The sequence below is a fragment of the Sceloporus occidentalis genome, unplaced genomic scaffold (genome assembly GCF_023333645.1).
Source record: "Sceloporus occidentalis isolate IW3139 unplaced genomic scaffold, rSceOcc1.0.p SCAF_34, whole genome shotgun sequence".
Lineage (NCBI taxonomy): Eukaryota > Metazoa > Chordata > Lepidosauria > Squamata > Phrynosomatidae > Sceloporus > Sceloporus occidentalis.
In genome coordinates, this window is record NW_028317014.1 from 7,528,008 (window position 1) to 7,672,186 (window position 144,179).

The 144,179-nt window shown below is 41.8% G+C and overlaps 6 protein-coding genes and 2 non-coding genes across 15 annotated transcripts; 5 read left to right on the top strand and 3 right to left on the bottom strand.

Moving 5' to 3' along the window:
• Positions 1-8,650: 8,650 nt before the first annotated feature.
• Positions 8,651-24,520, bottom strand: LOC149298203 (sodium/hydrogen exchanger 6). Its single transcript, XM_089487662.1, has 16 exons — positions 24,355-24,520; positions 20,264-20,463; positions 18,615-18,692; positions 16,857-16,933; positions 16,444-16,556; positions 16,061-16,166; positions 15,351-15,492; positions 14,016-14,121; positions 13,446-13,534; positions 13,034-13,147; positions 12,539-12,650; positions 12,047-12,200; positions 11,539-11,569; positions 10,051-10,130; positions 9,205-9,310; positions 8,651-8,917 (listed from the first exon to the last, which is right to left on the bottom strand). Exons 1-16 carry the CDS (start codon positions 24,518-24,520, stop codon positions 8,651-8,653), a joined length of 1,941 nt encoding a protein of 646 aa, XP_089343788.1.
• A 2,296-nt stretch (positions 24,521-26,816) lies between these two features.
• On the top strand, positions 26,817-29,436 carry LOC149298204 (ER membrane protein complex subunit 5-B). Its single transcript, XM_089487798.1, has 4 exons — positions 26,817-26,898; positions 27,908-27,960; positions 28,578-28,681; positions 29,274-29,436. Exons 1-4 carry the CDS (start codon positions 26,820-26,822, stop codon positions 29,434-29,436), a joined length of 399 nt encoding a protein of 132 aa, XP_089343924.1. The 5' UTR covers positions 26,817-26,819.
• A 5,633-nt stretch (positions 29,437-35,069) lies between these two features.
• LOC149298205 (integrator complex subunit 6-like) lies at positions 35,070-54,783 on the bottom strand. Its single transcript, XM_089487730.1, has 18 exons — positions 54,673-54,783; positions 54,413-54,490; positions 42,872-43,021; positions 42,274-42,363; positions 41,975-42,158; positions 41,596-41,724; positions 40,990-41,153; positions 40,653-40,805; positions 40,420-40,552; positions 39,556-39,650; positions 39,137-39,247; positions 38,823-39,038; positions 38,614-38,737; positions 37,904-38,046; positions 37,174-37,402; positions 36,344-36,724; positions 35,300-35,393; positions 35,070-35,169 (listed from the first exon to the last, which is right to left on the bottom strand). The coding sequence occupies exons 1-18, from the start codon at positions 54,781-54,783 to the stop codon at positions 35,070-35,072; spliced, it is 2,685 nt and encodes an 894-aa protein (XP_089343856.1).
• A 28,103-nt stretch (positions 54,784-82,886) lies between these two features.
• LOC149298206 (motile sperm domain-containing protein 1-like) lies at positions 82,887-88,388 on the top strand. 2 transcript variants are annotated; one of them, XM_089487763.1, is made up of 5 exons: positions 82,887-83,040; positions 84,290-84,365; positions 84,988-85,211; positions 85,576-85,737; positions 88,357-88,388. In XM_089487763.1, the coding sequence occupies exons 1-5, from the start codon at positions 82,887-82,889 to the stop codon at positions 88,386-88,388; spliced, it is 648 nt and encodes a 215-aa protein (XP_089343889.1). The 2 variants fall into 2 exon arrangements, with proteins under 2 accessions (XP_089343889.1, XP_089343890.1); XM_089487764.1 differs by lacking the exon at positions 85,576-85,737.
• Positions 88,389-95,611: 7,223 nt separating this feature from the next.
• On the bottom strand, positions 95,612-106,596 carry LOC149298207 (P2R1A-PPP2R2A-interacting phosphatase regulator 1-like). Of its 7 annotated transcripts, none has more exons than XM_089487727.1 (11): positions 106,496-106,596; positions 105,515-105,593; positions 105,036-105,045; positions 101,060-101,118; positions 99,658-99,704; positions 99,516-99,570; positions 99,014-99,106; positions 97,707-97,795; positions 97,328-97,389; positions 97,091-97,187; positions 95,612-95,756 (listed from the first exon to the last, which is right to left on the bottom strand). In XM_089487727.1, the coding sequence occupies exons 1-11, from the start codon at positions 106,594-106,596 to the stop codon at positions 95,612-95,614; spliced, it is 837 nt and encodes a 278-aa protein (XP_089343853.1). The 7 variants fall into 7 exon arrangements, with proteins under 7 accessions (XP_089343853.1, XP_089343850.1, XP_089343849.1 ...); XM_089487724.1 differs by having other exon boundaries at positions 97,328-97,392; XM_089487723.1 differs by lacking the exon at positions 105,036-105,045 and having other exon boundaries at positions 101,060-101,116.
• Positions 106,597-111,205: 4,609 nt separating this feature from the next.
• Positions 111,206-119,220, top strand: LOC149298208 (P2R1A-PPP2R2A-interacting phosphatase regulator 1-like). Its single transcript, XM_089487663.1, has 10 exons — positions 111,206-111,306; positions 112,122-112,200; positions 112,787-112,843; positions 113,001-113,044; positions 113,715-113,769; positions 116,402-116,500; positions 116,953-117,041; positions 117,799-117,866; positions 118,276-118,369; positions 119,100-119,220. Exons 1-10 carry the CDS (start codon positions 111,206-111,208, stop codon positions 119,218-119,220), a joined length of 807 nt encoding a protein of 268 aa, XP_089343789.1.
• On the top strand, positions 116,676-116,814 carry LOC149298209 (small nucleolar RNA U109). The gene has a single exon (XR_016272452.1). It is a non-coding gene; the product is annotated as a small nucleolar RNA U109 (small nucleolar RNA).
• On the top strand, positions 117,980-118,121 carry LOC149298210 (small nucleolar RNA U109). Its single transcript, XR_016272453.1, has one exon. It is a non-coding gene; the product is annotated as a small nucleolar RNA U109 (small nucleolar RNA).
• Positions 119,221-144,179: the final 24,959 nt, after the last annotated feature.

The window sequence follows — 144,179 nt, forward strand, 5'->3', positions numbered from 1 at the left end:
GTTTTGGTGAGTTTGGTACATTGATTAGGATACATGGAAATACTTCGTCAGTCCTCTATGGTCTGAGTTTATTAGCAACTCTCTGGGGACATGATGGTGAATGTGAGATCTGCGTTCTGCAGCCACTCTCTACCCAGGGGGTATAAAACTGTCTCATTACTCTGCATTCCTGCGCATGACAGCACAGTGGGCACAGCGTACACCGGATTATTTTACACACATTCAACTTTGAAGTTTTTCCTACATCTCTCAGCAAATAAACACACAAGTAATGCAGTAATGACATCAGATTCAAAGTATCACATAAATTCTTATCCAAATATGAGCAAGTCATGTTGTAAATCCCTCTCTGGATTTCTGAGGAACCTGTTTTGTGTTATTTGATTTCCTCCAGCTCATAGTTTTCACTTGAACTCACAGTCTTGGCACCAGCGTAAGAATACATCCTCCAAACAGAAGCACAACACACAAGGAGCCATTTCCATTGTACTCCCAGATCGCAATAAACAAGTCAATATCTGCAATTTACTGCAGAGAACCAGCGCTTAAAGCGACGCTCCGCTGCCTATAAACAAACAATAATACCTCGTAAATATTTTTACACTAATTGTTCAGGTTTGAGGTAAAAAAAGAGAAAAGGGACTTCCTTAGGAAGAATCAGTAGAGCTACAGCTTCTCACCCTTCTCGATTCCTGATGTTTATAGTCATGTATGCCTCTAATCAATATTTATGCAAAATTCAGACTCCTTTTAACCCAAAAATCTGCTCCTTGTGTAACAAAGCTATTTTGGGAAGTTAAAATCAGACTCTGACTTGGACCTGCGATAGCTGTGCTGAAAAATAACAATATGATATAAAACTTTGTCGTTTTAACATTTTCTATCTGTCACACAACTATGTTATGTGTTATTGCGCAGCTTCTCAAAATATATTTCCAACTATTCTTCATGGAACTTTCCATGATTCGGTTGAGGTAGAGCCAGCGCCCAAATACTGTGTAAAGGAACCAGAAAGGTACACGCTGCCCTTAGCCGTGTATCCACAAGGACGATGTCTATGTGACAGCCCTGTCAGTACTGGCTAATAATAGTCCCCAGATAGACAAATAATCTTTTATAAACAGAACAGATGAAAACTTACTGGAATCTTTTCCCAATGCAGACGCAGCTGGTTTCTTTTTTTTTTTTTTTAAATAAATGATTATCTTATCTGAACCGAATTTTCAGAGCCACCATAACTCGGAAAGTCCTTGGACAATACAGTCTGGTTTTCATTCTGAAAATATCCATGATTATATAACATCCAGCCTCGCCATTGAGTTATCTACTCCCCCACTACATATGTGTGTATGTTGTTTAAAAATGGCAACCTTCCCTTTTTTGGAACTAGCCAGACCGCTAACATCAGCTGCCCCTGGTCTGGTGAATGAGTGGGGTGACCTGCTGATCTCCCAAAACAAAAAATGTGTATTGCTAGCCCTATAATTTGTATAGGTGACCTATAAACACGGTCTGCTGATTAGCAAGAATTTTTTTAACCTTTTGTGTCCACGCTACACCTACACTATATGGACAAAAGTAATGGGACACCTGACCATTACACCAACAGGGACATTTATGACATCGCATTCTCAAGACATTAATATGTAGTTGGCCCCCTTTTGCAGCTGTAACAGCTTCCACTCTACTGGGAAGGTTTTCCACAAGATTTTGGAGAGTTTCTGTGGGATTTTTGCCCATTCATCTAGTAGAGCGTTTATGAGGTCAGGCGCTAATGTTGGACGAGAAGGCCCGGCTCGCAATCTCTGTTCCGTTCATCCCAAAGGTGGTCGATGGGGTTGAGGTCAGGGCTCTGTGCGGCCGTTCAAGTTCTTCTCATCCAAACTCATCCAACCATGTCTAAGGACCTTGCTTTGTGCGCTGAGGACAATCATGCTGGAATAGAAAGGGGTCTCATGAGGTGAACATGGGTTGAAGAGTGGGTACAGTGTCATTTACTGACACACGCATCTAATAGATCAATGTGAAGCTCATTTACTCATTATTACTAATAATCACTGAATCAAAGTGGAAATGCTAATTGAAAGAAAAAAATAATAAGCTGCTAAAAAATACAAAAATAAAACATTTATTGGTGGGTTTCCTCTCAGTATACCGGCTGCCAACAGCAAAAACTTTGCAACCAAAACAATATGTGAATAATGGAAAGAATGGTTTGCATTCCAGCTGCTCCTGGCCTCCGAAATAGTAATTATTTATACAATGTATTGTTTTCCTGGCACATTTGGTGAAATCGGAGACATGCAGTCAGACAAAGACCGCAGCTGGGCTGCAGGATGATCCGTCCCTGCAAGAACCTAAAAAATGGTTATTTTAAGTGATATATATATATTTAGAGTTTAATGGATTTATCACATCAGTTGACCAGCGGTTCATTTTTCATTATTCTCTCTTTAAAGAAAAGGTTTTGTCGATATGAAATTAAATATTTACGCCACCTCCCGTTGTCCTAGGTTCTGAGAACGTTTTCTTTTCTCCCCAGCACCACTACAAAGACCACCAGCACCATCCACTAAAGTGAAGCAGTATCTTAACAAAAGGAGCGGAATAACTCTTGGTGTGCCATGATCAGAGACCTTGGATGACTGTCTTGTCCAATTCAGAAAATAACATTTGAACAATTTGAAACTTTGAGAGATGAAATTACCCCAAGAAATGATATTTCAGGCAGAAATAGCAACACCTGCGGTCCTACTTAATGTGAATACAGGAGTGTCAGCGAAAAGCGAAATAAATAACCTGAGAGACGAGTAGATTTATGGGGAGCCCTCAGAAGATGGAGAATTTTACAGAAAATGGTCTTTTCAGTTCAAAGCACACGCGATGAGCACCGTAGTCATCTACTGCTGTAGACATAAAGCATCTGCTGGTAGATAAGACCCGTTCGGCCCGTCTGGTCTGCCCATTTCTCCTGATGTAAAGACCTTTAGCCCATCTGCTTTAAAGTTCAACATCTCAGTATAATGAATAATGAAACCCCTACTGCTGTTAAAAGGCGTTGGCAGTGAATAGCAGCCAGATTATCTTTCTGCAGATGATGCAGGATTATCTGGGGTATATTAACTAATACATGAGATAATATTTATTACATCATGTGATGGTTATATCATACAGCGCATCTTTCTGCACTAATGGATAGTAGGGTCAGGGGCAGACTACAGCATGTATCATAACCAAGCGCACTGCTCTTATTACACATAAGGCCATCTTAATAATACTCCAATTCAGTGACAGTGAATAACATTATGACTACCTGCCTAATATTGTGCAGGTCCTCCTTTTGCTGCCAAAACAGCCCTGACCCGTCGAGGCTTGGACTCCACTGGACCTCCGAAGCTGCGCTGTGGTATCTGCACCGAGACGTTAGCAGCAGATCCTTTAAGTTCTGTAAATTGTGAGGTGCGGCCTCCATGGATGCGTCCGGGTGCTGCGTGTTCTCCAGGCGAGCGACGCACACGGCCAGCCACGTGATGTAAAGAAAACGTGATTTTGGCAGCTCCATACGCAACAAACTGCGAGGGGGACTGCGTGTTCTGACATTTATTCTCCTTCTTACACATCGACATTGAGGATGAAATGTTCATTTGCTGCCTAATATGACCCCCAACCACACACACACTGACAGGTGCCATGATAACAAGATTATCAGTGTTATTCCCTCCACCTGTCATCATAACGTCATGGCTGATCGCTGTATGTATAAACCTGGTAAAGGCCCAGAAGACGGTATAAAAAGGTAGATTTGTGACTGCAAGTTATCTGAAGTGATCTAAGCATGGTTTTCTCTCTCAAAGTAAGAGTTTATTTCCAACTTCAAACAACATGACCTGACTCCTAGGGCACATGACTGTCTGATGGTCGGAGGGGAACAAAACCTCTGCCATAAAGCAAACCTCATAGCGGTGTTTGGAACACAAAAGTGGCCCCTAAACATTGTGTTACATCCGGCAAGGGCAGCTATGGTTAATAGTGATGAGAAATAAGGCCCGTGTAATGCACTAAACTAAATAAAATACACAGAAATTCCAGGTTGCGGTGGTGGTGACCGCATTGCCATTGGTCATAAACCCACAAAATAAAGTTTCTCAACCAAATAATCCTATTGAAGAATCTACCCCTGAGGTCCAAAAGCTTATGCAATGTGACATCTTTTGCTATGTTGGCCCAATAAAAATGTTGCAACTTTGACTAAAGATTCCGCCAGTACTTAAGGAATATTTCTTTAGCAGAACATTTTGGCTAAAGGGGCCCAAACAAACAATAAAAAGACCATTTGGTCCCAAATAATATTTATCTTGGCAGAGATCTGTAAGATTCCAGACTGTTAACAAGCTTCATAATGTCTTTTTCTTTAAACTGCAAGAAAACCCTACTAATCAAAATGGAAATTAATTTGAATAAAAATAAAAAAATGAAGGAATGAATTCAGAATGATAACGGAGAAAAATAACCAGAGGAGAAATCCGTTTACGGGCCAGTACAACGGATCAAATATTTTCCATTTCCAGCCTAATCTCGGAATGCTACAAATCTTGAAGGACTCAAAATATTTCATGGATGCAGCATTAAAAAGTCTGGCCGTATACTGTCAGGAGGAGTTTGTATAAAACTTTGGGATAACTTTGAGAACAAAACTTTGAAACAGTTCTCCGAGTATCCAATCCATGGCTGAAAGTTTCAAAAGCAGCTCTTTGGGGTAAAGATGGTAGAAGTTGCCCCCTGCATAGCGCTCACCGGGTGAAGGCAGTACTCCAATCATTACTGGATGCTCGTTCTAGGACATTCCGTTGAATGTGTATTTGTGGATGTCGAATGTCGCAGGGCAGTTCATTTTTGGCAATCTGGTACATCACAGATTATTAACATAATTAACCGAGCACAGATACCATACAATCAGAGACAGTTCTTCCCTTTGTCCTCTAGAGGATAACGACTGGAACTGTGCAGTTGCCGCATATGTTTTGGATTACAGAGATCCCCGTTAGGAAAGACTCCAGTTTCTACTGTTAGGGACACGCCAACAAGCGTACGATAGCTGAGCATCTCCCTTAAAATTATTTTCCTCCCATTGCAAACGCCTGGAGGATTCAGAATAATACCCCCCTCTCCATGCATTTGCCTCTTTACCTACCCTCTGATCCTAGGATAGCAGGAGACGGGTTCGGCAGAGCAATCTTCTTGCCACCGGCCAGCTCCTGTCCTGGCTCATGCCATTGGACCACAGAGGGGAGGTGTGCTGCAGCTTCTGCCAGAGGTCAGTACTTTTCCTCCTACTTATAAAGGTGCCTTAATATGCATTTGTCATTGGTGAGGCTGCATGGGACACTGGATATAAGATCAACACTCATTCACACGATATTGATACATGTGAAACTGTTTCACTCGGTGGAAGAATAAGAGAAATCACAATATTATCCAAAGCTGGAAGGAAGAGACCTCTACACAAAGAAATGACCGTTATGGTCCTAAAGAGGATAGAAATGTTTATAATGCCAAAAAATCCCAACAAAATTTTTTCTGTAAGAACACAATATTTTATTTAAAAAAATGCAATTGCAAAGAGTAATTATTCATAGTTTGCAATACTAAATCCAGTCACTGTACACAATACACCGAACACTATTTCACTTTAATCTAACAGTTTATGTATAAAGAGCAAACGATTTTAGTAAACCAAAAAAAACAGAAAAAGAACAAACACAACAGAAATGTTCTTTTTAAACTTGTATTTAACAATTGTGCTATTAAAAACATAACTAATCAGTACCCGAAACCCAATGGCAGTGAAATGGTTACTAACTAGATGAGTGGCGACAGGAGAAACACTGATCTAAAACGAAGTCCCGCATCGTAGGACGTGAGGACAATCGACACGGCAGTGATCCGGCGGTCTGGACCTGATGCTACCTAAAGCCCTGGAAGAGAAGTCAGGGGTGTCCCTCAATAAAACTGGTGATTGATTGAGTCTCATAGGAACATTAGCCTTGGAATATATCATTTTAACGCTCTACATCGACTCTGATCTAACCTCTTCTAACCCCAGCATGATGGGACCTCCAAATCCCAGTGGCCTCAACAGGACCCCTAATTCGCACCAAGCTTTTAATGTGCGGCAAATTTTATTTTCGGGGGGCTGGAGTGTTTTCAGAGTTTTTATTTTGGCTACATTTAACTGTAGGGACATCTAATCCTTTACAATAACTTTTTACCAAAAAATACATAAATAAACCTTGAGAAGGTAGCCAGGGCTCTAAAATTGTGGCAACGCTGCCTTCAAGTCCTAAAATGAGCATTAAAATCAAGTTTATGAGTCTTTTTAACCATAAAAGAAGAAACAAACCTGCAACATGGCATGAAAACTGTGCAGGTTCGAACAAAATATTAAGCTTATAAGTGCTGTCCAGCTCTGCCGCTGCATTAAAAGCACAGCGGTCCACTGACCCTGCTCCGAGTACTACAATACTAAAGTGCACTACATTCTGGCACTCAATAGGTTAAGCATGTAGTAGCACCCAACGCACATACAGCTAATGCAACAAATTTATTTACTCAACAAGGTCATGCATCGGACCTGTGTGAAGGCAGGCGATTAATAACAACCATCTATTTCCATGAATGGTTCTCCAGCCATCTCCAGGTGCCTTTTATTCTCTGTTGTAAATCATGCAGGAATATCACCGAGAGTTTATTTAAGGTATTAGTTGGCTACTCAAGGAAAACACAGTACCACTTAACACGTCTACACAAAGACTTTCATGCAGGATCCAGAATGTTGTGAGACAGTCCCTACATTTACCAAGGAACCCCAACAACATAGTTTCCTTTCTCGTGGCTTTTGTACAACGGTATAATCGTTTGTCCCATGTACAAGCCTAGATGTCGCCGGCTACGACACACAAGCTTATAGGAAACGACGCACAAACCTGACGGGCAGTGAGCAACCCTGCAGCGCATTTCACATAGAAACACTCTGCGGGGCACATATTACATCCATACTAAATGTTTCATTGACATTAAAATGTTTTATTGATCAAAACTGGATGTAAGTAGAAATGTACACCAAAAAAAAAAAAAAAAAAAAAAAAAAAAAGCACTGGATATTCATTTTAATGAGTTGTTCTGTGCTCCTCTCTTAACAATTTCAGTGTCAGGGCACACTATGGCACATCCTCCAGGCACTGAGAGGGTTAAACGTTGAGACTATATATTTCTTTGCATTCCTATGCAGAACATAGACATTCATCCTAAACATAAAGAACGGCATATAAATGAAAAACAAGGAAAAAGACACAATAAAACAATTATCCTTACAATGAGACACACAGCAGAGCTACTGCAGACACGTCCTAAACTCAACTTGGCATGAATGGTGAACCTGCTTAACTTAGCAAAACAAAAAACATATAATATATATATATATATATATTACATACGCACGCAGACACATATAACTAATAAACCTCAAGTGATCATTTTACTATTCCAGCTGTTGGCATGACATTTTGTTCTGCCCCATATCATATTTGTTTTACAAGCGCACTGTCCTGGCATTTAATCAGCAGTCACAGTCATCGATAAGGAGATCTCTAGCAGATGAAGCCAGAGAAGAGATGTTTCTGGGGGTAGCATTAGCCACACTGACCCTGCCAAAGATTAAAGAGGACAAGAGACGTATTTGCAACAACAGACTCTGAAGATGCCGATGTTCTTGGTATTCTGCGTTTATGTGCCAGGCAATAGCGGCGTTACTTGGCAAGTTATTTTCGCTAACACTACACAATATTCAATATGTACAGCAAGTAAAGGCATGGTCGGTGTATAAAGATATGTACCTCAATGGACGGTCTGCTTTAATGCGGGTGTAATGCGATGGAATGAGCACATAAGAATAGACACTTTTTTCTTAAGACAATTTATGGAGATGTCTTAAGATGTTTGTACATCCAAAAATGTTCTCCTCCTCACGGAAAATAAGTCAGACTTATAGAGGTCTCTGATAAAGAGACTGCAAGTTTGATCGACCCAGGGCATGAGAGTCCCAAACTACTGCTTAACTACCAACCCTGTGATCCTTTGCTAGGAAAGCAGGTTGCTTTGATCAGAAGCCAACGACAACACAAAGTGTGACCTTTAGGGAGATGTTCTCCAGTATAACACAGAACCTGCAACATGTCTTAAACATGTCTAGAAAATGAACATTACAAAGTTATTTTAAATATCGACATAAAGTCGTAACATAAATTAAATCCACAGAAACGCTTCAAGTAACAGAAAAGTACAGGTACATTTTTACATGACATCTCCGGGGGTCGTTAATCAGGCTTGTGCAAATACTTTCTCAGGTGGCTTCACTTAAAGTGCATTCAAATGATTTAAATAAACAAAAAACAAAAGAACGCAAATTACAAAAATAAAACTCAAAAGAAATCTTTTTCACATGTGGAGTCAAAGAGAACATATCTTCCTATGCCATATAAACAGCTTTTGTACAGCTCAAACAACCGGAGCCATGCATCAGAGAGTACAGGAAAGCTGAATGATTATAATACACAACCACGTATAGGCAAGAGTGCCGAGGAGACCAAACACACTACATGGGGCTTGGCTTCCTGGTGACTTGCAGGTTTATGGGGGGCTCGCACTCCTCCATGACCAGACGTGTGCCTCGTATGACGAGTTCATGATCTCCGCACGTCAGCTCTCGGTCGATCGCATCCTCGGATCCGTTTCCTATACATCTCCTTGAAGAACTGGACGCCGTTTGATCTGTACTTACAGTGGAATCGCCATAGGTCAAACTTATATCGCCGTCATTCAGGATAAGGTCAGAATCATCATCTTTTAATTGTTCCTGATTCTGCAAAAAAAAAATAAAAAAAAAAGTGCACTGATCAACTATTTGTTTAATAAGATCAAAACTAAATAGAGAAATGACGTCTAATTACAGATGGTGGGGACAGCAGGACTGTAGAAATTAACATACATATCATCATCATCTATGTGTGCAACAAAAGAAAAACAATTGTATTCTTGGAACCAAACTTGTTTATTATCCAAGTATGATAATTAAGTGTTACAACATAGCAGAGAAGCATTATGAGTAATACACTTTGGTTAGTCACGTGTAACCGATTCAGGACATACCTCGTAAGCCTGTGGACTTGTCAGGCATCTTGCGATCGGGCCGCAGCAGCTGGGAAGAGTCGCGGTAAGCGGGGGGCCGCTGTGAGTCAGGAGGGGTTTCAGGTAACTTTGAACGAGTTAAGGAATTTGCAAACAGAGCGGCGGAAAAATATAGAATGAGACATCCTTATAAAAGCAAAGAGAAAATAAAAATAAAATTGTGCCGAGACCATCAAATACTTTAAACTGCTCTTCTACGGCATTCCTGCTGGTTTTATCTGCATATAGCAGCCATATGTAGGTCCTATTATAGTCTATGCCTATAATGCCTTCTAAATCAAGCACAATGCATTTTATTCATTGGGAGTTTTTCGGTGATTACGGGCAGGTTTGTCTTTTGCGCCTACTCTTTGCTAATGCAGAAGTCTTCAAAGTAGGCATACAATCCTCCGATGGGAGTTACATACATTACCCACAAAGTGCATCCGTCGCTGTAAGGCGTGCCGGCTGTATGTGTGTGTGACGGGACAAGATACCAGCAACAGGACAAACACTAAATGGCTCATGACACCCAAATGAAAGACATGAGGATTTAAAGTGTTTTATAGGAGGTCAATCACTTGAACTTCATTTTAATTCTAGGGTTCCCACCAAACCCAACGACCACTTTGGAGTTTCTTTGTTCAAGAAACAGGAACCCGAAATAATTATGTTAAAAACAAACAGGCCCCTTCCATTTGCCATCATAGTAGAAACGACTGTGACCCGGGCCAAGATGAAGCTACAACGCGCGAAAACGCGCCGTACCCCGAGATTCGTTAACATGTGATATATTCACTAAGCTTCGCCGATAACCATGAAGGATACTTGTGATCGAAGTTGTACCACAGTCTAAATAGCCAGGCACTCTCGGTTTTTGTACTCCTACGTTCACTGTCGGGGACCCCCTAGGGAATAACGTTAAGAGACAGGTAAATATACACAAGGAACACAAGTACCACAATATATACAAACACTTTGGGGCCAGTCACTAAAGGAAGAGGTACCATTAGAGTTACGGCTTCAACCCTCACACTTCACTATCCATTATAAAGGGCCGACACTGGCAAATGTCTCCAAAAAGAAGGGCTGAGCTGGCCCCGTATAACATATAGCTTTACAGGTAAGGAGACTTTGGGGAAACCTCACTCACTTTAACATGCGCTACACAGGGACAGTCAAGTCTTCATAACGTACAGCAAAGTTAATGAGTTGCAACCACAACTCTCCGTTTAGTGAATGAACCCCATTGCTGTGCATTTCTAGACAGAAGTAGCCAGTGCTAAACGTATTGTAGCTCAGAAATTAACAGAAAAGAACAAATAAGAGAAAAACATCGCACACAACGATTTATTGCTGTTGGCCAATTAAACCGTTTCTGTAAACATTCCTTATAAAGAAGGTCTGATGGCCATTATCAGTTTTATGTAAGTTTTTAAACGTATTACTCTATGTCTCTTCATAAAACTTTCCTGCTGACATCTTAAATTCCATGTTATTTCCGAAAAACTAGCAACCAACAATCTCTTTATTTAAGTTAGAAAACCATAAAAAAAATAATGACGAGTTCTCAGAAGACGAGCTCCTGTCTCATTGTCTATGTGCGGCCATTACCTCCCATCACAGACAGCGCTCTATAGAGCGATATGCGATACGGTATACAATATGGTATAGAATTCTAACTCCGGTATGATGTTTTGTGTCTTCTATGATCTAAGTCTTGCAGCTTGGGATAGCTGTGTTAGTACAGGAGTGCAAATTGAAAAAATGAGCACTGAAATATTAATTTAAATTGCAGTTCTCATTGTTTTTCCAATGATCTAAGCCAAAATATATTATACAGACAAATGTGCAGCAAAAACACTACCTCGTGCACAACACTACAGGTAAAAAAAACAAAAAAAAAACACACGCTTCAGAGATTTCCTGAGGGTTACCATGAAATTAGGTCACAACAAAATAATTACGCGTGAAAAAAAGGACATTTAAAAACGGAACCGACACCACTGCAGCTTTGGAAGAAAACAAATGAAATAAAGCTTCCTGTACCAATCCCTTTCTATAATTTGCAAAATGTAGGCTTTGGGAAAAGTGACAAATCTGTAAAACTAATATTATAATAAAAAATACGATTGCAGAGTAAAGTGAATTTTGTGTATGTTCTCTATAACAGGTGCTACGTGCGAGATCCCTGCATTAAATATAATACAGACTGTACTCTACTGATCAATAAATAACATTTTAGCCTTAAAAATCATGATTAAACATTAAAGCAAAAGAACAAAGCGATAGGACATATTACTAAAAGCTGCTTACCATCTGGTCATGGTCTGCATCCACACCCACTCTGAAAACAAAGAACAAGCAAGCTGAAAGGGTTAAAATAAAATAAATGACCATTATTCTTTCCTGATGGGTCACTAGTACGTTTATGTTAAAAGGCACATTTGAACGGGCAGGAAAGCATTTTAACGCGTGTCATTTCCTCCAGGGACTCAAAAAAACCGATAAAGGATAAATTGTGGTGTTTAAACTCAAATTTGGTATACAATAAGCATCATTGCCAAACGTTGTCCACGTCACTTGACTTCATATCTTCAAGTAGCTATAGGTCAATAGAGTGCTTTAATCGGGGCTTTATTATGCGTACCGAATGCCCTCCAGATTCGTGTATCTTGTACCAGGCGATAACAGACGTAAAGCGACACCCGACGGACAAATGCAGACAAGCGTGTATTTTGGCGACAGACTCGGTGACTTGCGTACATCACTCAGTGTACACTTAAAATACACAAAATGTACATGGCCTCTGATTGACACTTACCGGATATTCAAGCAAGATAACATTGGGGTCGTTCCCCCACCAAACACCCACACAGTGAAGAAGACGATTAGAAGCGTGGTAGTAAACATCATTTGTCTTGCGTACGTGGCGGTGTCGCGAATTGCCAAGGCAAACGCCATCGCTCCACGTAGCCCTAGGAATTAAACAGAAGAATTGTCAGAATGGGGTTGCTGACATCAGCACTTCTTTCTGGACATCTAGGGGGGAACCGCTATCCTGTGTGTAACAGCTGAGAAAGCGTTCACCAAGAAAAACGAAATCATGCAGTTAAAGACGCAATTACCAACACCGTAAACAGCGAATGTCCCCCTCAAAAACAAAGCGCTGGTCAGAACGTCCGATGGTTACAAGCAAAATCCAAACAAAAAACTGAACTACCAAATGGATCCTGAACACCCCCTGAGCCGGCAGATTATCAAAAGCTCGGAAGGGACTGATTTCCAACCAATACAACGATGGCGTCCTCCATACCTGCAAACATCATCATGTGCTGGAAGTGCGGCCTGATCTTGTTTCTTCGGCCCAGATTCAGCAAGAAGGAGAGAGGGTAAATATTTGCCGCTCGGCCGAGGAACACGGCAAGCTAGGAGAGAACTGGTCAGGAAAGTAACTAAGAGGGTGAATGAAAAATAAACCGGCAACAGATTAAGACGATAACACGTAAACCTCCTACGTGTGACCCGTTACTTCAACGAGGCCGCATAGTCCGATGACTTTTTTTTTTCTTTTCTTAGCTTTTGCTCATGAAAGGGAGTGCTGTTGGGAGAGTTTGCAGGAGAATTAAGTGGTTAAAAGGACAGCTCTCCCTTCATAGAACTTATCAATGCAACTCAAAGGCCATGAACCAATGCATTGCAAATGTACAAAGGAAATAAATTAACAAAAAACGCCTCCCAGGTGAATAACACACAAAAGACTAAAAAGCACCCAAATTCTACCCGCTCTTGCTTGCATGAAAAAGGATACAAAGGCCCCCACGATGAACGTAGGGTTGAAGACATGATTCTGGAACGTAAATAAAGCCAGACCCATGTAGGAGAAGATGAAGTTTTCTGCCAAAAAATTCAAAAGCTCAAACAGCTGAGAGAGAAAACAAAAGAAAACAATTAAAAAGAGTGTAAAAACAAGCAATATTTGCCCTGTTATTCAGTGCTGAAGGGTGAACTGCAAATGATCAGAGAGCATGGATGAGAACTCAGATCATTTCACTAGATTTTCAAGCTCCAGAATCCAGAGGCGACCCTTCGGCAGGATCGGCGACCGCAAGTCCTTCTCTCCAGCACGTATCACTGCGCCTTTAATAATCAGACACTCGCCGGTTCACCGTGAGGCTGGTGCAAAGCGGTCTACAGATCTTCAGTAATTATTGGTCAAATACCTGTTTTGTGCGGATCTGTGATTCTGTAGATAAGTTGTTGTAGGTATAATGAGCCTGTGTGATTCCACAGAACAAGACGGCAACAACACCTGAGAAAAGAGAGGAAAGCGATTTATTACAAGTCCTCTGTATCTCATTCAAGCAGCGGTCCGAAGCAGACACGTACCGACATTAAACACAACTTTACACACGCTTAATCGCATAAATCACACTTTTATTGTTTAAAGATGTAAAAAAATACGAATTAACTGAACCTATAAAGCTCAAAATCAACTCACAAATAGCCCAGAGTTCAGACAATGATTAATAAATCTTGGACTTCTCTCCCATGAAACTCCAGGCCATGATAAAATAAAAATAAAATAAAAAAAGCACGTAGCTTCCAACAAGGCAGAATTTATCAATAAGGAAAATTATTCATGGAAGCCAAGTCAAGCTGGATGAAAAGAACAGGTCGGCATAATACTTAAAGCACAGCGGGTGACCTTCTGCATTAGGAAACCATTTCACAGGAGATAACATGTATTATATCATGGTAATGAAGTAAAAATATATGTTATGATTACAGACCTGTGTAGCCACATGCTTCGGCTAGTAGAAATGTGCTCCAGGACATCAAGAAGAACAGACCAGTTTCCAGAAGCGGGAACTCGCGCAGTTTGGTGAACTTTGTGACGTGAAAGGCGGTCAAGGTTCATAAAATTCATGTTCGTAACATAAAGTCATTTTAGAAAGCAGCCAAAACACTCAGAATAATCGACCAGATCGGCACAGCAATAGGTAATTGCTCGTTCCTGTGAAGCGTAAGGAGTATACACAGCCAACAAACACGTGAACATCGACAATGCAGCCAAAAGAACACGATGAGCCGAAACTCGTGTATAGCGACCAGCCAACGATGTTTTGGTGAAGGAAGATTTATCAAAGATAACGATGGGATCTCTGTGGTTAGGAGGTTTTATGCAGAGCAGAGAAAGAAGGTGCTTTTAGCGGTTTCGAAGCACTAGCTTTCTTCAAAGTGCCCTCCGCCAGACGACGAGCAGCATTAAGGGCCGACATACATCTGAAGCAGAATCCACGAATGTCGTGCAGATGGTAAACATTAATAACCACACCTTAACAGCTGCTCGACCGTCATAACCGCAACGCATTCATGGAGCCAAACGGGATTCGTGTCTTTATGCTTTGAAATGGAAGTGACATTTTCGTGAAGACCAATGTTCCCTCTAAGCTGCGCGCGGCACACACTTTCTGCAACCAGCGCACAAAGAAAAGTTATGTACAAAAGGTTAGCAGGGACAGTTTTTGGGGCATAATGATTGTGTTGGGGCTCTGAATTATCAGGGACAGCTCTACTTACACATACATACATACATACATACACACACCTTGCGCATACACGCACTCACAGCCACATACACACAGATTATTTTATATTTATATATAGATTTCATTTAGATTTATATTATATTAAAATAGAGGGGCTGCGCCAAAATTAGCTTGAAACAACTTTTCAATTCAGCGTGCATATGCTTTTGTAACAGGAAAAAAAATCTGCACAATATAAGATTGCTGCGCACACCAACTACTAAAAAATAAGAGGGAACATTGGTGATGACGTGAAGGATAACTGCTGGGCGACAATGGAGAAACACGGACATTTGCTGCTGTTGTGTTTTGTGTACACAAACAATTATGTATATTCTTTATACAAAGAAGAAGGTTACCACCTGCCCATAGGTGGTGGCGCAGGGCAAGAGTTTCTCAATCCCATTCCCGAAGCACCCCGACTTAAATTAAAACAGTTTGAGGCAGTTGAGGACGGAGGATAAGAAGTTCTGGTGTCATTCAAGATAACGGTGCAGAAAAATGCATTTTTAAAGAAGTTTATGAGAAAAAGGATATCAATGCAGTGACCACTCCGGTAGCTGCTCCCATAGCAAACGACCCACTGAATATCCCGAGGAATATGCCCACAGACTTAAACATGGCAGTGATGTCAAATGTGTGACTATTGTCTCCCGCAGGTTGGTAAGCAACAATTGACCTGCAGGAAAGAGTTTAAAATGGCTCCAGTTAGAAACCCCATGTTACAGAATCAGGAAAGTTAGTGCCAAATTTCTCTATTACACATCCCAACACTGGATACGTGCAATACTTTTTGGGGATTCCTGCTTTAAAGTAGAAATGCAGAACACCCGCCTCATCGGATGCCCTTTCCTTGGACTATCTTCCAGTATTCAATTACACATATATCAAGCTGCCAGCAGCGGGGCAAGTACAGCAATGCAAGGTTCCCAGTATCGCCATTCTTTCTGTGTTCCAAAGGACTGGATTAGTGCGGCCGAAGTGTGATGTCTGAAAAATGAACTTTCAGCCCCTACATTACTTGGATATTTAACGGACGGTCTGCTTCCAGAGCACTCGGTGGAACCCTGAAAGTTGGTAGTACTAACAACGTAACATCACCAAAAACATTTGTAAGCCTGCAGCGTGGCAAACACTGTTGGTAACACGGATGCCACCACATGGCATACAGTCCACAACCCACAAGATGACAGACAGAAACATTGTGGGATAACAATGGCATTGGAAAATATCAACAAGTGACTTACGAGGACAGTATTATGGCAACTGCATCATTCAGGACGCTCTCCCCAAAGAGAAGGGCATAGAGTTCAACGTCCACTTGGAGTTCATGGAATATGGCAAGAACCGTCACTAGAAAATGAACATTAAAATGAATTAGTTTATGCTGTAATCCAAAGAGAATACATATATTGCATATGTGTTATGCTTGTCTTCTACACAGAGAAGCATACACGGAGACTGCGTACACTTCCAGACATTTCATGTTGGGGGGCTGGCACGTACGGCCTGTAATATTATACTGTTTACATGACATGTATTATTCAACATAGGACCATTTTCTAAACATTGATACGCGCTTTAAAAGATTAAGCCTTTAGAGAGGCCACTAGCACCCAACTATAAGTACCTGGATCGGTAGCAGATATAACGGCTCCAAAAAATAAGCAGTCTGTGAAGAAGAAATCCCCTTCAAGGGTTCCCATCACCTTCATCAGTTTCACACAGCCATAAATAAGAGCCCTGGGGAGCAAGGAGAAGTTTGCGGTGACCACGTGTGCTACCCGTGATATAAGCATCATGTGGCACTTAGTTTCAGGTGTATAATGTGGCAAGCGAAAAGAGTTGGCCAGTCAAGTTGACCGTTTTCAGAAAAACTCGCAGAGATCTGTAGCATCCCACAACCCCTTTGAACCTCATGGGATTTCCATCACTTTAGTTAATTTTTATCTAACTTTACTATCTCAAAGTATATAAATAAACTCAAATATTATCACTTTATTAAATCTACAGCCATAAAGCGAGAGATTGCAAAATACTCACCCTATAACTAAGCAAGATATTACCGTGCCAAGAAACGCATAGGCAAGGATCGAGCCTAGGTTCCTGAAGAAATGTCTCTAGGAGAAGAAGAAAAAATATATATGATATATAAACATACACCGTACTGTGCAAGGCAGGTGTGAAAAAACACCGTAAGAATCCTTTGAAAAATAGACGAGAAATAGAAGACTTGCGGACAAAAATTTATATCTCTGATGTGGAAACAAGGAAACGCAACTCAACTATTCATGAAAACACAGGAACCGGGGAGTGTGAAAAATGGTAGCCGGCGCTCTGGACCAATAAGCCAAACTTTGTTTGATGAAGGGCTAGATAGTGGAACAAGAATGAGCGTTTGAAGGTAATAGTGGAGCATGGCGGAGGTTCCTTGCATTTTAATGGATTTGTGGGGATTTGGTCAGAATGGATGGTCTCACCAATGCAGAGAAGTACAGGCAGATAATTATCCATCATGTAATACAATCAGGGAGGCATCCGACGGCAGCATAACAACGACCCCAAACATACAGCCAAAATCATAAAAAACTATCTTCAGTGTAAAGAACAGAGTCCTGGGAGTGATGGTCCCCACAGAGCCCTGATCTCAACATCGAGTCTGTCTGGGATCACACGGAGAGAAGTAACTGAGGATCCGAAATCCACAGAATAACTGTAGTTAGATTTCCGAGATGTTGGGAACATCCTACCCGCCGAGTTCCTTAAACCGTCTGCAGACATACCGAGAAGAACTGATGCTGGTTTGAAAGCAAAGGGCGGTCACACCAAATATTGACTTGATTTAGGTTTTTCTACTGTTATTTCACTTTGCATTTGATAAAATTTAAATGATAAAAAACTTTTTGAAAGCTTTCTTACTATAGTAGTGTGTGTGTGTGTGTTTACACAGAGTAACTATTTGGCACAGTTTGTTTGTTTATTCATGTTATAACATACAATGTATATTTCATTATATTTCATAAGACTATAGTTCTTCCAAGCAACCAAATTGCAAAACCGCTCAGGTCCAGTATGCGCTGCTGGAAGCTACCGAGAAATCTCTGGTGTAACACATTTTATTTAGAGCCGGACTTCGGGGGGGGGGGGGGTTAAATATGGAAGACAATTATTCGAATGATACTAAAAGAAGCTGTTTTGTCCTATAAAAACCTAATTGCTTCAAAAAAAACTTTTAAGAAGCATTTTAATTTTCTATAGCATTTTTTTTACCCCTTAAGGACAATGGGCGGTCCCTAAACCCATTGAAAACAATGCACTTTGAGCCTGTACATGTACGGCCTTTGTCATTAAGGAGTTAAGAGTGCTCGGTTTTATGTCACATAACAAATAAGCATTCCCGGGGGGGGGGGGGGGGGGCATGAATGAGGCAAGACTTTACGTGATCTACAGAATTCTGGGAAAGAGTCGGGCATTTAACCACGCCAGGGAGGATGCTTCTAATACGGCATTTCGTTCCGTTAATTAGAATAGAGGGAACAATGCCTTTAAGATGTTACACTATTAAATGCTTGGAACAGCCACTTGGCCCATGTAGTCCAAGTAAAACCTCTGCTGGGAGGTGGACCACTTTACCCTCTCGATGCACTCACCATATGACATTACAAAGTGCTTCTCCAGAGGATTTCCAAATAAATCACTTTAAATTGATGTATAAATCAGTATCTTACTGGTGTTATTCAAACTTATAGCATGTCATTTTTTTGTTAATATATATATTTTCTGAGGATTAATAGTACTTACTCTTTTCAAGCTGTACCCGGCGTAAAATATGATCGGTGGAAGGAGAATATTGAAAAATACTTCTGGGTCAAAGGTAACCTGCAAACGGGATAAAAACCAAGGTTACGTTTCCAAATGGTAATATTTTAGACAAGTGCACTTATAGCTAGTGAGCTATGGCTGCTCGGATATTATATATTAGGCATATGGCAATTTCAAAATATAGACATTTTTAGAGGTTCATTCAGTAAATTGTGCAATTGTGGGGAAGCTGCAGCGAGCTGAAACCCTCCAATCCACAGACATCACAAGGCATTAGCAATGGCCGCGCCAGGCGTGTCCTACACAAAGGCTTTTTGGTGAACTTGAATCTGTAAGAATTCTTCTAGTGAGAGTTCATTGTATTACTTATGAGATCAACAGCAAACTCAACCCCTCTTTAAGGAGAACCTTGCTGACAATGGCCATTATTTGGGGTTCAGTGGCCCCTTGGCACTAAGATCACTATATTATATTCAACCTGTACCATCTCACCCCAGACTGTTGTCTAAAATATGGGTGTTAGCCCTGCTAAAAGCGCCAATTATCCCATGAGAGTGCTGGTTTAACGCAGTAGGATAATGCGCCCATATGGTTATGTCTCAGATTCCAAGGACACAAATAATGGCTACTTCTGCAACTTTCACTCCTCTTATAAGGACGAGCCAAATCACATTAGCCCTGCTTGATGTCTAGCTTGTTTGCTGCTCGTATGTCTTTAAGGAGACATTTCTTCTCTGGCATGGAACGGGGCCCTGACTCGCGCTCAGCTGAGCTCCACATTCCTGTTCCACAAATGGCATTGACCGGTTCTTCTGAATTAGCCAACTATGACTTTGTAAAAAGTTGTACTTTTCCAGCGTTACTTTGTTTCTGGCCACCGTCCAACACACATATTTTTGTGTCCCAATGTAACTTCTATTAGAAACACTCACTTTAAGAGTTCTACGGCCCAAGATGGACACCGGTGCATAGCGTCCAAACACGGTGGTCTTTGGTTTAGGAGACAGTGTATGATGGCATAATACTTGTAATCGTTTAAAGGCAGACAGTTAAAGAAAGAACAATTACATGTTGGTTAAAAAGTTGTGTAGCAAAAAAAAAAAAGAATAAGGTATTTTTCGATATGCCATTTTGGGCTTATATTGTCTGTTTTATACAAAGCTCAGCAGGCTCGCGAGCTAGCTCAGAGCCCAACAGGGCAGTGTCCCTTTAAGTTTTGTGTTTCTGCTCTCAAACTTAGGTAGGGCTGAACAGGGCAGCACCCAGAGAGCTACCTATTCCAATATTTACCAGGTTATCTATCGGCTCGGTCACAGTCCTCACATAGCAAACTGGGCTCAATGATTACAGAACTGGAGTTAACAGGGAGCTGTTGTAACGTCTGGATCCTGCGTGCGGAGAATCCGTAGCTGATCGCTTAAAAACATTTCAATCTGCCAGCTTCCATTCCTGGAGGCCGCCATTATTATCAGTCATGCAATACTTTCCTGCTCAAACACCACAATGATCTGATGCTTTATGACAATGCTAATGAAGTCCGCTCCACCCTAGACATACAATTAGCTAATACGTAGCTGCCTGTGAAATGTCAAAGTGTACGAATTTATACACAGAAAGCAAATCCTCACCTTCCTGAGCATTTCATTGTCTTGAACATTGTTGAGCTCTTGGGGACTGATTTCGCCCTTCAGGGAATACTCATAGAATTTTCCACTGATGTTCATTAACAAGGTGGCAGGGCTGGTCTGCAGCTCACAGCTCATAGTAACATTGTTCACGTCACCAGGAACATGGATTCCATATCTCAAAACCACCCCGACCAAGAGGCCTGGAGAACGAGATACCGAAAGGGCACATAAACAGCAGAACAAGATATACCAAGTGACATTTTTTTCCACTGACAGGCACACATTAGGCTGATTTCATTGCTATTATGATTAGAATTAATTTATATAACAGCCCTAATAAAAGATTCCCTAACAATACTTACCATACGCACAACAGCTTAAATGATCTTCGGGAGAAGCTGCAGCTAAACACTTCCTCCTTAGTTCAAGCATAATGGATTGGTTCAAGTAGCCAATACAATGTCAGGAAAGCCACCCCCCACTAAAATCAATGGGAGTGCTTTCTGCGCATGTAGAGGGGATCTCGTTAAACCCCTTTCCAGGAATGCAGAATCCATCCATGAACCAGCAAGGGGGGCATCACAAAAATGTAAAGGGACCACTCAACCGTCATAGGCATGAAAGCTCTTATTATCCTGAAAGCTGGACTTCTGAAACAATAAGGTGAATTAGTGGCTGAGACAGGAGAATGGGAGCCCACCCGCTATCAGACATGACTCTTGCCAGCCAGAATACTACCAATAAAAAGGGCACTTAAGACTGCACTATGGACTATGTCCCTGCCCCAGGAATATAAATGCCTCTGCAGTTTTTAGAGTGGGTGTAACCAGACGGTAACGTTGATGGAGAAGCAAAGCTCTGTAAACCTGGTGTTGAAAGGTATTCTTAAAGGTCTTAAGACTACAAGCGTTAGCTGATGTAAACGGCTCAACTTTAAGTGTGACGTGGAAAGACAGTCCTAAGATATTGAATAGTTATTTCCTTCTCGCAGTCTACTGGATCCGAAAGTTGCCAAACAACACCACTGTACACAACTAATGGGTTTTGGTTTCCAAGATTATTTCTTGAACACATATATGGAGTTATAGGGGACGTCATTTTTTTGTTTGTTTGTTGTTCCTGCTTTACTGTTCCCTGTCTGTATCTAAAAACCTTATCGTTTTACTAGGCAAACATATCAAGTTCTTATGAACCAGTCTGGCAAATTTTAATCTTCCATGGCAAATATCTTGTTGCAGCGTACTGACAAGGTTGAGTGGTCCCTTGAAGTTTTCATGGTGCCCCCCTTCCAAATGCATGGGGAGGATTCTACAACCTCCTCTATATGCATACGTTTCATTTCAGGCATTATGAAGTGTCCCTGTTTTGTGAATACATTTAGAAGTGGTTTTATGATCCTACAAGATATATTATGCTAACGGGATGCACGTGTGCAGCTTTATCTCCTTCCCTCATCCAGAAGAGGCTGGGATAATTGGAGAAGCATGCCTGGAATAGTCATGGCTAATGACATTTACTCCTAAAGGTTTCTCGAATGGGCACCCATTAAAACAGCAAGGATTTTGAGAGAGTTGGTTGTTCTATAGGCCCTTGTAAGTCAAGTCAAGCCTTTATAGCTTGGACCAATAATAGAAAACCTCAGCGTGTGATCTCCTACCATGAAAACATTTAGTCCACAGCATATATTTCTGTTTCACTTCTGGATCCGTCTTCTTGAATCACGCTAGACAAGTCTCTTGTTCCTCTCTGAGATCTGCTGAGCTTAAGCGCAGAATATTTGGTACTTTCCATTTGTCTGTGTTCTTGAGGATCATGCAGAAGGAGTAGGTTACAGCATAAAAGCTTATCCTTTAACATTAACCATATGTGATCACAACTACCGCATTCTAGAAATAGCTTAAAAGTGTCTGGGGGGTTGCTTGTAACTAATTACTTGAAACCTAACATTACTCATTCACCTACTCGTTTTTATAGTGCTTTGAGTACTCATCACTAACCAAGATGAGCCACCGTCAGCATCGCAGGACCTTTGTCAAGCTTTTGTGGACATACTAGATGTCTAAACTTATTAATGTACAGAACACAAATACAGTGGGATTATCAGGCACAGGGTCTCTAATTACCAACAAATCATTGGCATAAACAGAGTGTCTCCAACAAGCTGCAATGTACGGGATGTTTGATGAGTGACGGAACGATACTACGTTAAGGAGAGTATTATTTTGGTTATTACTGTATAAACACGGGACGCGCAGACTATGTGGCAAACTCGATCTTTGACCACTTGCCGCAGGTCAGGCCTTCCGCTTGTATGCTGTAGGCCTTCATGCGTATCTAAACAGCAACGCAACTCAATCAAGAGGTTGGTGGTAAGCAATTTGGAACACATGACTTCACTTGGAAAATTAAACACTGTAATGTAGTTAAATTTAAAGGTACATGAACAGTCCCTAGAAGCTTAAACAAACATAAAAATAAAAGAACTGGCCACCAAGTAATGTATAAGCTACATCACTTGGTGGCCAGAATAGTTTAAGTCGACATTCAGACCTGTCCTTTTGTTTAGAAGATAAAGTACAATACAGCATTGTTACGCACCATGTGTCACTCCTTCAATATAGAACGTAGTAAATAAATGACATACATCCAAGCCACAAGCCACCTAGGTCACAACTGGCATATTTCTCATTGATCAGAATCACGTGGAGCAGACATGTTCTTCAAGTTTGACAACAGTCCTTCAAAGCCATCAGTCAGGTTAAACATAATAGCAAATCTCACTTTGGTTGGTATGAAGTTGCCATGAACACAAATCTCTATAGTAGTATGATGGCTTCACGTGTGCTAGAAAAGAAACAAACTAGAAGGGCCAGATATTTCCGTTCCGCCATTGTCCACTTTTTCTTTTGTGTCTAGACCATTTGTTACTATGCTATGTCTTCAGGCTCCACTGACAACCCAGTGATCAGGTACTAAAACACTGCAAGTTTCAGCGTCTCTCATTGGCATAGGAGTGGACAGATTAACGCCTCGCTCTATCTGACACGTCTACTACCACTAGTTTAAGAGGAGTTATGGGGGTGTAGAGATCCTGAAAACCTTATTCACTAAAGCAAGACATGAAAGGAGTTATGCTTCAGCTCTTGGACTTCACTACACATGAAGACCAACTCCAGTGAGCTTCTGCTGCAGGAACACCTTGGCCAGCCATGTATAATTAAATCAGTGAGAGGTCTTCAAAGCCTACTCACTAACCCATTTTAACCCATTAACCCATTTTAACCCATTAACCCAGTGGTGACCCTTCATAACGAATGGTAAAGTGGGAAGTTGAAACCGAGCATCTTCTAGAATCCCTCCCTTTAGTGAATAGATCCCAAAGTCGGGACTGAAAACCTAAACGGGTACTTGGTCAGCGGTTCATCATCCGCTTAGGTATTTGGTGGCCAGCCTGACAGGTTATGAAGAAAAATGGGGTTGGAAAGACTGACAGACTCCACTACTTTCCTTAATTGCAAACTGAAACATTATTGACTAAAGACGGGTTCTTATCTATCTGGTAGTTATTTCCACCACCCGAGTCTCTCTTCTCGACAGAACCATAACCCAACAGCAGCTACAGCGATTCCTAAACCCATCAAAGCCTTCTACGCCCAACCACCCAAGGGCCATACCATATCATATAATTCCAACTTTTACGCCAACGAGCATAACCTGTAGAGTTTATCATATGAAGCCGAGAACGATGACGGCTGAACGCCCCGTGTTAGCGCATCACTGGAAGTAAATACCCCATGGAGAGCATGGGCTCCGGAGACCGTCCCACATTCAGAAGATGCTGCATAATGACCGCTTGTAATTACTGCCCAGAGTCCTTAAAATACCATAATAAACTGCAGACTACAATAAATTCCCTAAAATACCAAAAAATTACTTTTTAACCTGTTACACCCCGTGACATCCATAGGGTAGTGTGTGAGAAACTTTACACAAGATAAGTGCGTCACGGGGAGCAGCGGAAAAGGGTTCCCCGCTGTAAGTGCTGCACTGGGCTGGGCACAGGGGTTGCCCCGAACCAAGAGGACACTGACCGTAGATCATGGCCAGGCCGGTCTCATGCAGGAACCTGAACCTGCGGTGTTTGAAGAGCCAGATGGTGAGGATGGTGAGGGTGAGGAGGAGGATGAAGATCACCAGGTTGGCGCTGTCCTGCCGGTGGCTGGCCTCTGCCTGTTTCTCCGTCACTATCTCCTCCATGACGCTGTCCTCCGCTCGGCTAAAGGCCATCAGGGTGGGAAGCAGGAGCAGCACTGAAGCCCGGAGTCTCCTACCCCAGTACACCGGTATCCAAGCGCCGCACGCCGCCATATCGGGGGCAGGTCTGGCGGGGCCTCCAGCAGGATGACGGGAGAGCGACATCCCGCCCCGGAAGGAGGGTCCCCGCCTGGCATTAACCACTGCCCTGCTGGGGCAGACCGGGGAACGTGGAGACCGGCGCTGCCGCTGCAGTTGGAATGCGTTATACTTTTATCACCGTGCGGGTGTTTCGGGCGCTCCGTACCAGAGAACAGCTCGTTATTTATTTTTGGTTATTTTCATGAATATATCTAGAGGAAACAGTTTTTATTATTTGACTTCTGTAGCGCCATCATATTCCACAGCGCAGTACACAGACTGAAAGGTACCCCCGGGGAAGAGGCGGGGCAGGTACCCCCGGGAAAGAGGCGGGGCAGGTTCCCTCAGGAAAGGCGACGGGGCAGGTACCCCCATTCTATGTAGCCAGTGAATGTTCGCATAGATACTGAGAATATGCTGATGAGTGTTTTCTCCAGTCCCAAGCATAACTTTCATGCAATACACTCATCAAACTAAGTGACCCAGAACGGCAGTTAGGAAATGCGGTCATCCTACCCACGGGGCTGGCGGAGGGGCAGGTCCCCCTGGGGCCGGCAGAGGAGCAATTCCCCCCGGGGCTGGCGGAGGGGCAGGAAAACTCCGGGTCGCAGGAGCGGTACGCCACTCTCTGCCCACTTCCACTCCAACAATGGTGTGCCCTGCAAAATTAGGGGGACCACTTTCCTGCATGTAGCTGGAGCCAGAAAGTTCCTCGGTGTTCCTACACGTATACACCTGAGGCAGAGGTGCTGCTATGTGTGGCCCTAGTCAATGCTTTATACACCCCTGTGTAATAGATCGCATGCATTGGGGAGGCTGGCAACTAACTAGGGGGATGCTGCATAACATAAAATAATTGGTGGGTCTGCAGCCACTTATTTTCTACGCAATGTGTATGAAGAACACAAAAAATATCAGGTTATCGCAACGTTTGGAAGGTATTGGACAAAAAAAAAAAATTCCAAAAATACAGCGGGGTGTCTTATGATTTCTGTGGCCGCTTTTGAAGTTAGAGCTCCACCAAGCCAAAAAAAAGTGATGAGCAACTAGTCATATTTTCCCTAAAACGCACGCGACGGTGGGTGGTCCTGCTTCGTGGGACAAGCCATTATTAGAGTGGAAGTGGGCGGGGACTGGGTGTGCAACAAAACCGCGCCGGAGACCCAGAGTCACCCCGTAGTGACCCAGAGTCTCTGGGCCAAACCCAGGTGTGACGATAGACACGGGCCACATAAGTACATTTCAGTAACATTCATTGCATTACGTTGTCATGGCATTAAACCATTTACTACCCGACTGACTCCTGTGTTCTGCTGGCTGACAGCGGACCTTTCTCTATGAATACGTTCACCGAAAATATTTAATATAAATATATTTCACAAACAACAAGGCGAGAGAAAGACGCGGTGAACGCATTTGGCGCGCATTAAAAAGAGAATTTCAGGGCAATTCAGTGTTTTTTAGCCATCCTGACCTGTTGGCTTTGTCTTATGGCACAGCATTGTGCCGATTCCCCCTTAGTTCCTATATTTACCTTCAATACCATTAAAAATGTGTTAACCCCTTGGTGTCCATTTTCAGTTAACTAGAAGCTGTGACCACCGCTCTGCTTAAAGTATTACCAGCCGTACTGACGTGGGCTAACGAGGAACGTTGGTTGGCATGTGGAAAGCAGAGCGATGAGATTGATCCTTGCAGAATGCATATTGTAGACTTCATAAATCCAGCGCCTTCCTTCTCTACATCCTGATCAGACCCTTTTTAGTGGCCCTTGGACCCCCAATTTATACCGGGGTCACAACATTCTCCCTACAATCCTAGGTTCTTCCATGAAAGTAACAACATTGGGTCTCCTTTATAATGAGCAGTGAAGGCATTATTAGTAGTAATTGTGTTGTATTTCGTTGCTTTACACCTCATGCAGTCTGTAATACATCTAATCGCGAAGGTATACATAGGACATCAGCTCTACAGGGGACGGGGCTTTTATACGAACATTAGACTGGGCGACGTGTCAACCACAGCGTAGCCAAACACAACATGGCTTCCTTTCGCGAATGTCAAAGCGTGTGTCGCAATCAAACGTCGCCGCTCCTGAGTGACGTCACTGGAAGCGACGGCCGGCTGTCTATTGCATCGAGAGGAAAGGCGCTCCGGGGTAATGGCGTCTTCGATCTGGAAAGGGCTGGTGGGCATCGGCTTGTTTGCTTTGGCACACGCGGCCTTCTCAGCGGCTCAGCGTAAGTTTGGTTTCCCAAGGAGGAGTTCAGTAGGTTGATGGAAGGAGCTCGGCTCGGGCGCTTTCCGGATGTCAGGCCTTGCCGGTCTGAGGACTCTGCCCTGCTGATCCTGGCCATGCCATCTATGTGGCTTTGGTAACTCGGAGCTGGGCACCTGCGGCCTTCCACCTGCGCGACGATAACGTCCGTCATTGTTGCTCGGCTGAGGGTTATGGGAGTTAAAGTGTAGCAGTAATAGAAGGCCGCAGCGATCTTCTGTATATGTCCAGCGCAGCTGAATGACGGAACCATCGAGCCGTAAAGGCATGCATTATTACACGAAAAATAAAAAGCGCCGCTTCTTACGTAATGAGTTATTCGCGCCAGCGTGCAGAATAGGAATAGCTCTCCGCGTAACGCACGCCGGTAAGACAGAGGTGCCCTTGTTTTGTTGCAGCGCCATATAGACAATGCGTTAAAGGGACATCCAGCCATTGTATGCAATTTAATGTGTGTGATCCCTGTACATTTTCATGGTGTTCTGCATTTTTCTCCCCTCCCCCAGTGGTTGTCCATGCAGGAGGTGAGATTGGCAGGACACATCTCCCTCTCCATGGGATGTATTCACTGGCCCGTGCGTGTTGTGTGCGGCCATTAAGTCCTTTCTTGCCACTGATTGGTTGCGTATAATTGAATGACACCTGAGATCTTGTATAAACCCTTTACAGGCCAGAATGACCACAGGTAGCTGCATCTGTTACATCAGGCTGGTATTTATTACTAGAAGTGTAAAATACATCGACTTAAAGATCCTGATCCGTCCTGGAAAAAGTAGCTTCTTGCCTTATTGATAAAAAATAAATAATAAATAAATAAGAAAAAGCAGTCCACCTAGTGGTGAATATACAGAACTGCATAATTTTCTACTCTTGTTAAACCTATAGCATTGGTGGTATGTGTATGTATATATATAATATAATGTGTGTATGTATATGTAATTATTACAATGCTTTTCTTTTATTATATGCAGATCGTTCTTACATGCGACTGACTGAAAAAGAAGATGAAACGCTACCAATAGATGTAAGCAGGGTTTGACTGAATACACTTCCATTTTTTTGCCTTATGGTTATTAAATAGGATTCCTCTCTGAGAGTCTGTAAGAGGTACTGGCGTTTCTTTTTTGGGAGTATGAGTGGTGCAGCATTCACTCGCTCCCGGTGCTTTCTCCCCAGCGTTCATCCAATGCAGCGGCACACTGGTCTGAGGAAAAGGCCATCAGAGCCAAGCCGTTCCAGAGGATTTTGGTGTACGGGGGGCTGGGATGATTGCTAGATCATATTTACAGCAAAAATACATTAGTTTTCATTAAAAACCATGAGCAGCGGTGAATCATTTCAGATGTTTTCTTTTTAAAGGGACACCCTAATGCCCCACACAGTCACACCATCAAGAGTGCTTATGAACTATTTATATAAAATACAGCGTTAAAGGTAGCGGTCAGCTGTGGTGTATTAAAGTGGATCAGATGGCTGGAGTGTCCCTTAAAAAAAAAATCCTTTTTTATTAAACCCTCTGTTATTTGTTATGGATGATGTCATATTGTCCTCTGTGTGAAGAAAATGTCATCATTCAGTTTAATGGATTGTAAAGGAATGAATTGTTTTTCTGTAAACGTCTGTTTTCTGGTTTATTTGCAGATAGTTCTCCAAACCTTGTTGGCGTTTGTGGTAGCCTGTTACGGCATAGTGCATATTGCTGGGGATTTTAAAGACATGGATGCTACTTCAGAATTAAGGAACAAGTATGTATTTTTATATATATATATCTTTCATTCGGTATAAAATGATATAGTAGTATGGATTACTCACCTTCACATGTCACCTTCAATTATGATGCCATGGTTGGTATTTGACCAAGTGAGTCTCTCTTAAGGTATACACAAATAAACCTAATCTTATAAAGCTCTAAGGGGCCAACTGGAATGTATATTGGTAATTACATAATTAGACTAGATAACAGTTTTCTAAACCCTTCCTGAAATTTGCTTTCAAGAGACAAAGCCCCCCCCCCCCATAATGGAGAGACATTGAACATCCCAGAATTCTCTGCAGTGTATGTGTGTTTTATCTATCTATCTATCTATCTATCTAATTGTAAAGAAGGAGAGCACACCATTGATCTTTTCTGTCCCTTCTGGGCACTCAGGTGAAGAACTACTGAAGGTAATTCATGTGTATGAATATATATATATTTATTATTAATATATATATTCATACACATGTGTGCCTATTTTATTTATAACTGTTTGTGTATGAATATATATATATATATATATATATATATATATATAAATAATATACTTGTCTTACACATTTTTATTTCCCTTTTTAAAGGACATTTGACACATTAAGGAACCACCCATCATTTTATGTATTCAATCACCGAGGTCGGGTCATGTTCCAGTCGCCCGATTCCGAGGATTGTCAGCAAAACCAAGCTCCATTCACGTCCAATCCATCGCTGAAACTACGAAAACTAGAACCGTCGCATCGCTAAAAATACGAATACATCAAGGGGATTTTTACAGATGACTATAGAACAGGACATTGTAATAACATTGGAGTCCACGGCGTAAACATCTTTTTTTTTATTATTATTATTTTTATTTTCTGGAGCAGTATTTATATTGATCTTCCAGCCTTTATAAAAAGAAAAAATAGAAATGGAGACATTCTTTGTACACGTAATGAAAAGGACTTGCGATGCAGTATAACTTATTGCTACGAATATGCTGTGAAAGATGGGTTTTTTTTTTCTTTTCTTTTCTTGGAAACATTAAACAACACTGCAGCTGTTATTTATTTATTTTGCTTCTTCTTGTGCAAAACTTTGCTTATCACATAGGTTTGTTGATTTGCTGAACGCATGGTAAATTATCGAATGCCAGTGCTATACATACATCGCTATACATACATCGCTATACATACATCGCAGCCACCCCCCAGTGGTGCCTTTACCATAATAACAGTTTGGTTGGCTGTGTGTTACGGATTTTAAATCGGTATCCTTCTGGAAAGTCGCGCTGTGCTATACGATGCATATTACGCAGGGCGAGCTCGCCACGTCTGGCCCTTCACCAAGTACACAATTTGCAGTCATCCTGCAAAATCCTCATTCTTCATCCATGATCTGACATTTCTCGCCACTGATAAGCTTTTTGAAACTGTCAATCATTACAATCATTTACATCAGCAGGAAGACTTTACACATGTGTTCCGCTAAACCAGCACTTAAGTTGACTGGAGACGACTCCATTGCGTGCAGGGAAGTTGCATTTGGTCGAATACATCACCTGGGGGATGGGGAAAAGCATGAGTTATGCTATGTGTATGTGGAAGTGTGTTAGCATAAGCGTGCTTTGGTAGCATGAGTATACACGTGTACAAGTGTAAGCATGAGTCTGTATGTGTTATTGTGTGTGTATTTGTGGAATATGGGGTGATTATGGTAAGGAATAGAAATGGTGGGGTGGGAATGAATTATAAGGAGGGTGGGTATAATGATGGTGAGGAGCAGCCTTACACTTACATACATACACATACAGCTACGCTAACAGTCACACATGCGCTATCGGTCAAAGGTTTGGGGTCACTGAGCTGTTTTCAGGAAAAGCAAGGAAATTTCTAGCAGTAACAGTTGCAAAGGGGATTTTCTAATGATCAATTAGCCTTCTAAACTTGGATCAGCCAACACAATGTGCCATTGGAACATAGGAGTGAGAAAGGGCCATTGGAACACAGGAGTGATGGGAGTGAGAAAGGGCCATTGGAACACAGGAGTGATGGGAGTGATAAAGGGCCATTGGAACACAGGAGTGATGGGAGTGATAAAGGGCCTCTGTACACCTATGTAAATATTCCATAAAAATCAGCTGGTTCCAGTCACAATAGTCATTTACAAAATTAACCCCGTCTGTGCTGCATTTCTCATCCCTTTCATGTTATTTTAATGGACCAAATTTGCCCTGATGAGAAACATAGTGAACTCTATGTATAGACGCACGACAAAGGGTTACATTATTTATTTTATTTATTGCATTGTTAGTTTAGTTTAGTAGTCCAGCAGTGTGGTTAGGAGGCCAAGCAGGTGATTTCTTCACTCCTTGGCGTATTTGAGTGCCGTTACTACGTCAGGGAACATTGATCGCTGATAGCTAGGCAAAGGATTAAAAGGACGACAAAAATATGGATACTTAACCTATTCCTTGCCATTTCAAACCTCCCAAAGACAGGTACTATGTATATGCACTACAGTATATGTGCTATTTGTGAAGTGACTACGATTGGATTCTCTTAGGGCGTATCAATAAAAGGTAACTTTTTTGTAGACTCGGGATTTCAGTGAATTTGTTTCAGGTTCATTTTCTTTGGGTTTGATTACACGTTTCATTTGTGTAGGTAGGCACTTAATCAAGGAACCTTCTCTGTGTATAACTTGAACCTCATTTGCCACTTGCCTGCCCCGTCCCCCCTCCGTCTTAATCCTCCTGCAGAAGAAACATCAAGGTTACACTGTATTACCTAATTTTGTGTCGTCAGCAAACACTGAGACGTGGCTCTCTATGCAATATGGGAGATCATTAAGAAAGAAAGAAAGAATTGAGGAGAATTTTACATTTAGTATTCGTTCAGCCGATTTCCAATCCAAGTACATACATTTTCCACAAAGTCTATTTCTAAGCCTTTGTGTAGAACCGTATTGAATGCCTTAGCAAAGTCCAAATAGATCAGATCTACCGCCGGTCCTAGAGCTATATGAGGTTGCTTTGGCTTAAAGTCAATCAGTGGCAAGAAAGCACTCCATAGAAATCAAGCATATAATTCTTTCTATGTATATGGTGTGCAAGGAGATGCGTTCTTCAAATAAATCTCCTGCACGGAAAATAGCTGGGGGCAGCAAAAGGGGGCAAATGCATATCGGGGTGATTTTGCCGAATCCCCACGTGTTTGCAAAAGGGACCCAAGGGAAATTCAAAGGGACCACACGGCTATCGTCCGCATTAAAGTTCCTCCCAAGGCTTTAGGGAATACTTTGCGAGGTTTCCTCACTGCTCGGATAATATGGTGTATCAGAGTAAGCATCGCTGTGAGTTTGAAGCATTTCCATGCGAAGGTTGGAAGTAGAATGAAGACTCTGTCTTTAGAATGCTCATATACCATTCTCAGCCACGATACACGTTTTCCAATCACAGAAGCGTAAAGAAATATCTCGAAAATCAAGGGAACAGAAGTTGGCAGAATCCGAGACAAATAGAAAGACGATTCGAAGAAGCAGTGCTCTGGTTGCTCTTTAATAGTCGTCTGCATGTGTGAGCTGCTGTCCTACCGCCACACCATGTTCAATATCTTTATGGAAACACATACCTGCAAACTATCCCGAGCACTCCATGCCCAGCGGCCTGCGGTGTACTAGAACGTCGGGTACAGGCTGACCGATGGTTTTATCTCTGAGTTCTTTTAGTTATCAGCTCTACATATTCATATGAAGAATGAAAGTGGAATCCATATTGGGCCCCCCTGTGTGTAGACGGCTCAGACGTCCTCCTTCTGAAAAATCACGGGTGTCATAAATCTGGCACCGTTCAGAAAAGCTGCATTTTGCGAGGACTTCCGCGAGTCATTTTGCGAGGACTTCCGCGAGTCATTTTGCGAGGACTTCCGGGAGTCATTTTGCGTACACACAGCTTTGTGGCTAGACCCACATTGCACTTCATCGCTATTAACAGCACCCTAAGCCTATTGCTTAATATCGATGCTCAACCACAAGCCAAGTGATGCTGTAACGGCTAAAGTGCATTCAGTAGGAATGAAGTAACTTATCGCTAAAGGTGATGTCATTAACTCCATTACGTTATCCGTGCACTTTGGGAATTAACGGTTTTAAGAGACATTTAGTGTAAAATTACACTTTATGGAAGAGCCAGCACACACTAACTGCTATCTGCATTAGGGAAGGGCTGGCTCCTTGTGGCCTGGGGACTAGTGGCCCATTACCCCTCACCATGTGATTACTGGACCTGGCACACACAGCGAAGGTTGCCACTATACTACTACGGGGCCACGTAACATCACCCAACAGCAACAGTCCTGCCTGGCCCAGATTTCCATTCTCCTTCCAAAGATTGCCTGAATCGTCAACCTCACAGGGGAGGAACATTTATGTAGATCCCGAGAACAGAAAGTTAACAAGTTTGTCCCCTCATTATATATAATTATATACACAGAAATATTTTATTTAGTGCATAGATCAATAAAGTGGTGCAGACCCTTTCCGGCTAAAGCCAAAAGAGGGGACCCACTCAAGTATAATAGTAGAAGTGGTGGCCAAAAAGCACAGTCTTCAGGGACCTGAATCCACTGCGGATAAAAAAAATCTGGTGAATTCCATAGTGGGAAAAAAATAAAAATAGCGGCAGTGAAACTTATGTTTTAGTATTTTTGTTTTCAGCACTGAGATTTTAGATTTATATTGGCAGCTGGTCCACTGATTTGCCAGAAATTTGTGCTTCTGGACTGCTAAACGACACCATGCAGCAGCACAGTCTTCAATGAAGGATCTCGGGAAATGAAGTAAAACTTGCGCAGAATGCCCTGGAATGTATCATTCTGAGCATTAAAAAAGGGACAGTCTAGTGTCCCCGACACCCCCACTAGAGAGGAATACATATTAAACTTGCATAGCACTCGGTATTCTTCTAAAAAAATAAAGTACTTACCGGACAGAATGAGCCATGCTGCAAACGCTGCCTTCTTCCTCCACGATCGGATATTTGATGCAGATTGATGGTATGAAGCAGTCAATCAGTGGCAGGAAAGCGCTCCCATTGTCATCAATGAGAGGACTTTACACACACGCAGTATACACAAGAGCCAGCGCTCAGGAGGACTGGAGGGGAGGACTGCAGGGAGATGGATTTGGCATGGAGGACATTTAGCAGGGGGATTCTGCAGAATCCCTCCATGTGTTTGCAAAAAGGACCACAATAAAAAGTAAAAGGGACTGCACAGCTATATGAATTAAAGGGCATATGGCTGGGGTGTTGCTTTAAATAAAAAGCACTAACCCAACCGATTTCTTCACCGGATTCAATGATTTTCTTTACGATGTGGCAGGCAAGTATGAAACACGTGCCTCTTTATTGTTTGTTAATAAAAATGTTATTTGTCTGGTTGTATGGTTTATCTTTATAACAAATAGTTGGCCAAGCAGAAATGTGTGTAACTGGGATGCGGTAATAAATCCTCTTTGTGAAAAAGATAAATGGCTAGATTATGGATTTCTCATTGTTTCTTTACCAAGACCGTTCACAGATTAAAAAATAATAAAAAAAAAAGTTTTATTATATATATATAATATACAAGTTAAAATATCACAAATTACTGAGCTAACAATACAGTCCAAAATAGTCTTTGTATGAACATTAAAATTGACACCTTTAGGGGAAAAAGAAACAAATACATTAATAAAAAAAAGGAGTTTCCTTTTCTAGTGCTTCCAAAGCACAGCGAGTGCAAGGCCACCTGATGAGTCTCCGTCCTGCTCGCAGGATGAAAGAAGTCAGGGACCTTGGGAGTCTCAGGTGTACTTTCTTAAAGTCTGTAGACAAAACAGAAGAGAGTCTGAGGTAGATTGTTTAGCGACTTTTGGGGAGGGTACAGTCACAGGGCTGTCTTTAGCTTTCCTCAACAGAGAATGGCAGGACTCTTTTAGTGTCTGATACAGCCTACTCTGAGAATAAGACCGGGTCTTGGGAAAAGTTACCTCGTGTACTCGCAGACGCACCAGGTATAGGTCACCAACTAGACCCACCAGATGACCGTCCTGCCTTTCACTCCCTCAAGTGCTCTCTACAGCATAGCAGTGTATCTATACTGAGAAACGAGAAAGCTCATCACCTGTAGGAGGGCCACCAAGAGTTGGTTTCTCCAGGCTTTTCACCGGGACGGCACCCTCCACACAAACAGCCTCACAGTTCATAGTAAGTGTTGGAGCTCAGAGCTCTGCATCTCTCCGCTGCTTGTCCTGTCTCTGACCAGAAAGTGTCCCGAGACTCGGTGCAAGGTGTTGGAGGTCACCATGTCCTCTTTCTTCTGCGACTCATCGCTGGTCCTCTTTTTCCAGGCGTACTGTTACCTGCTGTTTACGTGATTCACACTGTTCGGCAGACCGCTGGGACACAGTTCGGAGAGGATTCTTTCCAGGTGCTGTATTAAGACTCGTTTTTTAAACCTGGGGAGGGACACGCAGGAAAGCACACGGTTAATCATGAGGTTTTTGTCAAACTTTTTTTTTTTTTTTTTTTTTTTTTTTTTTAAACGTTGACAAGCAAAACCAGGCTAATACACAATCTCTCACTGACCTTGCTGCTTCTTTCATAGTAAATTCAATAAAGCTTTTTTGGACATCAAATGGTCCTTGTACTTCTTCAAGCAAGGAGAAGATTTTCTGATAATCTGACAAATAAAATACAGAAAAAAAAAATTATAATTTGACCATGTCCCTCACTTTTTTCCCCATTCATAAGTAGAAATGTTTAAGTGAAATCATCACATAAACTTACACACATTTAAAGACACTTACACCTTTTTATCAGGCACATAGTTTCCTTAGAACTACACGCAATAGATATACGTGCTTTTAAATCGGATTCCAGTTCTGACAGAGGGAGAGAAATGATCATATATCTGATTACTAAGGATTTAAAGGGTAAAAAAAAAAGAGCAGACAAAGAAAGATGCTACTGACTGCAACAAACATCAGCATTACACCGCATAGGACTTCTATCAATAATCAAGTTATTACGTTATGTAGTAAAATTGTGTAGCTTAAAGCAAATACAAACCAAAAATGTATACAATCAGGATTTCCACACCTGCCTGTTTTTACTGCAGGAGATCGCTGCTTCACCCAAACCACTTACAGGACCATCACACCACCACTCACACTACATCTTTTACATCTGTCTACGCCAGGGGTTATTGGCACCCAGGTGCAGGATTAGTTTGGAACCCGCATGGTGATATTATATGAAGCCCACACCGACAATGTTACCCTTCACCTCCACGTATAATATAATATATGGATTATATATATAGGGTGGTGACATGGGGCTTACCCTTCTGGTCCGAGGCAAGTAAAACCAAGTGGCCTAATGCCCCTTTCCCACCTTGTAGCCATATAATATTGCGTAAAGCTGTAATAACAGCACAGCACGGTGTTATATACTTTAAAGAGGTAGAGATAGACCGTTGCTTTTCAGAGATCACTGAAGTCAGTTATTTACGCCACTTGCATGCAAGCCTATTTAGTCGCCAACTATAAGAAAGGGAAAGGGTGCTTCAAAAGTTAGCAGTTTGTTAAACTATTAATACAAACCATTTTTTTTATTTTTTTTTTAACTTACTTCTTCCTGGTTTGCGAACTTCTTTCATGACCCGGACTTTTATGTCTGCATTTGTCCCGAGAATCATACTCTCTTTTAAAGAGAGCGGCAGAGACATCGTAGATTCCCTTTCCTGCGTCCCTACGGAATCCCCAAGTGGCATATAGTTTTCCAAAGGCTCTTTAACAAGCACGTTATTGACAGTTTCGTGGTCTAAGTTATCCTCGTGTATGCAGCTCGGTTCATCGGATAGAGAATCAAAGTCATTGGGCAGCATGTCTTCATCAACCAGAGCCGCAGGAGCTACGAGCGGGGACAAGCCATCCATCGCTTTCTCCATGGGCTGACCGTTATTATCCGTCCGCTCTCCGTTACCTTCTGGAACTAGGGTGTTATTGGCATCTACAAAGAGTAAGTAAATCACACAAATTATGATTGTGATACTATATCCCTATATCCATTTAATTGGAAAACTCCTTATCATCTGGCTACAACATTACTGCAATTCACTGTGGTGTATTACCACAATAAATATTATAGACTGAGAAACAAAAAGAACATACATTAGTCTGCAGTAGTATTAAAAACACAGGGTTTCCGATGATATGTCTTCATTTGGGTTAAGGGCCGAGTTGGCCCCACGTAATGCATACTTAATGTTATAGCCTGGAAATGATCTTTTTTGTGCTGGCTCTCAAACAAGGCGACCGTGTATTAGAACAGGTTCATGTTTAGTCCGCATTGACTAGTACCGAGGGCTGATCACTTGTGAAGTTGACAAACATTCTCAGCATCAAGAGATTTTAGTTGAAGTACTTTTACTGTCCCTGGAAGAGACTGTTGTGCCTTACCTTTATGTATGGGAATAGGCTTAATCAAGTTGTATGAAGATGGGCTTCCTGGAGGTCCCTTTCCTCCAACATGATTTGTGATTATAGGCGGTGTCTGCGGCCTTCTAAGTAACAAAGGAGACATGCTGCGTCTTCTCTTTAAGGAAGCTGGAGTGTTTCCTTCTCCGGGGCGCTTTATTTTATTCTGGGGCCCCGCTACAAACTCATCCGCTTCATCGATCATCATACCCTAGAGTGCAAACATAAATCATGATTATACAGTGTCACTCGTTAATATGAGCTTTGGGGACATATGATTAGCTGTAATAATGACATTTAAATAAATCTGTATATTAAACTACCATACATAACCCTTCCCAAACAATAGCAAAGTGTCACTCACAGACTGAAAAGCAAATTGGAAGAGACTGCAGCAACATCGTAGCCATAAAGGTTAGCTGTCAACATAGGCGATTAACACTAAATACAACAGTAAGATACAGTCGGGCAAATTCACCATGCCTGCCCGGACAAAGACCTTGGGGCAAAACCTCATTGATCTCTAGGTTTGGGCTCAAAGAAGATACGTCAGAGACCCAGCTTCATTCTGCTATAATCGCACAAGCCACCACCGGATCGCTCAATGTTCAGCTGTTACGTTTTCTCTAGTTTGCACCCGTTGTACAGCGCTACGGAATTTGATGGCGCTATATAAAACAATAAATAATAATACACGGGATTCAGCACTTACCTTCTTATCCTGCTTAAAAGGATTTCCAAAAGTGTGAAGCCTCTTTGGCTGATCGGGATCTATTTCTCGAAGAGGAGAAGGCATGTGCTTCAAATACTCTTGGTAATTACCCATCTGAGCAACGGGAACGCTATGGAGACTGTCTGCAAAAACATTAAATGAAGACCCGATGGCATGAAACGTAGTTAATTGGCACTAAAACGTATACACCTATTAGCTAATTATTCACTACACCATACATGTTCTACTGATGACTGACACGGCATACATTTTTTCCACCCCAATACATGTATACAGATGTGTACACTCATAGTATATGCACAAACCACAATATTCCTATTTTCCAATGTGTTTCAGAGTTTTAGACATACGACTTATTATTACATTTTAGAGACACATATGCCTGGCTAATTTTTCATATGCATGTATTATTCCTGATACGCAGTATAAACATTTTTCAAGCACATTTACAATATATATATATATATATATATACACACATACATATATATATACACACACACACACACACACACACACACACACAACCACCCACCCGTGACGTATCCCAGCCTAGGTTGGCTATGCCCAGACTACAAAACCTGGGGTACCTCTCTGTAGCCCCAAAGCCAAGTATACTATCAGTACATAAACACACACACCGTATACAACAAAAGCAACACCCAATAGTTGTAAAATAAGCACCGTACCTTCGTCCTGCCCAACGATAAGCTTGTGACGTTTTAGTAAATTGGTCCTCATCCTAGTCAACTGATCGAGCAGATTCTGGCGTGGAATGTCATAAGCATTTCGGTAAGCCTGAGGCTTTAGATCCTAGGAACGGAGAAAGAACTGTTAAAAGTGCTAACAGGTCGGCAGAAAACAAGCAGCACTGAGGGATAACGGAGAGAGCGCGTACCTTATTTAAAAGGCCCACTTGAAAGCCGGCAAATTCTTTCACGTTTACTTCTAGCGGCCGTAGGGGTGCTTCACCGCCGATTCCCTGCAGCAGCTGCTTAAAGTCTCTCATGTGAACCAGAGACAGTTTAGTGGAGTTACTTTTCACCTTTATCCCCGTTTCCTGCGGGGTCTTCTTCCCAACGGAGGCAAGCAGTCTTTCAGATTCGAGTTTAGTCTGGAACAGATTACACAGCTTGAAAAGTCAGACGTCTGCCTGAGCCGAAGCATTTTATTATTATTTCTCTTGCATAAAATATGAATTTTCAGACATACCTGCTGGCTGAGCTTTTTCAGATATGAAATAACGCTATAGCTAAGACCACAGTCCAGGTTTTCAGATATCAAATTTGGAGCGCCCATCATTCGAAGCGCTTTCTTTAGTGGCTACGGAAAATAATTGAATGCAACATGGGTTAACGTCATGATTCCACTTAAAATGCAAAACTATTCTTTTTTTTTTTTTTAATTCATCAGTTTAATGCAGTTGTTTCAGTTACTATAGCGGTGACTTATCAGTGCCCACTACGCTCTAAATTCACATCTTTAGAAAGATATCAGAAGATATGCACATTATGGTTTTACAGCGAGGATTGTAACACTACTCTACTCTCTACTTTTTAATAGCCCAGTCTAGTTATGCCCCACTATTATCTTTAATAATAAAAATAATCATAATAAAAGACAAAAGTTACCAATAAAAAGTAAGGAGGCATCGTTTTCAAGTAATTTTCAAAGGACTGGCGCCATTTGAGAGTCGGCTTTAGCTTGTGTACCTTGAACAGGTCATCTGAAAGAGGGAAAGAGTCAGGAAATAGAAGTCGGACAGCGGGATAGCAGTACAGGCATCTTTGTAGGCTTCAAAAACAGAATTATGGAGCTGAGATTTCAACAAACTTTCCACTCTGCATTGGGGCGGACTAACTCTAGTGAGGTCTTTACGAAAGTTATCCTGTTGAAAGCATTGCTATTCTATTCATTGTAGAGAGGGAACCCACGCTTGTTTGGTAGGAGAACCTCTCCAGGGTTGGCCCTTCACAATGTATAGTGAAATACGGGGGGGTGGGGGGGGGGGGGGTCCTCAACTCTCCTGCCAACTCACGATTTAGTGAATAACGCTTATTGCGGCATTTTAGTGCTGTAGATGACTTGACAAAACCCAAAAAGACCGCTGAGAGTTTTACATGGGAAATTATAACAGTACGTAACGCAATTTCAGCTATTTTCTAGAAGATAAAAATCGTGTGCTTTGGCATCATTTAAAAAAAAACAAAAAAAAACCCAGACATACTATTCTCATGATCTAGTAATTATTATAGTTGATGCTTATAAACATTTGATATTCACAAACAGAAATTGTGAGATATTCCTTAAAGGTAGAATAAAAACGAAACGGTATTAAATGGCGGTATTAAAAGGATTTGGGACATTACGAGCGAGCATCTTCTCACCATTTTAATTAGAGCAAAACAAATGTTTGTGAAGGAACGTTCATTAATTCTTCCCCCCAGTAATGATGTTTAGACGAACGCAGCCCTGTTCTAGAACATGTAACTCACCGAGTAACGGAAGCAGTACCGGGTAGTTGTATGGCATGACGAATAGGTTTACGCAGGTGAGAGCGGTGCTTGCTTTCAAATACCCAAACGGCTGTCCGATTTCACTGTACTTTCCGCTGTTGCTCACAAACACCTGGAAAACCGAAAAACGTATTTATTACCAATTTTTACGCATTCTAAAGACTGAACGCCAACACCATATATTTATGTAACACGGGCATCGCATCACGTACCTGCCAGCAGGCGTGGGGAGACTTCCTCTCCAGAATGTACTGCGTTAATGGAGATGGCTCAAGCTCGTACTTGTCGAATGGGAGTTTGTCGATGACCATAGGTTCGCAGTCCACACAAGAGAACCTCAGCACAGGGTGTGCCGTGCGAGGCGGCTGCGAGAGAGAAGCAAAAAAAAACACACAAAAAAACGCGTTATTTCTGTGCAAATCAATGGACCGTCACTTGCCCTGGCAGAAGGATAGATGCCCCCATTATATGACATAGGACCCTCGTCAGGCTGAGCCCACTCTGAAAGTTAGGAGCTCAGACAATAGCGTGGCGTGAACGGGTGCTTACCAGCGTAGGAGAGTTCTGATCAGGCCAAAAGGATTCGGGAATTGGCCAGTGTCCCACAGGAACGCCGGTTTTTGGATTGGGCCGCACATAGATAAGTTTATGGCAGCTATGCCATGCTTGTGGAGCAAATGAATTAATGGGTCTGACTGAATCTGTGACGCCATCTGTAAGGGTTAAAAAAAATAATTATATATGGTTAGTGTATTTTTTAGAACCTTTGTTCGTTGAGAGATTTTTTGTTTGAGAACATAACCCTTTACTAATCACAGCTAAATCAAGTGCCATGATTCTATAAAGCCAGCGGGCTCAGTAAGAATGGATTGTGCATCTGCACTACCCTGAGAGCCGTCATGCCCACTATAATCCTCCTATGGATCCTTCAATACACAATATTTAATATCCCAGTCCTCAGAGCTTCACAAGGGAAAGCGGAGAAGAAAATATGGCCACAGATCAATAATTTAAACAAAACAAACAAAAAAATCATTACATACTGTTCCAGGAGAGACAGCATTCAGCCATACCGAGGCACAGCCATCTCTGGCCAGAAATTCTCTAAAGCAACTAAAAGAAAAATACGACAGGCAGAATATGGAACTTATTTACCTTCTCCGCTGGGTGCAGGGTCAGGGCCTGTTTTTTCAAAATTTATCACAACCCCACTTTGAACCTTCTGCACCAGAGACTCTAAACACTGGTTCAACATCCGCTGAGTCCTTACGCAGTACGAACGGCCTACAGGAGAGCAAAAGAACCAGAGGAAAACAATAAAAAACAAACAAACAGACCATTCTGGGAAGAGAATATCCAGCAAAATTATTATAAAAGAGATAAAAGTGATGGCTTTCAATACTTGAGTAGACTGAAAAATGGAAGTCAGATCCATGTGGATATGTCTCAGCTGAATTAGGACTGTCATGTTTGTACCTGATTACGTTCACTTAAACATTGCACTGAATTATGATTAAAGTGGTTTTCGCCATACCTCCCGTAACCTCACACATCTGCGTGACGGCGGACTCATCGGAGGGGACGCTCCCCAGTTGCTCAGGTTCCACGGACGAAGCTCCTGGGAGACGAAGCACGAGGGCAAACAGCCGCTGATCCCACCGGAACGGCTCTTTGGTGAGTTCACTTCCAGGCAAGGGAGAATTCAAAGGAAGATGAAGCTGGAAAGGAAACGCATTGGAGATTGAAAGACTGAGATTGGCTTATTCACTAAAAGTCACGCTACACTCACATTTACACTACAGATCTCCAGCATACACAACCCAAACATCTAACCTCTTCCTGGACTCCTGACGAAACTGTGAGCTTGTTCCCGTCTGTGATGGTGATTAAAACGGAGGGCTCCAGATAGAAAGGATTTCTTCCCTGTGAAACAGAAAATAAACGTAAGCATTTAATCCGAAAACATTAATGACTTAAAAAAACAAACAAACAATGGATTTCCAATGCAACCAACCCAAACATGGAAAAAACGCATTAAAAAACGCTAAACCAATTAAAGATTTTAATATATCCTTAAACATGTCAAAACAATATTTTTGCTATAATTACATTGCAGCGATCAAATATTTAAATCATAAGGGGAAGATGAGACCTAGACCATATATCCACACCTTACAAGTAATATCTAAATATAATCTTTATTGTATCCTTAAATGCCGTTTTTGGCGGTACAACCTACATTGCAGCGACTTAGAATAGACAAGCCAGAACCAAACCTCATTATCCCCCCCAAGAACCGCCCCGGAGCTCTGGTGATCGGCTGTGAGACCCCATATGATACATAAACGCTTTATGGTCTTCACTACCTTGTACCAGATGTCTACACAACAAACACACGGAGAGGCTCCGATCCGCGGTCTGCGCTACATACCTGTCCGTAATTGTCGATTCCAGACACCAATCTATTCAAATTGAGTAAATCGAATGACGACCTCAGCGCCTGGCCGAGCGTCGTAAGTCCGGTTGCCTGCAGATTCTTCAGTTCATTCATAAAGGTTGCATGGTTTTCTTTCCAGCCGGCCTTTAGGAAACAGAGTGTTTGGTTGTTTTTTTTTTTACTATGTATTCAATTTAATATAAGTGCAGAAAAAATTAATTCTTACAGTCGTGCATATCATAACTCTGCAGAAAAACTTCACTCGAGATAGAGTAGAGTGTCCTTATATGCTTCCCGGCACAAAACATTAAGAGCAGATGTTCAGACAAGCGATGCAGAATTGTAATAGTTTTCTATCCCCCACCTTCTCGGTTTTTAAGTACTGAGAGTAATTAAGGCTGTTGGGTACCAGATGCATACATGTCTGGAAGCACTTATCTAAACGAAGCAAACCCAGAGCAGGGCAGTCCTGAGACCCACAGCCGCCGGCGTCCCTTTCTAGAGAGCCGCCGGCGTCAACTACTAGAGAGCCTCCGGCGTCACCTACTAGAGAGCCGCAGCCGCCTGTATCACTAGCGCACGGAGAGAGAGAGGCGGCAAATAATTCCAGAAATTACTCAGAAATACTGCTACTGAACATCTGCATTCCCACCGCCGCTTAGAACTTCCAGCACTGGGCTAAAAGCCCTGTCACCTAATCCATTCATTTAGCATGCAATCCTATTTGTTGCCATTTTTAATTGGTACCTATTTTTTTTTTAAAAACCAGCATGTTCTTACTTTGCCGAGACGGCTATAGTTACTCGATCAGCAGTGGATTTATGTGCTCTCTGAGCGGATAGCAGGTTAAGTACGAGTGATAAGATTTTTAGTGCTGGAAGCAACCTGCACACTTTGAAAAATAAAACGAGCTTCCTTAAAGATCCACTAAAAACGCCTTAAAATAAGTCATCTGTTTTTTCAGAAGACAAGGCATCGATCCCAACCATAACTATTACTCTAAAGCCGTTATAAATACACACGTAAAGTCATCCAGGTCTTCATCTTCTAGACTTTTGTCAATAAGGCATATCTTCCGTCTGGTATATTGTAAATGTTCAGGTATCCCCGTGGTTTAGGAACCACAGAGCAAGGACAGGCCTCCCTTCCCAAAGCATCCATGTATAGTGCTCAAGAACGGACCTGGAGCTTGGGATGCTCTACATGCAGCTCTGACGCACCTCACTAACGAGTCTTATTAAGGCCAGCGAGTTAAACGAGCGAGTCCGCTCACATGGGCCAACAACGGATCAGTGAATGGAGCCAATTTATAACCCGGTCGGCGAGCACCAATTACGGCGGGCAGCGACTGAGCGAACCTGCTGTCTGCGATTCATGGATCCCTCACACTGTTCCAAGGGATTTAAACATTACCTTAATCTCCCTTCAACTTTTTCAATGGAGAATAAACACATTTGCTAACAGCTTTGCCAGCGAGGCGTTTGGAACGGGCAGCAGCTGGATTCTTAGTGTTTCTCACGGCTTTGGGCAAACAGACAACATCAAGTCTATCATTTACCAAATAAACTGAATATAAGACGTAGCACTACAAGTAAGGTGGGGCTGAAAGGAAACCAATGAGAAAATCCTTAGATAACCCTATTTGAACCTCCGGCACCATGGGGCATAGTGCAACACTGTAATGCCATCTTCTAAAAACACGCATGGAGACACGGCTTCCAAATACCAGTTCCATGCAAGTGCAGCCTTTCTATAAGTAGAGTCCAGATGGATGGCGTCCTATCTTGGGACACAGAGAGGCGTTACCTGCTGCCAACAAGTGAATTTTGAGGCAGACATTACTACTTTTAATCTGTAACCCCCCCAGGTTACTCACATCCTGACTGGAAACGGGTGGGAGGTTTGGCGCCGAGAAGAACCGGCAGAGCTGGCTCCACCAGGCGTTCAACGCAAACCAATATGTCAAGAGTGACCAACACAGCATGAAGCATTTGGCTGCCTAAATACACTAAATGCAGACACCGCAAAACTTCTAGGCTGTGAAACTATGCAACAGAAAGCGAAATGTAAATGAATGTCTTTGGATTTGGGCTTTCTAGGTCATCGCCGCATTCCCAACATCACCTCTAAATCACACTTTTTGATCAGATGTTCCCTTTACTGCCTCCTAAATCATTTCAACAGACTTTCCTCCGTGATTCCAAAAAGACATCTCAATACGTTCATTTTTGGCTAAAGTACGGGTTTTCTCTTATATTTTGCAAAAGTCCAAAATGTGTACGCCGATTTCCTTGCATCAGGTTAAGAAGCCATTGCACAAACATGGGGCCCCCATCACATTATTGTAGTCTGGGGTTTGCTTGGGTGTTGCGTGTGGGAGACCTGGAGCTCCGTGTGTATTAGATGTACAGACGTGTACCATGTTAGCCACAGAAAGAAAGAAGTGAATTGAGGAGAGACGATGCCTTTACTGGGTAATGGAATTGCATTAGATTGCCAGCTTTTGAGACTACCTAGGTTCCCCTTCAGGCATAAACTGTATAATCTAATGCCAATAAGGGCATCATGTTTACCAAACCTGCAAGTTATAGTTTTAATAAATATGTGAAGCGATGTTGAATATCAGCCAGGGGATTTATGTTTAGTCCAAATAGTTGGTTGTTAAGAACAAGGTATACGGATTTTATCTCGCGTTTATTCGATGCGATAAACTTTGTGTAGGTATATACATCATTTTCATTTCCGCTGGTGGAAACATTAAGCTTCAAACCCAAATACTGATCAGTACCAATCTTTGCTTGCTGGCGCAATGAATTTAGCTTCTGGAGTCACGCAGGGTAATTAAGATTCACCAAGGCAGAGCCGATAGAATTTTGTGTAATCGGAAGATGAATCCTCGGAAGAGGGATTTAAAGGGCCAGTCAGATGCCTCCCTGATTGTTTTGAAAGATGGATAATTATCTGGCTGTACTTCTCTGCATTGGCGAGACCATCCATTCTGACCAAATCCCCAAGTACATTTGCAGAAAGGCTGCCCCAATCTGGCAAGGAACCCCCGCCATGCTTCACTGTTGCCTGCAAACAACTTACTCATACCGCTCTCCAGCCCTTCGGCGAACAAACTGCTTTCTTCTAAAGCCAGATATTTTGACTCAGTTCTGAGCACCCGCTGCCATTTTTTTGCACCCACTTCATGTTTTCGTGAATAGTTGAGTCGCTTGGCATAGGTTCCACATCAGGTCTGGCTTTTTTGGGCTCTTCCGGACGGACTTCTCTGGACGGTGTACCAGGATCCCACCGCTTTCGGCCAACGCCGATGGCACTACTGGACACCTTCCGATTGCGAAGGGAAGCATGACGTGTCTTATCTGCTGCACGGGGTTTGGCCGACTGCTGCGTCTCTGTGCTTCTTCAGAAGAGCTCGGACAGAACAAGTTTAAACGCCCGTCAGCCTGGGAGAGACCTTGCCGATGCAGTATAACTACCCCGTGTCTCACTGCTCAGTCTTGCCTCAGTCCATCAGTTTTGACATTAAACATCTTCAGTAACCTCACCTTGTTGGTGGGTTTGGCTGCTCCTGGCCCAGTTTTATTCCTCCTACACACCTGTTTCTGTTAATAATTACTTTTCAACCTACATATTACTTTGTATCAGTGGACCTAAAATTGATTCTGATTTAAAGCAAAGGGCGATCACACCAAATATCGATTTGATGTAGATTTTTCTTCTGTTCACTCACTTGGTGTTTTGATAAATAAGAAAAATAAAACTATTAAACATTATTTTTCCTTACCTGCCACAGTGGCGCAGATTCTGAGTGAAACTATAAAATACCGGGGAAGAGAAACAGAATTTTCAGTAACAGACTTTGCCTAGTGCCGCAGGACCAGCCGCAGATTATTTATTTTACATAGTTACATAGTTATATAGGCTGAAAAAAGACATGTGTCCATCAAGTTCAGCCTTTGCTATATCTGTTCATTTGTTGCTGTTGATCCAAAAGAAGGCAAAAAAACGCCGGTTTCGCTCTTTCCAATTTTGCACTAACCAGGGAAAAAAATTCCTTCTTGACCCCAAAATGGCAGTCAGATTTCTCCTTGGATCAATAAGCTACTTCCCCATAATTAAAGATTATATCCCTGAATATTATGTTTATCCAGGTATCCATCCAGTTGCAGTTTAAACGTCTGTATAGACTCCGATAAAACTACCTCTGCAGGCAGAGAATTCCACATCCTTATTGTCCTTACTGTAAAAAACCCTTTCCTCTGCTTTAGTCTAAATCTCCTTTCTTCCAGTCTGAACGCGTGACCACGTGTCCTATGCATAAGTCCTGTTTATGAACAGATTTCCACACAATGGTTTGTATTGGCCTGAATATATTTATATAATGCTATCATATCCCCTATGAGGCGACGTTTTTCTAAACTAAACAGATTTAAATTAGTTAACCTTTCTTCATAACTATAGTGCTCCATTCCTTTTATTAATTTTGTAGCCCGCCTCTGCACCCTTTCTAGTGCTATGATATCCTTCTTCAGAATAGGTGCCCAAAATTGCACAGCATATTCAAGGTGCGCCCTTACCATTGATTTATACAGAGGCAAAATTACATCTTTATCCCGCGACTTGATGCCCCTTTTTATACACGACAATACCTTACTGGCCTTAGCAACCGCAGACTGACATTGCACATTGTTGCCTAGTTTGTTGTCTATAACAATTTCCAAATCCTTCTCATTTGTCGTTACCCCTAATTCACTACCGTTTAGGGTGTAGGTTGCTTATAACATTTCATATGTTGAATAAAATTGGTCCCAGAACAGAACCCTGAAGGACACCACTTACCACTTTTGACCAGCTTGAAAATTTACCATTTATAACAACTCTCTGTTCTCTATCTCTAACCCAATGTTCTACCCTACATTTTACCTACTCACATTTTATCTATGTTAATGTGAATACAAGTACATATACACACACCCTACAGATGACCTTATTATTTCTCATTACAGACAAGAAAATCAACGCAGGAGGATTTATTGTCTCACCTGGGTACAGGGTTATCATTTATTTATGTAACACGTGGCGTAGAGATTTTACAATACTCTTAAAGGTTGTGACAAAACCGATGTATCAGAGCGCGCCACCCGCAAACTTATAACCCACAGCAGCAATGGCAAGCCTATGGCACGGCACGCATGCCACAATAGGCACGCCAGGGCCACTGCTGTGCCACACAGCCAGGTTGCCAAATAGCCAACTAAATTCTCTTTAAATGCTCATACAGACGTCTGTTTCACTGCTCCGGGTTAGGATGTCATACCCCGGCACTCAGCACCGAAGGCGCATGCGCACTGCGATGGAGCACTAAAACAGACCTTGCACTCCCACCACAGGGCTTAAGACGAGTTTCTAAAACAGGAGGGGTGTTTGGCTTCCACGGCCCTTTTCTTCCTTAAGATATGAGAAAAGAAGGGTTAAACTGATGCAGGTTATTCTTTAAATTGTTGCATCTAACTCCCAACACTATTATGGTCTGCAAGTTGGTTTCATGCCGAAAATTGGGCACTCAGCCCCAGAAGTGCTCGCCATCACTGGTCTAGAGGGATGAAGATGCCACCAGCACAGCACAGCGTTCAGCACAACTCCAGTTATTAAAACTACCAATAGCCAGTAGTTTGTTGTTCTCTGTCAGTGTAATGGTTTTAGATATTGTGTGAAATATCTGCTAAAATGAGCCCATCTTATCGATTCCCTGTCCTGGTGTTAGTTACGTTCTCCTAGTTCCTAGGCCAATGGCCATCAACAAACTAAATGGATTCGTTAATATGGATGGGGAATTCAAATCACTCCTCAGTCGGATATATCACACTTCCCAACATTCACATCTTCTTTCTCCCGGGACACGTAGGAACACGTGACTATATATATATATATATATACACACACACACACACACACACACACACCGGAACATGTGACTTTACACACACACACACCGGAACACATGACTTTACACACACACACACACCGGAACACGCGACTTTACATGCTCGTCTGCCCACAGAATCTGCAGCATCACCAGCGCTGTGCATTTAAGGAATACTCCCATTCTTTATTCCAGCTTAGGATCGCCTTTGTAAAAACAGATTATTTAAGGGCCCTATCAAACCTAAAAGAAAACGCATGCCTCGTCACCCGTTTAGGACGTTGTAGTCCGTCTGTTAAGGAAGAATCCCCATTTATGGTTGTAGAGCACGTTGGGAAGGAAAAATTCCCAAGCAAGCTGCTTTCAAAATTGTCATCCTTCAAAAAACGGGCAAAACCGCTGGAAGCACAGTACGGCCGGAGGCACGGCCAGCGGATCACCGCGGTGTAAATTATAGGACTCTTGTTCACGCATTAAAAGAAATGTCAAACATAATCAAGGTCACAAAAGAAAAGGTGTACTATTTCCAAACACAATAAAGCAGTCAGCGAGTTTGTTATATTACAGAAGTCAAATGACTGCATTAATATTGCAGACATGCGACGGGACGAGAAGGTCATTACTGCCGTGAAACCAATGTGTCTTTAGCAGCGAAGGGAGCAAGGCTGATATCTCAAGCCCATGAACAGGCTAGCAAACATTTGGTTTTGCCGACTGGATATTAATTGTCTGAGCAAGAACAGTCATTAACATTCCTTCTGATAAATGCCACGAGAGGTAGAAAAGTTTAGGGCGCTTCGGAAAATGGCATGGAGCTTCCTAATGTAAAATTAACATGAAATCTAATTACCGGCGGACGTGAATGCCACGTTACCCGGAATATACAGTGACATTTCAATAAGACGCTGCTCGTCATTATTCTTGTGCTTAGATTTAACACTTGATTGTCCCTGTGATTTAAACATAGCTAGTTTGCTATCTGTAATCGGTTAGTTAGGTCTGAGCCAGCATGTAGATGCCTACATCAGATCACGCACAACGTGGCGTCCTTCAGCAAGCGTACAGGTGGTCACCATCACCCCTTGGGTTAACATTTAACAAAACTTTATTCAAGACCCATAGAAATAAACCGCACGCCGACCTGCCAGTAAAGCTATTCACGTAGCCTGGAAATTCACCGTTATGTTTTCATTTAATGTAACTGTGGCAGATCTTGGAGCTATTGGCAATGTTTAAGGACAAGAAAAAAAAACAAATAAAACCCCTAGGATAAAGGCAGCAAATTAGCAGAATTTTTTAAAGAAAAATAAATGATATGAAAGCCCTGGTGTGCTGTAAACTGAGCATTAATACAGATTATCTTTATAATAAAAAATTATAATAAACCAACAATAAACCAATAGAAATCTAATTAAAATAAAGCCATAGCAAAACCTAAAAAATAATATATTATCTTATAGGTATGATGCTACAGTGTAGTAAGCTGCCAGGCTCCCATTCGCTTTCTATCATCTATTGGCATATGGGGGAGTCCTTAGACGTTCACATCTACTAATATAGATATGCAAATAAAGTATTACTAATTGGCGCTGCCAGCGGGGCTCTTTTCCTGTACAACCACATGTCACTTGGCTTATATTTCCGATTGCCTTATGCCCGTTTCTTTGTGCTTAAGTTTACTGTATTTTTAGGCCACTCACACACTTTGCCCTAAATACTTTCTTACACCTAAGCCTCTGACCTCTGGTAGTGTTTCTCTTCCTTTAGGATGCACTTAAGGCTATATAAAGGTCAGTTAGGATGTTATCATCTACATGGTGCTTGAAAAGGCATGTAGACAAAAGGAGGAAACTAAACCAGTACACGCAAACATATAATGTAATTATTACCGTGTAAACTGTTGGCGTCATTTAAATAGAACACAATAGTTATCGTAATTTTCTTTTTTATTTTTTTTCAAGCTACACATGAGTGGACACTCCTGGAGCAGCCGACGATGAAAAGGAGTTTTCATATTACTACTATATTTTAATCCAGTTCCTTTTCGATTTAACAAAACAGAGAAGCATAGAATTCGACAGCAGAAAAGAACCATTAGGGCCGTCTAGTTTGCCCATTTTTCCTGATGTAAAGACTCTGACGTTAACCAGCCCTTGGTCTTGCGTTAGATTCAGGATGGTTTTTACGCCTATCCCATGCATGTTTAACGCCTTTGCGGGCTTCATGCCGACCGATTGTGGGTAACGGCGCTCAGCACATGTGCCAGGATGCCGTTGTATAAAGGAGCACCCGATCGCCCGATCTGGCATTCCCTTCCGGTAGGCGTCATTGCTGACACCCACCGAAAGGTCACTGGAGGACAGGCAAGACTCAGTAGGGTCTGTCTACCCCCGCAGGGATCTTTGAATGCCCCCCTCCCCTGCTGGCTGCAATCAGCAATGTAAGTCTATGAAGCACTGCTCGCTGATCATAGCGCCATCAGCGCAGGGGAGATTGGAGGGAAGAGATTCAGAAACAACGTTTTAACCTACGTTCACAAAGGGAAAAGTAAAAAAAGATTAAGGAAAATATTAAAAAATATAAGGAAATATAAATGGAAAATAAACAAAGTGAGCTTAGTGATGTCATTGTGACATCGCTGACACATCATAAGGTGCACAAGAGATGCTTAACGCCTTTCAGGACCGGGTTTTTGTTACTAAGGTTGCGCTAAAAGACCGGAGCCGTTTTTGTGTTTTTGCCATTTCTTTCTTCAACTGTAATTTCTCTCTTATCACACAAATCATATATCAAGTAGGGCTTTCTATTGAAATAATCATCTTTATAAACCATCATTAAGTATGAAAAATATCTAAAAATGTGGGGGAAATTAGGGGGAAAAAAAGGAAATGTTTTCACAGTTTCACCTATAAAAAAAACTTAATATAACTAGTGCAAATGGGGGGGGGGGGACTCCAAAAGTGTATTTGGGTTATTTGTCCTGTTTTTGGAAACGCCTCATATGCCTGGTGTTTTCATTTATTTTGGCACTTACAGGGTTAAATATCAATGATGCACATCACTGTTTCTAAACAAGATTTTTTTTTAAATGTGGTTTCCTGGGAGTTGCGCCCCAATAGCGGCCAGAAAAAGAAAAACCGCTCAACAAAAGTATGTCTTTTTTGGAAGATGACATCCCAAAGTGTTTTACTTGGGGCATTTTAACACTTCTTAACCATTTTAGTGCCAGTCTGTCCTAAACATTGCAGTACAATTTCTTTTTTTTTTTTCCATTTTTAATAACCCCCCCCCCCCCCCCCGAGTACAGAAATACCCCATAGGGACTGTCTTTTTGGCACTGCGGGTTCAAAGTTGGAACATGCGCATTTCAGTTTTCAAACATGGAATTTTGACAGATGTAGACGTCCTATATTTCATTTTAACCTCCTAAAACTAGACGGCTCAGGGAGTCTTAGTTAGGGGCATATTGCAACTGATTCCACACCGGCACCTTCCAAATTTAGTCTAACAAAAAAAGAAAACATTTTTCACATCCACTTTGCAGTTTCACCATGTTTATAGACATGGGGAAAAAACAAAATAGGTCTTGATTTGGGTTCAGTAACACCCCCCCAGAGTACAGCGATACCCCACATTCATAGATAAGTCATGTTTCTCAGACATTGTGGAGTCAAAGCTGGAACTTGCGCATTTCAATTTTTAAACTTTTTTTTTTTTTAGCAGATTACTTGTAAGTGACAAGTTTAGGCCCCTGACATCGATCAGGGAGACCGATCAATAATCAGTGACTTTAAATGTCACTGACAAGTCATCAGTTAATTATGTATTTTTTTAATTAATTTGTGTTTTTTCATAATTATCCTAGATGACCCCTCTCTCTCTGTAGGGCAGGGTCATCCAGGGGCTTCCATAATCAGATCACTCCCATTGGCCAGGAGTGATCTGATCATCATCAGCCCACTTTGGTTCTGCAGCAGTTATTAAATTCAAATCATTTGACCTGGAAGCACCCTGGACTTTCAGGTCAGTGCTGTTATTTTTTTTATTATTTTTTTCTCTTTCAATGCTGATGCTCCATTGAAGCACAGCATTGACTGATATTTAGTCATACATGCGGCATTGAAGGGGTTAATTGAGCAAGGGAGGGGGTAGGGGTTAATTGAGCAAGGGAGGGGGGGTAGGGGCTGGCCTCCACACTCATGTGGAGACTGAAGAATCCTTTCTCCCTGTCCCTGAAGCTGCCTCTGGCAGCTGGGACACAATCTGCCATAGACCGGAGATTGCAGGGAGGAGTCTCTTTGCAAAGGGCTTGTGGGGGCTCGTTTTTGCTGTTGCTGGTCAGACCACAGCAGCAGAGCCCCGTACAAAACGGGTATTAACCCCTAAAAATGCCACAATCGCGGCATTGAAGGGGTTAACGCTGCACTGACGCTCTCATGGAGCGATCAGGCAGCAGGGGAATGTTGTGTCAGGTCCCCACACTTGCCTGAAGCTGCCTGTTCACTCCATGAGAGCGCCAGTGCAGCGTTAACCCCTTCAATGCCGCGATCGCAGCATTTTAGGAAAAACGGATTTTGAGACGACAAAATCACTCCGTGGGAGTGATTGAAGGCTCGGGGGGGGGGGGGGGCTCTGGGTGGCTGTGCTGTCTGCTCAGACACCCGGGCAGACAGCAGCAGCACCACCCCTGTGATCACCACGATTGTGGCAACGTGGGGGCATTTCTTTGAGATGACGTACAGTCCCAGTCTGAGGGTGACATGTGACCAGGAAGTACCAGGTACGTCCCGGTCTCGAAGGGGTTAAATGGATCTCCATCTATATTGTACCGATAACAGTGCAGAAAGAAAACAAAAAGCCCTTACATCCCATTGCCCTAACACTGCATTTACAAAGTACTCCCCCGACACTGCCCCCGAACCACTTAAACCCTACCCTATAGGATACTTTCTGTTTCTGTTTCCAAATGAAAGCCTTGTTTTTCCTTACATTACATCCCTGTCCCGACCCTGCAGTGTTAGATTATGACCTCTTGCTCTAAAAGGTTACATAATTAATGGGGAAACAAGCCTAAAACTGGCCAGCCCGGAGAATGATAGTTTTGCCTCCCAAACGCCCCTCCCTCGGCCAGGGGAAGCAGTAGACACAGAGCATGGAAGGCCAGTAATTCCAGCACTAGCCAAAGTCCCCTTATTATTTATTATGCTGCCAATCATAGCGCAGCCAACCCAAACACCCTCCCAAACAGGAAGAGGCAGCCCGAAGCCCTCAAGCAGCCAATCAGATGAGATCACACGTGCCGTCGCCAACCCCTCCCACCAGCGCTCTACCCTCCGCCTCAGCCCCATACAAAAGCAAGATGTCCGCCATCTTCACAAGCCACGACCCAGCTACTCCCGCCAAAATCCCCCCACATACCCCGCCCACCTGGCTCCCAGGGGCCCCGCCCCACCGTTACCCTCCTTGCTGTTGGGGAAGCCCTGGAAGGGGTGCTAGTGGTGCAAAAATGTGGTGCAATGCGGCCTGAAAAGATCCTTCCTCTTGAAGGCAAACCGCCACGGAGTCGGGGGTGGTGGAGGGGAGCGCGACCGAAATGCGTTTACCTTGATGCAGTATGGTGGCTCGTCATATGTAACCAGCATGTACCTGTCGCCCCTACTAGCCGGATCCCGGGCGCGCAGCTGCGGGGACACAAACACAAGGAGGGAAGAGACATTCAATAACATTCCCAACAAACCGAATTAAAGCGCCCCCCCACCCAAGAAACCTGCTCGCCCACTCCCATATTATAGCTACCCCGCTGTTGTCTATAAAGGTGTTGGGGGTGCAGATTTGTGACAAATAAAAAAACCATTCCTGTTACCTTCATAAATATCTCAACCGCGCCTTTGGCAATATCCAAATACGTCGTACCCAAATAAGTCCGCTGGTTCATAGAGGCGGACGTGTCTATCAGGAAAAGTAAAATAGGCATTTTTAGCGCATACTAGGAACCACCAGCCTGTGCTGCCCCTGCTCTCTAATGCTGCAGTTTTATTGCCCCTGGGGGTGGCTTTTACATCTGGTGGTGTAGCAGTAGTTGGAAGGGGGTCGCCAGCCTCTGTATAGAGGAGAGAGGTGTAGTGTGGGTTCTTGGCCCCTGGACGGGCCACCCCGTGCACCGCTCACTTGAGCTCTGAGTCTCTTTACCGTGTTCACTGATAGATAACTTCTCTTCCTAACCTCACCAGCACACCATGTGACCAGCCAGTTCCCCATTGGCTGACAACCCCCAACCCAGACATGAATATTCATGAGGCTATCTTTTTTTTGACTCGCCAGCAATAACCATGTGATCCCTCACCTCCCTATTGGCCGTGACATTTTTCTTTTTTCTCCACATATTTGCATATTTATGAGATGACTGGCATTCTGGGAAATGTAGTTTCTTATCGATGCTCATGTTTTTACTGCACTTTGCAATTCTGATAAATAGAGATTGATTAACCTTTTGTTTGCCTTCCGACAGATCTGATGTTAATGGTTTCACAAATAAGGCGTTGGTGGTGGACGTGTGGCCCACCACCTAGCCCTCAATTGATGACCCAATTTATATTTACCAAAGATAAAGAAGATATATGTTGCTAGTGCAGTTTTGGGCCTTGGACGACAATGTAAAAAATGTATTCTCTTTCACAAATACATATAGTATACACACAAACACAACAATGTATCACAACGTGCTTATAAGGATATTCCTCTACATATGATCATAACTGGAACTTTTTCAACAAGCCGACCCCGAGACTCTTATTAACCCTTTGTCAGTCCATCGTGACGATGTAGTGACTCCCCGTAAGTGTATGGCTCTAATACCAGTCCTCATGGAAACCTTGACTTGTCATTAAACATACAACCATAACACGCTATAAGCAAAAGTACCAGTTGGGCGTTTTTTGTTTGTAGAATAAGGAGGAGTCTGCTCCATAGTGTGTGATGTTGAGAATCTGCCCCTTCATCCTGGGATTGGGGCAAAAACCCTGAGACTTCCCAAGAATACATATGATTCACACAATCATGCGGATATCTCAGCACAAATCTACCCACATTTTACTAACAAACGATTGATTTACTAAATGTCACCGTAGGGTGACCACATCAGCCATGTTTTCCAGGACACACATCATTTTCACATATTGCTGACGAGGCCAGGTAAAGTGATGCCCTGCAGTATGTGTGATGTATAAACTGAGCGGCTGGTTCCCTCCCATGAAGTTTCTACATCCCATTTACATGTAACAGCCAGAGCTGATTCAAGGCTTCGGTGGGCCCTGGGCAAACATAAAAAATAAAATAGTGGGCCCCCCTCCCGTCCTTCTGCCTTCCCGCCAATCAAAAACTGGGGTGTACAGGGGCTTGTAGTGGAGGGCCCACTAGCCTCTATTCCCCCCACTACAGCCACTGCCCCCCCCACTGTGGGGGGACAGGTAGTGTAGTGGAGGGGTTTTTGCTGTATGGGGGGATAAAGGATATAGTGGGGAAAAGGGGCTGAGGGAAAATTAGTTGATTATAAAATTCAGATCAAAATGTATTAAGAAAAATTATTCCCCCTCGTTGTGGCTTACCTTGGGCAGCAGGGAGGGGGATCCTTAGGCAATGGAGGTCCAACGTGCTCTTGTTTGGGTTCTTATTTTGCACATTTCAGCTCTAGTGTTTAGAGCATTGCTGTGGTAACCCGCTCCACGCACCAAAAAATATAGTATAGTATTGGTATAGATCAAATAAACAACACATAAAACAGCACTTGCATGTATAGATCGACTGAATAAGAAATACAAACCTACATAACTACATACAAAAATAATGTATGGAAACATAGCATAGCAGGGATAGATCAACGCATTAACACACAAACCCAGCTTTGCATGTATAGATCAATTGAAAATCACACGTGAACTCAGCACTGAAGACATAGAATCAGACCAGCGGGGAAGGAAGGGATAGGCATAAATCGGGACAGTTGGGGGGGCATGGAATAGGCATAAAGCTATCTTGAACCTAAGACAAGATCGAGGACTTTTTAAGGTCTGAATCGCTACATCAGGGAAAAATAGGCAAACTGGACGGGGCCAAATGTTTTTTTTTTATCTGCCTTCAAATTCTACATTAGAAACATTATAGTCGCCATGTGCTTGTGTACTGACTCGGTCCGGTGTATTGAACGCTTAAATAACCTTGATAACAGAATAAGTGATATATTGTTGTGGCAGAGTATACTATAGGTATTTATGAACGTTAAATGAAAGAGAGTATAGCTATATGAGGTAGAGGCCTAAAAACATTACTCCTGACATCATAAAAGTGCGCCACGTGGCCGTTTGTATCCAGCTGCTGGCCTTAAAGTGCCAGGGCCGCCTTTTAATCCCAGTCAGGCCCCGTTGCTGATTGTAAAGTGCCCCCCCCTGTAGTATCTGGAACGTATAAACTCATGGATGGGAATGAGTTACGCAGTTATACATCCCACATACTGCCGGGAGGAATTTTTATTTTATGTGCTGGTCAGCAAAATGTGAAAATGATAAGTATCCCGGAAAACAAGGCTGATGTGCTCATCCCAGTGTCCACGGTCATTGCTAGATGATGTAAATATACCCTATGCATGGTATTTATTTCATGACAGTCTAGGTATCTGCCATGTGACGGCCTATTAAATCCCTTTTTGTTTCGTAGTTACGTTCTTGGCATACGGAAAGTCTTTTCTTATGTAAGGTAACAAAGCATGCGTCACGGCCATTATCACTGAGTAAACCCACATGCTTGTTTAAGTAACGTGTTTGTTTCTTGTCGTTTGCTGCTAAACAATGATTCACAAGCTCGTTAGCATGTGCTGCTTCCTGTTGTCGAGCTGCATTCCCATCTTTTCCACGTTTTATTTTGCCGTTGATACATGTATCTGCAGAGCTCGTTAAGCAAGGTGGCGGAGGATAAGCAGACGGCTGCAGTCTGGATCGCGCGCACTATGTCTTAGTAACCAGCGCTCGGCTGCTCTGTCAGTAACCACTTAGCACTTTTACCCCCCTTGGTAACTTTGGCAAATTACTTATTTAGCCGGACATTTATGTTACCTTTAACCCTTTTAAATGCCAGAAAAAGTGTACAAAGTACTACTTTTCCCAGGTGGCAATTTGAGGGTTAATTGACTGAATGATTAATATTGATCTCAAGGTTTGGGGGGTTTTATGTGCCTTGTTTTATTTATTATTATTATTAATATTATTAATCTTTGCTGTTTTTTAGGAAGGAAAAACATAAAGGAAATAAGTAAATATTATTAATAATACAAAGTGGGTTTATTTAGTCTGAATTTTGTTTGACTATATATTTTAAAGTTTTTTTCATTAATCTAAGGACTACGAGGGGTACAGCAGTGCAGTGTCCATTTTTACTCTTTTATATATTATATATATATATATATATATACATTATTTTTATTTTAATATTGAGAAAAGATTTTGCTTATCTCTAAGGTGACTGATGAATAACACTCCCCTGGCTATCAAAAGGTTAATGTTATTGCTCACAGCTAATAGCTTTGGCAATGAACAAGACAGGGAGGATGACGCTACAGTATATGCAGGCCAACTCGTTAGACCAGACATAGGCAAACATCAGCGATGTCTTTCTATACAAATATTGACGTTTTTCACGTGGAGTGAAAAATTCCTGTGATTAAAGTGGATCTTTACATTTTGTAGTTCAGTACATTAAACTGACCTTACTAATTGTGTTTGCAATTTAAGACAAGCATTGTAAATGCACCTTATATCTATATCATATCTGCATGATTATTCCTCCCCGTTAACTTATCTCTTTTCTGTTGTTGATTGGTTCATGAAGCCTTTGTAAAGGTGGGATGAAAAGATGAAAAATTATTTCAGGACATGAAAATTATTAGATAATGCTAGATGTGCCACTTTTAAACAGAGATTTCGATTTCTCATTGGGGAAAACAATGACACTATATGACAAACAAAAAGCTCAAGTGTAATAAATGGATTTAGTAGAATTTAAATTAAATTCTCACAATTGGCTTTCAAATAATTTCTCAAACACCCATTCATTTTTCTCCATCTTATAGAAGTATAATAATTACCTAAACTGATGGGTAATAATTATAGCTCTAGGTTGCTAATGACAGTAACAGATATATTTTGATACCATGACTACTATTGTTCACTATCCCTGCAATTTGTGTATATATAGACGGAAGAAAATAGTACGGGGAAATTATTTAAGAATAAAAATATACAAAGTGTAAAAATGCCATCAATTCTGTGAGCAAGACAAATGGATATCCATTATGTGTGTTTACGCAATATAATAATTATTATTATATATTATTCTATTAAACATATGTTTAAGCCTTCATGGGCCATGGCAGTCCAATTGGTATCTCTCTAGGCAGAAGAAAGCAAGGAGGTCCATGTCTGGACCCACCTTCCTACTTGGGGTGGACCCCGGGAGATCCCCTTAGAGTGATCCGCTTTCCTGTTGGGGGGGCCAATGGACTCCAAAGCAAACCTGACATTTCATTTTTTTTTTAAAAAGCATGCTTATCTCTAGTGACATGATATTTCGAGCTTGAAATATAGGTATTCTGCACTGGAAATGAGTTCTATTCTTACAACAGCTGGCAGGGGACTGTCCCAGTTCTGACTTACTCCTTGTGTTGCCTTTTACAAGATGGCCATGTGCAGGCCCAGACGGTCCATTTTGCATACTCGCCAAATACTTATCAGACCTGTCCCTCCAATGGCAGATTGGGTCCTGCAGTGTGTCGGCTGGATATGCCCGACCACATCACTGGCTGGGCATAAAAATGTAACATGCGGCCCCATGTATCCAGCCGGCGGCTGCACTAAAATCACTAGTCTGGCCCTGGCCATGTGCATCAGTGCAACTTTCAATACCTCTAGGCGAGAGGTTTAACCCCTTAACGACAATGGGCTGTCCCTAAACCCGTTGAAAACAATGCATTTTGAGCCCGTACATGTACAGGCTTTGTCATTAAGGGGTTAAGCTGGGTCCATCACCGTATAAATTCATTCTCTGGTATACAAAAGCAATCCAATATTCCTGTGCAGTTTTCTTCAAGGACCTCCGTCAAGAGGACACAGGATTTACAGTTAGCCCAGCCTAAAAAAAAGTGCCCATTGATGCATTACTCTTAGGGTTATATGATCATCCTGACCAGATGACCCCAAAGCTCCTGTTTTTACATTAAGCAATAACCTGTTGAGACCTTTTTTTAACCTTTCGTGTGCCAGGGACAGGAAAGCATTTTCTTTTACAGCAGGCCCACCTATAACACTTTGAGTATTGGAAGAATGTGTAACACTGTACAGAGCCTTCTGCTACTAATAGGGTTAAATCTATTTTAGGGAGCCCATGATAACTTTATACCTTATGAGAGGTGGTAAATAAAAATATGAGCTGGGGAAAGGAGGTTGAGGGAAAATGTGGTTAGGAAAGAAGAGAGGATACAGAATGAGCAAGAGAGACCAAGGTGAAAGACATGAATTATATTGGGTGATTATATAAATACGTGGCATCGGAGCAGCAGATCGGGTAAGTGTGTGGCGCTGCCAGAATTTGCCCTGTGTGCAGGATGGCCAGTCTGGACCTGTTTTGGCCATTTTAGATATCTTACCAAATGTTAAGGCTGGGGTACTCACAGAAAACTCCTATAAAACTTTTTGTCTCCAACTGTTTCTGCATGTTACCATGTCTACATTATCTACAAAGATGTGACAGCGGGGCAACTATGAAACTGTCCTGTCCAATTGGCACTGTTGGTAGATATGGCTTTATTAATAAAGCATAATGGAAAAATAAATTAGATACAATATGGTTTAAATATTCACAGCAAATTATATTTGTTTTGCCATATAGTGAAATATGTATTCTGTTTTCCATTACCTTTCTGAGCTTTTCACCTAAATCCGTACTGTTGAATAAGTCAATGTTCCACAAAGCCATTTTAGTATGCTATAGTTTACCACCAGGAAGGATATACAACACAAATACATTGACCATTATTTAATAGGATCCATTATCCTTGGATCTCAACATTACATTAAGTCCTTCTGTCAGGGGATGTGGTACAGGATATACACAAATGGGCAGCTACGACAAGGGACTTCATCCAAGATGGTGCCCAAAACTGATTTAACATTATTACAATTTTAATATTACTGTTTACTTATCAGTAATCTGCTAATCACACTTTCTGTTTACCAGGATCTGCAACCAGGGAGTAACCACCATTGTTTTACTTTAATATCAGCCCCCCTCCCATGGTGCACAACTATGTTGTCGCCCCCCCCTCCCCCAGTCCCCATCACTACAGACATTTATCCCGGCCAAACCTTGTAACTGGTTTTGGTCAGTAATAGATAGTGGAGGTTGGGATCCTTTTGTATTGTTAATCCCTTTACTGCCCCTGTTGTCTCTGGGATGCAGATTAAGGGGGCGGTTTGTATCCCAGTATCTTGTTTTATGTTAATGTGTGTTTTGCTGGATATATCCAGCCGTCTGTGTCTAAAAGAAATCAGTTCTCTTGTTGTACTTCAAGACTAGTCTTGCCTGGTTATTTGGGTACTGGATAGCGATATCCCTTTACTTTGCTTGGGGATATTGCTGACGGATTGCGGTGGTTTGCCGTCCTAGCAGGAGAAGTCGTCTCTTGGCGGAGAGGGACAACTTGAGGTCCCTGGTCAGTCCGTCACACTGATGTTATCAGAAAATCATTTATGGGAAAGCAAAACATTCAAAATGATGGTTCTTGTGGCCTCATCTTCTCCTGAGAGTCATAGTTTGGGTCACACAATGGCTCTACGTGCCTCAACCTGCCGTTTATGAAATCATGTAAAATGTATGTATATAAATAAACTATCTCTTATTTTTTTACTTTGGGTAGTGGTGCACCTGAATTCTGGCAAATATATTAATTTCTGGCTGAGGCTACAGGGAAATCCAGATGAACTGGGGCTCTTGTGGATTGTGGCACCAAGTCAACAATACGTTTGATAAACCTGCAAATTAAGCAATATATAATTTGTCGCAAAAGGTCTCATAAACAGGCCTGACCTACAGCAGCACCCAAGCCTCTCCCTCCTCGTCCAAGTCTGTGCTGCCTTTAAGGCATAGAGCACCTGGATATGACATCATATCCCTATGCTCCATGTATTAAAGTCACACAGTGCTTTCTAATCCAGACCATGGGGGCTGTGCTGATTCAGCACAGACTCCATAGTGTAAATAGGTTGGTTGATCAAAGACCTCCCCTGTAACCGACCCATTGAGCAGCTGGATACCGGGGGGCCTGGTCTGACCTGCTCCTCCATTTGGCAGCAAGGGGCCTGCCACCCCCTGGACCTATAACCCTAGGCTCAGTCGGCCTAGGCCAGAATATGTCATTTTTTTATATATAGGCCATATTGTGTCAATTTAGTGTTGTGACATGAGCTACTATACCACATCTTCAATTCACTCATCACAAAAGAGAACCTGTAATACTTGCAGGAATATTATAACTGTTAATTATCATAAATTAACCCCTTCGCGACCTTTGCCGGTTCAGGACCGTCATGACATGAAGGTCGCTAAATGACCTTTGACGGTCCTGAACCGTCATAAAATAAAATAAGCTTAGAAAGTGATCAACGATCACTTTCTTCGCTTAAACGGCGTTACTGTAATGCCTCGATGTCGAGGCATTCAGTAACGCCGAGATCGGCATCGGGGGCCATGTCTGGCCCCTCCCCGGGGCGTCAACAGCCGCCATACATTGTATGGCGGCGGACGCCCGTTTTAAAAGCGTTTAGGAGGCGATCGACGATCGCCTCCTAAACTTAAATGGTGTCGCTGGAATGCCTCAATCAGGAGGCATCCAGCGACACCAAACACTTACCTCTGGGTGGGCTGTGACCGCTCCGGAGAGCGGTCACAGCCGCCGCTGCCGGTGATCTTCGCCATCAAGCAAGATGGCGGCGGTCCGGGAAAATAAACAATAAAGATGATAGAGTTAGCTAGACGGTCTCCAGACCCTCTAGAGAACTCTGGCTCCACTTGCAGGTTGAATACAGGTACTGCATTCAACCATGCAAGTCAATGGAGCCCAGCTTTCTAATCACTATGTGATTAGTAAAATATTAAAAAAAAAAAAAAAAAAATGGAAAAAAAATAAAAAAAATGTGCTAACATTTAAAAATAATTATGCAGTGATGTCACTAGATGAACCATCCAGTACATTGCAAAATGTGTAAAAAAAATATAAAAAAGTATTAAAAAGATAAAATAAAATAAAAAAATAAAGTTTATTATTTTGAGCAAGTGCTAAAATTTCTCAAAAATCTCAACAAAGAGTTAAAATAAAAGCACTTCAAATACCCAAGGGGTGTCTAATATATAAAAAAATGGCTGATGGGGTAAATTGGAGTGGCCAAGCTCAAAGATAGGGCATAGGTCCAGACTGACCAAAACGGAGAAAAAAAGCGCACTTCCCAAATGTGGCATTTTAAATCTCAAACAACCCGACAAACCCATGCATGTCGGGTATCACTGCACTCAGGAGATGTTCCTGAACACATATTGGGGGGTTGTTTGACAGTGGCATATACCAGAACCTGTATATCTATAACTAAAGTACAATTTGTGTGGAAAAAAAATAAAAAAAAAATACTATTACAAAGTTTGACAAAGTGTAGTTCTATAATTGGTGCATGGAAAGGGTTAAAATAACAGCATTTGGAATACCCTGGGGTGTCTAGTTTTCAAAAATATATGGTTTGAATGGGTTAAATTGAGTTAACCGGCTTCAAAGATATTCCAAAGAGGAGATGGAGGCAGAATGACCAAATGACCACCTGGATTACGCATGCCCCAAAAGTAGCCTTTTACCAGCCAAACAATCTGACAAACCCATGCATGTGGGGTATCGCTGTACTCAGGAGATGTTCCTGAACACATATTGGGGGGTTGTTTGACAGTGACATATACCAGAACCTGTATATCTATAACTAAAGTACAATTTGTGTGAAAAAAAATAAAAAAAAAATACTATTACAAAGTTTGACAAAGTGTAGTTCTATAATTGGTGCATGGAAAGGGTTAAAATAACAGCATTTGGAATACCCTGGGGTGTCTAGTTTTCAAAAATATATGGTTTAAATGGGTTAAATTGAGTTAACCCGCTTCAAAGATATTCCAAAGAGGAGATGGAGGCAGAATGACCAGATTTGTTAAAAAAGATTTGGAAATCATAAAACGCTGCTTGTACTTATTGCCCTATAACTTACAAAAAACAGCAAAAAAACATAAAAACATTGGGTATCTCTAAACTCAGGACAAGTAGTAGAATCTATTTAGCTAGTTTTTTTACTTGCTTTTTTAGGTGAGTAAAAGATTTTTCAAATAAAAGTCATAAAATGTGTTTTTTTTTCAATTTTTCACCATGTTTTTTTTATTTTTTTTATAGTAAATAAGATGATACGATCAAAATAATGGTATCTGAAGAAAGCCCATCTTGTCCTGAAAAAAACAATATATAACTTATGTGGGTTCACTAAATGGGTGAGGAGAAAATTACAGCTGAACACAAGCACCACAAAAGTGTCAAAACAGCTGCGGTCCCACAGGGTACAAAACGAAAAATGAGCCTGGTCCTTAAGGGGTTAAAGGTAGAAAGAAGGCTCCCTACAGAGCTCAGACAACAGAAAAGCCTCTTTATCTGCTGCCTTCTCTACAACCCCTGCTGAGAAATCTTCCTGTAGTCGGAGCATCTGCACACTACTACAATAAGTACTCTATTTAGAGCCATGTACAAGAAAAGCCCACAAAGCAGTAGCTCACATGCGCATAGTGATAATAGCAATATTAGTCATGCCGGTAAAGCATTCAATAGTAGTTTGTTGCCCTTTTCCAAGATACTATTGATATATATATATATTATGGATAGTGGTTCCTTAAAGAGTCAGTGTAATGTCCCATATAGCCCCACCAACAAAGCATGGACATTACGGTGTGATTAGAATTTTGGTTTTAAATCGCTGGTATGCTTAACCACAAAGACCTTCGATTTTTCGTCAGGAAGTCCCATTTTAGAGCTGACTCTTCAATGCAGGGAGAAGAACTGACATAGAACTGCAAAATTTGTTGTAACGTGATGATCTTAAAAGCTGGAGACCTGAAGTTTGATGAAACAAGCAGTTCCTAAAAAGTTGGTATAAAGGAAATGATTCGCTAAGAATGTGCCAATTTTTGTGTTAACATAGAAAGAATTCTTTGGCTATATGGTGGGAATACGGGAACAAAGAGCGTCCTGTTTCCAAAAGAATATAGTACTACTAGTTAGTTGCAAAATGATGAATCCCCGGTAGTAATATTTCAGGCTCAGTTTGTTCAAATACGTCCAACAAACAAGTAACAATTTTTAGAAGACATTGCTACATGAAAATTCGGCAACTATCGATTCAAGTGTTCTCTCATAATGGATAGTACAATTGCAGAGATTAAATGTTTCCTCTCATCTCAACCCTATAGAAATCACAACACCACTTTTGTTATTGAAGATAGAACCCTCAATGAGAAAGTCCAGCAGTCATATGCATCTCCGGGGCAGCGGCATTCCCCATTGTACCTACAATGTTGGTTCTGTCTGGCACTGAAGGGGTTAACCGCTGGTGTCACGGCAGTAGGAAGCACAGTTTGGTGGGTGTACCCAGTCGGGGTACAGGTCGTCCACAGAGGTTAAACAAGAAAAAAAGAAAACTTTAAAAAAACCTAGAAAATCATAAAAGGCATATAGGGTAGTTCCCATATCAGGGCACGTTAACAAATATATTTTTGGAATTTTTTACCTATTTGCACTAGCTGTGTGTAATTTATATTCCTGTAAAACTGTGAATATATCAATTTTTTTAATTTAAATATTTAAATTTTATTCAAGCCTGCTGGATAACATAATGTGCAACCGCACGTATACAACACGTATGTAATAACCACTTAATGCCATGACCTCTTTCGGCTTATATTCTTTTTCGCTTTTATTTTTTTTTTAAGTATTCTACATGTCCTGGACCTTTATAACATCTATGTTGTACTTGTAGCAAGGCATGATGAAGCGCCTATAGATTCCATAGCATTATTACAATGAGGGGGAATACAAAACGAAGATTAATGTGAATAAAGATAAGACATTGTTACAATAGGCAAAATTCCCTGTATTTTGTATCATTAAATCATCATTAATTTCTTTATCCGCAAAAGTACAAAATATTCATAGGACATACAACCATATAAATCCCCATATACGCATTTAATAAAATTGAGTCAACATACACTATGCATTTGAGAATAATGCAGGGTTTTTTGCACACTATAGATCCACATTTTATCTTTTTTTTCCTCCTGCAGATGTTTTATCTCTTTGCTACACTGAAGGTTCTTCTGGATAAAAGAAAAAGAGTGAAACTTGCATCGTGTTTCTCATCTCCTTGGCTGCAAATGGGTTACGGGAGCGAGTCTAGACTTGATTGGATATAAAGATGCTTGGTTTGTGTACAGATAGGATGTCTGAAAGCGATGGCCAACGTTCCTTCCTGCCACGTGAAGGGTACACGCAGTCCTAGGAGCACATGGCCACGCAGCGCATCGAGTTTAGAATTTCACTCGCTGCAGTTGAGTAGCCGGAGCCGTGTTACTGTTGTGTGGACTAAAGCTAAGAGTGATGGCAACAGATGTTCTCCTAGAAAGAAAAAAAAGACAATAGGGTTTACTGTCAACTGAAACTAATCTACGACATGTAACTGTTCTATTTCACTTTACAAATAAAAAATCTTTAAAGTGTTATTACCGACTCAGTGTTTCTTTCATAAACACCATTTGAAGCACCTAGACATTTCGGGCATATAAGATGAGTGCTTTTGGCTCAAAGTTTTTCATCATACACCATATAGTTCAAGACATCTCCAAAACAACCACGATATGGGAATAGGAAATTCAATGAGGAATCCTTCACTATTAGTAAATACTTTCATATATTGCAGGTGTAATTCAGTAAAGTGGCCCCCCTGGAGGCCAAGGCCCTTACAACCATATTGGCTGTGCCCCCCTCCTCCCTCACTGATGGCGGCCCTGTATACACTCACACTTAGATATGCACACTCACACTAAAACATCCTAATTCTATCTTCACATCTCACTCTATCATCACATCTCTCACACCCTTACTTTGCTGGGTCACACCGAGTTACGTGACCCCATCCCACCTCCACAAGTGGGTATTCCAAGTTGGTTTGAACCCCTTTGAAGAATTTTAGACTGGCCCCTTAGGAGCACCCATGTCCTGCTATACCTTGTTACTTTTTCAATGTAGAAAAAAAACAACTAGTGGAGCTTAGTATTATAAATAGCCCGAGCTATTATAAAACACTTAAAGCGTTAACATACCGCATAGTGAACTGAGATTGAAGATGCTTCCTAAAAATGTGCTTGGTTCAAGGAATATGAAATAGTTTAGAGGCAGGCATGGTTGGCAGCTGCACCGGGCGTTTTGCATTGCAAATGTCTATTAGTCAGTAGCAGAAGCTTAAAACAACACACGCACTGTATATTCAGGACAGGGACGCAGAGCCGATGTTCCTTTTAAATATTTTTCTTGCGCCTCTTATTTGCGTAAACATTTTTTTAAAAAAGTGCCAAAGCGTCATCTTCAGGCTTTGCGTGCAGGGGTGATGTGCAATCCCTTTACACAGGGCTTATATAAAAAATCTACCACCTATCATTTAATCAGGGCTACTTCTGATTAATGAACAATTCTGAGAGCTTTTATGAAAATGTATTGTTTTGATTGTATCTCTTTCTGAGGTTCAGTTGTGCTTGAATAAATGTCACCTGTTGGAAGACCCCTGGCTTATATATTCTGTATAAAAGCTGTCCCTACAGTCAGACCTGAACTAGCCATTAGGCCATCCATGCAATTGCCTGGTGGACCAGTTCTTGAAAGCACTTCCGCCGTACCATTCCTGACGGTACTTACATCATTTATCCGTGGTCACAACCAGGACTGCCAGTTGGTTTATTTACAGACAGCCAGTGAAATATGTAATTAAACGTTAGGTTTATGTTCGTTCATGAAGCCAAGTAATTAGCTGTGTACAAGGTGCGCATCTGTTGTACAAATAAAAACCTGGAATATTTCTCACTTGACTCTTTCCTCGGCCTTCTTGATACAGTTGACTGTAAGTAAAAAAAATCCTAAATTTTTTTAAGATACTTAGGTGGTTAAGTGAACCCTGTACCCATGATACCCAATTTACCAATTAAGGACTGCTAGCCTGACCTAGGAGCACAAATATGACAAATGCATTTCCACATAGAAGAGTACCAAATACATAACGCGCATTGTTTAAATCATTACCCTTTATTCTAAAAAGGGAATACAATACAATGTAAGGTTATGCACATGGGGAAGAAAAATCCAGGCTGGGAATATGTATTAAATGGGAAAACACTGGGGACGACTGACATGGAAAAGGACTTAGGAGTTTTAGTTAACAGTAAATTTACCTGTAGCGACCAGTGTCAGGCAGCTGCTGCTAAGGCAAATAAAATCATGGGGTGCATCAAAAGGGGCATAGATGCCCACGACAAGGAAATAATTCTACCCCTGTACAAGTCACTAGTCAGACCACACATGGAATACTGTTTACAGTACTGGGTACCAGTGTACAAGAAAGATATAGTGGAGCTGGAGAGGGTTCAAAGACGGGCAACCAGAGTAATAAGGGGAATGGGAGGACTACAGTACCCAGAAAGATTATCAGAATTGGGGTTATTTAGTTTGGAAAAAAGACGGCTTAGGGGGGACTTAATAACTATGTATAAATATATAAGGGGACAGTACAGAGATCACTCCCAGGACCTATTTATACCCAGGACTGTATCTATAACAAGGGGACATCCTCTACGGCTGGAGGAAAGAAGGTTTCTACACCAGCACAGACGGGGGTTCTTTACAGTAAGAGCGGTGAGATTATGGAACTCTCTGCCAGAGGAAGTGGTAATGGTAAACTCAATAAAAGAGTTCAAAAGGCGCCTGGACGTGTTTCTTGAAAGCAATAATATTACAAGTTATGGATATTAGATTAATAGGGACAGAACGTTGATCCAGGGATTTATTCTGATTGCCATATTTGGAGTCGGGAAGGAATTTTCCCCCTGGTATGGGGCAATTGGCATCTGCTTCATAAGGGTTTTTTGCCTTCCTCTGGATCAACACAGTAGGGACACAATATGTATATAGGTTGAACTTGATGGACTTTGGTCTTTTTTCAACCTTATGAACTATGTTACTATGTAATCGTCAATAGACATATCCGAGGCATCGTTATGACAAACTGTACTCTGGGGGGATCCCGTAAAAAGCAGAACAAGTCAGTAGAATAACACATGGGGTTTTAAACGAAGTCTTCCTAAAACAAACCCATCGTCTACTAAACAAATAAAACACAAGGGATAGGTAATTGTAATTAACAAATATCGCTAGGATAGAATCTGTCACAACGACAGCTCCCTTTTAAAAACGTGGAATCGGATTATATCCCACTATTCTGCACAGCGTATACGTTAACCAGAGCGAGCCGTGGTTTGGAAGTGACCTGCCTCTCTCCTTGGACGGGCGTGCCATCGCTCTGTGCCCATATGATAATACAAAAAGGACTCCTGGTTCTCATCGCTTGGAGCTTCAGTTATTTTCCACCCCCTCTTCCTCTCTAGTGGCGAGTTTGTGTGCATATCTCTCTCCATAAATGGACACCATCATTACATTACTTTTCAGCAGAGCCGTAACTAGCAGGCAGTAGCTTTGAGCTTAAGATAGGTGTCCGTTTGCATTCAAATTATATGTTGTTAGGTGTCGTGTTCCTTGCAAATTGCTTGTATTTATTACATTCTCTCTGCTAAAAGCTTGTTCAGATCCTCTTTATTTGGTGACTTTGGTGGAAGGTGGCATTATTGTATTCCAAGACAATATTATACGTAAAGGTTATGATAGCTCAATGTCTACAAAATGTACAGAATACAGGGGTTAGCACTTTGCACCAGAAGTATGTTATATACACACAATGACCCCCAGTGTGTTTATAAAAAGTTATAAGCTGCATGTATTTGTTCTGAGAAGTACAGATCCCTGGGGTACTCCGCTGGTAACAAGACCTTGCTCAGAATAGACTACATTGTCTGTCACTCATCCACTGTTTAATTCATTCAACAACGTTGGGATCCAAACTCACAGATTGCAGTTTATTGATAAGTATTCTATGTAGGAAAGTGTCAAAAGCCTTAGGAAAGGTGGGCTGATGGCACTGAAAAGCTGTTTGGGGGAAAGGTGTCACTCACAAGCTGTTTGCGGGCAAAGCTGGCACTGTGGGACATGTTGCTTGCTGAATTTGAGGGGCCCTGGGGCCATTTTCGCACACTGGGGCCCTGTGGTTTTTAGTTATGCATCTGGTCCACGTGGCACATTAATAGTACTATTCGGGGAGTGGCCATATTATTGGCGAACATTTCAAACACAGCAGGACATGTTTTAAAACTGACCTGATTGGTCAGTTTTAATGGGCTGCACTTAATGCCAGAGACTAATCTATCACAAGTGATTTATGGCAATTTCCTTTGGATACGATGAAAAATTAGAAAATCAGAGTGTGGACCAGATTCACTAACTGAAATAAAACATATCTCTGTGTTAAACTCACTGTGATGTATAGGAGGACTGTGATTCAGTTTGATTTATCTCTGGCATTGGCTATGTGTAGGGCAAATTTGTTTTTTGGCAAGTGCAATAATGGGCCACTAGAGCAACAGGGTTGTCAGAAGAAAAGGGGTAGCTGTCTGGCTCTAGTGATTCCTGGTGGCCCAAATCGGTTGTCATTTGAGCCTGTAAATCCTGAAATGATTGCAACCAGGATGCTCCCTCTACGGGTCTGCCAGATGCTCTTATCTCTGGGAGCGTTAGGGTCATGTGACTTCCTGGTGTCCAAACTCCATACAATGTGGGGAGCGTGGTTATGCGAGAGCCAGACGGAGAGGAGCCCAAAGTGAGAGGAGGCCACTGTGGGTGCAATTTGGGTGATGGGGCAAGTCCTTTGGCTGCAATCTGATTGCTGGGGCAGGTCCCATTACGTTGGGTGCACAGCCTGTGATCTATGCCTGCAATTCAGGGTTTCCATGCATTATGTATTTGATCTATACCTGCAAGGCTGGCTTTGTGTGTTATTTAGTTTATCTATACCTGCAAATACAGGGTTTGTATGCCTTATTAATTTGATTTATTCAAGCAACGATGTGCTCCCATGTGTTGCTTTATACCTGTACTACAGAGGAGAGGAAGAGAGGAGTGTAGCATAGTGAAGCAGGTGACAAATGGGTTCTGGTGGTGATGATGGGGGGCACCTAAGCACGTTGACTAGCATGTCAGTTTTGGGTCACTCGCCAGACCACCGCTATCCATTTACTATGCGATCGGTATAGTATTGTGCTCCTCCCCGTGGGGATCTAGATAAGATTGTTCTTGTGATGAACATGGAATGCTGTGGGCAATGTATGTGTATTGGTTGTGAATGACTATTGTGTAAATCAGTGGTGTATTTAGGCTTTGTGCTGGCCTAGGCCTGACTAAACCCCCCTCTTATCTTAATGTGCCTCACCCCTTCTGGCCCAGGCCACACCTCTTCCTGTTGATAATCCACACCTTGCTCTTTTGGCCCACTCCTTCTTTAGGCTCTGCCTTTTCCTCTTTGAGCTCCACCTCTTCCTGCCTGTGTATTTAGAGAGTATAGCGAGTATATTTCAAATGCTTCAGCTATTAATAAACAGAGATAATAATCTTTAAATAAAATAATGAAAAGTGTAAATGTAACCATTTTCACCAAGATCAGCCATTCATGTCACCTATACTAGAAGGGTCAACAACCGCTGTTACTATACAGTCACACAAGTGCCAGCCTACATATCAACACATCCAATCTCTTATACTAGATTGCTGAGCATAATGGGAATTGTAGTCCACAGTAGCTGGAATGTCAAAGTAAGTCATTAGAGTTGCCATCTTTCCTTTAAAAAGTACTGAACATAGTCAAAGGTCATGATCAAAAGGAGCAGAGTCGCTCAAAATAGAGCTGCGTCCTCCCCATTCCAGGTTACTGGGGTCTGGAGCTCAATTGCTGCAGTGTATGTAAACATCTCTATCCAGTCTGCGCATGCAGCCAGTGCTATTTTTATCTACAAACAGCTTATCGTGCTATCTTTGTCTCCATTCCACTTTACAGTGCCATCTTTATCCCCAAACAAATTCCCAGTGCCATGTCTGTGCCCAAAACAGCTTAGCAGTACCATTTTGTGCCCAAACAGTTTGTCTAACAGCTTGGCACTGCGAGTAACCCCAATGCCACTATCACAGTGAGTTACCCCAGTGCTGCTGTCACAGTGAGTTACCCCAGTGAGTTACCCCAGTGCTGCTGTCACAGTGAGTTACCCCAGTGAGTTACCCCGGTATGAGGTACCCCCGTGCCGCTGTCACAGTGAGTTACCCCGGTATGAGTTACCCCCGTGCCGCTGTCACAGTGAGTTACCCCGGTATGAGTTACCCCCGTGCCGCTGTCACAGTGAGTTACCCCGGTATGAGTTACCCCCGTGCCGCTGTCACAGTGAGTTACCCCGGTATGAGTTACCCCCGTGCCGCTGTCACAGTGAGTTACCCCGGTATGAGTTACCCCCGTGCCGCTGTCACAGTGAGTTACCCCGGTATGAGTTACCCCCGTGCCGCTGTCACAGTGAGTTACCCCGGTATGAGTTACCCCCGTGCCGCTGTCACAGTGAATTACCCCAGTCGCGAGAGCTGTCAGCCCCACACAGAGGCGGTCTAGCAGCAGCACAGCTCCCGCAGCAGGCTCTCTGACGTCACGTGTACGAGCTCCGGGGCGGTACTGCGGCCACAGGCTGCTGACAAGTAACAAAGAGACCGGCGGAGCTCGGAGAGCAGGTAGGGGCAGCCTCGGGGAGCGGGACCCGGTGTGGGGGAGGGGGACGGAGACAGTAGCGGAGAAACCTGACACTGACTCTCCGGGTGTGAGCCCTCCGCACACGTTACATACACCGATCCGATGTAACAGCTTGGGCTGCACTCTCTGTACCGGTTGTTTACATGTACGGACCGATAATATGTACACGGGGAGAGCTGTCGTGGAGGTTTACGTAGAGCAGATGTCACGGAAGCCGAACCGGAACCGTACGTGGCTTTTTATGACCATATTGATACATTATAACCGGCCTTATCATTTACCTTCAGTACAGACCATATAGCGTATAGATCAATGTGTAATATGCCTTTATTCGTGTGATAATGCGGTGTATTGTACATGTATGTGCATCATCATGTATATATATATATATATATATAGTGGGAAATGCCAGCCACTTGCTCTGTGTTAAAATGATCGGTTCATCTGGGACATGCCCTCCGATAACCCTCCCTGGCCTGTTCATGTCTTTGTCAAAGAGCCTTTTCTCCAGTCTGGCTGAGAATCCCATCATAATAGCCCTATAACCCGGCCGTGTGCACTTATTATTATTATTATTACTATTGTTAATATTATCATTATCGTATTTCTATAGCGCCATCATATTCTGTACCATTATCCGTTTATTGACAAAAAATGGTGTATGTAGGTAATAGACGTCTCTATGTAAGTAAGTCACTTATGTCAAGGCCTTCGGATGCTGACAAAGCAGAGACAAAGTCCTAGGGTGATCCTGGACCTTGCGGGACGAAGCTTCTTATTCTGCTGCCTCTTGTCTGTGTGAAATTATAAGGAAGGCCTGCTGTACCCATTGTGAGGGTGCAAATTCCAAAAAATCCCGTCCTCGCATTATATAAGATGAACCCGATGTTTGTAACACTGCGTCTGGAGTCATCTAGTAACACATTGTAAATTCATTAAATTGTTCCTTGTAGATCCACCTTATATTTTGCTAGATAAGCTCAACAAGGCATCATAAACCTACGTAATCATGCCTGGGTCCTTACAATGGCAAGTAGGCAGGGATATGAACAAAAAGCCCCCAGATTTGGTCGGTGACTAAGCCCCAGGGTGATGTAATTGTCCCACTTGCTTGCAAACATTCCACGCACGATGTCTGATGCGTTTCCTGTGCATCTTCAGGAAGGTTGCAGGGATAGACAATAATGTCCTTTCTGCTGCAACCTAATCAGTTGCAATGGAGCCAGTTGTGCATTAAAGTAACTGGGCTGCCAGCATGGCAGGAATCTGCGGAAAATTACTAGTTTAGTATTTAGTATTTTAAAGAAGGTCTACCTGTTATAGAGTAATGAGCTATGAGAGAATCGCAGTGTGGTTTGGAAGAAGATGACATCTAGGAAATCTTTAAACCGGGCCATTCTGACTTAGGCCAGCAGGGAGGGTTCAGGTAACACAAGGACATATTAATTAATAATTAATAATAGCACGACTGCTCACTCCAGACGAGGTAAGCGTGTGTATGTGTTAGATACAGGGAATGTAGGTAAGTGTGTATGTTGGAGTGAATGTGGAGTGTGGAAAAATATGTATTAGAGTGAGTGTGTGTCGGTTATAGGGAGACAGGTGCCGGGGGACATTCAGCTTTACTTGCCCAACCCCCTGGACAGAAGATTTCAGTCCTCACCTGGGGACTTCACCTTACCTTACAGTCAGGGCCGGCCCAAGGCAAAATGCCCCCCCCCCCATTATCTACCCTTCCTCTCTCTCCGTCCCTGCCACCCCCCTTGTACTTACCTTTCAGCAGTCCTGCGGCGAGTCTCCCTGTTCGGTCTCGGTGCCAGCTATGAGGAAATCTTCCGGCAATCAGCATTACAAGCCGGCACCGAGACCGAACAGGAAGACTCGCCGCAGAGGAGAGAGAGAGGGGCGCCGAGCGGGTACTGACAGCGAAAACCACTCGGCGCCCCTTTCTCTCTCTTTCGCTTTAAAAAAAAAAAAAAAAAAGGGCTTGGGGCGGCAAAGTGCCGCCTGGAGCGGTTGCCCCACTCAGCTCCATTGTCGGGCCGGCCCTGCTTACAGTATAGAGTTTTCAATTTTTGCTTGTATTACCCGTCTGTTACAAAAACAAACGAGACCGTGTAAACAAATATCTGTGTTTTCTTCTAGTTCTACTCTTTTTAGATGTAAAAGATCTCTTTACACACACTTCGGAAGATTAACAAACTCACGTGTACAGCAATAAACATAATATCCACACCACGTGGCAGTTGATGACCTGGAAATAGAGGATATGTGCTGTGAGTTATATGATATCACACGCCATGTGCGACTTATTAACGATAGAGCAGCTTGGTGATACTTGCAGCACGGCGGTGGCCTTTCACAGAATGCTCACTGTTAGTGGTTAATGTATAATGCCTGCGCGGACGTGTTTGCACACTTCTGCTTAGGTGTGTGCTGAAATAAAAGAGGAAATACAAATGCATATGGTGTTCAAAGACAGGATATCCCCTGCCATTGCAGTTGCTGTGGTCTATAGAGTTTGTGATGCTTGGACTACGTTATCGATGCCTCTCCCTGATACTTGTCCCCTGGAACTCATGCTTTCTTCGTGGTGTCATCTGTTTACTGTTTAAGCATTTAGCACTTTTGCTGTAAGCAACAAACAATCATAATTAGTGTCTATCTATCCATGTAATATTTAATGTGTTACGTGTATTTTTTAATTGCATTTCTTTGTGATGGATAAGTGTAATAGAGCATGGTATGGAGTTTAATAAGGAACATTGTCTGATGTCTTTTGGGCCAACATGTAAACTGATGTAGAATTAAAAGTAAGCTTTCTGGCCCTCAGAGGTCTCTTCTTCCGATGGAACCTGGTGGGGTAGAACACACTACTCTGTGACATGCCTGCAGACGACCTGTTTGAGATCTCTGCTGTAGAGTACAAGCGCTTATGAGCAGGGCCTATTGATATATTCATCTTTAAATGATATAGAACTTTATGGTGAAGCTGCTGGGTTTAGGTCAGATTCATGGGGGGGCATTAGTTATGTAGCCAATATGAACCCAGCAGATCACCAACTGCTTTTATTTATTTTTTTTGTAAATCATAATTTTATTGTTTTTTAAACGTTTTATAACACAAAGTGAGAAGGAGAAACAAAAACATAATGGGGAAGGGAAGGAAGACAAAAAGACAAAAATGGACAGCACATGGCAACAGAAATACATCACGAGACCCTGACGCAGCAGGGCTAAGTACATCGACACAACTACAAACAGTAGAATTATAACAGGAAAAAGAGACCCCAACAACGGAGTCCCAGTACCCTAGCTCAATTATGACAATAGCAGTTGGGTGGAGAGGTCCAGAAAGTATTGGGACCAGTAGAACCAGGTCCGCCTATGTCGCTCACCCTGTATATCAGAGCGGGCCACCAACTCCTCCAGAGCGCACCAACTGCTTTTAGAACAAGACAGGAGTGTTTGATCAGAGCTAAAGAAGCCACAACATATGTGGTTGGCAAAGTGGACTCCAGGAGCCAATCACGTATCTTATACTCAGTGGCACTTCTGATGGTGCCATCACATGCAAGACCATCAAAGAGGAAAGCTGCCCTGTTTAAACTATGCTGGCTTCTTGTGGGGGAGATTGCCTTAAGTTTGTTTTATAAAATTCAGTTCTGGCCGCTGCATTTAATCAGTGAAAACTGTTCTAATGGTTGGCACCTAAATCTAACTATAGCGCAAAATTGCCCTGGTCTCCCAAGAGGAAAAATGCCAGCACTCAAAGGGTTAAAGTGTTATTTGACAGTGATTGCCCATGAATCAAAATGAAGCCTAATTCTTACATTATCGGTTTGATTTATTTTTGTTTCCCGTGGCAACTGGCCTGTTATCAATGTGTAAAGACTGGACGAGATTAACAAAGAACCCACACTGGGTGGATCATAGTGGCACAAATATGGCAGCATCTCTTTGTTCTCGTTTCGGAGATAGGACCCTTTTGTTTTGCTCAAGCTGGGCGGGGGCTGCGTCTTGCAAGGTCTGCTCCTAGACCTAAACAGACGTCAGCATTGGTATTGGCCAAATCGGCTCAACGATTGGCCATCAGGCAAAAGTCAGGGTGTTCGCACAGTGCATGAGTTCCATCGCACTGTGCAGACTATAGCAGAGCTCTGTAAACATGATCATGTGACTAGCCACGTGGAGATGGGGCTGTACATGCTAAGGGGGAGGCAAGAGGAGAAGGAGGGTTGTGTAAGAGGGAACGGCCGGGAATTGTTTTTCTGGGGGAAGGCGCCTTAGTATTGCAGCAAAAAAAAAAAAAAACAGCCTGCACTGAAAAAGACACTGAAGTAGGGTGGCTGTCGGTTCAAATTCTGCATAATTCTTCTACAAGTCACATTTTGTTAATTTCTGTACAAAAATGTTGGCTAGTTTGTTATTATTATAAAAAAAAAAATACACATTTTACATATATATATATATATATATATATATATATATATATATATATATATAATTGTTTTTAATACAAAATGGCATTTTAGGTTAGGGAGGATGCAAAGTAACACCGCTGCTAAATCTTATAGATGCACTTAAGCAGAAATTGATGCATATATATATATATATATAATTATTATCTTTTTATACTAAATTTATTTATTTATAGACTTGCATTGTGTAAATAAGTAAGCATAAGCTATTTGTGGTTTGTTTTTTTAAACTATATCAGAATCTTTGCCATGTTTCTGCCCGAAAAATCATAGCCACAGACCATCACCTAGATTGAAGTTTCTGAGAAGGGCTCACTTTATATGATGTACCGGTTTGCCTATTTGAATGTTTGGACTGTAAGAAGCTCTGGATACATTGTTGTCACTTTATAAACAAAAGATTATTAATAATAATAACAATACTTAAGAGCAAACATGTATGAGAACCATTTCACTGGTGACCACAAGGGGGCAGCGTTAATGGAAACATTCTGCCTGTTTAAGCACACAGGTAGCTGTGTAATGAGATTGGAGATGATTACAGCACTAAAATCTATTTTACTGTCAGGCCCAAAATACCATCATCATAAACACAGGTTTGGTAGGTAGTCCAGATCTCCATTGTTCGCCGTGTTTCATTTCGGCACCATGTTGGAATGTTATCTCTTCCTGTAAGTACGCCCTTGATTCATCACATAGATTGGGATTTAAATGGACAGGATCCTACTAGCATTAACAATTACATTCATTTGATGTTTTGCAGGCTGAATCATGGGATGGAACACAGTGTTATAAGAGGTAAGAAATTATCTTTGCTCCATTGGACAGTTGAGCTTTAACCCTTCATATCCACACAGGAAACGGCTGTGTACGTGTATGCAGTTTTAACATATTTTGGCATAAGGGTGTCCAAAAGTTTTATATACAAGATGATTCTATATTATGGAAAACGTAATAAATCTACCAGGAAGTGGTTTCTTTGTTGGTGCTTATCCTCCAACTTTTGACTTATATTCGTTTGTGGTTGTGGTGAGAGACGGTCGTGATCACAGAATTGATGAAAATTTCTAGCATGTTTTAGTGATTATCATATAAAATATGAAAAGATGCAGAGTCACATATTCCTCTAAAACCAAATAGCTTTCTTCTTGTATTACCTTCTGATTACATATTGGAAAAAAGACGTCCAAGGTCTTAGACGTCTAATGCCACAAAACGTTACTCAGTATGATAAGCAAATATACCTTAGCGGATCAGTCACTTTATTCTTTCCTCTGAAGGTTTAATTTCATAAAACCAACACGTAACAACACGTTTCCAGCCAAAAATTATGAATAAGGCTAAGTATTATTTCGGGGAAGGACCAGGATGTTCAACAGGTAGTGGGAGTGATGCTTTCAACGCTGCCCCTTTGAAAGTTAATATGTTGTCCTTCTAATCATACTCACACAGATATTTACACATACACACGCCACTAAATTATACCTCAATTACCTAAATATTAACGAGAACCAGGTCATCCACGGCGTTCCTGGCCATTACTATAGACTTCCTTGCAGTCTAAGCCAACTACAAGTAGGTTGCTGCTCCAGCGATCGGAGTAACATCTGCTCCTCCTGGGAAAAGCTCCCAAAAATTGTACCAGCAGTCACAACACACCAGTCAGGATGCCAAATAACACACCTTTAATTGGGGCGAGAACATCAGGTTTCTAAGGGCAACAGAACAATGGTAACTCAGGGCCACACAAACTGAATTGCCTATCATTATCTTTGGCCAATGGGGCATGAAGCATTTGAGGCAAGGGCTTATTTACAGGGACCAATCAATTTAAACCTGAAAACACAATGACCAATCAGGGAAGGACCCGGGCAACCAATAGGAATAGTAGAGTACATTCAGGGGAAGCTAATGCTTTTGAACCAGGATCCAGATGCGGGGTTGACGTGGATATGGAATAGGAAGTGGAATGACACAGCAGCTGAACGGGGGTTTCTGAATGGACAGGGTAGAAAATAGCAACCAATCAGAATGGTGTCTACGGTTTGAATTTAGGAACCTGACTATAGGCGCCAGAAAGAACTCAAGAGAGTACAGAAGGGGGTATCAGGGCAGGGACACATTTACCAATGGGGCGTTGGAACAAAGCCAGGATAATAGCGTAGTAACAGGGCTGGAGGTTGCGTGAGCTTTCAGTATGGCTGCCTGGGTGCTGCATGTGATGGTATTCTCGACCAGACAATGCAAAATCCCGGAGTATTGTACAGGCATTTCGTGACATAACGCTGAGGATTGTGGGTGGACAGACATGCACACCCAGCACACCCACAGCCATATTTGCAGCTTTTATATCTACGCTGCATCATTATTTCATTGTATCCGGTACAAAATAGAGTTTCTATACATTTCTCTCTCAATGAAACATCACCCTTCAAAGGAAAACTCTCACAATTGATTGCCCTCTGTGTCGTGTGTGTGCTGTCTGCAGGGTATATCGGCTTATGTTACTTGAGTCAGAAGAGCGGGAAACCTTTCATAACGTAACTCTGTAGTAGTGGATTGAGTGTTTGCTACAGATGAGTGCAGCCTTTTCTAGACAGACACTGGGGGTACTGACATCAAAAGCACTGCATAGGAAGCCACAGTATCGTCGCAAATAAGGACGAATTTTGCTATTTTGGGAACATTATAGATGTTTGTCTCCATTGCTGGCGTGAATATTTATGGGAATGTGTTGCGCGCTTCATTGCATGACACAATGGTTGAGACTTCCAAGACCTAGCTTCAAAAATGCAGAGGGTCATGAGTGAGAACTCACAGGAAACAGAAATAAATGACAAAGTTACCATTTGTGAAACTTTTGTGACAAATATTACATGTGTATTCCTTACCACCATAGGACACTAGCTGAAGGGTATAAAAGACTTTATTGAGGGTGTGTAGAGAACGTATTTATTTTCGCTGTTGTTTATACTGGCTGGAACAGTCGGTCATTTTCCTAAACCCGGACTATCCTTATGTTTTGGTATTTGCTCTGCTTTTCTCCTCTGATATACGTTCTTCACCCCGAGTCAGACTAGCCTCACCCTTACAAATAACTCTTTATGTTATGTTACCATTGTTTCCTCCGCTGTGATATGAGAATAAGGAGACACTGGAGCAGGAATATTCCTATTTAATTCAAATTAGAGCTTGCTCTACAGGTTATGAGCCCTTCCACCCATGGCTGATTCCTGTCCTACCAGCTCATGTAATAGGAATTCTGCTGTTCCAGTTTCAGCGCTGGCTACGTTTCTTCTACTTGGTTGATCCATCAACGGGACAACCCAGCTATCGCACGCACTTTAATACATATGATGGCTAAATGTCCCTTTTAAATTATGGTTGTCTCTCTACTGCAAGTGCAGACTGCGGAATCCTTGCGTATCCCATTGTCCCCCGGCTCCCAGGCCTTACCTTGACGGCTGCTCTAGGCCCACCTTCACAGCCACCTTCCTTATAGCGTTGCCACAGGTATGACATTATATTCTGGCATCAATGTAAAGACTCAGACCTTAGTCAGTCCTTGTTCTTGGCTTATATTCTGAATAGCTATATGTCTGCCTCATTCGTGTTTACGTCCCCTTACTGTATTAACATCTACCACTTCTGCTGGGAGTTTGTTCCACTTATCTACTACTCTCTCTTGTGAAGTAATACTTTGGTACATTACCTCTAAGCCTCTGAACCTCTAGTTTTAGACTGTGACCTCTTGTTCTAACATGTCTCGTCCTATGAAATAAAGGCACAATACTCACTGCCAGTCAGCTCCAGTGTTGGATCCCGTGAGAGTTTAATTGACCTAATGAGATGCAGAAATAAATGACAGCTCTTTCCTGCTGCTGATTGGTTGCTTCAGGCTACTAAAAGTGGCACAAAGACAGAACCATGGAGGTGGGCTGTGTGCTGCAGCTTCTCCTAAAGGTTAAATAATGTATATTAAAAATACAAAGTACTTGCATTGGTGTTGTTCATTAGTGGGGCTGCATGGGACATTAGGCCAGTGGAGGAGTCAGAACTGCATTTTATATAGCTCCATCATATTCCACAGCGCTGTACAATGGGTACTGTATCAATAATGCATGTGTTGGCAGTGACTCCAACTACTGTCTAGTATTTACTTATATCCATGGCCAGACCGATGATGACAGGGTGGCCCTGGCACTTTACGGCCCGCCAAATGACATAAGAGGGCATGGGATATTGCCAGGAGAGCCCAAGCTAAGGCAGCACACAGTACCTCGACTGTCGCGCTGCGTCTCTGAGACTGCGTTACAGACACAGAGCAGCGACACGGCTTTTATATATACAGTACTGTGCAAACGTTTTAGGCTGGTGTGAAAAAACACGGCAAAGTTAGAATGCTTTCAAAAATAGGCATGTTAATAGTCCCTTTACAATCGGAAGATTCCAGCACTGCCATTATCTCAGCATTGGCAGAAAACAGTGGGATCCTCGTTCACCCATCTACTGTCTGGTCAGAAGTGGTCTTCATGGAAGACTTGCGACCACAAAGCCATATCTCCGACGTGGAAACAATGCCAAGGGACTCAGCTATTCACAAAAACACAAGTGCTCTGGATGGAGGAGTCACATTTTCAATATTTGGCAGTAGCAGAAGGAAGTTTGCTGGAGAGCGCAACAAGAATGAGTGTTTGAAGGTAATGGTGGAGCATGGCGGAGGTTCCTTGCATTTTAATGGATTTGTGGGGATTTGGTCAGAATGAATGGTCTCACCAATGCAGAGAAGTACAGGCAGATAATTATCCATCATGTAATACAATCAGGGAGGCATCCGACGGCAGCATAACAACGACCCCAAACATACAGCCAAAATCATAAAAAACTATCTTCAGTGTAAAGAACAGAGTCCTGGGAGTGATGGTCCCCACAGAGCCCTGATCTCAACATCGAGTCTGTCTGGGATCACACGGAGAGAAGTAACTGAGGATCCGAAATCCACAGAATAACTGTAGTTCTCCAAGATTTACATGTCTATTTTTGAAAGCAGCATTTTTTTACACCTGCCTATGGACAATACTGTATGTATGTATATATATATATATATATATATATATATATATATATATATATATGTAAAATCTGTCCTAGCCTCTAATGAAATCATAATTTTCTCTAGGGCCACAACATTCTGCATATAGCTGATCACGCCGGCGATAATAAGATTTTACGTCACAGGCCGGCTTCAAACATGGAGGCCTTAATGGAAGCGTGCATGTTGTAATTATGTCTTGACAGTCAGCTGTTTACTCCGTCCTCTCGCTTACTGCTGTGAAACTATTTTAGGCTGAGCAGGGACTGCGGTATTAAAGGTTTTCTTTCTCCTGCAGAGCTGACAGAATGCACTAGAGGTCTTCACGGCATCACACAGAGGAATCTGGAAGATCCTCAAAACAAAAGGAGCTGCCGAGGGGGGAAATACAGATACTGTGCCAATGCAGCAACAAAAACGGCAGCCAGAGCTAGTGGAAGGAAGCCTTCCCGTGTTCGTCTTTCCAACGGAACTCATATTTTATGCCGATGATCAGTCGACTCACAAGCAGGTGTTAACGTTGTATAACCCCTATGAATTTGCCTTAAAGTTTAAAGGTAAGATTCTCCCTGATCAGCTTGATCAGTGTGGTGCTGAGACATCTTTTAACATGAACCTTATAGGTGCTGGTGAGGTTTGAGATGTCGTGTTAAAATGAGTTATGATCTCTATTTTGTATTCATGGGGTTAAACAACCCATCATATTATTGTAGGGGGGAATTATTTGGGGAACCTTATATTAATATTAATATGTATGCGATTTAAAAAGAGCACAATGGGCCAATTGGTCAAGGCTACGTTATCAAGGCCTAGCGTCTGGAGGACCAATGGGGCCCCTGCAGTCTGGTGTATTCTCCTGCATCCCCACCTTGATTACCAATGCATTGTTTTGAATGTAGTGTTGGGGCACTTGGGGAAGATGGGGTATGCTTTTTTAAACATGGTGGCCCTGCAATTGGTTACTTGCTTAGAAAGTTAGGTTATCTTCAAGAAAGGTAGAGTTGACCTGGGTACTCCCACGGTTCTTCGATTAGCCTTTGACCGTGCCAAGCTCAGTAGAAAGTGAAAATTGTTCTCAGCAACGAATGTTAAATATGTAGCGTGCTTTAGTCTATCTGGAGTGAAGTTTACCTTAAAAAGTCAGCAACGTTTGAGAATGGCGACTTGGCCAATTCCATAAAAAAATCATTAAAGCTGAAGCACAAAACTGGCATAGCTAGAACTGGACAAACTGGTATGGGGATCAAACCCATCACCTGCCTCAGATTGTTCGGTAGAGGGACTCAAGCAAGACCTGAACATGTCCTTAGATCTTTTTGGTCTTGAAGAGAGCTGAGGGTGACATGTTGTATCTTGGTGGCCCATCATGCTCAGCTGGCGTAAGAGCTCGGTAAATTGGGCAGGAGCTGGTTGAACACCCAACTTGGCTCATTCACATTTACAGCCAGCTTGTCCACCTTCAAGCACACTTGCCTTTTAATTAGACATGCTTCCACACTGGGTCCAAGGATAGGGTGCTACTGGACGATGAATCCATTCTCCAGGGGAAAAGGGACAATCAGTGAGCTGCTTCTCACAGTCTGTGATATGAACCCGGAAGAAAGTATTTAGAAGGCAGCACACAAAATTATCAGGAATGTGTATGTCAAGTCTAATATAAATCTGTATTAAAACATTAGATGTGACATGACTACGTGATCAAAGCATAAAAGGGTTGGACTGGGAAATGCCGCAATGTGCACACTGTTACCTACAAATCGAGCAGTAGGAAGAACGGTGTTGATGTTTTTCTTGCTTGTTTTTCAGTTCTCTGTACATCCCCCAGTAAGTACGTTGTTGTAGATGCTGCAGGTGCTGTGAAACCTCAGTGCTGTGTTGATATGTAAGTATATATCAAGCTTCATGGACAGTAATCCCCAGCATTACCTTTGTACTGACTCAGTTGCGATCAAGACTGGTATAAAAGTAGGACCGGGGAGGGGGCATGAGTTCCTTACATGTTTAACAAATGTAATATGTCAGTATTTGCAAAGTACCTTAGTTTACATTCTTCATTGGTAGGGCTGTAAGGGACACAGATTGTCCTTTTAGTGTACAAATACATGCTGCGCATGTGCAGATATTCTCAATCTTATAATGCAGTTACTATAAATCCTAGTAAAGCATTGGTTGATGGACCAATCCTAATAAAAGTAATAGGATTTGGGGAAAATGGGAACCTTACCAAACTACTATGGACCCACAGTTGGATTGGATGGATCTTAAGGTAAGGACATAATGTTAAAACTAATTTTTAAGTCATTTATATTTACATACATTTACATTAATGTGAATGAAATAAACACTTTAACATGCCAACATTACCGTTACATGTTGTAATATATAGTAAAAAGTTATCACTAGGACTCACATTGCCGGTTCCTTTTTTTTCGAACTGCTATATTCTCAAACATTTTATTTATTTTTTAATAAATTAATGTTTTTGGTATTTTTTTGTGTTCCAGTGTTATTCGACACAAGGATGTCCGCGCCAGTCACTTTGGAGTAATTGACAAATTCCGTCTACAAGTGTCTGAACAAAGTCAAAGGAAGGCGTTGGGGCGGAAAGAGGTGATAGCAACACTTCTCTCGTCTGCGAAGGAGCAACAGCACAAAGAACAGGAGGAGAAGAGGATCAAAGAACACCTAGAAGAAAGTGTTTTCTTTGAACAGACACCTTGCCAGCCAGGTCAGCACATGATTAATAAAGCCATCCTTAGTCCAAACCTGTGTAGATCCTGTTTATAGAAGTTATGAAACGTTGACATCCTGGAGCGATAAAAGTGGGCAAATCCAATTTGCATCCATCTATATATATATATATATATATGCTAAAATATCCTTTGTTGTATATCATCCAAACTTTTATTATGAATACATTGTGGGTGGGATAGAGACAGGAGTGGGTAACATTGAGCCGTGTCGACTTTTCTATCCCTAAAATAGTGGGGTTATAAGCAGGTGCTTCTCTGACAGCCCAAACAACGGGGACACATCATAAACAGGGAGTGTGTGCGTCAGAGAAACAAAAACATGGATTCTTCTTCTTGTAGATGTCAGAAATTCTTCCTCAGGACCTAGTTTGCTGATGGTCTTCCTGGGCATGGTTTGCATAGCCGCACTCATGATGCCCACGCTGGGTGAAATGGAATCCATGGTCCCCCTCTACCTCCACCTAAGTGTGAATCAGAAATTAGTGGCTGCCTATGTGTTAGGTAAAACATCTTTTGTCACCACCATTTTTCTACATTTCGCTTGTGTGCAATGTACTTGTTTAAGCATCCAATATGGTTAACTTTATACGGCGATGTAAAGGGGAGCTGTATGAGAGAAAGTGTGTGTAAGTGTATGATGTTAGCATGTGCAAGCGTATGCTTTTAGTTTGTGTTAGTGTATGGTGTAAGCCTGAGTGTATGGTGTTAGTTTGAATGTGTGTGTTATATAGGTCTGACTATGAGACGACTAAGATCTAGATCCCCCGCAGCTGCAGGGGACCTCCTGTCCCCCCCGCCCCACTTACCGGTACTTCTGAGTCCCCGGTGTGTAGCTGGGGCAGCGTGTAGATGTCTACGCGATTCGCGTAGACAACTTCCGCTGCAGCCGGAAGGAGGTGTGGCTAGCAGCGGGGGTTGTCTGCTTCCATCGCACAGACCTTCCCTGGTTGTCAGAGATCAGAGTTCCCCGTACTGGTGCGGGGAACTCTGATCTCTGACAGTCGGGGAAGGTCTGCGCGATGGACGCAGACAACCCCCGCTGCTAGCCACACCTCCTTCCGGCTGCAGCGGAAGTGCGTGGGATCTACACACTGCCCCGGCTACATGACAGGGAAGTCAGAAGCACCGGTAAGTTTGAAGGGGGCCGGGGGAGTTATAAATGGGGGGCATAAGGCATTTCTGGAGGCAGAGTGCTCTGTGAAATGCCTTTTAACCCCCTTAATGCCACTCTGCCTCCAGAAATGCCTTTTTAACCCTCTATACGCCACTCTGCCTCCTGAATGCCTTAAACCTCCCTATGTGCCACTCTTCCCCATAATACAAGGGTGTCCAACCTGCGGGCTTCCAGCTGCTGAAGGACTACATCTCCCATACCCCTCTGCCAGCCACTTAGCTGAAAGAGCATTATGGGAGATGTAGTCCTGCAGCAGCTGGAGGGCCGCAGGTTGGACACCCCTGCCATAATATGTCTTTTAACCCTCTAAATGCCATAGTGGCATATAGGGGTATAAGGCATTTCTGGAGGCAGAGTGGCACATAGGGGGTCAAAAGGCATATCATGGGGCACAGTGGCATATAGGGTTAAAAGGTATATCATGGGGCACAGTGGCATTTAGAGGGTTAAAAGGCATATCATGGGGCACAGTGGCATATAGGGGGTATAAGGCATTTCTGGGGCAGATGTGCATAACTGGGGGGCAGGTTGGAAAATAGAAGGAAATAAAACCAAAATATTTTTCTCAATCATAGCTTTTATTTAAAAAAAATTGTTTATATGAATTAACATTTACTGGTAAAACTTTTTTCCTATAGGGTTGTCTTATATTCAGGCTTTTTCTTTTTTTTCCTAAATTAATATTCAGATTTGAGGGGTCGTCTTATAATCGAGCAAATACGGTATATATATATATAAACTCCTAAAAACGTCAAGCGCCTCCATGCATTTCTCATGCATTAGACTTAAATGTTTAATTTGTTCGGATATTATATTTTTCCCGTTTGCTACAAAGTGGAGACCCGGAGTAGATAAACCAAAATGTGTTTAACAGTCTCTTTTCTAACAATAACAAAAGAGTTGTGGGTCGTGGAGAGGAAGGTGTGAGTTTACAGCGAGAGGACCATTAATGGCAGAGTAGTTCAGACAATAACATCGTTTCTGTTCCAAGCAATGCTAAAAACAGAATGTTGCAGAATCTTGTAATACCTTTTTTATTGGACTAACAGTATTTAAAATAATAGACAAGCTTTCGGGAGTCCTCCCTTTATCAGATCAAAAGCATTTCTGACCAAGCAAGTGAAAAATAAATATTACATTCCTATTACATACAAGAGCGATGGTGGCATTTTAGCCCTCCTCCCACGTTTGTTACTTATCCTAGATCGTATTAATAACTTGCTTGGGGGGGGGTCATTGTGTCAACAATGCAAAAGAGCTTTAAAGCCTCTAGGTTACCCTACCCTAAAATACGAGGATCCGTCACCCCTAAGTAAGATACGTCCCATCCTCCAATTAACCTCGGGGTGTAGTTTTCTGTTAAATAGTAAATCACACGTTACAGTTATTGTTCACCCTGGACACGCAAAGTCTATAAACCCAGACATTGTTGGGCCTGCCCAGTCATGTACCGTGAATAGGTTTCACCCAGGTCCACCTGAATGTTTTATAGACTCGCCAAACCGCAACTAAGGATGTGAACGTGTGACTTATTGCTTAACATCACTGACTACTAAATAAATTAAATAGCTGCACTGTACAGCCCAAGAGAAAGAAAGAATACAATGTCCCAGTGCAACCCTTTTCCAACCAATGGACCCCTTGTACCTGATATCTCCAGCACAGGATCCTCATTGTACTGCACCCTTTTCTACATTATCCTAAGAAATAGCATTAGCTTTAGGAATTACACTGGTTTCTCCATAATCCATTGTGAATTCATGTTCCTTCAATCAGTTTTCCTGCAAACATTTCTGTGAACTTTAGTGAATAAACTCCATAGTGTAACGGATGAGCTGGTGTTGAGCCCACATTGTAATGCTTAATACAACGGCCTCACCTTTTGGCGAATAGACCTGTATTTGTCGATCGTCCTCGTAGGTAACATGCGTATGTCTCTTTTTCAGGTCTTATAACAATGGTGGTGCTGAGGACGTGAAGACCGTAGTCTATTAGAACTGTGAATGTGTCTGTTCATCATGTGGACCTGCCTTTCTCTCCCATTGGGCCAAAGTGCGCACTTCAGAAGACTTGGCGATGGTTTGAAGCATAAACTACAAAAGTATAATATATAATATATGTATTACTGTAATTGAGTGGATGAATGCATAGTACCAGTGAATCTGTTTAAGACAACCGAGAATCTTTGTTTAATGGTGTCTGTGATCCAGATCCGAAGAGACTGCATTTTATATGTATGCCTATAAATGACTTATCATAAAAACAACGGCTTTTCCTTTTGTTCTTTTAGAGTGTTTTTAGTTTCTTTTGATGGGAAACACAGATAGATCCAGAACGTCCGAGGACTTGCCTTTGAGAAGTTGTGTTAAACTCAGTTTCCTTTCATTGATACACCAGTGGAGATGAATTCTTTATTTTTCCATTTTTAAGTACATACCGTGTTTCCCCGAAAGTAAGACAGCGTCTTACTTTCTTTTTATCCCTAAAAGCCCCACTATGTCTTACTTTCGGGGTATGTCTTATATTGGGAAAATTTTTTCGAATTTAATGCTTTCCTACCTTTCCTTTCTTCTTTCAGCTTCTTTTCCTCCTCTTCGCCAGTTCTTGTCTCCTTCCGGGTCAGAGGGCACGGACAGCGGTGGGCGCGGCTTCAGTGTTGTGCGCCGGGATCTGACAAGAAACCCCGGCGCACAACAGCTGTTGCCGCGCAGATCACAAGGGAGCGGTATCGGAGGTCATTAACAGACCTCCGGCTCCCTTGAGTGATTTTAAGCCGGGTTGAACCCGGCTTAAAATCACTCAAGGGAGCCGGAGGTCTGTTAAAGACCTCCGATACCGCTCCCTTGCGAGCCTGCTCCTCCAGCGGCGGACATTACTGTCCGTCTCTGGAGGGGTGCCGGGTGCCGCAGGTTGGCACCCCCTGGAGTGTGGCGCCCTGTGCGGTCGCACACCCCAAAGGTCGGCCCTGCTCTAAGGGGCCGGCCTTAGGGGTCTGCGGCCGCACAGGGTTTAAATAAAAACATCGGGGTTTTTTTTCAACTTTATTTAACATCCTCCATGTTAAATAAAGTTAAAAAAACTTTATTTAACATCCTCCATGTTAAATAAAGTTTTTTTTAACTTTATTTAACATGGAGGATGTTAAATAAAGTTAAAAAAAAAACCCCGATGTTTTAATTTAAATCCTGTGCGGCCGCAGACACGTAAGGCCGGCCTTGGTGGGGACTTCCCGGCCCCTTAGAGTGGCGGACCCGGTCGCAGGTGCGGCGGGCCTAAGGGGCAGGCGCCCCTTATGCCCTGCGTTAATGCGGCCGTAGGCCGTAGGCAAATCCCCCGTGTTTCCCCGAAAGTAAGACATATGTCTTACTTTCGGGGTACGGCTTATATTAGCTGACCCCTCTGAAACTCCCGATACGTCTTACTATCGGGGGTGTCTTACTATCGGGGAAACACGGTAGGTAGAATTGTATCAGAGGAAAAAACTGCATTAAATTAATTAAGAAACACAAGGTTGCAAAATGTATATTATTCTGTTTAAGACCCATAAGAGCGCTCGCTTTTACCACGCAAACACCATTACATCTCCGGTATATTTCGCTCCCGTGGAATGCGGAGAATAAAACGAGCTGAAAAGATTTTGGGGAGGGAACACCGACAGAAAGCATTTCAACAAATGATCAAGTCATTTAACAATCAACCGCAATAACTTCATTAGAAAGACGTATTAGATGAGGATCTCAGGAACGCTACTATTCAGCTGGTGCCAGTATCTCGTATTACAGATAACAATTATTAACCAATGGCTCTGTGCAGTTATTGGATCTCACTTCTCAATATAAATATTAGGATATTTGAGCAACCAGGTGAGTCTACAGGTAGATAATACATAGGGTTAAATCTCCATTTAACAGCAGAGGTAGGTCTTGTTTTCCTCTTAACAAAACAAAGAGCAAATCGTATTTCAAATAAAAGCAAAAAAAATGTTCTCTTAAAGGGTTAAGTGAAAATAGGGACCATTACTTTACAGCAAAAATATTCAGATTCCCGGATTGCTGTTATCAGTGACCAATAAATACACAAAACAAAACAAGAATTCAGCCAATATCATTCAAAAGACACTTATCTAAGCATAACTCACAGATTCCTTCATGCTACATGGCCGTATATCGCTTAGCCGGCCACTATGCCAAAGTCCTGTCTGATTATTCATGGCTATATTGCTTACCAATGAGCGGAATCAGTGGCGACACACCAACCAGGAATACAGATATACACACTTTATTTCATTTGATGTGTTACTATTATTTTATATCACAACTCTCCTGAGGAAGCCAAACTTGCATTTGGCGAAACGCGTTGAGATCCGATTGGGACCATTTGGATTTTCGGTTATTGCGAGCAAGATCGACTGGACTCTTATTCCAAAAAGCGATTGTGCATAACATTCAGTTGTGCCAAAATTAGCTGTAAGTGTAATTTTACCCTCATTTTACCTTTTTTGCTGAGGTCTTGCACCATTGGAGTCTCTTTGATCCTCCAGATTTTAAAGAAGATATTAAGAACATTTTGTGATGTGCCTTCATTTCCTGCTATGTTTGTGAGTGCAATTCATTTTTTTTTTTAATATTGTGCTTTTACAATATTGCACTATTATTGTTACTTTTTTCCCAAGTTGTGCTGATCAGTGGGACTGCCTGCATTGTAGCCCAAATGAGAGTCTCATGCAATTCAAAGCCTTCTCTGGACACCATTAATGAGCTGCTCGACCAGAACCTGCAAATATACACAAACTACAGAAAGAGAACCACACAACCCAAAAAGCATTACTTCCCTGCTGATGCCCACGGCCTCCTCCGCACCTCCAATGCAGAACTGGCCTTCGTCAGGCATATAGTATAGAAGCTGACCCTTAATGCCGCATTGTGCGATAATCATTGGGCAACCTGAAATTAAATGAAAACAGGGAAAAATTGCTTTGATTCCAATGACTATAAAACAGAATATATTTATAAACAGTAACTACATTTCACAACGCCTCTCTGTCAACCCACTATCAAAGGGACATGAAGGTGACCCTGAAGGTACTGTCACTATTATAGAAGAACTCTCCATTTCTCATTTAATTTTGGACACAAAATAATACTATAATATATTAATTTATTGTTTAAAGGCATAACTTTATTAACTGAACACACCTAAAATATTTTTGAAACATTTTTTTTTCCTTTTCTACCTATTCTGCCCTTCATGAAGTCCATTTGGACCAAAGACAAAAACCAATTAACATTTCATAAATTTCACAAACTCAAGAAAACAAGTCAAATATTTATGTCTCAGACTAAAGGGACTATGAAACTTTACAAAACATACTTTCTCTGTTGGTGCCAATTGGGTAATCAATTCAAGGCCCCTTCTCACCAAATTTAATGTACCAAACACATTTATTTTACTTTTTTGTGTTAATTCTAAGGAGCCTTTCAAAGGCTATCAAAGGGCAGATGTTTAGCCCAAACATAGTGCTTCAGTGACAATATACCCACAATATTTGATGTGATTACCGTATTGGCCCGAATATTCAGGGTTTTGTGCAGGGATGCGCAGCTCGTGTCACCCGGAACTGCATGTGTTTTTGTTACGTTTTCATTTAGCCCTGCTGTGGGTAAGCAGCAGGGTTAGGATCCAGATCCCCCGCAGTGCTGCAGGAGACCTGTATCCTTCTCTCCAGCAGCCGGTGGACGTCTGCGCGATGACCTCCGCTGCCAGAACTTCCGCCTATGGTGGAGCACCGGCATGACATAACCTTCCGGTGCTCCACCATAGAAGTGCCGGCAGCCCATCGTGCAGACGTCCACTAGCCGGCCCCGCTAGACACCATGGAGTCTGGGGGTGCATTGGCAAGTCGGGGGGCACTTCTAGGAAGCAGAGTGGGATATCAGGGGGGCAGAGTGGTACTTCTAGGGGGCATAAAGCATATCTAGGGGGCAGCTGGCCATTTCTAGGGGGTGGGTGGGCATATCTGGGTGCATAAAGCATATCAGGGGTGTCAGTGGCATATCTGTAAGTAAGGTGCATTATGAATTAAGGGGGGGGACCTTAAAATGGCTATTGGTTTTCTGTCTGTATATAACATATGCTGACAAACTGATACCAAAAATGTTAAAATACATGTATTCCTATTCATTCACTAGACAAAATACTGGTTTACCATTCCACTGTGTATTTTTTTCTTTGAAAATATATATATTTTTTTAAATAGTACCAAACTTTAAGGGTGCGGCCTATATTCGAGCCAATACGGTATACACACACACACATATATATATATATATATTCAAACATACAAAAATCTTTATATATATATATATATATATATATATATATATATACACACACACACACATGTATTTTAAAAATTAGAATTCTAACTGATAAAAAATATTTATGAAAAAGCATTCAACAAAATAAAAAACACTGTTTAAAAGTTTGGGGTCGCTTAGAAATTGTCCATTCTCCCATCACTCCTGTGTTCCAATGGCCCTTTCTCACTCCCATCACTCCTGTGTTCCAATGGCATGTTGTTTTCACTAATCCAAGTTTAAGTTTAAAAGGTTAATTGATTTTAGCAAATCCTTTTGTAATTACGTTGACACAGCTAGAAACTTCATTTTTTTCCCATAAAAACAGCTAAGTGACCCCAAACGTAAATGCAGATAATCACTCATACAGAACATAATGTCTTCTCTAGCAATGTATCCATATCACACAATTTATATTGTTTAGTCTCGGAGGAAAGGTCCTTTGGGATTTGGCCACTGAATAGATTGTGTTCTCCGTTTCAGCAGTCGCAATATGAAACAGACGCCTACAACACTGGATCTGCATTTACACAGAATATATGTTACATTTATTTCCATTTAATGTAAATGATGGTTTTATCGCTGTATAATCTATACAGGACACGAAGAAGCAATGGAAACTTTTTACACCCTTGAGCTTCAAGCGGATGAGTCATCTCTCCCATATTCTGCATATTGTACTTCTATAGAATAAAAAATCATAATACTGTTTGCAGGAAATTGCTTATTTTAGTCAAAATAAACTGTTTCTTCTATAAGAGTAAAACGTAGGATTTGGGAAAAGTGACAGATAAGCTTTATCTTTACTATTTTAGGATCCTCGTGATTATTCCTCCCTGTTCGTTCTCCCCTGTTGCTTGCTGCTGTTGAAGGAAGATAATTTACTACAGGGAAAAAAGTCACATAAAGCCGGGGGTTGACACGGGGTGCTGGGGGGTCTCGGCTTTCGTGAGGACAATTCTTAAAATAATTATCTTTCCAACCATTATCCTGACAAAAGAAAAACACAAGGTAATGGTAGCCTCGTTAAGTGACACTGAAAGCTGTGATGGCAACAGCTATCCCTATCTCTTTTAAAGGGATAGTAAATGTATTAATAGGCCAAACACGTTAAGACACCCCTGGAACCCTTGCCCAGGCAGCTCTTGACTTTGAGGGCAGAGAGTATGGCACGTGTATGCACTACTGCGCAAGAGATGCCCTGCAAGCCAAGGAGCGGGGGCAGGGATACGGTACAAACACAGAATTAGATTCTGATGAACGCCTCAATGCATTCATTAAAAGACATGAACGGCTGGCGTGTCTAAAAATGTAAATTTATAATATACAATTATATTATATACAAGTAAAAAAAAGTCAATGCTTTTGTGCATTGTGATTACAATAAAATAAAAGGTTTACATACATGACAGCTTCCCGACTCTTAAGCTTCAACACAAAATATGATATCTGTATCTTATTCTCTAAACTGGTTTTCTTTTTGTCTGAACCATATAAGAATAGGCTATCTGCTAGGCTATTGGGAAAGTGGCTACTGGGAATGTACTGGGATTGTACAGGGCATCCCTTGTCTTTAAGTCCACGGCATCCGACGGGCTGTCCATTCTGTCGACACAGTAAGCTTTCACAAACCCAGCGACCTGCCTCCAGCCTCAGCTGCCGTCAGTGTCCACAAACACAGACGAACCCCAGGCCATCCTTAAACTCGTAACGAACCTGAAAACTAAAACCTGCACCGTCAAAGTAATTCAATAATGGGCTCTAAATACGAAAACGAGTTACAAAAATCATAAAGGATGATCTTTGGGAATCAGACGATCAAATGAGGTTTTTTTTCCCCTCTGTTAGTTTTAACACTAAAGTTGCGAGGATGGAGAATAACGTAGCACTTGGCAAAATAATGTATGTAAGTGGAAACATAGAACATCTGTGTTTATTTTAGAGTCCCACTTTAAGCTTTCCAGGCAAGCCCTGACTTTCCGAATACTTTTGAGCGACGTGCAGATCTATGGCAATGCTTATGCCCATCATCAACAATGGTCTCTAATAAGCCTCCTACCCTTCACAGTCAACCATCTCAACGCACAGAACACGGCATCCACGCATCAGAACCATTTAACCATACGAGTCAAATGACTGCACAGTCAGCTTTTCCGTAAGGGTCGTTTTATTAAAAACAGAATTCAGGCAACTTTTAAAAATCCTTAATTCAGATCACAACGTTCGAGAGACTCAAACGATACAAATACTAAAATACAAGCCTTCAATAAAAGAGCATCCGACAGTAGTAACGTATATTACAGAATGACAGCCTTTCACTCATATCCCCCATAAATAAATAGATCTTTGCTTTAGTGTTGGGGACAAAGGGTTGTCAGCAGCTTAAACAAAACAAATTGGCCTTAATACAAAATAAGCTCAGTTGAAGTATTTTACTGGAAAACTGACCACAGAGCAGTTGAGCGAATCGTCACGTGCAGAGAATTAGAATTTCCTACAAAGACTGAGTAATAACTGAAAAGAAATGTCTGTTACTTTACAAGTCCTTCCACTTTTGGGAACAAAAAAAGATGGCAGAATGAACCACAGACATCAGCTACTATGATCCTTATGAAGCCGGTACGTCCAGCTGTTCCTGTCCTGGTTCTCCTGCCCGAAGAGCCATTGTATATCCAGAAGTAAATAAAGCACAAAGGCACTCAAGGGCCGCTCTTAGATGAGAAACAGCCAACTCACATTTCTAGCGCGAAAGTGAAAACACAAACATAACTATGAACGTCTCGAGGCATTTAATCAGAGTGTATCCTCCGCTGGGTGATGGGAATCACACCACCCGGCTCGTGTATCACTTTGGTGAAATATGGTCAACTGGCATGAACAGGGAGCAGGAGTCAGACGACGAAGGAGATTCTGTAACTAGGTTTTTAGCAGGGGAGCCGCACGATGAGCTGAGGCTGCTGCTACTTCCATCCAGGGTTTCGGAAGACAGACTAAAGAATAATGGAAAAAAGAAAAGCAGTCATACAGTCCTATTATACCATACAGTCCCATTATACCATTATATCATACAGTCCCATTATACCATACAGTCCCATTATACCATTATATCATACAGTCCCATTATACCATACAGTCCCATTATACCATTATATCATACAGTCCCATTATACCATACAGTCCCATTATACCATTATATCATACAGTCCCATTATATCATACAGTCCCATTATACCATTATATCACACAGTCCCATTATACTATTACACCACACAGTCCCATTATACCATTATATCATACAGTCCCATTATACTATTACACCACACAGTCCCATTATACCATTATATCATACAGTCCCATTATACTATTACACCACACAGTCCCATTATACCATTATATCACACAGTCCCATTATACCATACAGTCCCATTATACCATTATATCATACAGTCCCATTATACTATTACACCACACAGTCCCATTATACCATTATATCATACAGTCCCATTATACTATTACACCACACAGTCCCATTATACCATTATATCATACAGTCCCATTATACTATTACACCACACAGTCCCATTATACCATACAGTCCCATTATACTATTACACCACACAGTCCCATTATATCATACAGTCCCATTATACTATTACACCACACAGTCCCATTATACCATTATATCATACAGTCCCATTATACTATTACACCACACAGTCCCATTATACCATTATATCATACAGTCCCATTATACTATTACACCACACAGTCCCATTATACCATTATATCATACAGTCCCATTATACTATTACATCACACAGTCCCATCATATCACACAGTCCCATTATACCATTATATCACACAGTCCCATTATACCATACAGTCCCATTATACCATTATATCATACAGTCCCATTATATCATACAGTCCCATTATATCATACAGTCCCATTATATCATACAGTCCCATTATACCATTATATCATACAGTCCCATTATATCATACAGTCCCATTATATCATACAGTCCCATTATACCATTATATCATACAGTCCCATTATATCATACAGTCCCATTATATCATACAGTCCCATTATACCATTATATCATACAGTCCCATTATATCATACAGTCCCATTATACCATTATATCATACAGTCCCATTATATCATACAGTCCTATATACAGTCATTATCTAGCCTGGATTCTTATTCTAAAAATGTGTTTCACAGTTCAGTTGTAGATCACACACAAGATGTTCAGAATTCGAAGTAATTTCATAATAAGTTTTAACTCAAATGACTATGAATAAAAATGAAGCTCACCACGCGCCAAGATCTGATAAATGTGTAACATCAGGAGAAAGAATGTTTGCAGTTCCTTGGAAAAGTCTTTTTGGCTGACTTTCAATCTCCATTTCACCTTAGAAGAAGAATTTCTAATCAGTACGCTCGGGAGAAACAACGTTACATTTTGGCTGGTTTGTTTGTTACCGGGTTCTGCACAAGATTAGCCACGAAATCATTGCCAACGTGGAAATACATGGAAGGATGTCCTCTTACCTTTTCTCTTAAGAGGTCCGAGAGAACTTGGACGAATACAGTTAATGGGACTCTGACTCCTCCTGCTTAAATTAAGGAAACCTGAAGTCAGATCACTCATTAAAAGGGGCAGAAGAAGAAAACCAAGAAAAATAAAATCAGGTCCAACCGCTACATTACAGACCGGTCACGCCAAGTTACTTATAGAATGCGGCCTGAGGGTAGATGTTGGACCCTACATTCCATATCTCACATGGTTTGATTACTTTCAATAAAATATCCGATGAAACTGTCTCGGGATATACCGGATAATGAAATTATAGCGGCACGAGCTTCAGAAGGTTAGCAGAGAAGTAGACACTTTTGTAAAACACGATATTGTCACACATGAGATGCTTACGTGGCAAAGCGTCTGGTAGGACTAGGCGTGGGGCTGGGAGGCAGGCCATTACTGCTGACAAAAATTTGTAACGAAGGCGAAAAACATTGCTAGAAACAAAAAATAAACGACGAATCATCCACATGCTGATTGTTACTATCTCCGACATGCAAATCAAAGGACATTTTCATTTTTGTTTGATTATGCCCAAAAAACCTGATTTATATAAACAAGCTGTAAACAGATCTCAATCTTGACAACTATCCTATCTTCATCCCCAAGAAACAGATCAATGACACTAAATATATTGTCACGTATTACAGTCTCCTCGAGATACGTTAGGAGCTCGGCTACAAGATACCAGTTTTGTATGCAGAGTTTTTAACATCGCCCAGCGTGCGCCAAATATCCTCTTCCTTACTTTTTTTGTGAGATTTTTTTTTTTTTATAAGAACTCAATAGAAGCTAAAAGAATTGTTTTTAATTAAAATGAAGCTGAGCAGAAAAAAATACTAATCTTGTGAACTCTTCCGACGTGACAGAAAAGTGGGTAATGTTTCCATTAAAGACCACGTAAAACCGCTGCAGGATTTTGGTTTAAATAAGGGCACTCAGGACTCAAACACACGTGGGATTTTCTTTGTAACTGAATTACCATGGTAATAAACACGAGACAAGATTAAGCAACGGCAGTTAACATATTATATACACCGAGGGGGGGAGTCTGCGGTCACATCTATTCTTCCCTAATCTTACCAACATGTTTCAATGAGCAAACTGTGCAGGCGGATGAACTTATATATATATATATATATATATATATATATATAATGGTAAAGTGACATCATCTGTCAGACAGACCATGTACAATACACATTATATTTATCGTTCTCTCTAGTTTAAAGCATACCAACTAGATGAAAGAGGCTCCTATAGCACAATAAAATAGGTAAAACTTCTGAAAGGACAAAACAGGCAAGAAATAACATTTAAGGATGAACGGACACAAGCAGATCGGCACATAATTATAGAGTAACTTCATAACTACGCACACGGTGACAATATTGGCAAGGGATGCTATTTAACCAGTCAGGAGTATAAACGTGTGACGCCTAGAACCGAATGTCCGCTTAACCCTCGTCACATTAAACAAATTGAACCCACAACTCTTTGTGCAGCAAAGCTAGAAGATGTGCAAAAATATTTTCAAAGACAGGGAGCCCTGCGGGACACGTCCAATATACCAACATGGCATCTTATGTCTTCAAAAGCACGAGGAAAGGAGCCATAAAATGACTTCGTAAAGTTAAGCGTTACGCGTCACTCACCTTTCCAATACCTCTGGTGGGCGAAGGAGCAGGGGAAACGGGCACAAAATCTATTCGTTTTGGAGAGAATGACTTGTCTAAATCATTGTCGCTCTGGAAGAACAGAATGACACAAATGTAAGCGCAAAAATAAAAGATATACATTTCCAACATGACAAACTGCGAACTCATAGTAAATCTTGTACATAGGTTGCTCGGGTTATATTTGTTTGCACAGGATTATTCCATTATACTAAAGGCCTCCCTGTACTGCACGGATCTACCTTTGTGGTAGCCCATTCAATAGACTAGGATGCCAACGCCACAGACAGGGCCCCACAGCACATCGCACGGATGGATGCTAGTAAAGGACGTCTAAAGATAACGTAGGATGCTGGGATCAGATGAAATTTGTGCAGCGGGGACAGTTCTCGGGTAAAACGTGCACACTTAAGCCGGATGGATTGCATGCGAACCACCTATACAAATAAACATGGCCCGGAACAGGCATAAAAAGGGTTACCAGACTCAAGCTTTCCTCCCAGGACTGGCTCATCTGCATCGCTACCTGCACCTCCCTGCAACAAGAATGCAAACGGTTACAGATCACAAACATGTCGGCAGACATCCATGTGTCTTACCTGATCCTCCATGTAGACACTGACCTTTCATGTGCCGTCTCTCTATTTATCATAAGATCGACTCCTTCCTCCTGAAACACACACAACACACCATTATAAGCAAAGAAGAAGAAAAAAGGATTAGCGATGGGAGTCTGGCAAACAACTTGTTTCAATGAGCAAACAGTGCAGTCGGATGTACGTATAATATATATATATATATATATATAATGGTAAAGTGACATCATCTGTCAGCACCATGGTCAGCCGAGTGTAGGCGCTACGTACCAGATCTCCCACCAGAGAGTATTATAAGAGAACAAATACAATCGGTGCTACTTTATTATATTTTATTTATAAAAGCACGCGATGGGATTCTGTATGGCCAGAGAAGATGTGCACTGAGCGAGGCTGAGATTATTCATTTGCTTCCTGGCTCTGGTTAGTTGGATGTTTGGGATTATCGCAGGTAAAGGTACATTTATTGAAAAGCTTAACTTTTTGCTGCCTCCGCAAGCCAAGAGCTAGAAATATCCAGCAGTATCCTGAGGGTTTTAGCAGGACAAGCATTTATTAATGGAGAGTTACTATAAGATACAGCTCCAATTACCTAATCGTGACAGGGCATGACTGCTTCCAAGCATGACATCACCTGCTAGAACTCAGCTGTCCGACGGACTCAGGAAAGACGCCGATCATACATTCCTAAACCCCGCGTCACCGCATTTACTGCGCTGTTAGTGGAACCTCTGCTGGAGGTGTTAACGGTTTGTAACGGGACTAGAATTAGAGCGTGTCTGAGACCGAAGCGGGCCAGGCTCATGAGGCAACGATTCTGGTTTCTATTCTCTAACAGTTACACATTGGTGGGGGTTTAAGAGGATTCTGTGGCGTTATGGACCCTAAAAAATAACTATGATCACAGCCTTTTAATGTCTGAAAAAACACATTTTTACTGGTATAATTTTATTACCTGTCTGCAAGAGCATTACCAGATCTGTTAGAAAAAAATTGGAATTTTTCACCAATGACAGTCGTGTGATTGTGTACTCGCTATATTATAAATACACGTACACACTCACTATATGGACAACAGTATTGGGACACCTGACTATTACACCAACAGGGACTTTGATGACATCACATTCTAAGCTGTAAAATTTGCCCAATTCAGCCTTCCAAAAATAATCACTGCGGCTCACTAATAGTGTGATGTCACCCTTATGATGTAAGGGTATCACCACACTTACAGAAGGTCATGTTTTCCTAGCTATAGGAGCCTCCCTGTGTAGAGCCTGCATCCATCTCCCATAGCAAGAAAATAAAGGGGTGAAGACGACGAAGGCTGTGGTGGGCAAATGGCACTTCAAGAGAAGGTACAATAAACATGAGCATTAATGCATTTATTTATCATTTGTTAAAGGTCCAAAGTTGATTGCTGATTTACCTGCTTAATTTGGTGAAGCCTGCTGCTTGATATACGAACAGGAGACGATGGCACAATCTGTTATATAAAGAAACAAGATATGCGCCATTATCACATGCCATAGACATGAAGGCTTATATGCAGTCTTCATTAATACAATGGTTACAGAGTGAATTATGAATGTACACAAAAAAAGGACAATAACACATTTAAGAGAGAAATTCAAACAGATCCCCCTCTCACCCAGAAAGCCCAATACAAGTTTCACTATAAAACGCCTACGTTCGCTATCGGAGCAGACTATGCATACGTCTCACAGAACCGTGGGGAGTAAAAGGGAACGGTCCTATACATCTGTCCAATGTTTTCTAAAAAATTGCTTTGTTTTCTATGTTAAAACAGTTCTAGCTTTTGTATATGTTTTTTTTCAGGCAACTGCATACTAGCCATTTGGCAAATAGAATGGCTTGGTTTTAATTGCCCGGTTAGCCACTGACATTGGCATTCTTATAAAGAATCAGCTCAGTGTGGTGTTAAAGCGGTGGAAAGCCAACCAAACTATCACGACTGACAACATGGCGGCCTCCAGGTCCACAGATAAAGGAAGTCCATGGGAACAAACTGCGATAAAGGCAGGCTTTGGCCAACGCCAAACAGATTTACTATACACAGGACTGTAAACACAAAAACACGAGTCTCACGGCAGATGTGAAGACCTTAATGAGTCCCTGGTCTTGGCTCAGATCCAGGATTGGGTTATGACTGTCCCATGCATGTTTAAATTCACTGTATCGCTTCTGATACCCTGCTTCAACTTTAACATTTGAAATCTCAAACAATAACAGAATGGATAGAAAAGCAGAAGAGGGCCCTTTTCTTGTGAGCTTACAATCTAGTCGGTGGTTGAGAGGGAAGTGAAACAGTAGGAGAAGACGGCTTCAATTAGAATGAGTTGGTCGAGTCAGGATGAGCTTTTGGGGTTGTTTAGATGGCTTGATCAGGATTTTGGCTGAGTGTGTTAGGAAGAAATGTTGTACGCTTCTCAAAAAACGTTTTTTTTTAAGGGTTTTTAAAGTCACGTATGAAGGAGAAAGTCTGAAAGAACGGGAAAGGGAATTCCATAGGAAGGGTAAAGCACTGGTAAAATCCTGGACGCGGGAGTGGGGAGAGGTACTGACGGCAGAAGAGAGCAGTTGGGGGTATTTGGATAGGAGGGGAGAGATATAAGGGGGTTAGGGTTCTGTAGGTCAGGAGTTTGAAGTGGAATCTGGAGGGTATGGGGAGCCAGTGGAGCGATTGGCACAGAGGAGCGGCAGACGAGGAGCGGTGACAGAGAAACATTAATCTAGCTGCAGTGCTGAGGATGGATCGGAGCGGTAAAAAGGTAGGAGAGGGGGAGACCGGTTAGTAACGAGTTGCAATAATCCAGGCGGGATATCACAAGGGAGTGGATTCATATTTTGGTCGTTTCTTGTGTGAGGAATGGGCAGATTCTGGAGATGTTTTTCAGGTGAAGGCGGCAGGAATTGGTGAGGGACTGGATGTGAGGGACGGAGGAGAGAGCAGACTGATGCCTGAGACTAAGGCAGCCAACTTGGTCAGCTGGTTGGACGGTGGCGTTGTACACATAACAGAGATGTCAGGAATTGTAGACAGAGGGGGTGGCGGGATTATTATAAACTGATAATCATAAACTGATAGTCTTGGAGATCTTGAGCATTAGGTAATAGGACCCAAAAAAGTAGTAATGAATATAATAGTTTTTTTCACATTGTAATGCAGATCCTGGATAATACCTAAATATGACATTCAAGTCGTCTCAAAGACTTCACTGAGCATGATGCTGTGCAGACTTGGCCTGCCTTAAAAGAAAAGCTCACAAGGGTTTGCATTCATAACATTGTTTTCTATCACCTCAATGCACCTTCAAACACCCACGTTAGTGAATAAACACCAAGTGTTCCAAAGTGTCTCACGGTTGTGTGTCTTATGCAGCATTCTAACCTCTTGCAACGTGTTTCCTTGTGAATGCAGCAGGTATGGCTGGAATAAGCTTTGACTGATGAATATAAATTTGTGTCAGATGCCCAACTACTACAAAAATAATTTCAACCATCTAAAAACGTAAAAGTGCAAAATGAGGAAAGTGTTGAATATGGGAAGCACCTTAAATAAAAAGTAAAAAACAAAAAACTTAAGAAGAAGAAAGTATGTTTCCCTGACTAATGAGGTAGTGGCAGTAATGACACAATGAGTGATTAATGCAGCACCAAGCGGGTAGAAAAGTGACCTCATGTCTGCAGCAACGCTGGACGCGTAAATACCCATACAGCCCCCCGAAAGCAATGCATTGGTCCTGGCTAGCTGCCCCCTTTGCCTTGCCTTAAGGACACCATGAACAAGTGAGTCCACAATGAGGAGGGGATGATGGAAATACGTGCACACCGCATGATTTCTAATTGAGGGGATAAAATATATATACACATATATATATATATATATATATATATATATATATATATATAAAAAAATGTTTCCCTTAAAATAAACGTCAGAAGGAATTTCCATACAAAAATCACGTTTACAAAGCTGTTCTGGCCCCTACACGGCATTGATAGCTGCTGACTTGCATTAGCTCAGGGCGCAGACCATGAGTCCGGTAACCCTCGGTATGGAAATGAATGTATGTTTCCGAGCTAATGTACGGATCCCAGATGTATAAAGTTATTTGCTGTAGGATGCCGTATAACCGGTGATAGTCACACCAATTAAATCAGTAAGTCGTAGATAACCGGCATGCAAGTTAAGAGTATAAGAAAGAGGTGTACTCTGTGTTTTATAAAGAAACATTTTTCTGAGTATTATTTATTGTATGTGTGTTATTTATTTTATGTGTATCATTAGCGTTGCTTTAATGATCACACCCTTTTGCTAACAATGAGAACGGTTACATATTCAGTTACATTGTGAATTCACTTGGCACAGAGTTGACGGGTTGAATTTGTCTGCTGGAGAAATACTGGCTTGTGTTCCAATATTATATTTTCTATAAAAACTGTCCTTAAAATAATAAAAACGTACGTCTCAAAAAAAGCGTAAGCAAACGTCATCCAATTATCAGATTTTTGTAGCCTCAAAGATTCCGAAACGAGAAGAGACGCTCTGAAGTCACGTGGGTGCCGCTGGGGTACACCGCCAGGCCGACTACTACTGCGGGCTGATGACACGAGGCGCAGGTTAGGAAAGAGGGTGCCTCCCGGGAACCTTCCGTTAACGGAAAGCAATTATTTTAGGGCAACTCACTGATCGCCATCCTTCAGTAAGCAGAATACTGGAAGGGTTGAGGTTTGAGCGCATCGTGACCTGTTGCTTCTGCAGCCTTAAACATTACCGTTAAGAACCGTTGGGTTCCTTTAGCGGGAAGTAAATCAAATTGAGCATAAAATCCAGTGCTGTATACAGTATCGCAGGATCACTGACAGAAAGCAGATGTTATCTCATTCTGTCCCTATATCTGCACACAGGCATCGTTGTCTGTCCTGGGTGGCTTTCCCTGCCTGGCAACCACAACTGGATACTAGTAATAAAAAAACAACTGGCGGGACTAGCCCTTTTATCTGCTGGTTTATGGATGTAAAAAAGCATTTTGTGACCTCTAATCAGCGTATTCTATACCCTTAACAGACATGCATCACACCTCCTTTAACACACACATAGATAGATAGATAGATAGATAGATAGATAGATAGATAGGTAGATAGGTAGGTAGATAGGTAGGTAGGTAGATAGGTAGATAGGTAGATAGAGATAGATAGATAGAGATAGATAGACGCCACCGTGTTTTTTTTCTTTATTTAAACTGTTCGCTCATTTTTTTTTACTTTATTGAACCTGACTTGGAAACCATGGCTCCTGCTCGGTTTACTGAAACGTTGAGCAGCGAACATGGGAAAAAAAAAAAGCACTTCAAACCGCTCTGATCGATTCAAAGCGCCATCCAAGCTGATCTCTCACTCCAGTATTATCAGGAGATGAACTTCGGGAGGAGGAAAAATAAGGTAAACATACCGTGATGATGTCATTATCTAGCAGTATTCAACTGAGCCTGGTGAGCTGTCAAAGTGCAACACATGACTTCGGGATGATTATCGCAACACTAAAGGGCTATCCTGATAAACACTGGTCTCTCTAAAATGTTTCACGCTCTGATCAATTTGCAACTAAAGAGTTAAACAAAAACCTTTGCTGCTTGTTTTGTTTTTAACTCTCCTGAGAGAGTATTAGGTAAGTGGAGCTGTCTCCCAGCAGAAGTGGACATTTAAACATTCACAGGACAGGCATACAGCCATTGTGACTGTAAGAGAAGTCCGAGGACCGGCTGAGGGCCAAATGGCTCTTAAGCGCCATTAAACTCTCTGATACATTATAGGAGGTTGGACGTGATTAGCAGACAAAGTAAATGAAGATGCTGCATACCAGACTCTGACGATTCATGACAGTCGTGCTGTTCCTGCGCGCTCTCATCGCATCCGGCTGGAACACCTGCGAACTGTCACTATTCAAAAAGCAAAAACAAACTGTCAGAAGCAAAAACTCAGACCCGAAAACCACGCGACAAACACCCAGCAGTCATTCCAGATGTTTCCAGAGCCGAAGATTGCTGGGGTGACAACAGCCAACGCGGGATGCAGCACAGAGAACATTTCAGTGTTTCAGAGTAGATCCAACACAACACGCAAATCAAACTGTTACACTCTCTCTAATATATAGAGAAAAAGAAAAATATCTCCCCGGGGCCCCGCGCAGGCGCTCCGCGGGCACCCTGCGCAACCCGGCCACAAGCAGGAGCTCCGCTGGCACCCTGCCCAACCCGGCCACACGCAGGCGCTCTGCGGGCACCCTGCGCAACCCGGCCACAAGCAGGAGCTCCGCTGGCACCCTGCCCAACCCGGCCACACGCAGGCGCTCTGCGGGCACCCTGCGCAACCCGGCCACAAGCAGGAGCTCTGCTGGCACCCTGCCCAACCCGGCCACACGCAGGCGCTCTGCGGGCACCCTGCGCAACCCGGCCACACGCAGGCGCTCTGCGGGCACCCTGCACAACCCGGCCACACGCAGGTACTCTGCGGGCACCCTGCGCAACCCGGCCACACGCAGGCGCTCCGCGGGCACCCTGAGCAACCCGGCAACGCAAGAGCTCCGCGGGCACCCTGCGCAACCTGGCCGCACGCAGGAGCTCCGCGGGCACGTCACGCTTTGTTGAGTCCTCCTGTATGGAGGTTTATAGGCACACACGTATCACATGCTACAGGTCCCTCTATCTAAAAAGTGTACACACGCCATGATTTCTGAGTGTCACCGACAACCCCCCCCCCCCCCCGGTTACCCTGTTAGCTTCCCCCATACAAAGTCTCCCCGACAGTTTACCCCCCTACCCACCGGCTAGGCTGCCCTCACCTAAGCCCGTTGATAAGGGGGGCGCTGTTTGACCTCCTCAGGCTCCCGTCACTCGGGGGTCCCGGGATCTCCATGTCCAGCTCCATTTTCTCCTGGGCCATGTTGGTTACAGTTGGCTGCTGCCCGGGCTCTCCTGGCGGGGGGGGGGGGTGTTTGTGCGGGGAGCTGACTCCGGGTCCTCCCTTCTTTACTGCTTCATCCTCCCCTGCTTCAGGCCGCACCGACTACTGCAGTAAAGCAAACCCATCAGAAGCCAGCAATACATCCATAGCACGGGAGCGCAATGTGCACTTATTTCCGCTCCGGCCGCCCGAGTGTAATGTTACGTAAGAGAGCGACGGCGACGGACCTGTCCAGGCCCAATCCAACAACACAGCTCGGCCCGATAGTCAGGAGCAGCGCAGCCTCCCCGCGCATGCGCACTTCTCGCTGAGCATCCCCACAACCCCTTTTCCACATTATACAGTCTTAACACTTTGTGATCACATCCATCTCTCTGTAGCGGTGTTGTGTTTGGTCTGTCGGTGACTTAACGTGCCGTACGGATCACCGGGAAAGGCTGCTTGTGGAAATTGTTACCATGTAGCAATCCCTAAGCCTTCTACACCCTCAGATATCTTAATATTTCATTCCACCCCTTTTCTTGGAGGGCCTGGTTTATATTTCTACTACAGTGATCCCTAACACAGGCAATAAACAAGAAAAAACATTAGAAAAATAAAAATGATTTCATGTTAGGAGGTATTTGTGTCAGACTTGTATAGATCTCCTTTTTTTCTATAAGGGGCCCTAAGACCTGGTACCCACTGTGGCCCTACACCTTACAGTACTATGGTGATAATTCCAAAGGACGAAGCAGGAGCACAAAGCTTCTGAAACCAAAAAAGTCTAGAAACCATGGCTTGGCGATGCTCATAGTCTCTGGCCTCATCAGGAATTCAGACAGTTATGTTAACAATATGACTAGCAGGAACTGCAAAAGCACCCCATTCATTCATGCACCTAATTGAAAATCACCAAAACCATTTAGCTCTTGGCGCAGTTTGATGACATCACAGCTGGAAGCTGCCATCTTGGAATTTTTAAATGAAGAGTTTCAAATGCAAATACAGCAAGTTTTCACAAAGCTTGTGTGTTGCAAAATAAGAAGTGAGAAGCTGTCTGTAGGAAAAAACACACACAGTCGGAGAAATTAGAGTGTAGGTCCTCTCCGCTCCTCCATCCAACACTGTGGCCCCACCATACACATTTTGATCCCGGTCTCTATATTCTGATAATCTGACCTCATATTATATGTTACCCCCAGAACCCCATCACCCTAAAATGCTGAGTGGTATCGCACTTTCACATCTCTGACACCGACCAGGACAGTAATAAATAACCTTACAAGCATATCTCCTATTCAATTGGTGGTCATTTAGTGTGGGAATTGACTCAAACATCCAATCATAGCCCATGAACTTCACTACGATTGGACCTGTGCCTTAAGCCCAGTGTTACTGACAATTGCCGTGGTCACATGGCTTTCATAACCATAGACATGGAGCTAGAATTTGTTTGCATGGCCTCGCTCTCTTTTGTGAACCATAAGCTCAGTTATTTGACTTCTTATTTATAATATTGTGCAGGGTCGTTGCTCTAGAGACAAGGATCACGTGGCTTTCACTGTTAGAATTCTTTGATTGCTGTGAGTAAAGCAAATCTGGTGTAAAGTTTCCAAAAGTGGTCTTATCACCCTGATAACTAAAATCAGTTCATACATTTTAGTGATTTGCTGTGGTGATAACACTGGTTTTCAAGTTTTTATATATCACTCCGTTTCTCCAGGAAAAAGGGTCCTGGGTAAGCTCCCACCCTCCCAACTGTACCTGGGGGCACAGACCTCTCCACTAACCCCACAGTGTGCAGCCTGCTTCTGGGTGCCAGGATGGAAAGTCATATCCCAACCCCAAACACAGGGTGCGCACAAGACGAGGGAGGAAACGTTAAGAGAGGTTTGTGCCGCCAGGTACATAGATCTCCATCAGACAATGGTGATCACTAAGGGGGGCCCAAGTGACAGCTGCTATGGGTCTCTAAGGTAAGCCTGAGCTTAAAGCACCTGCCTCTAAAGATGGCCCTGTGTTACTCTGTGAACGTTTAGCAAGGTAAGCGTTTAACTCTGTATGGAGCTTCGAATGGGCAGGTCAGGCTTACGATGACTGGAGCCAAGCTAGAATCACTTAGTATGTCGCTGGGTTTGCTTCCCCATTTCAGGCTCCTAAAAGCTTTCTTCCAATGGGCACATCAAGCAACGTGGTGTGAGTTATGACATCTTCATACTCCAACTCCAACTTTTCCCCAGAATAGTTTCTATTTTCTGGGGAAAGCAGACGCTCCTCAGCACTGCCTACTTCACATCCCTGTTTTCATCTATTGGAAGCTAGTTTTGCCCCATGAGTAGCTCCTGCTCTGCCTATAGTCTCCTCCACCACCCATAAGGAGCAGGAGAAGCTCTGGTGGACCAGCTCTGTGACATTTGGAGGTATGGCCAGCACCATATTGCTACTGAGGAACAAAAAAGGCAAAATTACAAAAGTGGGTACAAAGAAAGTGTAAATGGCACGAGAAACAGTAATCTGAAGAAAAATAAATGAATGTGATATTTGTTGATATGTGTGATTATCCGTATGGTAAGGAATTGGCATGGTGCTTTATTGTATACAAATAACTACTACGGGCAGTACGCTGGTATGTTGGATACCCTGGGGTGGATTAATGATTCGGCGGTCTCTCCAGAACCCGGGCAGGGGTTCGCTATGTAAGAAGAAAAAAAAGAAGAAAACAAGGATTTCTATGATCTCTTACTCAATATCAGTGTAAAGCCATTAGCAGTAACCAGGCGGTGTTTCAGATATAATTAATATTTCAGATGAGTCCAGAAATACATTAACAAGTCTTACAATGCACATATTTGTATGTATTTTCTCCTGTATCATAAATTCTTCAACTCTGTCTAAGAATTTTAGCTTTTCTCCTCTAATTTTACCCGACCCTGCCATTGTTCATTTGCATTCATGGATTTTGTTTATTCCCCTAGAGTGTTGCTGTTGCCTTTCATTTGCCATCTCACCCCCCAAAAGATCCATTGTGAGACCCTGTTGATAACACACACTCAGTGTGAAAGTAACAGACCTGAAACTTGAGGCAACACCTTTATTGAATGAATGCCTTAAGTCATCTCTATGCGCAGATATGCAAGCAGGTCAGCGGTCCTGTCCATTGTTCTGTAAACGACCTTTAACTTGCCCATTCATTAGATAAAGGGAGATTAGATGAATGGATATAAAATGCATGTAAATTAAAAATGAATATTTCTGTGACATACTTCAATTGCAGAATTTCTACTAGAATTCCTGCCAAGCACTTTCAGGCAATGAGTTAGAAATTGGTGGTTCTAAGCATTCTCCAGCTTCCTTTTAACATAAACACTATTTGTGGGCTTAGGTCATGGAGATATCATCTTATTTACAGAGGAGCATGCGGAGCAATCGCCCCAGGGCCCTGGCGTTCTGAGAGTCCCTGCAGCAATTGCCCCAGCGTTCTGAAGCCTGCATACCTTGTACCTGTCCAACGGAGCAGCAATCTGATGGGCAAAGAGGGTGGAAAGAATGGAACAGAAGGGAAAAACAAGTGCGGAGGAGGCAGAGAAAAAAGCTTGCCATGAAATCAAGAGAAGGGGCCCTTCCTGCATTAATGCGCCATTGGCCAAAGCTCCGTGATCTGGCTTTACTCATAAAGTATGATGTATGATGTATTGACAATGATGTATTTACCGCTGCGCTAGACCACCTGCCCCCCCTCCTCACTGAGGCTCCCTGTTATTCGCCAGAGGAGCTGTGGCCCCCAGGGCCCCCCCCTATACACCTACTAGAATACATGACTGCTCATTGATGATACAATATCAAAGACCTAATCTGCAGAATTTCAAACTTTCATAACTAAATGCAATGTTTAGTTGTGCCAGGCATGGAAGTGACAATGTATGCAAGCTGCATTCCATTTTCAATTGTTTGGAGAATTGGGTTAAGAAAAGGAAGCATAGATGGGCCAAGCGGGTGGTGTCTGCTGACAAATTCTATGCTTCCATGTAAGCCATGCCTTCCCCTATACGCACTCTATATACATGTATTTAGATTTATTTAGATTTTCTTTACTAAGCAGTGTTTACTAGTTTCTTCTGGCAGTGAAATGGGAGTAGGCCCTCCATGAATAAAGTGAATAGTCGCTTTAATGCCATTATCTTATTTCCTCTTGTTATGTAAGAGGCCGGCTGCAGTAAGTATAATACCCCCTGCAGTGGTGGGAGGTGTCTGGGGTAAAGTCTGAAGCCCCCTGGACACCCAGCCTGCTCAATCCCACTTAGTGCTAGGAGATGCAGGCAGGTCCTGCGCATGCGCGGGAGGCTGCGCTTCGCTTCATTCACGGCCCGTATTTTGTTATTTAGCCCAGGCCTGTGCCAGCCAGGAGTAACACCGATCACCATCAGTGGACGAAGCGATCCGGAGGCAGGGACAGCAGCGCCTGCCTTCTCGTGCCAGGCCATGGAGCCTGGAGACCCCACAGCACGCATCGCCCAGCTGTAAACCGTACGGCGCGGACACACAGGGACTGCAGCCGAGTAACCTGGGAACTGGGGCCACTCACGGGAGCAGCCTGTGCGAAGCAGGCATGGCTCTGGAGAAAATGGAGGTGGACGTGGAGATCCAGGGCCCCCAGAGCGAGGGCAGTCTGAGAAGGTCCAACAGCGCCCCCCTCATCAATGGCCTCAGGTAAGGGGAGTCCGGGGCAGGGGTTCATACATGGGGAGGGTATTGGGCAATTGAGAAGGGGGTCTTATACGTTTGGGAGCCAGGTATGGGGGCAAATCTTCCCGCGGGGAACTGCTCAGGGCCCCCGGGGTGTAAGGGGCACCTCGGGGGTATAAAAAGGGGCCCTATATAAAAGTGATACAGGATTATTGCTGTATGTTTCTTCTGTCATGGATACGGCCGCCTCGGCTTATACATTATTATTCGTTTTATTGTGTGTGTGAAAGATGGGGCCCCAGTTATTCTTTTGGCTTAGGGCCCCTGGTGGTCTAGAGCTACCCCTAGGTAGAAAGTGGATGGATTGGAACCTGGGGGGCTCGGTTTCATTTATTAAGTGTAGGGAGCTGTGTGTCTGGCACACACTGGTAGTATGTAGTATGTAGATTGAGTTTATGTGTGTGTGGCCCCGCAGCGTGTTCCCTAGTTCATGTATGCAATGTATCCACAGGTAGCCTGTTAACTCCATGCATTGCCTGCCGTGGAAGGCGTACATCTCCGGGCACCCCTCGTGGCATATGTAGTATATCACCGCATTGTAATAGAACTAAGAAACTCTCATCACTCCTAGCTATCCATTTGCTGGATGAGCATGATGGGGGTTTTAATCCAATATCGTAATGGGGTGGGGATGCTGATTATCTCCCTTGTGCCATATGTATTGGCAAAAGGGTTTTGTGCAAATCCCTTTTTGTTGTCGTATTAAATATTTATCACATTAATATAATAATAATAGCAATATAATTGTGTTTTTGTTTTTTTTATATATATATATACAGTGATAACACGCAGGTGTTTCAGTCGGACTCGCTTCGCGCTCGGAGGAACAGCGCCACAGTCGCCAACCGCCGCAGTGTGGTAAGAGGGAAAGGACTTAGACACCAATTTTAGTGGATATTATTATTATTATGTATTGTTTTATATAGCACCATCAAATTCCGTAGCGCTGTACAATGGGTAGACAGGACATAACAAGTAGTATGTAACATAAATTGACTAACAGAGACAACAGGTGAGGAGGGCCCTGCTCAAAGGAGCTTACAATCTGGAGGAAATCATAAAATCTCGGTTACATATTTTCATTATGAACATTTTTTTATCCCCCAAAAAACGCTGACGGTTTATTAACCTCTTGAATGCTCTTGCCTTACATTGCAGTGTCCAAAAATCACTAAGAGGGTCTGCCATGTGCTCACTTACGGCCATTGTGCTCGTAATGGTGAGCGGGTTTATGTCGGGGGGGGGGGGTAGCAGCAGTTCTTGTTGGGCTATACACGCCATGATTCTCCATCGGCCTGTGCTGAGGCTCCTGCAAGGCTAAATCTTTAGCTGTGGATGATGGGAATTGTAGTGACAGCTGGAGAGCTACCTGTTGGCGTTCTGCATTAAATGCCAGTTACAAACTCTCAACACTCGCTAAGATGTTTGTTTGTTTGTGCGACAGATACCAATATCATCGCCTATCCGCATTCCCAGCAGCAGGCTGTATCAGATCAGAAGGGTAAGACGGTCTATTTTTTATGGCAATATGTTTATAAAAGACTAGAAAAGGGTTCTATACCTAATATTGTGCTTCTTCTAGGACTGTGCTCCACGGTGTATGTTAACAAAATGTGTTTGTTTTATTATTTATTTTTTATGATATTTTATTTTTGCAGGAAGAATGTGTGGACCTAATTAATAGAGAAGCTGCACACGAACGGTAAGTATTTCTAAAATGCTGGGAAATGTAAGAAAATAAAAAATAGAATTATTGGTGCAGCCAAAGCTCATCCCAGGGCAACCTTCTATGTGGGGAAAAAATGGCTGAAGTAGGAAGGTGTATCCAACAAAAAATGGTGAACTTAACCTCGTAGAAAGTTTGTCGTACCATTTGCTGTGCATATAATTAAAGGGCGGAATAAATCGATGTTTTGGTTGGCGCGCTGCCTGCTTAGTCAAAACGGCACAAGTCGTGTTTGCCCTTTGAAGGATTAGACTTCTTTGGTTTGCTCTTTTGCTCAATCGCCTTATTGTGTAACCGGGTTTGGCAAATGCCGTGTAGATGTGGGAGCCGCCGAAGGCTGTAGCGTAAACCCTTCGGGTTCCTGATGCTGGTTTTGACGGCTCCATCGTATAACTGCTTTCATGCGTGGAATGACGTATTCCGCTCATGAAAGTATTGGCAATAATCTATCGTTAATCCAGCATTTCATTTTGACCGTTGCATTGAGACCTCGCTCTCTTGTTCTAAATATTAATAACTAATATATTAATAATGCACTTGTGTTATGACGGTACCCGCCAGTCCCGTAGCTGGTATTCATACGCATTAGTACTGCGCATGTCACTTTGCTCCTTGCTAAATTAATATTGTCATGTTTTTGTTACAGAGAAGTACAATCTGCGATGCAAATGAGCATTTCTTGGGAGGAGAGCCTTAGTCTGGTAAGATTGCAGCAGGAACGCATTTCATTAGATATAACCCGCAGGTCTCTCAGTAGCTCAGAACACCTTTTCTTTAATGGCCGTTGCAGAGGATCATGGGATTTGTAGTTTGACTACCCCTGTAAGAGTACATGCTGACCCCTTCTGCATTACATGTTGTAGCTGCCATTGATGAACGAAACTGGGATTTGTTGAGTTTTATGAGATCTGTACAGAGCCTTAATCAATGGAAAATGTATCTGAAATATTAAATCTATCAGGATCTAGTTTAGGATTTTAAAGGTTGTTTAACCCCTTGATGACAATTGCCGGTCCGGGCACGTCACGGAAATTCATGTCGATAACGACAAATGACGTGCCAGGACCGGCACGTCATTAAACGGGTGCAGAAAGCGATCTATTTTCGCTTTCTGCACCGAAACGGCGTTGCTGTAATGCCTCGACCTCGAGGCATTCAGCAACGCCATTATCGGCACAAAGGGGCCATCTCTGGCCCCTCCCCGGGGCGTCAACATCCGCCATACTTTGTATGGCGGCGGACGCCCGTTTTAAAAGCGTTTAGGAGGCGATCAACGATCGCCTCCTAAACTTAAATGGTGTCGCTGGAATGCCTCGATCAGGAGGCATCCAGCGACACCAAACACTTACCTTTGGATGGGCTGTGACCATAAAGTCTAAAAAGTTCGCTAGACGGTCTCCAGACCCTCTAGTGAACTCTGGCTCCACTTGCAGGTTGAATATAGGTACTGCATTCAACCATGCAAGTCAATGGAGCTCAGCTTTCTAATCACAGTGTGATTAGAAAAAATAAATTAAAAATAAAATAAAATTAATAATAATTAGAAAAAAAATAGTAAAAAAACAGTAAAATGTAAAAATAATTTCCCACTGATGTCACTATCAGGGGAACCTTCAAGTTGAAAAAAAATGTTAAAAAATAAAAAAAAAAGGCAAAAAAAATTATATATATATATATATATATAAAAAATATATTTTTGTGAGCAAGTCCTAAAATTAGCATATTAGCTTAAAACAATTCTCGCATGGAAAGAGTTAAAATACTGGCATATTAAATGCCCATGGGGTGTCTACTTTTAAAAAATGTATGATTTGATGGGGTAAATTGAATTGGCCGGGTTCAACAAGGTCCCAATTAACACGGGGGGAAGGATGGCCACACATCTAATTTCCAATTAGAAAAATGCACGCGTACCAAATGTGGCCTTTTAGTTCCCCCCAAAAATGACAAACCCATGCATGTGGGGTATCACTGTACTCAGGAGATGTTGCTGAACACATATTGGGGTGTCGTGTGACAGCGGCATATACCAGGAGCTGTAAATTCATACATAAAGTAGGTGTGTGTGGGAAAAATACACACACAAAAATACTACTGCAAACTTTAAAAAAATGCTGGTGGTAAAATGTGTGCATGCAAAGAGTTAAAATACCAGCATTTAAAATACCCTGGGGTGTCTAGTTTTCAAAAATATATGGTTTTGTTGGGCATACTGAAATGGCCCGGCTCAAAGATGTACCAAATAGGGCACGGGCAGTGGATCCCCAAATGCCAAAGTTCAACATTGAAAAATGTGCATGCCCCAAATGTGGCTCTTTTGCCCCCGAACAGCCAGGCAAAATCATTCATGTGGGGTATCACTGCGCTCAGGAGATGTTGCTAAACACATATTGGGGTTTTTTTTGATAGTGACATATACCAGAACCTGTTTATTTATACCTAAAGTAAAATGTGTGTGAAAAAACAAATGCAAAAAAATTACTACCATAAAGTTTGACAAAGGCTGATGGTAGAATAAGTGCTTGGAAAGGGTTAAAATACCAGCATTTGGAATACCCTGGGCTGTCTAGTTTTCAAAAATATATGACTTGATGGGGTAAATTGTATTGGCCGGCTTCAAAGATACCCGAAATGGCACATGGGGGGAAGAATTACCAGATTTGGAAAAAATGGCTTTGAAATAGCAAAACGCTACCTGTACTTATTGCTCCATAACGTGCAGAAAAAAGCAAAAAAACATAAAAACATTGTGTATTTCTAAACTCAGGACAAATAGTAGAATCTATTTAGCAGGTTTTTTTATTACCTTTTATAGATGAGTAAAAGATTTTTCAACTAAAAGTTAGAAACAGTCATTTTTTTCTAAATTTTTCACCATATTTTATACTTTTTTTAATAGTAAATAATACGATACAATCAAAACAATGTCATCTAAAGAAAGCCCTTCTTGTCCTGAAAAAAACAATATCTAATGTGTGTGGGTTCAGTAAACGGGAAAGAAGAAAATTACAGCTAAACACGAGCAGCGCAGAAATGTTAAAACGGCCATTGTCACGAAGGGTACAAAAAGTAAAATCAGCCTTTGTCACGAAGGGGTTAAAGTACTAATTCACAAACCGTATAATAATAAAATGTATTCTTTATTATTTATTTTGTAAGCACGTTACACCCCGAAAACTTTAGCGTACCAAACGACAAATTACAGATCAGCCGTAAAATAACTCATGTATTTGAGTGTAGATGTTTAAAATCGAGCAAACAATACTGTAGAATATGCTTTTGTGATGTGGCATTGAAGGATTTAAATACTTTTGTGTCCTTTTGTTTCTCCAGAGTAACGACCTTGCTAAGTTTGTGAAATCATCATCTCCAAAGCGAGTAGATTTTACTCCGGTTTCTCCTGCTCCTTCACCCACCAGAGGAATAGGAAAGGTAAATAGTTTAATTTGGCATTTTCCGATGACCTCTGGGTAGCCCAAACACACTGCATTGGCTTTATATATATATATATATATTTGTACTTTGGCCATTATACTCCCGGCATTGGAACTTCGAGATCCATAGTTCACTCTAATCTGCTGGGGTAAAAGGTTTTATGATGTTTTTCATGCATGTTGGGTTTTATTATTGTACCTCTTCCCCATGGGATACTAATGAATCCAGTACGTGCAATATAATCAAAAGGAGTCATCAGGGCTGCCAGCTTTTAAGTCCGGGCTGAGCCGTAGTATATGACTCCTACACGGGGGTCATTGTGGATTGGAAATCTCATTTGGATGTTTAGGACTGTCTGTATTATGTGTTTTTGCATTAGATAGGGATATGGAGATGCATACAGTGTAAATCCTGTCGATGTGCCTTAGTAACTTTGTTTTCTTTTGTAGCAATGCTTCTCTCCATCTCTGAAAATGTTTGTGAGCAGCAATGGCTTACCTCCCAGCCCAATCCCCAGTCCAACAAGGCGTTTCACTATGTGAGTGCTCCACGGTCACTTGTTTAGTAGACACTTACACTTTGACATTTGGCCCAGCTTGTCTTCATATTTTCCTTAACCTTATTCAGTTCTTGGTTTTGTCTTGGATGTATTATAGCCGTATGCCTATACCATGCATTTTTAAATCCCCTCTATCTATGAGCCCCTACCATTTCTACTGGGAGGCTGTTCCATTTATCTACTGCCTTCACAGTAAACCTGTAGTGTTACAGATTCTAGCCTTTTAACAGAACGTGGGCAGGATGGACTTCAGTTTCTACTGTCCTCTAACAGTTCTCGGCATCCACGCGTTGTTGCAGGGCGTTTTTGTTTTTTTTTAAATTGGTGAGCAGCAGGAAAGCCCCAGGTTGTCTAAACAGATTCCACTTTTTTCCTCTTAGTTGGCGCTGTATAGTTTAAGTGTCTGAGATAAAAATGTTTCAACTCGCTGCAAAGTGAATAAATCCCCACGCTGATGGAGATTCAGATGGTTACCAGTTTTATGGCGATGCTTTATGCTACATACACAGAGTAATAGATATGGGGAAGACTTTGTACATGTTTATGTTGGCAATCTACTGATCCATTTCTCCAACTTCACTGAAGTTTACTCAGAGATGAGATTCCAGGCCATTTAGAGGATTGTGAGACAAAAATGAGGCTAGGTTTGATCTACATATTTTGTGTGATCCGTTTCTCTTATTTATTGATGCGTGAAATACAATGTATTACATATCCTTTTCTACTTCTTGTTTAGGAGAACAAGTCAAAGTCCAAGCAACTGCATCATACGTCCGAGTGTACTTGGTCCTATAAAGAGGAAAGGTAATGGATAATCTGCACCTTAACATTGCATGTTTTGCTTACTTTTTGAAGAATTCTTTTTCTGAACATCCATTCGTTTTACTGCTTTCTGTTCTTTATGGTCCGGTGACTTGAAGCATGGTGGGCAATGATCTTGTGTTCCATTTTTGTGGAGCATCAGTGCACCCGTATCATGCAAGAGAAACATCCACAGGAGACATCAGGGCAACCAGTTGGGAAGTAGAGACTGAGTTGTAGTATACGTCTCCTACAGTAAATACACGTGGCGTGTGCGAGCCATCCATAATACGTCTGTCGCTCTGCGTCTTAATTTTGTTTAATCTTAAATGTCATGGAAAAAGTATCGTGTGTTTTTTTATATATATATATATATTTTTTATTTTTATTTTATTTTTTTTACCTTCTTCAGTTGACATGGAAATAGAAAGTCAACCAAAGAGACTTTTTCAAGGAACGACAAACATGTTTTCCCCCGATGTCACACATATGTCAGATTATAGTTGGTAAGAAACGATCTGTGTATTTTCAGAGAGATCTGAAATGACTTCCATTTGTAGAGTCTGCCGGTTAAACAGTGGTCCTGCAGTTGGGGAAGAGCATCTACGCTGACATATATCTATCTGTATATATATGTATGTGTATGTATGTGAATTCTTGACACGCATGATTGTTAGTGCTCGAGATGTACACAAAGATGAACATGAGGCTGTGTGGGAAACCCTAGCAAGTATATAGTACACATTTTCCATACGTTTAAAAGGAAAATCTCACGTCTGAGATAAAAGCATTAGCAAATGCGACAGTGGAAACTGTCTATCGCTGTATTTCTTATGAATAGCATTGATTCAGCTGTTCCTGTATAATTTATTGCAAATATACGTAGTGTAAGCAGCAATTCAAACCATAATGCAGGAGCAACACCACACAAGGAAAGTAGTCAGAGGTTGGGCAGACTGGATGGGCCGAATGGCTCTTATCTGCCATCACTTTCTATGTAACATAAAGTAACCGATACGTTGCTTTTCATTCATATGCACTTAATTTGTGCAAAGATAAAATATTAGATGTAAACTTTAAGATCAGTCGCTCTTCACAATGATAGTGTCTTGCCGCTAGGCTAATGTCTTTAAATGCCGAGCTCATATCTTTTAATGCTTTTGCCCCCCCCCCCCGTTTTGTGTTGTGTGCGTTGCGGTGTTTAACATTAATTGTCTTCTCGTCCCTATTTGTCAGCATGTCTTCAGACCTTGATAGCAGCAGCAGCGTGGGCTCATCGGCCGGCTACGTATCAAAGGGCAGCAGCTCCCCAGCGACTTGTTCCTTCATGTCGATGGAGGATCACTCACCAAAGTGAGGGCCCCACAGAGACTTTATTTTTGTTTGTTTCCCCCCCCCCCCTCTTTCCATGCCCCTCATTCACCAATTCTCCAACTCAGCCGAACTGAACATCAGTTGTGGCATAGCGAGGCCCGAGCAGTGGAGTGGAACTGTATGTAGCGTTCCAACAACATGCCTGCTTATTTTGGGGATATTTATATGGCATAGAACACCCCCCCCGTTCCCTATTTATTTTTAAAATCGACTTGGTGATTACAGTGTTGGACTAGGAATGTAATTTCCCCTATCCTGCGGAAGATTTAAGATTTACTCTGGACATGCAGTCGAAAGTCTTCTAACAGGGAGTAAAACTTGGAAAAAGCTCCAATCCTTTTGAGATGAGGAACAGAAAGTCTTCCTTGTTGCCAAAACAAAGCCTGCTCCGCTTTTTTGTTACCTTTTTCTGGATAGGCTGGCTATTTTTTTTTCCTTTCACTGTTTTATGGCACTTGAAGGGTTATGAAGACCCAGTTATATGTTTATGGTGCTGGAGCTTAGCGTTTAGATGCCCAGGACCTTGGAAGAAAAGCAGTGGTGTAAAATTCATCATTATGCCATAGAGGTGCAGCTTTTACAGCTCGCTATCTACTGTCCCCATCCTTGGCGAGCCAGTAACCGTCACTGTGGACAGCAGTCGACTGACACCCAGATCAGACTGTGCGCTGACGTCGGACCTTTTGTAAATATTTCCTTCCGAGACTTTGATGTTCGTTTCATACATGTGAACAATAAAATTATTAGTGACCTACTGCTCTTAACTTTTCCACTGTGTTTTGACGAGTCTACGTCTCTATGCGCTTCTGAAGGAATACCCTCTGCAAAAAAGTAACGCTTTGGTGTAAATTTAATGTATCGAGCCTTTCTAACTAGCCCTGTACTCTTGCACTTTTAAATATTCCATCTGATTTCTATTAAAGTATCTCGTAGCACAAATGGAATATTTTAGCTACCAGAAGGCAGCATCCTCTGGCATGTGAAAATGTAATGCTGGGTGCAAAAAGACATTTATATCTGCTGCATGTAGTAGGCTATTCGCAGGACCAATAATGTAGAATTTTTATTTTATTTAATATTGTATAAATCCTGACGATCCTTTGTCTCTATCATAGAACTATATTTAGTCTTGGTTAGTCTGCTACTGATTGTAAATAATGTGTTACATTGTCATTATGTGTATTTACACAAATGTAATGTTTTTTTATTTATTATTTGATGTTGATTGTGTTTGGAATATGTTTGGAGCTTACACCACTAAATGAATGTAGCAGAATGATCACACAGGACTGAGAACCATAGTAGGTCACAATTTTTTCCTATCGTTTCTGGAACATCTTTGTTGGTTATACGGTTAAAGTTCTGTCCAGATATAACACACATCAAATGGTGCCGAACCGGAAACACCCTAAAGTGTGAAACCTCGTGTTGTGTTTAATTTAAAGGCATAATTCGGCAACCAAGCCTCTCACACACGTCTTCAGTCCTCGGTGATAACAATCATTTAAATGTCAGCACCTTTGAAATGCCCCTTTGTTTTTTTTTGTTTGGTTTTCTTCTTCTTCTTCTAAACATTGTGTATGCTGTATGTATTTTTTTTTAATTTTTTTTTATGTTGCATCTTCCTCGTATATTTAGTCAGGTATGCACCAAAGGCAGCCATAGAAGTCCTGGTCAAGGTAGGGGTGTGTGTGTGTGTTCATCCCAAAGCTTTGCCTTTCCACCATGCTTTATGTTTTACTTATGTATATTTAAATAATTTGGAGGATTCCAGAGAGCTCCAAATAAAGATACCTTTGCCATGCTAAGTACATGATGTGGTTGAAAAGGGGGCTTATTAGGCATTGATTTTGTAACATCCGTTGGCACTTTATGCAAGCGTGTGTGTGTGTATGTATATATATATATATATATATATATATATATATATATATATATATATATATATATAGGCGCGCACGCTTTAAATGTAGATAAGTTGTAACTGAGTGTGAGACATCAGCCATTGTATATATTGGGGCCTAAAGGTGACTGGCAATTTGTAAAATAAATAGAACTATGGTAATTTCAGATAATGCTTCAGGAAAATGGACATTAAAGAAACTCTTGTCCTTGTTTTTTTTTATTATCGTTTAACACAATTAATTGTGGATCTTTTAGTTATCGGAGGTACAGACGTGGCATCGGCCTCATTTAGCTCCTCCCCCGGCTGCCTCTATGTAAAGCAGGAAGCTTTCATCAGTACACTAATCGCACATGCTCAGTAGCACCACCATTGAAGTCACTGGAGCAGCAGCCAATCACGTGTATGCTAGCAAAACATCTGTGTTCAAATAGCATGTGTGATTATTGGCTGCTACTACTCCCGTTTGGTTTTGGTGGGAGCTCTACTGAACATGTGCAAGAAGCATGCTTTCAGCAGAGGCATCTGGGTGACACAGAAGTCTCCTTTACACATTTAACATGAGAATAGGGCTTGAATGTATCTTTAATGGTTGCCTTCCTGGTCTGTTACATTGCTGATCCAGCTGACCAAAAGCATAAGTGTTCTTGATTTTATGTTCTCTTGTTTGTTTTTTTAATTTATTTAGCAGAATAAGAAAGTATTATATTGTTAATTTAATTGTGTCCACGTGTTAGGTGCAGCAGTTGCCAATATTCCCTGTATTACAGTCTAGCAGTGCCTTATTGCATTATCATTACTTTTTTGAGTGCCAAAGGGTTAGCAATGTATTGTCCAGCTCTCAGTGGGCTCGCTTTATCTGCAGATATTCCATACGGCAAGTCCAAGGATTCTGCTAGCAATGCAGATTTGTACACATCCCTTTTGCATGCACATATAGACAATAAAAAGAATATTAAATATGCTGCATGGAGGCAAAAAAAAAATCTCCATTATCCAGAAGATATAAAATTGTTTTGTGAATGTTGTAACTTGTCAATCTTTGTATGAACCGTTCATTAGAAACAAAATATATATATTTTTTTCTTATTTTTCCCTAATGTAAGCAAGAGTTGCTTTATCCTAATTTCCATCTCATGTCTGTATATTATCTTTCGGTATTTCTGTGTATAAATTGTGCTGTATAACGTTTATTTCACAATGTACAGATGTGTTGAGTGGTGCTTTCAACAATAAAGCTGCTGTATATTTCACAGTTTTTTGGGTTTTGTTTCACATTTTTTTTTTTTTAGCAAACTTTTACTCTTTCATTTATTTTCATCTTCTTTAAAATACCATATTTTGGTCACCAAGGACATTTATCCCATTTCTGAGATGCAGTACAATTTCCCATCCCAGCTGGCTTTGTTTTTAAAGCATTTTAAATCTTTTATTCCCTTTTTTTTTATTTTATTTAACCGTATAATTGTTTTCTTTTTATCTGGCACACAGGGTTCCTTCTCTGTTCTAAACAACTTGTTTTTATGTTTTATATATTTTTAGTTTATAAAAATAGAAAACATGACATATTTGATTAAATAATATTCTGGGGATATATATATTTGTAATTATTTATTTAAACTGAAATGTTACTTCAGACAAATATGAAATAATCATAGTATTATGCACTGTAATTAGCTGTTAACAAGAAAAATTGTCATTTTTCATTTCTTGAATTATAGAAGTGGTGAGGTCACTATAGTAAGTAATGCTTTTGTAGCTATAAGTGAGATAATTGCATACTTCTTGTAGAATTCAATTTATTTGTACATTTTCTATGATTTTTTTTTTTTTTTTTTTTTTTATATGTATATTTATTTTGCAACAAAGAGTATTCAACACTTTAACCCATTTACTGAAAATGTGCTTATTGTCTGTATCTACCTGTAGATGTCATTGTGGAGCTAAAAAAAAAAAAAAAAAAAGGCTCCTTGCTATAAGTCCATGGGGCATTTAGCATTCTGGGCAGATGTCGGAGGCTAATTGAGTATTCCACTATCCGGCGTGTTTGACATAGGACTACCAAATCCATTCTCCATGTATTGGAGTATGTGTCGGATGTTGAAAATATAAATATAAAGAAATGAGTGGGACAATAACTAGAGTAATAAAAAGTGATGCTTTCTGGTGATTCACGGATTTTTTTTTTTTTTCTTTTTTCTCAGATGTGCTCGAGTACTCGCTTGGTTTGTCAAAGAGTGTAGTTGGTTAGTATCCGTCATATAGACAGGCGCTGGCAGTGCCAGTATACATTTTAATCAATATAAGTTCATTTCTCCTCCTCCACCCTTGCAGAAGCTGCCTGAATCTCAATCATCAGCAATGTATCAATAGGTGATAGATAACACAATGGGGTCGAGTAATCAGACAGATAAGCAATCCCGAGAAAATTAACACTTACAGAGACACTCCAGTCATCGTATGCACTTTAATGCTGCAAATTGGCCAGATGAGTGTATGGGGGGGGGGTCTCAAGACCCCCTTGTGGAAAGCAATCCCATTAACTTCAATGGGAATGATTCCCTAGCACTAATTGGCTGTTTCAAGCAGCCAATCAGTGGCACAGGAGTGTCTTCCTATGTTACTCAGATGTTTTCTTAACCTGTAAATATTGCTTATGTTACAGCACTTGCATGGAACAATAAAATATAGGATTGGGGGAAAATGTGGTTTAAAGCAGATCTCTCATTAGTGTTTTTGTTAAATTATTTTTCTTAATTATGAATTTTAGTTCCATAAAACCAATGGGAAGTTTAATCGCACGCCGGTGAACAATTGCAGGCTCGGAAATTCATTTCCACGTCGGCTGCAATATTTACAGTTTCTTGAAACTTGGCAACATCTTTATTTTGGCAAATCTCTCGTAAATAGGAGCCACACTGTGCGCTACGTCTGCCAGAACGATATTACTTGGGGACCTCGCTAAACAATGAACCCTGCTTGCACAGATATTAAAGATATTTAATGAATCTGAAAGCCACTAGCACTTTAAAGCCCCGCAGTGTCGATTGTTAAACTTTTCCCAAGGACCTGTAAACAAACAAGGCTTCTTTAAATTACCCGACACGGATTGCTAGAACAGGGTTGTGTTCGGGGAACGACCCATTCCCTTTTGGACCTTTGGATTACCTATTTTCCTGTGGATACATAATCCAACGATGATGTCACCGTAATTAAAATGACACGAGCACCTAAAGGTGAAAAGGGGTCATATAGAATTAAACTATTGTGTATTCACATGCAGCGACTGTAAACACGTTTCTTGGAGGGGGAGGGGGAACCTTCGTGTTTTTCTGTACATGAAAATACAAGAAGGCAAAGTTCAGTATAGACAGTGTGGCATTCCAGGTCCTATGGACAGCAGCACCTACTGTCGCCATCCGATGTGAAGCCTGCAGAGGTATTGTAAGTGATACATCTAATCTGGAACACCAGCTGCTGTGGACTACAACTCACATAATGCTCAGCCAACCAAGAAAGCTTTTTTCCTGACAAAGATCACAAAACCTCCATTGCATGCTGTAGCCAGCGCTGCATGTCTTCAGCGTCATGTGTGATGTCATGTTCCGGCACTCAGTAGAATGGATGGCAGCTGGGAAGATTGGTGCAGGGAGCGCTGCCCTAGGACTTACCCAGGACAGCAGCACCACACCTCAAAGAAACACCATGGATCTTAGAGCTCAAGCCATCTAGTCAGTGGCGGAACTACCAGGGTCGGGCGGCAGGGGGGCCCAAGCCAAGGGGCCGCCCGAAATCTTTTCCGTTTTTTTTTTTTTTTAAGTATTATGCCCTTTGTACATGCGCCCCTTTTTCTTTGATTTTTTTACAGATATGATTCAATATGTAAATTGAATTTGTTGAATTAGTTGAAAAAAAATTGTTGGGTAAAAATCATGTCTTTTTTGGGGGGGTGAGGGGGCCCTTAACAGATTCTCGCACCCGGGCCCTGAGGCGTCTAGTAACGCCCCTGCTTCTAGTAATTTGGGGATGGGTGAGACCAGGGCAGCTCTGTTCCAATTTAGGTACACACTAGGTTAGACATCATTGTCCTTCCTTGTAGCTCAGGTAGAGATGTGCACGTGCTGCTGAGCATCCGGCAGACATTAGTGTGAATGGGGAGAAACAATGCCCACGGAATGCTAAGTAATGCCCTGAACTCAGGTGAACTGCTACCTTCTGTGTTAGAAAATCACCCTGAGGCCTATACAAATGCCAGCTATGAATAAAGCATACTCTGAAAGGGCAACCACATCTTAGTTTTGAAATATTCATGTTTCTCTAAGTGGGAGAACTTGTCCTGAACTCGTCTGCCTTTAAAGTAGAACAAACATATTTTAAGTGTCAGGAAGTGTGCGCCTCGTCCTTAATAAAATAATCCTCGCGTTATACGGAAACCCTGCCATCAGCATTAATCCATTGTGATTATGAAAAAGGTATGCAATGCTTGCCTGCTTTTCGTAATGTGTGTCTGGGTTTGTGTGTTTGTGGTTATACATGTGTCTAGGTTTGTGTGTGTTACGGGTTTGGGTGGGCTTTTGATGTGCGTAATTTTAGTTTGTGATGGGCACCATTGGCAGTTGTGTTGGGGAAATGGCACAGACTTTCATTGATTTCGGAGCTCCTTGGGCAGATCAGGGGAGATCAGAGGATCTTCCCTGCCAGCCTGTGATCCCTACTGCCTGCAAAAGCAGGACAGCTCCTGGAAATCAGGACTGTCCTGTGAAAACTGGAACACTTGGGAGGTATGACCTAATGACATCTGAACATGAACAAGGCCTGGTTGGGGGCAATTCTACACTTTGTAGGTGCAATGATGACCTCATCAGTGCCATTAACTTTGTTATCCCTTCCAATGTGGCAAAAATGTAAGCATGAATGGTATCACATTGTAGGATTTTCCTTGCCTGTGCATTGCTTTTCCCAATGGCTATTTCAGGGTTAAAGTCCTAAAACCAAAGTAAAATCAGCCATTCCCAGTGATCCAGAGCCAAACTGCAACCACAGAAGAACATCCGTCTTTTGGTACAAAAACATCTTTTCTAAGAGCCCGAGACAGGTTGTCAGAAAAACATGTGTGCGGATTCCAGAGCCCTGACACAATACATAGCAGAAACATGTACAAGTCACAAAGAATGTTTAAAATCCTCATTTCAGGCCAACAATGCTTAGATCAACCCTGCTCCGGGTAAAGAATTTTAAAACAATGATATCACTAATGTGTCAGAGACTTTGAAGCTCTGGATCTCCTAGAAGCAGCAAACTGATGTTTCAGCCATAACTCTGGCCCATAAGCTATATTTAGGGCCGCCGCGTCCACTCGCCTTCATTCACGACATGTCAATAACAGGAAATGTGTACTTCAAAGACATTGTAGATATTCAGCTATTGTCACGCTGTGTAATCACACAGTTTGCCCACAGATTGTTGTGTTAAGTTTGAAGACATTCAAAGATGTATTGTTTCTTTTATATACATTAGAAATCAACTGTTTCTCAGATCAACTGTTAAAAAGCCAGTCAATCCTTCAGTTGATTGTCTTCTAATCATTTTTTTAAAATTATGTTTTACACTAAAAATCTATGAATTTGAGTTTATAGATGGACCAAGGAAGATATTTCTACTAGAAACCAACGTCTGTATTCCAGGGGAACAGCCATCTTAACTTCAGGATTTGGTTAATTCATCTTTTATGTTAATTTATTCCTTTCTCCCCTTTGTTATTTTATTGTCCATGTTTGGTGCCAACTGACTCTGGTTTTATCCGTAAGGGTACACAGGAGGGCTGGCAACATCAGCCCTGGAGGCAAGTCTATCTATGTGCCCCCTTCATGATAAAATAACACCCTCGTTATTACCCAGCCATGTCCTAAACACATTTTGGAAATGCATGTAAATGTAAATGGCTTAATGGATAGTGATTGTCATCCTTGGGAACTTCAGGCTAAAGCTCCCCAGTGCCGTCCCTCTTTGGGTAGGCCAAGGACCTCCATGGGCATGGAAGACGTTATCAGTTAACAGGGCTAATGGTGGTGGTCAGCGGGGCCAATGATGCCAGTGGACGGGGCCAGCAATTGTGCGGGCAGGGCTAGCCCCAATCACTTTATATTTGAATGGGATTGGCAGGGGGAGGTCATGGGCAAGCAGAGGGATGTATCTTATCCTCAATAAATAGTTACTAATTAAACATTATGTTATGGATCAATTGGGGTCACGTGAACCACCTGCACCCCTAAAAAAAATGAGTTACCCCCTAATGATTTTGGGTGCACTGTTCCTGGTGCTGCAAGTAGTTAAGAGGTGCTGGGATATGTGGAGGGGTGGCTGGAGGTGCTGCCCTGGACCGGTACTAGGGTAGAGCCCAAAGTAAATACATAACTGGAGGGGTGGACTGTATATGTAGGCTGCATTAATCCCCCAGGCACCAGATCAATGTAAACGTATAAGAGGTCATGGTGTTCCAAAATTTTTTTACTCATGCCGTTGCCTTCTCATTGATTTTAATTGGTTATGATTTACTTTTACAGTCAAAAGACTCGCTTCTTCTATCGTAAAAGCTAATACGAGAAGGGAATTTAAGCATGCATAGTACTGGCTATCCCTATAATAAGGCTTAGGAGAAATTATGGTTTGAGATCTGGAAGCATGGAGGGGAAAAAAATCTGGATTTCTAGCAAAAGAACTATTAACTTCACCCCCCCCCCCATGAAATGTATCTTTAAGACTGAGCATAAAAGAAAGCTTAGGTAGTCTGCTGCATCTTTGATGACCAACCTTCCCTTGTCTTATTAGTACCAGAGACTGGAGGAGTATTCATGAAACCATGAGCTTCACTACATACTATGAATCTCCAACCCCAGTGAGCTTCTCCTGCCAGAATAAATGAGCTGAGCCTCCTAATACATTGTTAAAAAAGACTTCTCTTCGTATTAACTATGTCCGGCCAGCTCAGTCCTACTTGTAGGAGAGGCTTACCAATGTGGCCTTTAATCGTGTAATACGCAAACCTGCGTGGTTTAAATCCAAAAAATGTATTGTAGGTTCTCCAGTTGCTAAGTTTAGGGGAAATTTAAAACAGCCTGGTTTTGGCCAATAACCCTCGAGGTGGCCACTTAAGCCAGGTCTTAGTTGAAGCCGACAGGGACTAGATTTACTACAGCTAATTGAAATGACCAACAGCTCTAACTTGTTTAGGGTCCAATAACTCAATCAGCCCACAAGTCTACAAAGCCAACCTGGATCACAAGCTCCTTCACAGGCAACATCAGACACGTGTGTCTAGCAGAATGATGAATAAGGGAGAAGGGTTTACTTAATACGGAATGTCTTGTCTGGGAATAATAGATCATGAAAAGGAATGTGAGCCGTCTGTCTTCTGCGTACGTTCGAGAAAAGTTGTAATTGCACAATGTTCACGCTCATAAAAATATTTCAGAAATGAGTATCAACATGATTACCAAAATTTGTGTGATACACTTTGAGAAACATTTGTTTACCCCTTACGGCGATGTTTTGAGGAACCGTGAGCTGAACTACTGTCTGAAATCCAACAATCTTAATGGTGTCACAAGTAAAAATAGCTGTAGCTGTATTAGTCTCTTAGAAGACATCTCTGATACCCATTAGCAGGTCGTTAGGGATTTTTATGTAATAAAAAGCTCTTTTACAATGAGACATATTTATAAATATTAAATTTTTTTTAATATTAAATAGTTATTTGTAAATAGAAAATATTTTTTAAAAAAATGGCCTGTAGGATGAAATCTAATAATTCTTGTGAGTATTCACTATGTTTTTATTGCTAGAATGCCATCTTTATTCAGTATACAAAAATTTTTCTTCGTGGGTAATGATTCTGTTTTCCATACCATCATCTAATAGATTACTTAGTTGGGTGTCAATCTTGAAAATGTAGTTGTCTCATAACCTCCTGTACATATTTAGTTGCGTCTTGGACAATTATTGCCCCCCCCGTCCACTTTTTTAAAGTTAAACTTGAATTATCTAGTAGTTTCTTAAGAATGTTACCATTTTGGCTATTATCGGGGAAAAAATGTTGGAAAATTGAATTTTTTTAAGTTTCGATAATTCGGCTTTTACGGTTTTCTGAAAAAGATCTGTTTTCATTACTCATTAATTGGGTAGAAAGAAATATGACTTTGATTAGTTTTAAGAGTTGTAATTTTTCTTAAACATTTATATTCTTGCTATAATCCTTCTAATCTGTTCAATATGCATTTATGTTGAAAGGTTTTGTTGTGAGGGTGCTTCTAGTTGAAAAAAAATTGGATTCATCCTGATGGGGCAAGAAGTGTTTTTTCACCGTAATTAATAGTATTAAATGAATTAAAGCGACTGTGTGAAGGTGCGAAGGACAAGCCTTTGCTTAATAACTCCACACTTGAAATGTTAATTACATTTAAAAGTTCTTTATTTGTTTGCTGCAGTAGAATGAGAATGATCTTATTCGTCTTGGTTCCTCGTCTGCTTCTTCTTGTCTTTCCCTGTTTTCTTTGTCTGTAGTAGTGCAGTCTGTTTTTTGCTGGATCTGTATCCTGAGAAACCTCATCTAGGATAAAAGAAATTTGAAACATATTAAGCTCGTGTAGAAGCTGAAGAGTTAGACAACACTTAGCATTTGCTCACTGTTTTTTGATCATGTGAGCATAAACTAATTTACCAATCTATCATATTTAAACTGCTGTATTTGGTATGATGTAAATTTGCCGACATTGATTTTGTTGGATGTGCACTGGTTTGGGTAGTTTAATAATAGATGCTATTCTAAATTGGTGGCATTTATATTGTATTCAAGCCCATATAGGGTTAACAAGTAAGATTAGTTAATACCCAATTTGCTGAGTAATAAGTCTGCACAGAATTAATGGGAACATCATATAATGTTTTTCAAATTTATGAACAATTTTGATTGATCTGATACAATCTTTTAGAGAAATATACACCGATCAGCCATAACATTATGACCACGTGCTTATTAGTGTGTAGGTCCCCCTTTTGCCACCAAAACAGCCCTGAGCCATCGAGGCATGGACTCCACTAGACCTCTGAAGATGCGCTGTGGTATCTGCACCGAGACGTTAGCAGCAGATCCTTTAAGTTCTGTAAGTTGTGAGGTGCGGCCTCCATGGATGCATCCGGGTGCCGTGTCTTCTCCAGGTAAGCGACGCACCTGACCATATACGTGATGTGAAAGAAAACGCGAATCATCAGACCAGGCCACCCTCTTCCATTGCTCCGTGGTCAGTATGGGCACCCTGACTGGTCTGTGGCTATGCAGCCCCATACGCAATTTAAGCTACAGTAGCTCATCTGTTGGATTTGACCACATGGGCCAGTCCCCCCCCCCCCATGTGGCCAGTTTACTGTTTTTCCTTCCTTGGAACCCTTTTGATAGGTACTGACCCACTCTAGCCCTTGTGAAAGTCGCTCAGACCTTACGCTTTCCCATTTTTCCTCCTTCTTACACATCAGCTTTGAGGACAAAATGTTCACTTGCTGCCCAATATATAAATTCATCATGAGTTTGACCATACATTAAGCATGGTAGCATATCCTGACTTCTTGGCTTCTGTCCTCCCATGAGAGCCTTTGCTGCCTTCCATAGCCCTCATGTTGTTTAAGTAGTCTTGGCTGTTGATTTTGTGTTTACCTGAACTCACTAGCCACACTGACCCAGTGATTTCAACACTCATTATAAATGGCTCAAGAAGGATTCACATTGTCAGCAACCAAAACAAAAAAATATATAAAATATTATATATATATATAATTATTTAACACTAAAAAACTATATAAAACAAAATAGAAAACCCTAAGGTATATTGATCATTTATAATGTATGAGAAATAAGTTGATTTGCAATAAATTAATAATATCCAATAAGTTTTGTGGGTGTGAATTAACGTTCTGGCGATATAGTCTGTTAGGTACTTGTATGAAGCTGCAATTGACTTAGAACACTGCAATCACCGAGGTAATAACAGCGAATAACAGCGAATGGCTGGGTCTTAATTACTCCTGAAAAAATGTTTTATATTATTTCATTCTTACTCAACGTCAAGAAAATGAATCCTTGTGTCTGGATTCTGGATTGTGACAGCTTTCATGAGAATAAGAGAATGAGAGAATAAAAGTAAGGGCCAAAATGCTTTTTTGGGTTTTTGTTTTGGCCCTATCAAATCTTTTTTCAACACGTATTTTTATTTGGTGCTGGCAAAGTTTGTACAGAATTAGTCACTGTCTGTCAAAGCCAAACAATAGGAAATGTAGGAAGCTGAAAAACTGGTGCAAAAGGTTAGCAAGTGCAAACGTCTCGGACAAAGACTGGGGTCTCCCGGGGACGGAGGGAGGCTCGGCGATGTCCCACCCAATTTGTTTACTGGAAGAGGGCAGTGAACGTCTGAAAAGGAGGAAGCGGAGAGAGGCAGCTATTGAAAGAGCCTAGTGGACAAAATACAAAGCTCTGTGCAGGACAGATGAAAAGCACAATGGCTTGGGGACTCCTAACTATGAATAGAACAACTTATCGTTCTATGAGTTAACCCACTGAGTACCTGCTGTGTGAGCCACAGATGGCTATTCACACTCTTTGGGCACTCAAGGGATTAACAAGAAAAAAAGCCATTCTTTGTTTTTACCAAGACTTTTACAGGTTTGATTAATTTCTCTCTGAAATATATGCTGTAGCATATGCGGTGGGGTGTTCATGGGGGCTGCTGCCCCAAGCGCAACCAATACAGTGTACCTAGAGCCCCTCAGAACAGGATCTCTTCCTCGCATTGTATGTTCTAAGCCCTGGGATACAAGGTCATATCTCAGTGCTTCGCTGCAGAAGGACATTGGAAGGGAAGACACTAAGGAGGCTGGGATGAGCCCATCCTGTAAATGGGCGATGTAGCAGAGGGCCGGCCTGCCTGCCTACGTCTAGTCAGACTAAGCCAGAATATGCCCCTGGGTATATGCAGGTTAAAATAAATGTCACTAATATGCACGACACTGGCTGCGATATGCTGCTATAAAAGTAAAGTATTTTGCATATTTTGTTGGGTATTTTAAGCGCTGATTAATAGAAAAACACAGTGTGGTTGGTCACAAAACCTGCAATGGTGGCAGGGTGCAAAATAGTGGAGTTCCCAGCCACAAAACACAGCAATGAAAAAAGAAGTGCAAGCAATTAATGTATCTTCATACTCCAACTGATGAATGCACAGAAGTCCAATGAATATAGAAATATGCACTTTATTGAAAAAAATAATCATAACAAAGCCAATGGAGAGAGGTCGCAAATGTTTCACCGTGAGGCTTAATCATAGACCATGCCTATGATGGTCCATTCAACCAGTACTCTCAGAGGACCCCATACTCAAAAAAATATTCCCTGAGCCCCCAGCACTGGCATATAAACAACCACCAAACCTGAGGAAAAGACCCCAGAACAGGAGATTATACAGAATGTAGCTGTACGGGGCAACAAATCCCACTGCAAACATTGCCAACATATATGTGACAGTAACACAGCCAGTCACAACAACAAAACATACACCACAAAACATGATGTACATGATACAATGTTCAACATGTGACAAAGGGGGCTACATTGGGGAAACGGGCCGCAGCTCAGAATGAACCTACACAGAAGCTCTATTAAAAACCACGAGGAAGACAAAATATTGCACCGCAGTAGGACATCACTTCACCCACAATGATCACTCCTTCCAAAACCTGAAAATTAAGGTGCTCAAAGGGAATTTTAAAGACTCTCACAAAAGTAAAACATCTGGGATGAAAATGATAACATATTTCAACACCATAAAGGAGGGACTTAATGTGGATTCTGGTTTCCAGACACACTACCAGAACATTTTAATGCGTGTGTAATTGTTATACTTGTCTCTGATGTGTTAATGTGTTTATTGGTTATCTATGTTTATTTGTTCTGGCCTTTGGTTATCTCTCAAACACTCTGCAGTTTTCACTCCCAGGACCATCATTTATGACACCCCCTTCCCTTCTCTAACACCATCACTTGCTTTAAGTAGTAACCTCTGTCATGTTGATTAGTATTGCTTTAGACCTGAAGAAGAGAGGAAAACTCGAAAGCTTGTCTTTGAAATATCATGTTAGTCCAATAAAAATGGTATTGCTGCATACTGCATGGGAAAAGCAATACAACTACCGAGTTAGAAGAACCAACACGACACTATTTAATGGGCCATACATTCCTCCGTTACACATGCTGTATAGGATTTAACAGCAGATAAGGATCATTTGACCAAATAAGTCTGCCTAAATTGCGATGATCTTATTTTATTATGTACTGGTCCAGTTACACAGGAAAACCCCTCCATCAGCGTATCGCAAACATCTGATTCAAAAGAACAATCTAAAGCAAAACACAAAGCATGTTTCCTCTGTGCAGGAGAAGCAGTACTATTGTTCTTCACAACACTCGTTAGAGGGATGCCATTGGTATTCTATATATTTTTTTATTTTTTTTTAAAGTTACATTTTTATACAGATTCAAAAATGACATGTACGGCAAGATAAAGTGTAGCGTACCAAGATTTCGCATAGGAAAAAATAAAACGACCATTCAGAGGTTGATGGAGCGAGTAGAATAGAGTCCATAGTAATATACATAAGTGTACAAAGGTACAATCAAGGTAACATTGTATCCACAGTAACGAATAAAAGTGAGTGAGCCTTTGGGCTGGCGTATTGTCTCATTGTATAATCAGTAGGTTAAAGATAGTGAATCTGTGTAAAAAAATGTTTAGTTTTTTCCGGGAATCACAAACTAAATGCCAATGTGGCAAACAAAAACCTGAGAGGTGCGAGATGACGCATATCAGGGTAACATACATGTTGGAAGAAAAGAAAAGAGAACACAAACCAAAACGGCATATACTAACATGAAGTGTAGGGTCAACGTAAACAGTTGTTTCTGGAGTTCCAGGTGATTTAAACAGTGGGAAACTCCCTTCATCATAGATTCTGATTCAAACCAAGACTCTAGAGGGAATGTGATCTGTAACTCTATTTAATATTAGGGGGAACCCTTAGAGTTACCCAAAGTAAAAAATGAGCTTACATTCACAGTAGGGCAAACAATTTGGTATTACCTGTTCTCCTCTGAGCTAGTTTCACACTAAAACAGGACCTCAAGGACTCTCCCCAAGAGTCATGGGGTAAAGGGATACCAACTATGTCTTGATTAATTTGATTCATTAATTATAGGTAAAAATGGTCGAGAGTGAGTATGTATATATATATTTACTGGTTTTCTTGAGCAGAAGAAATTTACCCTGTATTTTTGTTCTACATTTCCCTTATGAGCTAGATAGTGAGTAAACATGTAGAGTGGATCATCCTCATATATTTATATACACAGACAAAGGGTTCATTGCATATATCTGCCCTATGTTTTGAGTCCATTACAGATAAATGCAGTACTCCTTATGTACATGTTTGATATTTGATCATATTTGGGTTTTAGTACAGGAAATAGCAAGGCTTTTTAGCATGCAGCAATCCCCTGGGAGATGTGCGCATCCAGAGATATGGATCTCCCTTGCCCTGCCCCCTCGAGCTCTCCCACATCCCGTGAAAACTTTTCACTGTGCTGTTTTCTTGAACCAGTTTTTGTTTAATGTTTTCACGCAGTTGCATATAAGCTATTTGTATGTGTCCTAGATCTGTTACCTTAACCAAATCTACTAAATCGATTCGTTATAATAGAACATTGGTAAACAATAGATTGGCTCAGTCTTAATCACCGAGTTGGACACTCTGACAAATTAAAGTCTATGGAGAGGACTTCATTAGCATAAAGACTCAGCTCAGTGTCATGTTTGGGCAGGGAAAGTCACCCAAAAAAGATCTATTAAACAGGTCACCAGAGCATTGATTTTATGGGGAGAATTTTTTTCCCCACAGGACTTCCTCTTTATGGACAGATTGCAATGTGGCTTCAACATTTAAGTTATACCAGAGCCCCAGCTAGTTTGCTGCTTCATAACTTCAACCTTAGTAGTCACAGTATTGCCTAAGTTTGACAGTTCTGGAAGAAGAAAAAAAATACATCCTTGTAAAATCCACACAATCATAGAGAAACATCATCATTTAAATTAAAAGTTACAAAAGTTTTGCGTGCTTTCCACAACAAGAACTGGAAACTGTAACTATTGAAAATACTACGTAGCAATGTGTGCACTTTATTGTTCTTTCACAGATTCTGTCTCTGCCCTGGGTTTCCTGATTTCTGTCCTGCGAGTGTCTTTCTCAAAGAAAACATGTTATTTTGAGTTTTTGGCTGTCATCCCAAGAATATTCTGTAAAGAAATTGCTGGGCATGTTTCCCCATAGAAGGTAAAATATACGCAACATGCTTTTAATTTGAAGAGATAAATCGCTAACACATTATCGGATAATATATCTGTAAAATGTGTTCTGCAAACTCATAGACTAAATACAAGCAAAACTCTGTTAACACTGCCTGAAAATTACTTTATCTTCATATTCCACATTTTTTTTAACATTGTCTGAGCCAACGAAAACAGAAATAAATTCATCCCGTTTCTATATAGCTTCTGCTGAAACTGAGTAATGAAGAAAGTGAATAGTGAACTTCATGACAAAGTTAATATTATCACAAACATAAAATAATAAGAGCATGTTTATGTCCAATAAAATTTATATGCAATTATTGCTTTACATTTACCATACGAAAATACTTTGAGATTAACTCACCAAGGATGGACAGCCGCTAAATACCTTGTCTGATGGTGTAGCCCTGCTTGGGAGCATCTCCAATTTTAGATAAAGAAGATTGATCCCTATTACCGTGGTTTCATTTTACCTGAAATGTAATACAATGTTCTGCAGCCTTATTAGCATAATAATTCAATTTCTCTTGGAATTCACCTGAAGCTGCCGTCCTCTGCTTTGCTCAGGGCCGGTACTACCTATAGGCAAGGTAGGTGACTGCCTAGAGCACAGATCTACACGGGAGCGCTTCCTCTGCGGCACACTGGACTATCCACCACTGGAGTAGCAGGTGGGTTGGGGAGATATTGGATCTCCCTCTAATTGACCCTAAATAAAGGTATGAATTGATGCTGAGCATCGGGATATGACGTCATAGCCCAGCACTCAGGAGTGAAGCCGCACGCACCATGACGGAGCAGTGAGACAGAGACCTTGTGCTCCCACCACAGGACTTAAGCAAGGTAAGTGATGGAGAGATAGGTAGTGAAAAAAGAGAGATAGATAGTGTAAAGGGGGGAGATAGGGTGCTGGCCAAGTCCAACGTATGTAATATGGGTCCTGGGGCAAGTCCTATGTGTGCAATCTGGGTGCTAGGGCAAGTGTCTTTTAATGAAGTCTATGGAGGCTCTACTGAGCCGGGATTGATGCTACCGATGGAGTTATCAGCTATACCCCATTGCGTGCAGAGTGTAGCCCTCACCTAAACACACCCAGTGGCATTCCCCCAGATTAGACTGCTCTCTGGGGGCTCCAGGAAGCGTCATAGGCTTCATGCATCATTGAACCTTAAGGCCAGGGCACCAAGTATTGACTCTCTGTTATTTTTTAAGGTGCAAGCACTTCCACGGTGGTGGCCCCGCTGCCACGCATATTTTAATCACCATATCTCTCTGTCATTTATTGTCTTCCTGGGTAGAAAGATGACAGAGTTGTTTTTTTGGGATTAAATAAACTCGATATTGATTCTTTATACTAACGTCTTCATAGTGACTAAATACACAACTAAATCCCAAATCACAGAACAGTTTTCATTATACGCCTTAGGCCTGCATTCATCCAAAATCCACTCCTGTCAAAGAGACGGCTAGATTATTATATATTTAAAATCGTGCTAGATAGCACTGTCCAAACACTGCATGAGACAAGAGTGTAATTTCTGGGACATAAAAGCGCTCACTCTGTGGCCTCTGCACATCTGAATCCAAAACATTGCTGGTTAATTCCCCAGTAACATCATGGCAACGTTTAACAATGACCTGCGATTTCTCCCCGGTTATCTCTGCACTACCTGCTCGCTCCCAGCTGTGTGGCATAAATTGGCCAGACTCAAGATTTGGGGGCATTATATGATTCCTTTTATCCAAGCTTTACAGTGAGTTCACATTTGGGGAATGACTTATGACATGCTAGCTATTAGATTATTTTGTACTTAAGTCATGACTGACCCGGTGAATAGAATCCACAATATCTTGCATTTTTGTGGTAAACTGCAATGTTGGCACTTCGACGAGCCAGAGGTCAGAACAATGTGCACTTTGTTGTAGCTTCAGACGCAGACTATCTTATAATATGAATGGTATTGTCTCCACCAGGATTTAACTCGCCACTCCTGTAGGGTTTCACAATGTCTTAAATGCAGTCCTAAGGAATGACATGTGCTTGCACAGGGTATACTTAATTAAGAAAAAAACATGTACATGAAGCGTGCAAGACAAAATAAATAGAGCTAAATTAACTGATTTAAATTTAGTCAGCTGGGCCATTTTGTGTATGTATATTTTCTCTTGTGAATCTCTTGGGCTTCTCCCCAATCCCATTGTACAGCGCTACGGAGTATGATGGCTCTATATAAAACAATAAAGAATAATAAGGGTGAGTGCAGGTGTGGACCTCCTTGCTCACCAAGCCTACAGAGAAACAAACTACCCCTCAGTGATGGGGCCTATTAGGCTAAAACATAGATCTTTGCAATCTTTGGCTATGATTACGTGCATAACTATAAGACGATGAAAGCTTGGTCATAAGTCCAAGTACGTTACGAAGCCTGTGGTACCTATGGAGTTCCCTCGTTTGGTTTGTCCCAGACTTACCTCTTTATGCCCCAAATTTCAAGAAGAAGGCAGGAGCAATGCGGCAGCTCGCACTTTGAAGACAAAGAGTGCTCATGTGCTAGTATGGATGTGTAATTGTGTGTTAGCATGGATGTGTGTGTATAAGTTTTTTGTGTTAACATGGATGTGTGTTTGTGTGTTAGCATGAATGTGTAAGTGGTATGAGGGGAATGTATGTTAGCATGAGTATGTAAGTGTGTGTTTGCGAGTGTATGTCGGTGTAAGTATGTGACTCAACCTGACTCAAAATCTTATGTTAGTGTTATTAATATGTTTTCCTGACCTCTTTTGAAGCAGGTTAGCACAAATAAGATCCCATGTTTGGTTTGGATTGATAGATTTTCCGAAGGTAAGTTCCCTGTGCTAAACATTGTAATCGGTGACACCACTGACATAGGAAGCTCACAGTCTTATTGCCAAAGTGCCGTAACAACATGTTTTATTGCTTTCGGGAGTCCGTTTGGCATAGCCGTGTGCTTTCTAATACATCTGCAGACTGTGAAATCTGAAACAACCCTCACCTGTCTGCATAAAATACCCTGGTACATAGGATTTTCTTCGTGTAGTGACAGGACTTGGCATTAACGAAAAGGCTGTCTGTTGACAGGCAGCACCATGGTGGAGGATCATTTTTTATAATGCCAATGGGGGCTTTTTTGTACTTTTTTATATGCACTTTCTATTATTTTTAAATGTGTTTCTGACTGAATTCTTTCACGTCACGGAGGTGCCTCGCCACTCTGACATCACATCAGCTTTTGAAAGCAGAAGAGGGCGAGGGGAGTTGTCCTTCTTGCCCCATGTTTCATACGTTCCAGTGGTCAGTGGGCTTAGGCTGATATCTTTCTAAGCACAAGAGAGCAAGGAGGTCCACATCTGGACTCACCTTTCCACTTGGGGTGGGCTACTTCATAGCCTGTCCTACGGAGCATCTCCATCGACCTCAGGGGCAGTTCAGAACCGAAATGCGAGCAAAACTGCATTCATATCAATTCATCATTGGTAAAGGCTCATCATTGGGGCAGTAGATTGTCCCTTTAATTGGGTAGGTTATCTCTTGGTGCCCGCAGCAACAGATGCCACCTCACTGTTTTTGTGTAAAACACAGGATTGTGTGCATTTTCTCCGTTATAACAGGAAATACAAGTTATTATTAAAAGCAAGGTCAAAATGGCTTCATGACAGTAACACGGTGTACCTGGAGCCTGTACATAGGCATTATACTTTTTATGGCTTCTGTTTAAATACCTAATTAATCCTACAGCCTCACTAATCATATTAACAACCTCACGCAGTACTGCTTTTCACACACCACCTGTACAAACATATCGTAATTCAGAACATAGGATCTGCTTAAACCAAAGGACAACATTTAACAAGCAAATAGGTGACAATTCTATGTATTCTGCGTGCACCGATTCCAATATGTGTGCTAGAAACACAGTAAATTAACCTACACTTTTTTAATTTTATATTTCCCCCTTACAGAAACAGCTGCTATTTAAAGCATCCTGGGATTTTTTTTTAACGGAAAATAAAACATCAATAAAACAGAGCATGCAATGATGACACAAATATTTAATTAAACATACTTTTCAGTAAAAGTGGGCTAATGAGTGGTAGAATCAGTTTTACAAAAAAAAGACAATTAAGCTACTCATTTGTCAAGCAACTAGAAATGATATGCTCACGATACTTCAACAATCCTGCTTTTGTGGGTATTGAGGTCCTCTGATCTCCATTTACTAACATAGGGATGTAAAAAAATTGGCCTCCTTGTGATGCTAGTCTTGCAGGGTGGCTATTTGGGTAAAGCGATTAGGTTGCCCCTGAAATATTGGGAGATATAGTGCATTTAATTAATATATTAACTATAGTTTTGACTTGACCTGGTTCCACTCTTCAAGTCTCATATGGTGAAACATTTGGACAAACATATTGGAAAAAATCCCTAGCATGGCCATTTACCTTGGCCAGAATATGCCACTGACTACAACATATTATAGCGACACCCTGTAGGGTTCTTACATGGGATCCCCAGGGACGTCTACATATTGTTCACCCAAAACAAGCCAATTTACATGAATTAGTCTGATAGAGCATCTGCCTTCAATGATTACCATGTCTGACTGACGTGATTGTGAGTCAATAAAAAAAAAGATTACTATAGTATAATGAAACAGCTTGCAAAAGCATCTTAATACGATTTCCTGACTTCTCCGACTGTACACCAGAGACGCACGGTGATCACACACCTGTAGCGCTGACTTTGACACGATGCCATGAAAACAGGAAGGCTTACTTTTACAGCAAAGTCCTTAAAACCAGTTAAATGCACAAGATACAATCACCACTGGAGTGACATAACAACAGGTGCGAGACATAAATTACAAAATGTGTGTTTTTTTTGCTGTAATTGTATCCCACTCTCTGTGGTCACACAATTACAGGCAGGCAAGATATATGATACATACACATTTCCTATCACACCCTGTTGCCACACGCTAATATTCTGAAAAGAAAAAAATCTTAAAAAACATTTTTTTTGGTGGTAGCATTAAGCAAAACAAACAAATGACTCCCTACGAGGTAGAAAGAGCTAACAGTCAGCGTGCGTGAAGATCTTTTCACACCTACTTCCTGTAAGTGAAGAATTGTATAGATTGAGATTGTGACAGGTATTAGTTGAAGTACGGTTATTAAAGGGGAACTGTTGCCTTCAGCTCTAAATTTCACATCTATATTTATTGTATGTTTGTGTTTTGTTCCTTTTAATTTAGGTAACAATATAAAAATCATCTCTTTTTCGCTGTTGTGTTACACGTGAGGGCTGCCATGTTGTTGCATTGTTGCATTCTAAATGACTGCCTCAGCATATTTCTGGTATTCTGGTCAAACAATGCACGATGAGTAATTTAATTTAATATCAGAAACTAGAAGAAACTATTAAGGTGCTTTTGCACCCAAGTACTCCTAAAATGGCATCCAAGTTGGCCCAGCATGCAGTTCTCTATAGGGAACAATTTAGCATGCAGTTCTCTATAGGGAAAAATTAGAGGCAGGGGCAAAAGGTATTAGGGCATTAGGGGTCTAAGTAAGTCGGCCTGTTGGACTGTGTTCAATATTACTCACCTTGTTTGCTTTGTTTCCCAACCCGCCTTTCCTATCATGAGAGACAAAGGAGCACCAGAAAGAACAGCCCCGGAGCATGAAATAGGTGTAGGGGCACCATGACCGGGTAAGGAACAAGGAGCACACCATGACCTAACAAAGGGTTAAGTGCTTGTTACATTTAAGCATCCTGTATAACTGTTTGCCCCCTGAGTGAACTTTTGCCCTCTAGTCTGAATATTCAGCGACAGGATGAAGGGGAGGGCACTGAGGTGCAAAAGCAAATAAATTTGGGAACCTATGCTCAGTTAAGGTCGTAGGTTTTAATAAGTAGGCGAAATTCCCACCCTCCCTTCCCTCTTTTTATTTACTGTCTATTGTGTGTGTGGCGTTTGGTATTATGTTATGGTCATTGTTCAAATGTGGTTGACTGGTTCGGTGCTTGAGACAACTATCTAAGGTATGGTTGTACTCGTGGTGCACATGCCTAAGGGCGGAAGTGCAGAACACTCCCTGGGCGCGTGCTCAGGTGATACGTTGGTTGGCGTGTGGTTGCTGGGCTTTGGACGCCGGCAGCCTCTACAAGTGACGTGGAGGATTTACGCCCTTACCAGCCTTATGGATCTAATGTGTTATACGGTTGGCGTTTTTAGCCAAGTTTGTGGTTAATTATGGATTTTAATAAACACGTTGAAGAAATATGATATAAGGAGTGTCACGGTTGGGGAGAATATTTTATGTTGACCGTGGCCAAATTTCATCCAAAATCGAATGATTAAATAAAGCATTTTATTTCACACACTGTGTTTATTTGTCTTATTGGGAATGGGGCTGAAGTTGACGATACTAAGGTCAGGCAACTGGTAAAAACTCCAGAGAAGTCACAATTCTGTACAGACAGGTTATTATGGCTGTCCTCAGGGGGACCGGAAATGCCACATTAGTTTGGGAGGGGACCCTGAACTGCAATTTATTGTATTAAAAAATAAAAGTGACTTTGCTTGGCACAACCTTATGTTTCTGTTATTTTGTTTGATTAAGGTTCGGTTAAATGTATCCTCTATGGCAGAGATCTTCTAACCGCAGCTCTTGCATGGCAAGTATTTGGGGAGGGCAGGGAAAGGGGCAAATACATTTGGGTGGATATTGCAAAACCCCCTCATACATTTGCAAGGGGGGCACGTAAATCATATCATGTATTTCCCTGATATTTGCAATTTGGGGAGAGTCCTTTATAAGAATTTTACAAAACCTGACACTAAAAAGGTCATCTTTGTGAGAATTTAAAGAGGAAGTGTTACTCATTATGAAATACACCTATTACGTATAACCTTCAAGTTTCCTTTCAACAAAGAGTGCTTCTGCGTTTTGTGGTGTGGCTGTAAGTTACCACTCTGAACGGATTCCATTTGTTATTATTTAACACCTCCACAAAATACGTTGGAAAAAGGCCACAACAAACCTACAATATTATTTTTAATACACTTAAGATTAGAGCATAAGTTGTTTTTGTGCATGTATATAGCATACCAAGACATTTTGGACAATATAATGCTTCCAACTGTGGGAAAAGTTTGGGGAAGGCCCTTTTCTATTACAGCATGACTGTGTCCCAGCGCACAAAGCAAGGTCCATAAAGACACGGTTGGATACGTTTTGTGTGGAAGAACTTGAAGGGCCGCACAGAGCCCTGACCTCAACCCCATCAAACACCTTTGGGGTAAACGGAACAGAGATTGCCAGCCAGGTCTTCTTGTCCAACATTAGTCCTGACCTTACAAATGCTCTACTAGATGAATGTGCAAACAATTCTGCAGAAACTCTCCAAAACCCCGTGGAAAGCCTTCCCAGAAAAGTAGGAGCTAATATAGTTGCGAGGGGGGGGATATTAAATATTATTGTCTATATAATTAGAACGCAATGTCACAAAAGGCCCTGTTTGTGTAATGGTCAGGTGGCCCAACACTTTTGTCCATATGTGCATGTGGGGTCCCAGTCCCAAATTTGTTTTGGTTAAAGTATTTGTGGCTTATGGCATCATGTAATAGAGTGGGTATGTCTGTAAATGTGTGTGGTGTTAGAGTGGCTGTGTGTATATGTATGTGAAAGAGGTTAGAGTGAGTTTGTATGTATGTATGTGTAAGTTACACAGAGGCTTCTTTCTGCAGCCGTGCTTTCACAGCAGGGTCACATAAGAACCCTGGTGCGTTCCCGCCTTTTTTCAGATCGTTTGTCCCCCCTGCCTCTCGGACTGGCCCGCTCCTGGATGGATGGCCTCAAGACCGTCCAGAGGCAGGCAGCCCACTGGGAACTTTCCAGGTATCCTAGTAGGCTGGGACCACCCACCACTCCAAAGAGTCTTAATCTTAGGGCACATCAGGTGAATGCATGGCCAACACACAATTGTATTATTGGTGGCGTGACCAGAACAGGCCTTCTCTGTGGTCATGTAACTAGATAAGAACTAACACAGCTGTACTAATAAACACTGTACCCACCATCAGAACATTGAAAAATGTGGCATAGATCTTGCCAATTCACTGCACTATGTCAGGGTTGTTGCTAGGATACAGCTTGCTGGTAAATGTGTTTTTTATTCCATACTCAGCAGCCCGGTTTCCTTGTTGCATTGACCACTTCAATGATAAAGGAAATGAAATATATGTAATGGAAGGTATAAAAATAACATTTGTCTGATTAATTTATTAAAACTGTTTTTTTTATGCTCAAACAAGCTCAACAAGGTATCCTTAGCGACTAATGATTGGCCAACCTTATGCCAAGGGAGCCAAACATAATAGAGTGGCAAAACTTCAATATTAAATGAGAGCTGTCTTCTTCTTCTTCAGAATTAGTCATCTGAGGCATATTGAATAAAAGGGAACAATTTCTTCTACTGATGTGGTAAGAAGACAGAGAGACAAAAGAAACTTGCTGTCACTTGCCAAGCAAAACAGGCTACACTATTTTTATACTCAAATATTCCTGATTACA

What these genes read in the sequence shown, in the direction of transcription:
- LOC149298206 (XM_089487763.1), top strand. Translation starts at nt 82,887, where the DNA reads ATGCAGCAACAAAAACGGCAGCCAGAGCTAGTGGAAGGAAGCCTTCCC. An exon ending in ATTTGCCTTAAAGTTTAAAG is followed by an intron (nt 83,041 to 84,289) that starts GTAAGATTCTCC and finishes CTTGTTTTTCAG; the next exon opens with TTCTCTGTACATCCCCCAGT. An exon ending in AGTGGCTGCCTATGTGTTAG is followed by an intron (nt 85,738 to 88,356) that starts GTAAAACATCTT and finishes TCTCTTTTTCAG; the next exon opens with GTCTTATAACAATGGTGGTG.
- LOC149298204 (XM_089487798.1), top strand. Translation starts at nt 26,820, where the DNA reads ATGGCGTCTTCGATCTGGAAAGGGCTGGTGGGCATCGGCTTGTTTGCT. An exon ending in ATGAAACGCTACCAATAGAT is followed by an intron (nt 27,961 to 28,577) that starts GTAAGCAGGGTT and finishes GTTTATTTGCAG; the next exon opens with ATAGTTCTCCAAACCTTGTT. An exon ending in ACTTCAGAATTAAGGAACAA is followed by an intron (nt 28,682 to 29,273) that starts GTATGTATTTTT and finishes CCCTTTTTAAAG; the next exon opens with GACATTTGACACATTAAGGA.
- LOC149298203 (XM_089487662.1), bottom strand. Translation starts at nt 24,520, where the DNA reads ATGGAGGAGATAGTGACGGAGAAACAGGCAGAGGCCAGCCACCGGCAG. An exon ending in TTATCTTGCTTGAATATCCG is followed by an intron (nt 11,570 to 12,046) that starts GTAAGTGTCAAT and finishes CTTTGTTTTCAG; the next exon opens with AGTGGGTGTGGATGCAGACC. An exon ending in TGGTACAACTTCGATCACAA is followed by an intron (nt 9,311 to 10,050) that starts GTATCCTTCATG and finishes ACTCGTTCAAAG; the next exon opens with TTACCTGAAACCCCTCCTGA.
- LOC149298205 (XM_089487730.1), bottom strand. Translation starts at nt 54,783, where the DNA reads ATGCCTATTTTACTTTTCCTGATAGACACGTCCGCCTCTATGAACCAG. An exon ending in GGTACTGCTTCCGTTACTCG is followed by an intron (nt 39,651 to 40,419) that starts GTGAGTTACATG and finishes TCCCTCTTTCAG; the next exon opens with ATGACCTGTTCAAGGTACAC. An exon ending in AGTTCGCAAACCAGGAAGAA is followed by an intron (nt 35,394 to 36,343) that starts GTAAGTTAAAAA and finishes TTTATTTGTCAG; the next exon opens with ATTATCAGAAAATCTTCTCC.
- LOC149298207 (XM_089487721.1), bottom strand. Translation starts at nt 106,596, where the DNA reads ATGGCCCAGGAGAAAATGGAGCTGGACATGGAGATCCCGGGACCCCCG. An exon ending in GGCTTCACCAAATTAAGCAG is followed by an intron (nt 99,705 to 101,059) that starts GTAAATCAGCAA and finishes TGTGTGTTTCAG; the next exon opens with GAGGAAGGAGTCGATCTTAT. An exon ending in CCTACCAGACGCTTTGCCAC is followed by an intron (nt 97,423 to 97,706) that starts GTAAGCATCTCA and finishes CCTTTTAATGAG; the next exon opens with TGATCTGACTTCAGGTTTCC.
- LOC149298208 (XM_089487663.1), top strand. Translation starts at nt 111,206, where the DNA reads ATGGCTCTGGAGAAAATGGAGGTGGACGTGGAGATCCAGGGCCCCCAG. An exon ending in CCCCTCATCAATGGCCTCAG is followed by an intron (nt 111,307 to 112,121) that starts GTAAGGGGAGTC and finishes ATATATATACAG; the next exon opens with TGATAACACGCAGGTGTTTC. An exon ending in AGAGAAGCTGCACACGAACG is followed by an intron (nt 113,045 to 113,714) that starts GTAAGTATTTCT and finishes TTTTTGTTACAG; the next exon opens with AGAAGTACAATCTGCGATGC.